Consider the following 106051-nt stretch of genomic DNA (forward strand, 5'->3'; position numbering starts at 1 on the left):
CCCAAAATCTCCACAACATCTCTGGTTTTGTTCTGTTAAAAATGTAGGGATCTGAAAGGGCTGGTGGCACAGTGGTTAGCAGCTGTGTCCTTTTGTGTGGAGTTTGCATGTTCTCCTTGTTCATGGATGGGTTTTCTCCAGGCACTCTGGTCTCCTCCCACAGTCCAAAAACATGCTTCATGTGTCAATTGGTATCTCTAAATTGCCCCAGCAATGGACTGGCAACCTGTTCAGGGTGTGCCCCACTGTTGTCCAATTTAGCTGGGATAGGCTCCAGCAACCCTGTGATCTCGAAAGAGACTCAGCTGATTCAGAAAATGTACACTGAGCCCCAAATAGTACACGGAAAACTGCTGGGGAAAAAGATCTGGTTCAGTAGAGACATTCAATCCAAACTTTGCACAGATAGAAGAACACTGGTTTTATTGTGACGGTTCTGTTCCACTGTACTGGAAAAAAAACAGTGCATTTCACCTTTGAAATGGTGCTGCAAGTTTGAAGGAGCATGCAATTATGGAAGGACAACCAGTAATCTGGATGGGACTTGTGCAATACCATAAAACTCAGCTGTGATATGATTTAGTAGTAACACAAACAGAAAGAAAGTGAGTAGTCAAAAAACCAAAACAACCTCCTCAACTAATGACTTAAGAAAGTACAGTCACACACAGAGTGACAATACTGATTATCAGCATGACAAAAAAAGTCCTTTTGTGCCTTTAAGCTATTCTTCCACACACAACTGAGGCCCATTTACAACATAATAATCTGCTATCAAATCTTTATTTCTTCCAACTGTGATCAGTCCACCAAATAGCAAGAGACTTTTTGGTAACAGACAAATTAATTTCAAAGCTTACCAAACACATTGATGGTCTATAAAATTGGCCTTCAGCTCAGTATAGTTGATTGCAGGAATAGAACCTGAATACAAGCTTTATTACATAGAAAGGCGTTACTGCAAATTTATTTATCGTAAAAAAGATTGCAAAATCTTCTCTGCAGAGCAGTTAGGATGAACAATGTTCAAAAGCACCTTCCTCCTGAAAGCAAAAGTGTTATTTCCTGCACACAATAAATTTAAATCTTGGTAATAAAAAATAAATAAATAAAAACAAGGTCCTGGCTGGGTTGGAGATGTCTAGCCTGGTTTCGAGCTGCACTGTAATTACAGGCTGTAGGAATTGAATGACACTCTAAGGAGCTGCTTTTCTCTTTTTTTCTTCTCAGCCCTGGTCTAAATTAAGCCATTATTTTTCTGCTCTTTCTGTGCTTTCAGAAAAAAAGAAAAAAACTATCCATATCTAACTTGTGTGTTACATATGATGACATATTGTTGTGTGTCATGATATTAAACTTCAAGCTAATAAACAGCAGGTAAACAGACAGAACAGGAACATGTGGCACAGAAGATTAGGTGAGGTTGATTAAAGGTGTTTGAGCAGATATTCAGGTCATCTTGTGTGAAAAGTATCACCTTTCAATTATTACCTGACTTTTAGACTTTGTCAGGATGGATTTGAATCATTGGATTACACCACAGAGAATCTGTTTGACTAAACCAGCTCTGGGAAGAAGCATTGTCTTCTTCTTTTTTTAAATAAAATGACCCTGCAACCTCATCATTATCTGTTTTCCATAAAACTTTTAAATTAGTCTGAAAAAACGGTGTTGTTTTGCACTTTTGCCAGTCTGCAGAACCACACAAATGAGCCCAGAGGAATGGAAAAACAATTTCTTCTGTGTCTTTGAAGGCCACGACAGGCTCAAAAAAAGCACAGCTGAACTCATTTTCTTATGGTTGGTTTTTTGAAATGTTTAAATATAGAAAAGCAAGAATGTCAAGCAGTTTAGGGCCTGTTATTGCCTGATGCTAATTTAATTTGACTATCAGACTCCTCTGATATTTATGTACATGTATGATTGCCAGGTCAAATGCATGCAGCCTTGTGCTGAATTATTAACTCAAAGGGAAAAACAAAGGTAAATTTTGGACAGAGGCTTTAAGAAAGAAAGGGTTTGCTCTCAGAAAAGGTTTTATCTTATTCTATTTCTCCACGGGCTTCATGTGCTTTCTCATTTCCACATAATTTCTAACCTTCTGAGCTTAGAGGGTTTTTTTTAATCCCTTTTTTTTGACAAAATCTTGTTTCAGACTCAAGGCCCGCACAAGACACTGTACTCTTTTTTTTACCTCACAACTCATCCTAATTTAATTATATTTATGTTTTTATTTGATAAGAAAAACATTGAGAACTAAAAGTTAACTGCACTCTAAAATGCAGCTGCTAAAGATGTTCAGTTTTGTTTCCTTGAAGGGTGGTTTCAGAGTTTCTGTAGCCTGATGGAGCAAAAATACTTTAAAAATGTGCTTTTTTTTCATTAAAAACAAAGAAAAGCAAAAAATTAAAAAAAATACCGGTATAAGGACATTTGTGACTCTGAGTTAAGCAAGTAAAGAGAGAAAAAAACGATTACGGACTAGACAATTAATCCTTTTAGAATGACTTTTCGAACAACATAAATATTTAGGCATTCTGTGCGGAACATTTTGAGCCAATGCTTGATTCAGAGCCCACAAAAACTCCAAGTTCAGCTGCAACAGTTTACCTTGAACAAATAAAAAGGAACAGTTGAATATCTTGTGTCCAAACATAAAAAAAACTCCAAAATAATTCAAAATACGGTGACTCGTTCTTTTTTTTGTTGCAAAGCGGGTGCAATTTTAATTTTTGTCTTTTTGAGTTAAATCAGAGATGCTCAAAACATTCGCTGCAGCATTAAAGCTAACAGTGGATCATAAAATGCCTTTCAAAGAGAATCCATTCCCCCTTGATGGCTTGAAAACAGATCTGTGCCAAATCATTAGCACATTTCAAGGTTCTTTGTGTAAAAAAATAAAGAGTAGAGGAAACCCAGTCAGAATGGAGTGTTGCTCTGCGTGCTTCTCTTGTCTGAGTCAGCCGTGTACTTCATTTAGCAAGCATCTGATTTATTATGACCAACCCCACCAAATGGCTCCCCCTGTTATACATTCATTTTGTGAGGAATAATTGAAATGCCAAGCAGTCTTACTTAGTCAGTCCACATGAAAGAGACGGTTGGGCAGCCACTAGGCTTCTGTGTGCATCCTGTTTGGAATTTAATGTTGGTTGGTAAGAGTAGGAACAAGATCAAGCATGCATTTACGGACAAATTAGCTTAAACTGAGCTCCAGGGAAGGTTTCTTTTCAAAGCTGGGGGCCAATAACAAAAGACACCGGAGATCTGCATGTCCAGCAGAGACGGGGACTGTTTGGTCTCTGGCCTTTGGGAACTCGCTGGGCATCCGGATACGCTGGAATATAGATCTACCCTCAGCCAGTGGCGGGTCATAAAATAATAATCAGCTTCTCTTATCCAACAGTGAGCAATGTCTAGCAACAAATGTTTGCTCACAATGGTGTGATGAAAAGCAAATGCAACGTGCTAGAATTTTGCTTGGGGTAGGAGCTTAGAGGAAACCACCAAGTCTTCGAGTTTCCTTTATATCAGGCGACCTAAGTTACATCGTTGTCATTATCAGTGGAAGTCCACAGACTCTACGGAGCAGAGGAGCTAGACTATACAACAGTTTTGTTTTTCTGACATCTTGGGTTGTAGTTAAATGTACAGTCATGACATTCAAAAAAGAATAATGAATTGTTCCCTCAGTTCATGATAATTCATAATAATTTGTGTCCACAAATTATTCTTTTGTGCACAATTTAGTATTTTATGGCCACAAATGATAATTTTCTACACTCAAGGTAGTTCTTGTGGGCAACAATTACTATTTTGTCAACACTAATAAATATTTTTGGGGCTCAAATTAGCATTTTGTGTGCACAAATTAGTATTTTAGTGTCTGCAATTCCTATTCCAGTTTGTGCTAATTCTATTTTGTGCAGACAGATTGATAATGTCTGTGCACTAAATATTGATTTGTCCCCACAAAATGGTACATTTTTCCTCACAAAATACAATTTTGTGCCCAAATAATACTAATTAGTGGGCACAAAATACAAACGTTTGCAAAAAAATGGTGCATTTTTGTGCACAAAATTCTAATTTGTGCAGCACAAATTTAAAATTTGAGGGAACTCTTTTTTTATGCTGTGTTCAGGGCCCCGTATAATTGGAAAAGAGAATTAACTGTTGCATTGAAGAAGCAGAGAAAGGCTTTACTTTATGGACAGTGATAAAAATCAGTGAGATGTTAAAATGTTTGCATATAACAATCTTAGATTTCCCCACTAACTTTTGTTAATGGCATTGTTTAGAGTGTCAGAGTGACCTCAAAGACATGCTTCTCCGCCGCACCTCCATAAATGTCCTTCTGGTTTCCAATAAAATGGCAATAATGTACGATTTACCAGAAAAAAGAGGCCTCTTAGCATTTTCTAACTAAATTATATTCCTTTTTACTAATGTGAAAAAAGCCTATCCAAGCCTAGGCTGGGAGCCAAATGTCAGTATTTTTGTGGTGAATGCTGTTTTATAGAATCAGTTAAAAGCGAAATGCATGTGGTTTTTGATGTTAAACAATGTAAACAGAAGCCAGATGGTGAACAATAGCAGAAGAAAGCAAAGTAGGAATAAAGAACGCTTTTAAGATAACAAGTAAGCCTATCATATGGCCCACAGTTTTTAACGAGATGGGAAAAGTGGCTGAGGTAACTAAAAGTTTATGAGGCTGGTTCTGTCCCGGAATAAACGGACATTCAATGAATATTCATGACTGAGACAGTTTAACGTGCATCTAAATGAGCTGAACTCCCTGGAGAAAAAAGCGTTTTGTTTATGAGTTGCTTTCTAGTCAAGTGTGTTATTTCCAGACTAACTCTGCATCAGGACGCTGCCTTTATTTTCCATAACAATAAGTGGTTATTCAATTTTCGAGCCCCACTGTGACCCACATTGTACAACTTTAGAGTGGACTGAGAGGAGAAGAAGAAAATGAAAAGAGGGGCAATGCCTGAGTTTTTGTCCGTAAAAAAGGGAGAAAATGGGTTTGGGCTTGGAGTTTAAATCCTCCCCACATAATCTAATCTTGTTGGGATGTATTAGCAGCAAAACTGGGGGGGTTCTCTTTCTCTGCTGCATTCAGGGAAATGCAGAAGAGTCTGCGGAGATGTTTCTGTTTTATAGACTGTTTGTCACTGGGGGAGTGGGCTGTTTTCTATGACTAATCTCACTATAAACAGCTCTTGTGGTGTGCACTTTAATGCTAGTACACTGAAATAAAGCAGTAATTCCTTGTTGCACATGTGAATGCAAGTCTTGCATGTGGATAATAGTGTTTATATCTCTAAATATACGAATTTGTCTTAATAAAATACCCATAAGGTGAAAAGCAGTAACATTTACATTTCTGAAACAGACGTAAAGCCGAGGGCATCATCGATTCTGGCGTTTTTATGTTTCTGATAAATGATGCTGCAGTGATTTCTCCTCGGAGCTCTGCCTCCTTGCCCGCCATGTATTTGGGAAAAAGAAATCACAGGTTTCAGCAGCATTCAATAGCAACTGTGCAGGGTAACTGTGTGGGTGGAAAAATGAAAGGCAGAAATCTAAATGTGTCTGACACAGCGTCCACTGAGCAGCGCTGGATCCCTCTGAGAACTCGGGTAGACAAGCTGCAGGTATGAGAAACACAATTCAAGGGTGCCAGAGGCTTTAGAAATAAATATATAACACTTCATTTTTAAAAATGCATCAGAGACAAATGCCCTAATACAGCAGGATGTTTGAAAAAAAATCCTTCATGATGTCCTCATTTCCATCGTCTCAGACGAACACTAAAAACAGAAGTATTGCTCTCTTTTGTCCCATATCATAACAGACCCAAACATGGAGAGACTCCCACTTCTCTGAGAAACATCGATCCAAACCGAGGAGTTTTATAAGGTTCTGTGCGTCAGGGGAAACGCTCGCTTCTTGTTGTTCATCTGTTCCAGAAAAAAGAAAAAAAATTTGTTCAAAGCCTTTCAGACGGATGGATGCTGGGAAGGAAAGATCCACCTCTTGACTCTGGGCTCCTCTGACTGTAGGATAAGTGCTGCCTCACGGCCCATCATCCAGCCTCCTTGCAGGCTGTGTTGTGAGAACAATATGAAGTGGAGTCTGTCATTTGAGAACTTACTGACTGCTTCACATCTATGAGATGCACATTTGAAATTCAAAAGAAAACGGGTCAATTAATAGCTTTCTTCTCTCACAGACTTTAAGAATAGAATTCTGTGGTGAAAGCAGGTCTTTTATGACAAAATACTCATCCTATTGTTCTTACAAGTGCAAAGCTTAGGCATCATGCAAGCCACAGTATAAGAAACACCTTGCTAGTACCGGGTCGGCCCCCCCCTTTCGCCTTAAGAACTACCTTACTCCTTAGTGGCACACAGTGGGCCAAAAAAGTATTTAGTCAGCCACCAATTGTGCAGGTTCTCCCACTTAAAAAGATGAGGCCTGTAATTTTCATCATAGGGAAACCTCAACTATTAGAGACAAAATGAGAAGAAAAAAGAATCCAGAAATATCCCATCATCTGATTTTCAAAGAATTTGTATATTATGGAAAATAAGTATTTGGTCTCCTACAAACAAGCAAGCTTTCTGGCTCTCACAGACCTGTAACTTCTTCTGTAAGAGGATCCTCTGTCCTCTACTCGTTACCTGTATTAATAGCACCTGTTTGAACTCGTTATACAGATAAAAAACACCTGTCCACAATGTTGCAGTAGAAATGGAGACTTATCAAACCAGAAAGTGTTTTTCCATTCTTCTATTGTCCAGTTTTGATAAGCTTGTGTGAATTGTATCTTCACTTTTCAGCTCACAGGAGTGGCACCTGGTGTGGTCATCTGCTGATTTAGCCCATATACCCCAAGGTTGGACGTGTTGTGCGTACAGAGATGCTCTGCTGTAACCCTCGGTTAGAACTACCGCTTGTTTAAGTTACTGTTGCCTTTCTATCAGTTGAATCCAGTCTGGCCATTCTCCACTGACCTCTGGCATCAACAAGGCATTTCTGTCAACAGAACTGCTGCTCGCTCACTGGATATTTTCTTTTTCGGACCTTCCCTTGTAAACCTCACAGGTGGTTGTTGGTGAAAATCCAAGTGGATCAGGAGTCTCTGAAATACTCAGAACTGAACTACTCAGTCACCTTTCTTTCCTGCTCTGATGCTCCCTTTAATTCTCTTTATCATGTCTACATGCCTAAATGCATTGAGGTGCTGCCATGTGATTGGCTGATTAGATATATTTATGGAGCTGTTGGACATACAGGTATGCCCAATAAAGTGGGTCATATGCGTGTTAACATTTTTGGTACAAAAATTTCATATCAATTCCAGCAGTAAGCATCTTGGGGTAACCAAAGTGTTGACCTGTGTGCTTTCATGGTCAGTTGTTGACAGATCCTCTGGTCAGCCAGTGCTTTACGAAACTAATGGCTGACTGGCATTTACAGCCGTTTCCCTGATCTTTGTTTTAATTTGGTTGTCATCACACGGTCTCATCAAAGTTTGAGCTTGAAGTCTCTCCTGAGCCTGCCGCATTCAAATTTAGATGTCATGTTCTTAGCAACCTGCTGATGATTGACCGTGTTTACTAATGAAAAAGAAAATATAATCCACAAAGGGAGCACCAATTATCTTCCTAGCAGAAACCTGCTTAACATTCATTCAGGTCACATTCATGGCTCTGAAGAGCAGATGAAACCTGTTAGAACATGTGCTGAAAAAACACGGGCAGAGGCACCTCAGCAGAGACTGATTTGATTATCAATTATTAAAGGTTTCAGTATGCACATCGTGAAATGTCATTACCTCTGTTTAAGCCTCCTTAGCCATGTAGGACAACAGGAGGACATTCAGCCATCAGTTTTGCTTCCAGGTAGATTTACTGGCAATTGCAGAAAATAAACAACTTTCTGTTTGCCAAATCTGCCTGCTGGGGTGTGAGAACATCAGTCTTATGGTTGGTTACTGAACCAATAAGGCAAAACACCCACTGACTGGAGGCAATCACTGCTGATTAAGAAGAGGCACTTTGGTTTATTACACCTCCAATCATGCTCAAATAAAAATGTGTCAACCCAGATTACAAAATTAAAACCATGATGGATCACAAACCAAGACTCACCCAGTTACTGGTTTTATTTTGATGCAAGTTGTAAAAGATTAGTTATTTGGTATAAAAAAAAATCTTTTTTTTTAAACGTTTTTTTCAGAGTGACTAAGAACCTTACATTTTTGATAATTTGGGAAAATGAAAACAACTCCAGAGTTGAGTTGAAGGAGTTCACACACAAAAAAAAATAAAGAGATGAATGTTTAAATAACATTTACTTGCACACGTCACACACACAGAGACAATCATGGCGGTACAGATGAGAGCAAAGCAGTCAAAATTCAATCAGTCAAACTGAATTATGAGCAAACAAGACAGTTGCATCTCTTGGTCCATACACAACATGAACAGTCTGCTGTGATGCCACTCTTCAACACATCAGCCTCGAACATACAGGGGGGGGGCAAAAATTAAAATACAATTAGCAGCAAGCATCATTTAAAAATACCAGACCAGAGGCAGGTAGGATTAAAGAAAACATAAGCTTTAGACTCCAAAAAGGATCCATTTCAACTGTTTACACAGCAATAAAAATAAAGAACAGAAATAGTCAAATGATTAAGGCCAACACAGGGCAGGATGATCACAGAGAACACTGTTAAGGCTCAAGTGTAGCTGCGCTTTTTAGCAGAAGTCAGAGGTAATGAGTTTTCACAATCAAACTGTCACCCATATATAGAAAAAAATTTGGAAAAAAAAAAAAAAAAGAATGTTGACAATCACGTGACTGAACAATCACCTGCCACTAGCTTCCATTAGTGTGTCCCCACACAGACCGGCTCCCAGCATTGCTAGAACAGCTCAAACAAAGGCTGTGTCCATTATTCCAGCAGCTGTAAACTCACCAATTCAGACTTGTTAATGAGGTGCAGCATCAGTTTTTTTTCTCCCGTAATACATTTTTTTAGACATTCAAAGATGTTCTGCAGAAACACAGAACTCGCATAACCAGAGATGATTTGACAAATGAGGATATTGGAGATGTCATTGTTTACAGTGGAAAACGGATGAGTCGTGGTCTGTGCCTCCAAGTGCGTCGCCCGACACCCCGTGCAGATGACAGACTCTGTCAAACAGGTTGGAGGGTGTGGATCAAAAGACAACGTGCATAATATTAAGGCTTCAGAGAACATCCCAGAATGATCAAACAGAAAGCTTCACCTCACAATGGTGAACATGCAGCTTCCCCTCAGGGTTTGAACACTGCATGGCAAGCACTTATCAAATACCTGAATGAAAAAAAGTAAAAAACAGCACACAAAAAAAAAGAATTTACAACATTGTGATGGCAAAAACAACCAAAAAAACATGACACAAAACACTATCGCAAACAGAATACAGAACTTTTTTACATCAAGTAAGAAGGGTCATTTAAAAAAAAAGCTGCTTTTGACAGTATGCATGTCCCTTTGCCTGAAGTTGTGGACAGTATCCCTTTGGTGAGACGCCTAAAAGTAAAATAAAAAATATATAATTGTTGTAAACTGGCCAGAATATTTCCAGGTTTGCTGTTACGACACAAAACACAGGAACTGATGGAGAAAAAGAATAAAAGGGAGGAAAAAAATTACTTCATGTTTTCACTGTACAAGTTTAACTGAAATTTTGAAGAGAAAAGTTTTTTTTAAAAAAAAGGTAAAATGTTAAATTATAAACCCATTAAAAATAAAATTAACAAACTGCTTGGGGGAAAGCAAAGAAGAGAATCCACAGATTTGCCGCAAAGACATGTGGGTTCAGACATCATCGGGTTAACTCCTCGGCGCCCTCCAGGGGTCACTCTCCAGAGCTCAGTCTGACGAGTCTCTCAGGAGGGATACCTGCGCGAATGTCTATGTTCAGAATATACGTTTCCGCTTCAGGTAGGAGTCTGCATAGTGACCGCCGAGGCCCTGGGAGTGCTGTCCTACGTAGCCGCCCTCTGGGCTTGGTTCTGGGGAAGGGATGAGCCTGGAGAACACGCGCTTGTGGCTTCCAATGGGAGTCTAGAATCACAAAGAAAACAAATAGCTAGAAAGTTTGTTTTTTTTCTTTAGCGAGTGCAATAACAGAGCACTAAATAAAGCTCAGAAAGATTCTTAATTACCTTTGCAGGATTGCCCAGACCTGGGTGATAGTCATTGTGGCTCACAGGAGGCGCTCCAACAGCCTGAAACAGAACAAGCCCACTGACTCAACACTTTAAAGAAGTCATTACAAATCTGAAAACCAAAAAATGTCAGAAAATGACATAAGATCAGAGTTGGGTCGTACTCTGTTCAGATGGGAAGTAGGGAGGCTCCGGTTGCTGGAACCCTCTGGTCCTGAACTGAAATAGGAAGACATGGGTGGACTGGGAGGATGAGTGTAGTGAGGAAACCGCTCGTAGCCAGGTGGATAAGAGAGCTGCAAGTTCAAAAGTGGGTTCATAAGAAGAAAGTGAGCATGTCGTTCGTTGACAGTAGACCATAGCTTAGAACAGCAGACTTCACAGTACCTGCTGGCTGAATCCTGCCAAGGCTGCAGCATCAAGGTTCTCCTGCTGTTCGTATAAGTGGGCTAAAGGATCCTGAGGAGAAACACCAGATGGGCATCAGACCACATCAAATCTTATGGACCGCAAGCAGAGCTACGATATGCAGGTCAGCATGCATAATAAAGCTGCATTTGTCTCACACAGAAAGGAAAAAAATTATAGCTCTTAAAGACCCACTCTGATGTAAAATAGTGTTTTTAGCATTTTTAACATGTTCTTGTGGCATTTTTCTCATGATGGATGACATATTATGAAAATTAAGCTCAAAGTTGCTTTTCTGAGCATTTCTTTATTCAAATCACGAATGAGGAGCAGACAAAAAAAAAATTGCATTTGTCACGTAGAAAATACACTGGGCGGGTCACAAGCTCCCTGTTCCTCTCCATTCGGATGCATTCACTTGCAGATCCATGTACGACTTTGTTTTCCTTTTCCGAGATAGTATCTGGATCAAAACTGTACAGCTGGATAGCTCCAATATTGCTCACCGTTATAGTTGCACTGGTAATGTTAGGTTGTGGGTGTGAGGGGCTGTAAGCTAGCAGGAGAGCTCTCAGCAACGAGGAGGGGAAGGGGGAGCTGCATTGCTCCGTGCCAACAGTTCCACCCACAACTCAGAGGCAAATTTCTACTGAACTACTGTTGATCTGCAGAAACTATGTCCTAGTTAACAACAGTTTTTTTTTATATCTTGGCTAAAAACAACATAATCATAATTAAAATTGGAAACACTTTTACTATAGATTAAAATATGATCAGAGTGGCTTTACCTGATGTAAAGAAGAGTATTCAGGGCTGTAGGAATCCTGGTAACGCAAGTTATAGCTTGGCTGCATGCTGTGATGCATGTGCTGGTTAGAAACATTACCCAGCCTCTTCCTGTAAGGGTGAGGTCTGCAGCTCGCACCTTAAGTGGAATAATAGTAAGATGTAAACTCCTCCATCTCAGCTGAATGTTTCAGTTGATCCAGCATCACCAAAACAAAAATTACCAGAAGCAAAACCATTGCCAACATGGAGAAAGGTGCTCTGGTGAAGATCAACATCTTTCAAATGATCGCTCAGGACCTAAAAATGGCAGAAAAGAACGATTTTTTTTGCACATTTGAAAATGAAAGTAGCTGAAATTGTTCTCAGAAACCGCTTGAAGCAGTACCCCTTGTGCTGTGAGGCCATCTGCCCCCACCATGCCACCCATGAGGGGCATGGAAATGCCTGGTTGTGTGGGAGGGGAACTCTGAGGGAAGCCGCACGTTGATGTAGGGGAATCCTCCACTGACATGCTTCTGCTCGGTGCCATTTGCCTCACTTGAGGCCGAGCATCTGTCTGGAGACCCAGCCCTGGCACCCCACCACCTAAACCAATAAAAATGATGGAAACGCACGATGAATCTAGTTGATGTGAACTGTTCTTCAGTCCCCTGTGAACTACGAACATAAGGATGCCAAATCACACCGAGCCATAAGTTATTACTGCTTACATAAGGGCACATGATTTCCTGAAGGGAGTGCAATGTTTGGTTAAAAGGCAAAGAGGGGTGCAGATGTTTATCAGATTTAAGATTTTTTTTTTTTTTAATTGAAGTCATTAGTAGCTTAAGGAGCGTTTGGCTGAAAGCGCCTGATGCCTGACCTTGAGAGAGGTCTCCCAGCAGATGGAGTCCCTGCTGGACGGGAAGAGCAGCCAGAGGATTCTCCCCAATGAGTCCAGCCTGATGGTCAGGGAAAGAGAGGTGCATCACAGGAGGGTCACTCATTACCAAAATATTTATAGAGGGAAAGAAAAGAAGAACCCGAGAAGCACTTCAAATAAAAATCATCATTCGAGTTGATGTTTTCTCACCACACGATAAATGATGTCCTCACAGAACAGGTATTGACAGCTCTAGCATAAAATAGAGAAGCACACCTACTGCATCACTCAACACCACTCAAAGAGCACCCCACACAGAGTCATCAAAACTGCTCGCTTTTCCAGCGAGAGCTCACCAACACAGGTAAATCTGTACTCTAGCACCAACATAAAAGGACTGGGAATCCATCAAGCTTCACCCCTCACTTCACACACTTGATAGCCAAACACTGAACACCCTCATCACTCACACACACACAGCACTCAAGGGCTTTCTTTAATGTGCAGCACCTGAGCCCACAGAAGATGACTCCCCAGAAAGGCTTGCTAATGGCACAGAGGGACAAAAACCAGGGCGGGAAGGAGGGAGAAAGCAAGTGAGAGTGGGAGACGATGAATCAAAAGCTGGATGGGGGACCAGCAGGAGGAAGCATGTCAGAGCAAGGGGCTGGAATGCAGAAGTACCTGCTGGGCCTTGGCCTGGTTCTGAAGGAGCAGCTGAAGCAGGGCAGCTGAAAGAGCTGGGTTCGCCAGCAGTGGCATCGCAGGGGCTGCCCCTAGTAAGCCTGCACAACAACAAATAAAATAAACAGCCCACAATTCATGACTGAAGCAAATGTAGGATCGATTCATTCAATGGAAGCAGCAGAGGGGATCGTTACCTTGTTTGTTTCCTTGCAGCAGAGGGTTGAACAGCATCTTGAGTGTGGCGGGGTTATTGAGACCCGACAGGATCTGTATAGCTGTGGGGTCAGGAAGGAGACCTTTCCCTCTGTTTACAGCCTTACAGGGAAAGAGCAACGGAACAAATCAGCGCCAGAACAACAACCGACCTATGCAGCATATTGATTTTACTGTAATACCATGGTTTGTGCAGCAATCAGAGCTGCCAGCATACTTCTTCCAGGAGGGCCCGGGGCACAGAAGGACACCCTGACGTGCGTCCCGCCCAGCAGCCTGCCATCTGTGAGACGCTGTGCTTCCTCAGCCATCTCTGCAGTGGTGAACTCTAACACAGCAAAACGCCGGAAACTTCCGTCTTGTCCCTGAGCCAACTATGGGGGGGGGGGGGGGGGGGGGGGGGTAATTCAGCTTGCATTAACACAAAATACTGGATTGAAATGAAGAGTAGCATGTATCACCAGGCAGCACACATCAGTGAGTGTGTCATTGGATTGAGGGTCTATGAAGGTTACACACTTTCAAAAACACAAATTTGTCAGTATCTGTTCAAATGTCAGAAATACTAAAGTAGTTTATTAACCAACACTCTAACAACGTCCAATTTGCACACATTAGCATTGATGTGTTAATAATGATAAAACTGTAAATTCATAAAGCCCATGTTAAACAGTTAATTGGTTATTCATGATTTTCTGTACAATAAAGTTTTCTTTCCATGTATTTTGATATAGTTTGTCCCTCAATGCAGCCTGGGATGCAATAACAAGAGGTCACAACATTTCAAAGCACGTCACTCATCTTGTTAAAACCTGGAAAGTCAAACTAGTTGTAGTTGCATTTGTGGGCAACAGAAGACAACAATAGTTTCTGTCATGCTAAAGAGGCACCCCGCTCGTCTCTCATTCCAGAAAAGCCCATTGAATGACACCACCTGGGGGGAGTCAGCTGGTCATCGCCATGGAAACCTGCTTTAGCCATTACTATAGAAACTTGGAGTGATCACATTAAAAGTCATTTAAAGGGTTCTAGAAGACAATGATTTGAAAAATAAAAACTATTTCAAATATTCTTCAAAAAAAAAAAAATTCTTTCATCTGAGAGGCAACTTTACAAACATCTGAGTCCCACTAAGCATTCACAGGGCTGATGCAGCATAAATCATCCAGACAAACCAAGAAAGATAAAAAGCAGAGTGCTAATAGTGAGGGCTGTGTTAACAATGTATTGATTCCTTTGGTGTCAACTGTTATCAGGATAATTAGTTATCCTAAGGTCATTCATTCCAGAGTGAAAGTGTGTTTGGCAGTGATGAATCTGACCTGGCAGAAAACGGGAGCGTGGGTATCAGCCAGGGCACTGCGGATGTCCTGGGCTGTGAGTAGGCTTGCAGGCAGACGGTCCACACACAGACACTTGGAATGCAGCAGGGGGTACGTGAGTGCGCCCACCTCGGTCCAGTGGACGTACAGCATACGGGAGCCCAGCTGCTTTCCTAAGAGTTCGGACTTGGCCCTGGCAGCCGAGTCCTTCTTCATGTACTCTACAAAGCCGTAGCCCTTGGAGTGCCCGGTGGTGGCACTGTAAACTAGAAAACAGCGCTCCAAGTTGCCAAACGGTCGCACCAATTCCTCAAACTGCTGCTGGGTAAAGGCTTGAGGTAAGTTGGCAATGCACAGTAGAGCATCAGTTGGCTGGAGCTGCACAGAGATCTCCCTGTCCCGAAGAAGGTGTTGGTGGAACTCCTTAATGGCACACTGGGCCTGCTCTCCATTGAGTAACGTTACAAACGCTGGGGGAGCGCAGAGAGGGAAAAGAGGACAATTTTGCCATGATTTGAGTAGGATAACTTTTCAAAAGATCAACTTCCACACAGGAATCTTCAAAACAGGCTTTGTTGCTAACACACTTCCTGTTAATGTCCCCGTTCTAATGTCAAACAAATAACAGGCTGGGGGAACCGTGTCAGGAAACGTATTTTTTGTGTCAGTGATCAACTTCATGATCATGTACATGAATTGTCAACATGACAAAAGTCAAATGAGAAGAATTTGAGGCATTTTAATAGCTCAGCTCAGTCCTATAGAACTGAGTGCAAACACCATAGAGGAAAATGATGACCAGCCTTTGCTTTGACATCAAAGTAGATGCCCAGCACTTTCTTCATTTATCACAAAACAATCTTCATTTTTAAATAAATTCATTGTTCTGTCAATGTAAGTTGATTAAAAAGAGCCAAAAAAGTCATTTTCCAGAACAAGAAAGCATGTGACAAGTCAAAAAGGTCAATACTAGACTTTGTTTTAATGCAGCATAACATTACGTATCCATCCATCACTTGTAAATATGTTCTCTGTATATGAAGGTTAGATATATCGTACATTCAGTCATTCAAAATAGTAAACAAAAAAGAAATATAAAACCAACCTGTTCCCTTGTATTTGTCAACAAAACAGTACTTCAGATCATAGTTGCCCAGCAGCTCATGGACCTCCTGCAAAGACCAAAAAAAAGCTTTAAATTTAAAAATTGAGAGTAACAGAACCTAAAAGCCATTGTTGTGAAATTTATATTACTGCACCATCTTTAGGTAGGTTAACTTTGGGATTTTCCAATAATGAGAAAACTCAACAACTTGCATATGTGGTGGACTGAGAGTTTGACAACTGAAACATTGTTGCAGGAGAACTTGTTTCACACTGCTTCTGCCTATTCAAAACCGAATGGTAATGCTCTCTAGCATGTTCTGTAACGTTTTGTCTCCACCTTCCATCTTTTGTTGTATGGCAACTCGTATCTCGAACTCGCGTTACTCCCCCATTTTTTTTGACAATGGTATCGCCCGTAGGCCTATCGTCGCAACATGAGTGAAATATATAAAGTAAAAGATAAAAATAAACCACACAACCAAACAGATTTTCGTTTGAAACAACAGGTAGACTGATAAATAATATTTTATGTTCTGAATAAAATAAATGGCAAAGTAAGAAATCAAACTGTCAACGTTTTTGTACTGTTCCCATAAAGGCCGGGGTGGCAGGTCACGCAGGACAGATGGCCATCAATTGTAAACTAAAATAGTTGTGACCACTTGACATTTCACCCAATTATTCTAAACCGAATAAAAATGTTACAGCATACTACACGTGAATTCATACTTTCTGAATTAGAAACTGTTGTAATTAATTGAGCAATTTGATATTTCTACAACACCTAGACTAATAACAAGCTAAACAGGCTACCAATAGCGTGACAATCATGTTGGAGCTAGGCTAACGCTAGCAAAAATACTTTACCAACGAGATAAAGTAACAATGTATCCAATTCACCAGCAGCTGGTAATCATACCTGATTAGTGATATCGGCGGGTAGATTTTTTATTATAATCTTCCTTCGGTTGTAAAATTCCCGACGAGTTCTCTCCAAGCGACCCTCAATCTCTTCGGTGCTCAGTGTTTTCAAGTCCTCCTCGACCCTCCGCTGACTCTCGCGGCCCGATGCCCCGTCCTCCTCTTCGGGTACGGATTCGGAATACCGCTGGTCCCCGGTCATCCAGTTATCCTGTTCCACAGCGAGGTCACAATTCCCGGTAGTTGGACGAAAAGCAAAACTGAGCCCGGTGTCTGTGCTGTCTTCCTTGCCAGCAGTGCTAACAGACACGGGAGCCGCCATCACGCTCTGTCTGTGGTGGAAGTTTGTCACCCTGAAAACTCACTTCGATTTGAGCAGTTTAAACAATACACACATGGCTCCAGCGCGGGCTCTCATTGGACGAGAGGGGGACGCATTCTCCATGACGACGACGCAATCTGCGAGGGAGGCGGGGCCACCGGTGGCCTTGCTTAAACTGCAAAATGCCACATGCATTAAACCCACCGAACCACAAAGCCCAGACTGTTTTTAGAATCACATTTGAATATTTGTTGAGCTATATCTTTCAGAGTCCTTCACCTTTCTCTGATCCTTGTCATTGCCATTATGTCCGTTGATAAATTTTCAATCCTTACCAAGAAATGGAAACATTTGTTATTTTAGCCTTTCTATAGAGCGACCAATACCCTATTTAGGGTCTGTTCGCTTTATGCTTTTACTTTTTAAGTTAACATAAAATTATAAAAAACACTGTGACTCAATGAATTACGGTAGTTTAGTTATTTGCATTACACTGGGAAATTTACACAAGCCGAAAACGGCCCGCCCCGTTTTTTTTTTGTTTTGTTTTGACTGTTTTCTCGTGATTACGAGATTCACTACCTCGTCATCATAACGATAATGAAGAATATCCTGTAGCGTCGCTTTCTCCTTTTCCCGCACTGATTTCCCTGTTTTAAGTTTCTTCATTTTGTAGTTAACAACAATTACAGCAGGAAGACAAAACTCCCACCAAAAGCTGTTTTTTTTATTCTACTTTTTTGTTTATCAGTGGAGCTGCGCTCCTCATACTAGCGGACTGAGTTGGGCTGTTCGGGTTCCGCTAATGTCTGGAGCTCTTTGAACGCACCACGCAGAGACACATCTGCTGGCACTGAGTTCTGTCATTCAACCTATTGTTGGCATTTTTGAGTAAATAAGGTGGGGGTTAGGGGGTAAATGGGTTGGAGCTGTTGTAGGTCAAGCCATTTTCGGCTTCCGTAGAAATGGACCTTTTGGCTTCAGTGTTGTTGCCTCTAGAGGGCCACATAGTCCAGGTCAGGCCCAGACTAGGACAGGTGGTTTGTCAAGGGCAAGAAATATTTCCAATATTGGATGTTTTCAGGAATGATCTTATATTAAAATTAAAGTCCTGTTAGCTGTCACACACCAAGGTGTGGGAAATTTGTTGTCAACATTTGACCCATCCCCTTGTGTCCACCACTTTAGTCTTTGGTTTGATATCCATGGATTTCATGGTCGAGTCTCAGGGTGGACACTCTCCCACAAGACCACTGAGCTGGTTTTAAAATTTAAAATGGAAGGTCAAGTTCTGCATGGTTCATCTGTCCTTCCGTCAATCCATCCATCCATCCCTGCAAGTATTACTAAAGAATTGCTCCAGAAGAAAACTTTCTCATGTTTGTTAAAACTTTGTTGTAAAGTGAAACTTCTGGGATCCATAAACAGATGCACTGTACGTTTTTACTGAGCTATCTTCAACATTCAGGTTGTTCAATCGCTCCCATGGCTACAGGTGTATAAAATAATGACAGGTAGGATAATGATGGACTGTCTTGTGCACGAGATAAGTTGTAACATTTTTCATTGAACTATTCCACTGTTAGTGGTGTTTCAACAAAGTAGAAATGACTCAGGCAGAAAGTGATGCCAATCCTAATTATCTAAAGAATCTGAAGATAAAAGGGGAGTTGGACACGTATTTATTAATTCACATATTTACAAAACATAAAACATGCAACATTTAAAAGACAGCTCCCCGAATTTCTAAAATGTGTATGCATACATTTGTAATATATGGAAATCTATATATATATTTTTAATAAAATATACCCTAATGCTTACCAATTCTTTCGAACTTTGGCTTTTCCCTGAAAGTTAACCTCAGCAAAGACTATATAGAAAAAGTAACTGCAACAAAGCTTAGAATACAAAGATTATGGGTTTTCATTTTAACTCAGAAGACTACAATATACAAGATTTAAGTGTGTGCTTCTATGACTCATCTTCCACAAATCCATCTCTGTGTATAAATGTAGCAGAAAGTGTACTGTAGCAAAGAGGTTGTTGGCTTTTTCTTGTAAATGGTGCAGAAGTTTACTCAGCAAATCTCAGACATGGTGAAGTTGGAGTTAAACTGCCAGTCGTAGGTTCTGCGGATGGCTTCAAACCTTACGATCAGGTTTTCAAATGAGGGCCGTTGTGCTTGATCTTTATGCCAACACTGCTCCATCAACAGCCGTACCTGTTGACAGGAAAGTCAGGGTCAAATTTAAGGGATTGCAAACAATGCTGATTGAGCAGTGATTGGTTTTTCATGATATCCAGTGTTACCTCGTGAGGGCAGTCTCTGGGGCAAGGCAGTCTCATGTTCTTCATCAGCAGATCGATGATTATCATTGTTGTAATCTGTCCTTGGGCTTCACCCATCATTTCATAGAATTTCTGGGGGGATAAATAAAATAAAGGGGCCAAATGAGAAACACAAGCGGTGTGGAATATTTAAACTGCCTCATGTGCAGATTCAAACAACATACTGTTGGTGGGCTCTGCCGGTTGTCACAGCGGGTCAAGATCTCGTATAGTGTTACACCGAAGGACCAAACATCCGAGGCAAAGGAGAACTTGGACTCTTTCAAGCACTCAATGGCATACCTATAACATGTGAAAAACACACGAATGAAGCCTAGACACTCGCAGAAATAATAAATAACACTGTTGGGTAACTTAAAACTCACCAGAACACTGGACTGTCCCCGTCTTCTCGAACCCGGTAGTAGATCTCCCCCTCAGGGATGTGTTTCGTCAGGCCAAAGTCACCAATCTTGACCAAGCTGTTGTTTTCCACCAAGACGTTGCGGGCAGCCAGATCTCGATGCACGTAGCGTTTGGAGTGCAAGTAATCCATTCCCTTCAAAAGCGAAAGAAAAACCTGAATTTAAAACTGAGCCCCATATTTTTTGCACAGATGGGTGAAAGAAGCTGTCAGGAAGAGAATAAAATGCAGAGACCCTTACGTTGATTTAAGTATTCTGCTTTCTTCGTAAAATCTGGTTAATAGCCTTGAAAAAATATTTCACCATTAAGTTTTGTGGGCAGATTTGAGGTGCAGTAAGAATGATTTAACACCACGAGCTCCAAATTGTGCAGCAATAGTTTGTAAGAAACCTGCAAAGCAAGCCACTTTCCCCGACAACCTCATCTGTCTTCATGGAGAATAAAGATGTCTGTTCATTCAGATGCTGCTCATTTTCAGCCTCCAAACTATATTTTACATCATTGCAGTTTGTTTTCCTAAAAGGAGTTTTTTGGGTCACTCGGAGGAAAAAATGTAATGCTAATGTAACAGAATGACTCAGTCTGAATGAAATGGCAGGCCCAATGAATCCTCTTTGATGAGTTATATTCTAGTTTTATGATACGCTCAAATTTGTTGGAAAAACAATTACATGTCTGCTGCATTGCCCCTGCAAATGAATGGTAGTTCTCTTGTTGAATTGAAGCGGCAAAGCACTGCAGTTCAAGCACAAAATATTTAATCCTCTAAACTCACCTGACAGATCTGCTGAGCGTACATAAGGCACTGGCACACAGACACTTTAGTTTTGGGAAGGTAATCTCGCAAGCTTCCCATTGGAAGGTACTCCATTATCAGCTGTACCTCCGTCCTGCCTGTCATGAAACAAGAGATTCATCTTACGTTTAGATCACGGACCATTTTCTGGTTCTGCTGTCAGAGGAGCTACTGAGGAAGCAAAATCACAAATAATCAGACAGCGACCAAATGTGTAGCTGATGACTCACCTGGCTCAGTGCAACAGCCCTTGTACTTAACAATATTAATGTGATCAAGGGACTTCAGGATTTCAATCTCTTTCATCAACCCTTCAGCCACACAGCCACTTTCCTGTTTCAAGACCTTCACTGCCACAAGTTCTCCTGTGTCATCGTTTGTCGGGTCATACTTGTAGAGAGTCACTTTCCCAAAATGACCCTGCAAGTACAACAAGGAACAGACTATTCTCTTACAGGAGAAACATACATCACAAAATTACACATTCATGGTGAAGCATCATTGAATCTCTATGTTCATTGCATTTTCTTTGGCTACAATGCATCCAGTTTTGATTCCAATTTGGAATAATCCTTATAGGCAACAGCATCCAGACTAAGGACCTTCTTAAGGTTTCCCAATGGAACCTTTATTCAAATAGGCTTGGTTCAACCAGAAAGTTGCATTATGGGGTGACATATATTTCTGTAAATCGACTGGAACAGAGATGAAGTGACATGGTGACAGAACTCACCTCGCCCAAGTCCATGATCTTTTTTAGGTAGCGTTTCTGGTATGTACTCGGGACCGGTGGCGACAGACTTTCTGTGTCGGGTATGTCGAGATCTGTAGGAAAATTCAACAGAGATCTGATTACGACACGCAACAAGATGGTTAAAAGAAATGCAAAGTTTTGAAGAAAAACGCTGACTTTTCATCATCATTTCTGTAAGTTCTCTGAGGACGGCGCGGAAAGAAGGTCTCTCCTCTGGCTCATAGGTCAAACACATGCTGATGAACTTGGCTAGTTCTTCTGAGGATGGTTCAGTAAGGTGGTGCCTTTCTCGATAGAAGAGCTCTTTCTGTTGAGACATCAGAAACACATGCTTACACAAAACTATGGGAGAAGGAGGAACAAGGTTCTTGGAAGCCTGCAGCATGGACTTACTTCAGGCAATGTGCAGCCGCTAATAGGAACTTCCCCATTGTTACAGATTTCCAGCAACGTAATGCCAAAGCTCCACTGGTCAGCAGTGTTACCGATGGGTGCGCTGCCGTCCACACACTCAGGGGCAATCCATGGAATGCGGTCCAAACGCTCTGCAGTGTAACAAAGCAACAATGAACGTGTAGAAAAGACATTTTCAGGTAGAGCAAGGCTGAGCATACGTGTTTGTAGTTGATTTTCAAAACATACATACACACATGTTGTCCTACACTGTTTTTAATGTTTCCATGTTTGTAACATGTGATCTTAAGTGCTTGTGTCCCAATCTAACACGCAGGAAGGAATCAGAGAGACAAGAGGAAACAGGTAACAGGAAGTGGTTGGGTTTTAAGCTTCCCGTTTCTTAAATCTAACAGAAGCAAAGCGGAAAATTTCAAGCATCCACTGAAAGATAAGAGAGCTGTCTGTATAGCCAAGCTATATCAGAAAGCATGCACAGGAAGCTGCAGGGACGGACCTTCTCGTGTGAGGGCATTCAGGGAAATTCCGGGATCACTCAGCTTGATGAAAGGAGTAGTGTCGCGCTCCAGGCCACGTCTTGCCACCAGAATGTTCTTGGCACAGACATTTCCATGAACCAGCTGTTTAGCCTCCTAGAAATAAAAAAATATTGACAAGTTGGAAGAACATTACATGTTTCAATGTTGTTGACTAATTCCTTTTTTTCCACCCGTTTTTTCTGAATAATCTGTTTTGTTTTGAGTAACGTGCAAGTTTTTGTACAACTTAATCTTGAAGATGTGCTCATCTTTTAAACTTCCTCCTGGATAGTTGATGTTAGAAATTACCCGCAGCACTCGTCTTTAAAGACGGTCAGATAATGAAATGACTTCATTTTCTGCCTGACAACAGCTGCTCAAACAAAAATCTATGCAATATTCAACTGAGTAAAGATATTTACCTTATTTAGGAAGGCATCTAAATATTACAAGACTGATATATGAAATGTGCTGATTCTTAAAATAAAAATAAGTGGCTGAACTTACAAGGTAACTGAGGGCACTGGCGAGTTGTATTGACACTATAAACTTCCATTTAGCATTCACAGCTGCTTTATGTTTGCGAAGGAAGACATCCAAAGGTCCAAACTCCACAAACTCCTCCACCATGATGTCTGTAAAGACAGGAGTCATTGGAAGAAATCTAAAGCCACACGAAATGTAACTATGGTTGTCATGGGAACAATAAAGCGGCAGACAAAAGCAACATAAGCTCAAAGAAAGAGGCCACTACAATTAGGAGTGCAGGGGTTCAACAGCGTTTGCTCTCACTTTCAGATCCTTTGACAGACACGCCGTGCACAAACACCAGGTGACTGTGGGACACTTTGCTCATGAGACTTGCAGTTTCGAAAAATGCCTGAGACAGAGATATTCAACAGTGATTGTGAAGGTATGGAACACACAACGTGAAGTTTTTTGTTTATGTAAAGATTACAAGGCTTACAAGAGCAATATCTTCGTGGCTTCGATCCAAGATCTTGAGAACCACTCGAATGCCTTTTTGCTTAGAAGAGTTGTTGTTGAACTCAACGTCGTTGCCATCGTCTTCCCCTCCCACAAGCAGCCGTCCAGAGTAGATATTAGTTCTAGTGCCTCGACCCAAATGCACCTCCTGCACAAAAAAGCAAAAAGAGAACAACCCAGTCAGCTTCAGAGCGGAAAGCTTTAGTGAAAACTGAGCTGCCAGCTGAAAATGACAACCGGAGTGATGTTTTTCTCCTTGATGCGGTTAAAGCGTAGCTTGGTCAGCTTCTGGGAGAAGGACTCTGAGAGGGGGTAGAGCCCATCCTTGTGCCTTTTTACCAGAAGGTTGGAAATCTCTACAAACAAGAGGAGCACAAAAACAATCCTGTGTCAACAGCTGTATGTATTAAGAATGAAGAACACCTCGTGTAATACTGCTTTAACACCAAACGCGATATGCGTGTAGCATTCATGTTGGACGCTTGTCCAAAAATGTGTTAGTAAGCTAAAAGCTGCAGACCGTTTTTAGCCTCAATGCTACATTGAAGAATTGACTGTACGTCTCATTTACAGGGCATTTAAGACACGGATGATGTGGAAAGATTTATACATTTTGAAGAGTTCTACAAAAAACACTGGTCATTTATTTAGATCAGACTCTCCCAGTACAGTGAGCTGCGTCTGAATGACCGTCACTTTCAGCGGTACTACCATCCCTCTGTGACAACGTTTGACAACTTGCTGGCCCACATTAGTCAGAGGAGGGAAAAGAAAAAAAAAACAAGAACAAAAATAGATTAACTTGTTAATTGTTTCTCGATGGAAAAAATATATATTGTAAAAATGAGGAGTAGAACTATCAGAATCTCCTCCAAGTTGGTTTTGGACTCCACCCACTGATTGCATCATCAACATGTCAAATGCCAAAACTGAGTCTCTGATTGGTTGAGACGCCTTCTTCGCCAAAGTTCAGATTGATGAACTCCCGACGTGCTGCGATGCCCAAAATGCTCTGCTGCCAGGCTGACTCGCCACACCACTCCCGATGCGCAGGACCTCTGACCTCTGATCACACCTGTACACTGACTTAACATTGAAACTGGCCGCCACACACATGCGAATCGGGTTCGGTGTAAACGCAGCTTAATATTTCAGCAATGAAGTAAAATACAAACCTGCTTGTTTAGGCAAAAGGCACTTTTTGACAGTGAAGCTGTCAGAGCCAGACTTTAGCACAAAGGTTTTGAGGTTATCGATGAACTCTTTCACACTGGAGAACTCTCTGTCCCAGCCCTCCATGCAAAACACCGAACCCTTCTGCTGGATACGGAACTGCTTGTGGCTTGGCGCCGAACCGTTCTGTGAGCGCAAACACAAGTGAGCATGGAACGTCTGAAACTTTTCAACCGAGTGCAAACATTCCCAAAAGTGTAGAGTGGGCGTCGAGTTACCTCATTTCTTTTTAGCACAGCGAGAATGATGCTGTGATAGTCAACTGCACTCCAACGAACGAGGAACACTCCCTCCTCTGCTGCATCCTTTTTCAGCTTGTGGAGCACAAACTCCTCACTGGAAGGACATGGCAATCACATAACCGTTCCAAGAACCTTTTTATGTCTTAATGCATTTGCAATGGAAGATGCAAAAGAGAAACTCACTGCATAGGTCCGTGCAAGAGATTTGCTTCACTCAGAATTACCCTTGGGGGAGCCACTTCACGACAAAGATAGTGGTGGGCGTCTGCAGTCAGTCGGTAGTATCCATCGAGAAGAGAGACGAAGGAACGGGCCTCCTGGCTGGAGCTCATCTGTACCACCTACATGCATAAACACAAACACAACAAGCTTACAATCTGAGCTCCCACCTACAAACACTTCAAACTTAACAGCACGCTCAGGGCAAAACATCACCTGTAATCACACAAATAAGAAAAAAGTCTGAAGCTTAAACATATCCAATAAATAAATAACTCAAACAATAAATATTAATGACAGAAAACTAGATTCATCCAGCACAAGCACTTAAGATTTGCTTCAGTTAGATTAGGCTTTTAGATAGACAGGAACTCTCACCATGCAGCGGTTATCCAGAGTGCTAATGTACACATTAGCATCAGAAATGGCGATGTGGGTTATATCAGGGAAATCAGAAAATAGGCTCCATGTGTCGGGAGTGTTCAGCTGCTTCGACTGCTGCTTTGCTTTCTTGTAGTTCAAATAGTCATTTCTGAGGTAGGAATTCACCTGAGCCTAAACGTAGAGAGTGTGTAATTAAAAAGCTCCCAAAATAGAAACATGAAAAATAAAAAAGACAATAAAGAACACACAAAAAGGTCTTAGACAAACCTTGTGAACGTGCACCTTCCTCCACTTTAGCCCCTCAATCCCAGACACCATTACTTCGTGTGTGATGAGAGGGTTGCTGTTTCCCTTTGAGAGACTATCTCCATGGACCACATTTGAGTAGGAGCTGCTTCCGTCGCCGTCCTCCCTCAGCTTCAGGCTAATTACTTGGAAAGTCTCTGTACCAAATCGTGGAGCCAGTTGTTCCAGAGTAGAAATGTACTTGTACATGATCTCCTGGGGGGTCACCTTTCGGCTGTCTACTGTGTGCTGCTGGAAGGAGCGCACGAATTCGGCAAACACCGTTCGGATCCTAATTTTAGTAAGGAAGTTGTCATTGGAGATGTTTTTAGCGAAAGATCTTGGAATGCACTGGAGGAAACTGAAAGAAGACATTAAATCAGAGAAGTTATTTTTTTAAAATAAATTGAAAAGATATTGAAAAATAATCATAAGAGTTTGACTTCTTCATAGTTTTTACCTGACTTTTCTAGCTACTGCTGGTAAAGTAGAGTTCGTCTCTATTGCAAGATGTGACAGGTGAAGCACGGCCATTCCCAGGCTCTCGTTTTTGAATTGACTTCTTTCTTCCTCATTCTGGACTTCTTTCATTTCAACCACTTCGTTTACAAATTCATGTTTAGCCTGATTAAAACAAAATAATGCAAATTAAATGCAAGTTCTACGAAAAGCTAGCAAACCCTTTTGATAAAAACGCAGACTACCTGAGCAAATAAATACTCCAGGGATGTGATATCGAGCAGTGTGGAACCTTTCTGATTTGCACCACCTTTCAAAGAGTGGCGGGTCACCAGTGGCACCTTGTCGTTTAGCCCATGCCAATTCGGAAAGTAGAACCTAAACCCAAGAATGGAAATGGCTTGCTTGAGTGGATCACTGTGTTGAAAGTGTAGTAGCACAAAAAAATTCCAAACTAACCTCATGCAGTACTGAACCAGCAAGCTGCAGTTTTCTTCTGGGCTGAAAATGTGGTTTGGGCTGTACCAATAGCGTGTTTGTGGGTTATATAATGCAAATAACACATGGCAAAGCGGGTTTATACCTGCAGGACAAACAATGAGTTACACAGACACCACAAATGAGAACGTTCAGGATCAGTTTTTGTTTTGAAACTTGCATCCAAGTCTCACCTACAACCTCTGCAGCCCTGATACACAGCTCCTCCGCCGTGACATCTCCACTTGTGTGTGACAAGTGAGTTCCTCCATCTCTGCTCCAGAACAGGTAAACATGGATGCCTGGAGTCTGGGGAGCCTCTCCAGGACCTGGGCAGGTTTCTTGCCTGAAGAACTTGGACCACCTTCTCCTCAACATGTTGGGCTGCACACTCACTTTAAGTGTAGTGACTCAGCTGTGGTGTTGGCTGGAGTCACGTGAGAAAAAAAATATAATTGAATATATAAATAAATAAAAAGAAGAAAAATATTAAAGCTGCACATTCAATAAAATAATATACTACATTTTTTACTTGACAAAATTTTTTAATTATTTGTCAAATATTTGCAAACAAAATGTTATATATACATATATGTGCATAACTTCAAAAGATGCGACGTGACCAGGTGAGCATGTCTGTTTGTGTGCAGGCCTTCCGGGATCGTCGACTCTCATAAAAAACTTGTTGTTGTTTATGTATGTACATAAAGCTTTAGGGCGTGTGTACCCCAACCCTAATCTTATTTTTTTAAACAGAAATATATATAATGTGCTGTCTCAAACACCAACCGTTTACCTTAAGCCACAAATTAAAGTGTTTTCAACGAAACTGCATAAACATTTTTTACGGACGTATCCGGATACTTTAGCAAAGCGAGTCATAAAAATAAAAGAAAGTAACTCACCATTTAACGTTGCGTTTTGAAAAGCGACAATTGTAAAAACAGAAGGCAGCGCTGTGAACTGAAAGCTAAATGTCAGAGGGCATAATTCCCCTCTAACACCCACTCCCTTGACGGATTCTCGTGAAGTAAAAACCCGAACGACGGGAATCGCCAGCTGACGTCGACGCTCTCTGACTCAACACGCATGCGCATTTCACTCCATAGAAACTGTTTCGTCCTTTTCAAAATAAAATAAATTGGTTTAATTTATTTATTCAAAATAAATTGGTGTCAAATCGGTGTTTTATTCTTTTGTGGGATGAAATATGGATGTGGGAATAAGTATGGCTGTTAAAGGCGTGATATTTTGCTTTATTTTGATAGTATGAAGTGTTTCATTTCTATTACTTTCCCATATTGGACTGCAAGGTGGTTCCGAGCATCACAGCGAGAAAGCCCTGGTTCAAATCCCAGCTGGGAATGTGCTATGTAGAATTTCCATGTTCTCCATGTGCATGCATGAGTTTTCTCTGGGCACTTCAGATTTTCACTTTCACGGTCCAAAATCATGATTTATAGGTATATTGATAACTTTGCTTAATTGTTCCTACATGTGAGGCTCTGCAATGGACGCAACCGGCTAGGCATGTACCCCACCTTCACCCAAGAAAAGCTGGGATAGGCTCCAGCATCCTTGTGCTCCCAAAAGTAGATTCAGCAAGTTCGTAAGATGGATGCGGACATTTAGAATTCTAAAATCTTGGCTTAAACCTATTCAGTGTTAAGATCTGCCTAAAAAGTTGAAAAAAACTACATACAAAGATCTGGCAGCTAGAGCTGCCACATAAACTAAAAAAATTGTACCCTTAGACTCAACATCGAGGAGAGAAAAAAAACATTAATAACAAACTGTTGCAAAAAAAACTAGTTACTGATGTAATTGGATGATTACTAAATGTGAAACAAAATACAGCATTAAAAAAAGTGTAAACAGAACAAAAACATCCAGTATTGCCTAAATGGAAATTTAATGTGCTCGTTTATATCAATCCATTTAATCTAGATTACCTAATATGCATGTAAATGGTAAATGTGGTTTAACCCTGGCACCATGTTTGGATCAAATCTGACTCAATGTTTAGTATGAATGTGGTTTCTAAAATGACTCATTTTTGCATCATCATCCTGTCAAATAAGAAAGTGCTTTTATTTTGTAGCGTTACTTTTAAAATGTGAGCAATGTCTGTCAATATTTAATGTCAAATATGAAAAAGAATATTCTTCTTGACAATAATCATGATTGAACTGCATTTTTGAGGAAGATATGGTTTTTCTTTTTGAAAAAACACACAATTCCCCTTTTCCACTGGCTCTAGTACAGATAATTCGATTTTCAACATCTCATGTGATACCAGAAAATAATAAAAAGAAGCTAAAGACACCTACAAAGGAAAAAATATGTTCTTTTGGTTGTCTATTTATAATCTAATACCATAACTATGCATTGTTATAAAGTGAAAGGCTCCTGGGACAGAAGCTATATTCTTGCAGCATGGGACCAGAAAAAACAGTCATCATTCATTTTTAACATATTTAGATTATTCATTCTTTCAGGCACACATTTTCAAATATTCATAGTTCTATCCTTACATTAAAAAACTACAATGGTTCAGTTTTCAAGTTTTTTTTTTTATTTTTCTATGAGAAAAATTGCAGTATTGAAAGCAGTTTTCCCTCAGTTCTTCACTTAAAAATGTAAGCCATGACATGCAAATGTCAAAGTACTCCTGCCTTGGAAGAATAAGCACAGTAAGTTTACATCATCTCACAAAGGCGACTAGTTGGTCTTTTCCATCTTTAGATTACCACTGAGTAAGAAGCCAAAGCTAAATCTTTGGGTTCATTTAGGATAAACAGAACCGAACATGATCAACTGTCGTTGGCCTGGAGTTGACAGCAGTAACCCTTACTATTTTTCTTAGAAACCTCATTTACCAGCTGTTCTATAAAGCTCATCAATCAAGCAGTTTGAATGATTATTTGAGCACAAGTCAATGTTTTTGTTGTCCTGAATAATGTAAAAGACCCGGAGGAAAGAAAAAAAAAAAATCAAAACATTGGAACTTAACGGTGAATGTTGTACAAATGTCACATAAAATATCTGTTGCAAAAAAATGTGACAATGTTAGACTTAAGCTTGCAACTATGCACCAATACCAACAAAGCATAACAAATGAAGGAAAAACATTCAGCTCAGGCGATGCAGAAACACAGTTTGTTTTTGTTGTTTCAAATATGTGACTTATTACACATTTATAATTCAAATTTGTACTCAAAAAGTTTAAAGAAATGATGGTGTTTATTGGCAAGCTGTTTTACATTAAATGAGACTGGGGTACAGTAAGTGAATACAATTGCAAACAACAAATCCATTGTGATCACTCCTTTGTTTCTTCCGGCTCCCGTTTCACCTCTTCATAGGTCCCTTCTTCCTCCTTTCCTTCCCCAGAGTTGGGGACCCACAGACCTGAGTCAATGCAACGCTTCATATGATGTTTTGCCTCCTAAAAGACACGACAGTCACATGTTAACAGGGATTTCTTAAAAAAAAAAAAAGCACCTAAATCCAAAAAGATTCAACCAGACAAAACTGTATAGCTTACAGTTGGATCCATTTTACTGATGACTTCTTGTAACATTTGGATGTCCTTCTCATCAAAGCATTTCTGCATTTCCTGTGGTTGAAGGCAAACTATGTGAGCATTTCAAACTCAATAGAGACAAAAAATGAAACCCTGCTTGTTAGAATGCACTTACAGCAGGCAGCGACTCATACACTTCAACTGGATCCAGGCCTCCAGGCCCCAACCGCTTCTGCCGCTCCTCTTCCTCGTATTCTTTCAGGGCCTTTTCTATGCGAATCTTTGCTCTTCCTCTCACCCGTTCTTTAAACGCCTCAAGCTCGTCGTTAAAAGCATCTTGGTATTGCTGATCTGCGGTCTGTAAGAAAACAAATGAACAAATGTGAACATTCCAAACCAGAAGTATAAAATTTTACAGAAACTTCTGGTAAAAAAAAAAGGACTTTTAAAATAATCTGTTTTAGTCCAGGAATAACAGACAGACTGCCTTTGATTTTTGTACTGCTTGTTTATGAAAGCACCCTTTCTTTTCCTGCCCAAACATCTTCTTTAAAATGAATAAGTTCAGAGCAATTAAACACAATAAAATTAAATAAACTTGCTTACTTTAATCTTTGCAAAAAACTGACGGAAGCAACCGCGGGGATCCACTTTGAGGCTTTTTGCCAACTCAAGAATGAACTGCATGACAATGGTCTGATGGGCCACCTGCTCCATCAGTGCGTGTTTCTGCAAATAGGAAAGCAAAGCTTTACTAAGAAATGAAAAACCTAAACAGCTGCAAACAGGAGCACACACTTTGAGGAGAAGATATGCTAAAAAACAAAGATACAAGAATATAAAATAAAAATATAAGTATATGTGTTTACCTCCTCAACTTCCAGATCAATGCACATGATGACGAGATAGTTAGCGGTTTCTTCACATACAAGATGAGGATTGTCAGAGAGATACTTTTGGCTGTCGTCCCATCGTCGCAACATCCCTGTAAGTTAATAAAAATAGACTTAAATTGTTTTTAAAGAAGGGAAAAGACAACAGAATGACCTTATGGAAGTTACTCAGGCTTACCGAAATGTTTAATCTGCTTCTCGTGTTTTTCAACAAATGTTTTGTGTTTTTTCTCCTTTTCTTCTTCCGTATCTTCCGAAGTTTCAGGTTTTATGTTCACTATGCTCTATAAGCGAGAACAAAGATCAAGATTTGACACCATCTAGCATTGATTTGAAATAACTACTTTGTTTATAAAATGTCAACGGACTAATGTGAGCTTCATTGGATTTTCCAACCTCTTGCTAGAAAACCACAGGTTTCTATCTGCATATAGAAGTCACCTTGCTGAACCCTTCCTTGCTGAGTGTGTCCACGTTCCACGGCATCTTCTTCTCCTCCCTGTAGTACTCATCCAGCTTTTTCTCCCAGTCCCGCTCCTCTTTTTTCAGCTTCTTCTCATCGGCTTGGTATTTGGTGAGCTCTGTTTTGACACCATCGGAAAGGTTCAGGTCCTGGATCTTTGTCTGTAACTCCGTGAGTTTACGCCGACATTCGGCGAGTCCTTTTTTTAGGTCTTCGCCTTTCTTCTGGAATTCTTCCATTCGCTCCACGCGCGCCTAAGGAACAGATCACACGCGTGAACATCATGTGTAAACAATTTCAAATACTCATCAGCTCTTGTCCAGTTTGAGTTCAAATTCAGGAATCCGAAGTAAGTAGGAAAATTAGCATGGCTGAAGAATTACAAGCAGAAAGTGAAAGCTAACGATCACGCTAAGCACTTTTCCGAAAAGCTTTTATATTTACCTGGTGTCTCCATCTGAAGAGACTGGGAGTGTCAATATTTGGGTGGGTATCATCTTCATCATCCGATACCTCAATGTGATCCCACACGCTGTAATCTATCCTGGACATCCTGCAGCAAGAAGAAGCAGCGCTAGCTTCGACTAGAACTCGGTTAAGTTGGCGTCTAAATCACGCTCGCTAAAATACCGACCTAAGAAATATTCACACTCGAACCCTTCAGAAATGTGTGTTGGTGCTCTGTGTTTCTGTACTCCAAATTTGGTCGTGCGAATTGATTTGTTACTCCCAAGCAAGAGCTAACGGGAAGCTGCTACAGAGTTCTAGAAGAAATTCTCCCCAAAGCTTCCGTTTACGTCATACGTAAGGCGCGTACATTGTACGTCGTAATTTAGACACCGGAAACAATGACCAAAAACGGAAAATATTTGGTTTTCATAGTTTTAATCTGAAAGACTGTGATGCTTTCTTTTGTATAAACATGTTGTTATTTATGGCTAAATTTGATATTCATAAAAGCAAATTCTCCTATAAAAAACTGATTTATTTGTGTTAAAACTGGAACTGCAGCAATATTTAAACTTAATTTCAGCTTCAAAAAACACAAAAGCTCAAAAAACAATTAACATTTGTAAATCTTTTGGAATAATAACACAAGTTTACTCTCGCATTTTCTCTTTTTATTTTATCATTTTTTTTCTATGTTTAGTTCTATTTTCTTTATTTATTTTAATTTTTTATTCCCTTTTGTGATTGTTAGAAATAATTAGAATCTTCTTAAGCATGTAACACGTTTATTCTGTATTCAGAATTGTAATGTACATTATCTGTGCATAATTGTTGCATTTCTTTGTTCTGTATGTTGCAATTGTTCAATAAAAATTAAAGAAAAGGGAAATTATATTTAAATATAAAAAAGAAAGAAAAGCACCATGACCCGAATGATTACATTTTTCAAGGCGAATTAAGAATAAATTAGAATGCTGATCTGAACACATATTAGAAGATTATTATTTTTACATATAAGATTTAGAAAATGTACCTACGTAATATGGTAAACTAAGAGTATGATATTCATTTGCTTACTGCTATTTTTCGTTCTTGATATAAATGGCCAGATATGATTTTTATATAGTTATGTTTCAGATATAGATGTGTGCTCCAGACTGATAGATGATAATTTAGTTTGTCCGTTCCCAAGAAGGAAAAGTTCAAGTTCTAAGAAAGGAAAACAAGATCAGTTTGTGAATGTTTTCCTTTTTTCTTCATCGCCGGTGTTGCGATCATAACCTGTGACAACACGTTTGAATAAAATAGCTAGAAAATGTTCAATCTAACAGAGAAAAGAAGATGAACTAGACAATTTTATATACTTTTTATTTCCATTGAATGCAAGTCATCAGCAGGTGGTGTCAGCTATTTTTGCTCGGTTTGAAGTTTGTCAGTTTGGAGTCTTTGAAACCTGAGCAGCAGACGGAGTTTCCAGTTTGCGCTGCACAGCACCGCTGCATCTCTCGGATCACATCCTCGCATTTACTTTCCACATACTTGTTAGCTGTGAGATGAGAACAAAAAGTTCACAAATTTGTTTGAGATTTGCATTAGAAGAGCACAACAACAACGTCAATGTGTACCTTGTAAACACGTTTGAATGGCACATGCTTGCTTTTGACACGGATCTTTCTGTGGCATATCTAAAGGAAAACATGTGAGAATGAAAACAATGATATGAATAAAACATGGGCAGAATCTTAAACTTTACTTATTGGATAAAGATTGGGGGCATGGTTTTAAAGTTAGACATACCAGTAATATTTGATACGCAGATCGACCTACTACTGCTGGGAACCCAACCACTTCCGTTTTCAAGGGATTGTTTTGATCACGTGTCATGCTGTTAGCCAATTACATTTAGACATCTGCTCAACAGCGACATCGTGTGGGCAATGAAATACATGCATTTAGGCTTTTGTTGGTATTTTAACAATTTTTAAAAATCAATCTGGTCATACCAGATATTTGAACTTTATACTTTATTTTGAAAAAAACGCAGAAGTGCAAATAAAATGTCCATACTTTTTTGATGTTTTGCTTTTATTGATAAAGATAAGAAAATTAACAAACAGTTCATATGTACAATGGCAACCACTGAAATATTGTCATTGAGTCTTTTTTTATTTGCAATGATTATATTTTGTTAGTCAAGAAAACATATAGTCAAGACATAAACCAGATCAAGAAAATCACATACAGTTGGACACAAACAAACAAAAGATAATTACAATTCTAAAAAATGTATCTAACACATTAAAAAATGAAATTTCCAAAGACCTTTTTTTAATGTGGTCTTGTCTGTGAAATCTAACTTTACATAAATATCCACCGAATCATAAATGTTGCATCATTTCCGTGTTGAAAACAACAGTAAAATCTGCTAAGAGCAATGCTCTCTGCATGCCGGATGTAGTCTTCTGACCCTGAAGCAAGGTAGCTTGTCTTAGATACCTGAGCAAAAAAAAAAAACAAAAAAAAAAGTGGACATCAGAACTTTGTGTGAAAATGTGTGACTCATTTCAAAATTTCAAATAATAAATGTCTTTTTACCTTTGGTTTTTGCTTTGACAAGGAACTGCTTGCTTTTCTGATCCAGTAGATTGGAGGCTGTGCAGGTGTAGGTCCCTGGGAGAAGTGAAGAAGAAGTAACAACAGCTTCATCCATCATCTTCTCCTGCATGGGATGCAAGGATTGCCACGTGTAAACAGGTGCAGGGTTTCCTGTGGCTGTGCAGTTTAGGGTGATTTCGTTACCCATAGTTAAGTTCAAAACTTCTGTTTCAGGGCTCAGGATTGTTGGAGGAACTAGAGGGAAAAAGAAGATCAGGAATCAGTCTTTAATAAGTCAAATTTGAGGAGACGTGCTTTAGGAAGATGCAGGGGTTCATAACTCACAGTACACAGATGCAATGAGAGGCTCTGAGGTCACAGAAGGAGGTGGCTGTGGCCCCTCAGGTCCGAGCTCCAGCTCTGCCACACACTTATACTCTGCTTCATTTTCGCTTTGAGTTGGAGTGATTACGAGGGTGGACGAGACTTGGACGGGCGAGGAAGACGTTAGGTCAACAAATGAGTGTGTATAAACCTCTGTCTGCCCTCTGTACCACCTCAGGGTGAGATATTGAACAGGAGCAATATTCTGAACTTCGCAGAGCAGCTCATACTCTTTCCCTTCCACCATGGGGCCACTGTGGTTCACCTGCCTGATGGAGACTCTGTCTGGAGTTTCTGCATTAACACAGAGATCCTGTCAGGCAAACAGGTCAGTTTATTAACATTTATTTGAAGCGAGGTGGAACTTACTATAGAGAACCAGGTTGAGTTTCTCCTCACACTGTCGTGGAGCTGTGAAAAACACCCCATAGCATATAGGCTCCTCAATCCAATCTATTAGGCTGTCAACCTTCCACTGGACAGAGCGGTCTTCTTGTGTGTATGAGGCACCGATGACGGATTCCCAGCCCAGCACACGAACCGGTCGTGTGGCTTCACAGCTGACTGACACTGATTCCCCAAAGCCCACCACAACCCTGGAAGGCTTAAGGACCAGAGAGCATCCTTCACCTGAAACTGTCCCACACACCAACTGTTATCATCAGTACAGCTGCTGGCGTTATCACATCGTTTCCATCTATACATGACAAGAAAATCATAAACTATATGTAACTCGATTACTTCAAGCACCAGTAAGATAACATTTTAGATTACTCAAAAAGACACTTCACAGAGTGTAAATTCATCAACTTAAAATCAGAATTTTTTTTCCATTTGAACTCTCATTGTGTTTCATCCCAGTTTTCATTAACCAACATGCCACTTTTTCAAAAGCAAACACTTTCCCCTGCTAGAAAATGACATAAAAAAATAAGAGTATCCTTATATTGCTTACCTGAGGAAAACGTGCAAATAACTAGAATCCATGTTAGGACGTTGTTTCCCATGTTTTTTTTGTTTTTTTTTTAAATGGAGCCGTCGAGAGACAGAGAAATTCCTTCTTGATCAACCTCGGCAACTCTGCAGGGAACTATGCTGGACCAACAAAAAGCCCTTTCCCGGCTGACTTCAGGGATGGGAGGGGGGAAAAGAGGAGAAAAAGAAGGAAATTTAACAGCTGATTGACAAATAAAACAATCCCCTGCTTTGTCCTAAAGCAGGAAATTTAGGCCTTTGAAAAGCTTCATCAAATCTCTAAACGTCAACATTATTTTCAGTGGCATTAAGTAAAATCTTGGTTGATTTTTTTCTTGTTCTATTTTCTCTGAACCTCTGAAAGTGTGGAGATAAACCCATTTAGATTTGAACTGTTTTCATCATGTAAGCTGTAGGGCAGTTAAATTATGGACCTCAAAATTATTTTCATGTCAGTTCCCGCAGTTAGGTTATTTCCCCTCTCTTGCATGCTTGTCTCCTGCTGCTTCTGGCCCCTATGCTCAAGCCTGTAGGACCTGCACTGTGACCAGAATGTTACACAGCATAGCAGCCTGTACTGAAACTGCAGCACAGGATAAGTTACAAATTCCTTCTTGTGTATTTATGAAGAGGGCAGCTGCAAATCTCAACCTACAGCTTGGGCTGGATGCAGCTTCAAACCATATCTATAGTAAAAGGTTTATCTTTTCTGTCAATGACTCATTCAGCACATGTACCCTGCCAGGTTGTTATGGCAACCCAGGCAGAGCATAAACAAACAGTTGGCCTACTTTTGGGTAATGACAGCGATAGAACTTAAAAGATTTCAGAAAAAGCTTTGTGTCGTCTGTTGCAGGCAGGATAACACTTCTGTATACTTTTCTTTACATTGACTTTGTTCGGAACTCATTAGTATGGCAGTCTCAGCACTGGATGGCCTCAAAGAGGCAGAAAAGGAGGCCCAACAAATTGACGAAGGGCAGCAGGAAAACACTGACTAGTTTGCAGGAAAACACTGACTAGTTTGACTTTACCTTAATCAGTATTCAGCTTAGGGGCATCAGAAACACAAAAGGAAACAAAAACAAAAAAGGTTATGTACATCAAAAATATAGTTCAAAATGTACATTTTTCAAAGTAAAAGTCTTGTATGCATTTAAAACAAACATTTTATTTAATTAAAAAAAATCTATTTAAACATGTTTGGAGTACCAGTGCAAAGTTTATTTAGTATTTTTAAAGTGTAGCAATGCACACAGACATAAAATGACAAATGAATATTGCAAATATATAATAGTTGTTCACACAATGAAGATATGGTACCAATAAAATTATCCACATTACATGCAAATGTTGTTTTACAGTAGTTTTGATAAACAACAATACTGACTTAAAGCAAATATATATTCACAAACAAAGCCATTGAGGTCAAATTTTGGGATCAGATCTGGATCTATAATAGGTCTTGAAAGAAATTTGGGTTGAAGCTTTCACACCTGGTACCTACATAAAGGGCTTACAGATCTCTCTCTCTCTCTCTCTATCTCTCTCTCTCTCTCTCTCTCTCTCTCTCTATATATATATATGTGTGTGTGTATATATACACCCCCCTTTTTTTTTGGTTACAGCAAACAGTTCTAAAACAGTTTGAGAAAAATCGCAAGAGCCCCCCAATACACACAAATTGGGCCAACACTTATAAGCTGAATTTGTTTTTTTCCAAAAAAGAAAAAAATTCAAAAGAATACATTGATAAAAAATTTTCAATACATACTTTTTTGTTCAAAACACATTTTGTTTGCATAGAGCCTATAATGTTCCTGGTTATATTTTCAAATTTTCATAATAAAAGTGTTTTACATAAGTGTGCAACTCCACAAGAAACCAAAAAACAAAAAAGTGTACTTAGTCGTGGCACTTGTAAAATCTGTAACTTTGTTCAGCTTTTAAACAGGACAACATTTTAAAATATTTTAAAAAGCATTTAAAAAGTAATATTGACTAATGAAGTTTCCAAAACAGAATAAATCGTAAAAAAGTTACCTATAGGCCTGACAGCAAAAGCATGGCAAGGAAGGAAAACATGTAAAAACATGTGCAGACATGTAAAATCAAAGCCATAAGATTTGGAATTTAAATACTGCTAAATACCACAAATACTTGAAATAATTTAAACACATATCATAGAGATACAGATGACCCTTTTGCAATAAGTTCTCCAAAGACCATACCTTAAGTAAATTGAGGTGGTGGGTTTGTGCAAGTGCACATACAAATGTGAAAATAGTGGTGTTGAAGTCTAAAAATGCAGAATATTTAATAGTTGCAGCTGGTCAGAGGAGAGTCCAGCTTATGCTGTAATACCTAATGCTACCATTCCCCAAAGCAGGAGCAGCATCTATGTGATATCTGCATCATTAGATTTGTAAAATTGTTTAGTTTCCTAAAAAAGTCAAGCGGAAAATGTCAGTAAAATGAGATAAGCTGCTAAATAAACTGAGATTGCTGTTTGTTCAGAGAGGCGATTCAACTAATAAACTGAAACAAAAAGTAAAGAACATGAAGCACCTAAAAAAAAGTACCACAAAGAAGATCACTCATGATTCCACTTTGAAGCTCGGATTGTCAAGTTGCTCCATTTATATCAGTTTTTACGTTGTTAGTAACGTTGTTAAAGGTAGTAGATGAGATCCTGAATGGTCTAAACTCCAGGAGCAGGAAAAACACAATGAGCAGGCTGGACAAACACTGTTGTTTGAGGTCCAGAAACATTTTTGCAACATTTCAGAATGCTGAAATAGAATTTTTCAAAACCAAAAATCCTCCTCATATAATGGAAGGGCTTCCCTGAGGACATTTTATGAAGGAAAACGTTCCCCTACGCGTCAGGAAGAGTGCACCACCAAGTATTATCAGGGCTCCAAGGGACAAAAATACTCCCAACAGGATTCCAAAGGTTGTTCTATCCCCTGTGAGAGATGGAAACTCAAGTTAGAAATTAGTTAACATTAGTTAGAACGCAAAAACAGTAAAAACAACAACTAAGGTTTTCTGTTTGTCCTTCTCCTCTAATGGAAAACAACATAAAAACCTATCTACAAAAACACCCATCCTTCCATTATCCAAACCTGCCCAGTCGCCTTTGGGGGTCCTGATTACTGTTGGCAAGGGCGGGGTACACACACTGGACATGTTGCCAGTAGGTTGTAGGGCCACACAATCACTCACACATTCACACCTAGAGTCAGCGATTAACCTACAGGGAGGAAGACCCATGCATGCACGGGAAAAACATGCAAACTCCACTGAGGAGAGAGTGCAACAAAAGCAGGACAAGAAATGAAATGAATTCAGAATAGATGTCTTACTTTCAGCTTCTTCAAGAATGAAATACTTGATGGTGTTGCCCTGAGAGTTTGAGACATTGCAAGTGTAAACCCCCTGAAGGGCAAAGGTCAGAGTCCGGATGCTGTTGTCCCCATTTATGGCTGTACTTTGCAGGTTCTGAGGGTAACACCAATCATACGATGGCTTTGGATTTCCTATGGCGCTGCAGTTTAATGTTACATTTCCACTTGGGGGAATTTTCAGGGTCTCGTTCGCAGGCTCAGAGCAAACGGGTGCGTCTGAAAGATGAAAGCGAGAGGAGTAAAAAGAAGCAGGAAAATAACACGCTTAGATGACAAAAAAAAGTGCTTTTAAAACTCACAGAGTACTGCCAACCGATGCAGAACTGATGGTCTTAAAATAGGACTTTCACCCTCAGGCCGGAAGTCGAGCTTAGCTTCGCACCAGATGTCACTTCTATCATGGCTTCTATTGGCCGTCATGTTCAGGAAAGACGAGACAGTGGCCGGAAGGTGACTTGAACCCTTAAAACGTTCTTCATAAACAGATACATATTCAATGTACCAGATCACGGAGAGTCTACTTGTTGGTGCGACATTCCTAATCTCACACTCTATACTATACAGCTGACCCTCCCTCATGACGCCAATGTCATCAAGGGACTGGGATATGGACACCATTTTTGGGCTTTCTGCAAAAGAAGACAACATTTTTTTAATTTTAGCATTGTTTTGTCTGGGTTGATTTGAAATATTATGCAGGGAATATCCACTCAAAGTTCCTTACGGTAAACTGTGATGTTTGGGATTTTTGTACACTGGTCACCTTCAAAGGGAGTGGCATAGCATATTGGATCAATTTTCCAAACCTGCACTTTGTCAATTTGAAGCCGCAGAGAAGAAACGCCTTCCTTAAAAGGTGTGTTAAAATCTGGAGACTCCCAGCCCATACCCTGTATCTCAGTCCCTAAGGCATTGCAGGTGGCAGTGAAGGAGTCTCCAAACCTAACTACACTTAGATGGGGGGTGATCACAACTTCACAAGAACTCCCACTGGATCCTAGATGGAACAAGTAAAATTTCAATTCAGAGAACAGGAGATGCTTTACATACTAAATATGTACATACTAGAGGTGTAACGATTCATTTTAGCAACGATTCGATTCATATGATAATTTGTGGTTGACGATATAATTCATAGTTGATGTTGGTTCATTTTGAATGACCTAAATTCAATTCAGGACATCTTTAGCCAAAACCAGTGTGACCCAGAGATGAATACCTGAGTACTGAACAGTGCAGGAGAAGTTTTCCAGATTCCTTGTATTTGTTTTAAGATAATCAAGTGTAAATTAAATATGTGTACAAACAAGCAAGTAAACATGAGCTAACAGCAAATACATTCACATTTTAGTTTCATTAAGTTCAGCGCACTGTTTTTTTTCCACATTAAAGTAACAAACTGAACTATATTAGAACATTCTATCACACAGTATGGTTACATGTCTGTGTGAAATTTAAAGTGTTTCTATACACTGGACTGTAATGATGGGTTGATCAGTTTTTGCTGCCATCACATGTGTGCTGTCCGCTGTGATGCAAAATAAAATAAACCGATCATGCCTCAATCCAAAGGGTATTTTCCAATATCAAAATAATCATTTAATTACATTTTTGAAACAATTTTATAATGGCATAGGTCGATTCAATTAACAACTTGCCCCAGATAGTTAGATCTGGTTGGATCAAAGGAATTTACATCAATTTATCGTTACACCCCTATTACATACACATCCTCTACATTAAATTTAAATAAACAAGCTGGTTCTCAGGACATTAAAATACAAACACAAATGCTCAATCTACAATAAAATACCCAAAAAGGTTTGTAGTAATGTACTTCGCTTACAAGTAAAGATAAACTGTTGATTTAATTGAATGCATATGACAACATTTTCTAACTAAGTTGTAGTAATGTTTTTTTTCCTCATTTTTTTTTTTGGAAATATTATTGAGTCTAATGTTAACACAGGTTTATATATTTGCCTGGCATGTAACAATCACTAAATGCTTGAATTATAGTGTTTACTGATTGCCTAAGTCCAAAAGTCAACGAGTGCTGACATTGACTCCTAATGTTTATCTGTCAGCTGGCAGGTTATCCATTTAAGGAAGAAGGAAAAAAAAGTCATGAAGGCTGTCGAAACTGGTTTCCTTTTTAGTATTTACCTCGTCAAAATGTCAAAGTGAAAGAAGTAATGGTCATGATTACTTATACAAATAAATTTCTAATTTGAAATTTTAATTTGAAGAAAATCTGACTTTATAATATGCAGAAACAATCGATTACAAACCGAAAGAAAACATCACCTACCTGTGGGAGAAGCCAGGAAGATAAGCATAAAGACTGTCCACATACTTTCACTTAAAATTTAAAAAAAGGAAAAAATAACTAAAAACTCTGAAACCTCGGAAGAAAAAAGCGCGGAGATGTTTTTCTTTAACCCGACCGTCGGGAAACTCAGGTGAGCTGCTGCATTAAAGTACCCCTCGGAAATCTTTGTGACACGCCCTTTCTTTTGTAGCGAAATGCTTTCATTTCATTTGAGGGGTTTTTTCAGTCTCAACACAAACGATTTGTTACGGCTTGTCTCGAAATCTGGTCTCAGTAGCGCCCCCTCGAGGATGATTGACTGAATTTCTATTTACAAGGGGGAGGCAAAGATCAAAGAGAAAATTAACCAAGTAACCTTGTGCTATCCTAGGCACTTTTACATTGGGAGTTGGGTCATATAGACCCACTAGACAGTACGTTAAACCTTTTTTCTTCAGTGATTTGTGATTTTCACTGGTCTCCATGGATCACATGAAATCTTTCCACCTTTATCCACCTTTGTCATGGTAGGGAGAACACATCAATGTAAGGGTGGGGTCATCTAAGATAGCACAAAGGATATAAGGCAGCAGATATTCTTCAACTTTAACGCTGTGATTGAAATAATAAAAAATGTTTAGCATTGATGCTCTTTACTATTTCGCAGTGTTTGATTATACAAACAAAAGACGCATTATACATAGTTTTTTTAAAATAACTTGGAACAAAACAAATTAAGCAATTGGATGTGTCGAAACGATCTCATTTCCCAATAATAGTCAGCATTATTTAGATTTTCTTTATGTGCACTGAGATTCTACTAAAATAATTCATGCGTTGTAAGTTTTGTCATTTCAATAAATATATTTTCCCCGTCCTGATTGTTTAAAAACTCTACACCAGACATAAAAAAATAACATAAGATTTAGATAGTGCAGGGTTGTTTCTCTGACCAAAAACGTCTTGCATTTATTTTTATGTTTTGTTTCCATGCCGACAATTGTTTTTAATGTGCTTATTTGATTTTTTCATTGAAATCTTAAAATCTTCGCTGATCAGGCTATGAAAGCTTTAAAATCACTTTCCTGTGGGTGAAATATCCCATAAATAAACAGCCACTTTTTGCTCAGGTAGGTAAATAAATAATAAAAGCTAAAAAGAAAAACTAAAAATAAAGCTCTATTGGATTGAGTTTTTTCACAATTTTTAAGAGTTCTGTAGACATACTCTGATGACACAATAAAGAATACTTGAGATTTAAAATGTTTTAAATACCAAAATATTGTTGAACAAAGTCTCATTTTTACAGCACTATTTACAAACGTCTCCTTCTGTAAGGTTTACACACCTGTGTGCAGCCAAAAAATACAGCTTAAGTTATTGCCGTTTCTTACAAATAAATATAAAGTATAACATTTTCATACACACACTTATTCATGCAGTTGAAGCTATGACGGCTGCAGTCACTTACAAAAAAAGAAAAGGAAATTGTGTCACAAAAGCCTGGAGTGTGGCACAACCCCCAAAGGGGGATGGCACAGAGAGGATGAGGCAACCTCATACAATGAGCTCCTTCAATGCAGCACATTAGCAACAGTGCGTCAATTTCCATATTTTAACAAAGATTTGAACAATGCTGAGCGATAAAGGTTTGCATTGTACATATCAAACAAAGTCTATATTGAGTGCATTTTGGAAAACAGCAACATTCAAACACTTTAAACAAACACAAAAATAACATGATGTTCAATTCCCTTTGCAATCATCAATTATATAAAAACTGCCACATTAGTAGTCCTTCATTCTTTTTTCCAGTGCACCAAAGCTCAAATCCTGTGAGAACAAAAGTTTAAATCTTGAACCAGGAAATCTTTACTGTACTAATGATATTCATGATATAGGTGGGATAACATAATCAGAGTCATATGGGATCATTGGATCCTGCAGTGAGAGGCTTTTCAGTTCTGATGGCAAACAGTTCAGCTCAGTCCCTCTTTGCCATTAGGACAGTTTGGTCATGGGGAACTGCGTGTCCCAGCCGTTGTGAGCCACGTTCCCATTGTGGGTGCTGAGTTTGGGGTTTTTAAGGCTGTAGCGGCGCATCTTGGTGTTCTTGTAGTAGATGGAGTAAATGAAGATGAAAATGATGGAAATGATAATCACTGTGAGAGCCACAAATCCAGCGATGAGAGGAAGGTAGTCCTCTGTGAGGAGAACAATGCAAAAGGCAATGAAAATCTAACATGCATAATTCTATGTTTGCACTTTAGGTTTGCTTTGTTTGATACGAGCAGCAAAATATTAAAATGAGCCAAAAATACATTTACATCCCTTTTTCTAAAAAAGACACCACAGAGTCTTAATTTAGCCATAAATCTGACTTCTGTGATCTAACATAAAACAAAAATGTGTCTCCAGTGAAAATACATTACCTTTAAAGATCACCTTGACCATGTGTGTCGTTGAACCACATGGATTACGGACAGTGCAGTTGTAGTAACCTGCTGCAGACACACGCAGAGTTTTGTTGAAAAACTCTATAGGTCCGGTGGCTGACATGTAGCTCCAGGTAATATTTAATGGTTGGCTGCCATCCGCCTCACAAACAAGGTCTTCATCATAACCTGTGAAGAGTGGAACTGTGCCAGCAAGCTTGGTGGTATTTATCTCAGGTTTATCTGTTAAAATAAACAGATAAAGGGGGCGATGTCAGGAGTCAAGAATGTTCTGCTGGAGTATGTGTATGGTGAGTAAGGACAGAAATGCTTCAATTCTCACAGCAGACGGAGACGTTTAAAGAGTCGGAGAACATGCTTGGTGGAGAGTGTCTTCCAGCTTGTGGGAGGTTCAGCTGAGCCTCACATCGGATGTTGACTCCATCGTGAGTCCTCTTCAGCGTGATCTTTGTGGTGCACAACACGTTTACTGGATGTCTCATCTCACTTTTGTTGCAACTTGTGCCATTTTCCTCCATCAAGTCTGCAGTCGAATAGAATAATTGATGCTTAGTTAAAGAGATAGTCATTCGATTTAGGAACTTTTTTACAGGAAAACGGCAACTTTAGACTTCACTCCAATAAAAAATTGTGTTTTTATCATGTTCTTGTAGCATTTTCCTCATAATGGAGGACATATATAGAGGAAATTAAGATTAAAATAGCATTTTCAAGTAATTTCTTATTCAAATCCTTGTTAATTAGGAGCAGATATAAAAATGTTGTTTGAAAAAGCTTGTAAGTTACTGTGGGAAAATGAGGACATTTGAGGAAAGATCTCATACCAAGTTCAATGGTTCTATTGCCTTTGGACGCCATCCACCGCACGGTGATGCTTTGAGCTGGAGCCACATCGACAACTTCACACTGCAGCTGCAGCTCCATGCCCTCATAGGCAGAACTTGCATCCCCCAAAGAGTTGATGGTAACAGCATCTGGTGTTTCTATGAAGGAAATATTTCCAGAAATGTGAGTAAAATACAAAAATAAACCCAAAAAGTTAAGAACAAAGTGGCTGCGGGTATACTTACTGTACAGTGTGTAGTGCAAAGGTTTTTGACACTCCCCTATTCCGTTAAAGACCCCATGACAAACAGGCTTTGGGTCCCAGTCCTCCTTTGTGTCTGGAGTCCACTTTGTGCTGTTTATGCTGCTCTGATTGGCTTTCCAGTATATTTCCTTCACATTTGAGTATTCCGTTGACGTTGGCTCGCATGTTGCTTGCTGCTTCCAGCTTTGGTATTGCAACACCATGGCGTCTGGAGTTATTTGAATTGGACATTCTTGCTTTGCACCTGTGGGAGATGAAGAAAAAAAAAAGGAGTCAAACTTTTTCACATTCTTATTTATAATAAAAAGAAAACACAAAGCAATCATGAGTATATGCATTAAAAAGCTGAGATCTGGAGCATAATCGTTTCTATGGAATTTCCAGGAAAAGGGTCAGGAAGGATATCCACCTCCCTTTAAGGGGAGTCTGCACTTGTTGTTCACCATTCTTTGAGCTGACTCACTCACAGCTCAGAAAAAGGCGTCATATTCCATTATAGTCATGTCTTTTAAAGGAAAAATCAGGCCCGAAATCAGAGTTAATTTTTAATTGGTACTATAGCCAGACAGTAACTTACTGAGTAAGCCACTTCTGAACCAATGTATTACAAGTCACAAAAACACTGTAAATAATTTATTCATTCCTTGTTGTGAAACTTGTTGCATTTAAGGCTTTATAGGAGCATTACCTCAGCTCAACAACGACTATTTTTAAACTTAAGGAGACTCAAAGTAGGAGAGATGTCAAACTAGGGACGCAGAGAACTTACTCGACTCAGAACCGTTAGAAAGCGACAGGAGGAGCTCTAAAGTCCAAAAGATGGAAAGTAAGCGACGACAGCTGAAGTCCTCCATTAAAACGTAAAAACAAAACAAACAAACAAACAAATGTAGCAAATATGTCCGGGCAGCTCTTAGCCCTCGTCTGCTTCACCTCCCTCTGTTGACTTTTCGGGAGGAAGCGAAGCTAAGCTAACGCTGCCGTTCCAGCTCCCAGGACTTCATCACGGCGGAGGAAACCGGCCCTCCCTTCCACCACTGGCACGCGCACATTTGCCCACCCCACCCCCGCCAAACACATGCAGAAAATGCAGCAGCTGAGCAACAGGCTGCAGTCCACGAGACTGGAAAATATAAAAATACCACCTAAAACCATCACACCTCCATTTGAAACCATTCTGGTCTATCAAAAACAGGAACAACAAATAACAACATGTTAGGAAATATTCAAGGTTTTTTGCAGAAACCAGCCAACATGGCTTTATTTTATTTTGAAAGGCCAACATGTTAAATACCCACTCCAATGTAAATCGTGTTTTTGTGTTTTTAACATGTTTTTGTGGCATTTTTGTGACGATGGAGGACATATCAAAACCAAATTAAGCGTAAAGTAGCATTTTTGAGTGTTTCTTTATTCAAATCATTGTGAATCAAGTGCAGACGAAAAACAGCCTTATGCTATCTTGTGGGGTCCAGATGACCCCACCCAAACATTGATGGGTTATCCCTAACATGACAAAGGTGGATAGAATTTCAAGTTTTCCATGGACATTGAAGATCAAAAATCATTGAGAAAAAAAGGTTAAGCGCCCTGTCTTGTGGGTTCCAGGTGACCCCACTCCCAACTTTAACGTGCCTTAGAATCCACAAGGGATAGCAGTGATGTCAGTGGTCCAATTTTCACACCACAAACTCTCTGTTCCTCTCCACTCTGATGCACCCACGTGCAGACGAATAGATCCATGTGTGTCTTCGTTTTCCTTGTCCGAAATGGCATCTGGCTCTAATGGCTGGATAGCTCCAAAATGTTTACTATTTTTGTTTCACCGGTAATGTTAGGTTGGTGATGTGAAGGGCTGTGAGCTAGTGGGAGTATGAACACTAGCATGTTGAGAAGTAGAGTGTGCCAACGGTTCCAACTACAACTCAGAGGCATTATGGGTACTGTAGTCAGGTGCCTTGCAAAGTGTTGTTGCTTCATTTGTTTGTGAGTCAATTGAATAAAGTTAAACTTATCTGTTTTTTTTTTCACTAGATGCGTCTTGTAGTATAAAAAAATACTTTACTTTTTTATACTTTACTTTTTCTTTGACCAGAGAGGCACAATGGAGTGATAAAAGGCTTTGTAGGAGACAAGTTGCAGAGTAAGAATAAGCTCATGCCCATACTTACTTTTCACGGTGACCCTGACAGTTTTAGAGACATTTCCTGCTTCGTTCCAAGCATGGCACGTGTAAGAGCCCATGTTTAATCCGGTAGCATTATGGATTGTCAAACGGGAAACTCCATCTTCTGTTTTCTCCACCACATTGGCCATTCGGTAGTAAGTCCAGGAGTAATCCGGTCGCGGGCCACCCATTGAAGAGCATTTCAGGTCCAAAGTGGCTCCAAGTTGGACGTCGGCACTTTCAAGCTCGACTATATCAGTAGGTGGATCTGAAGGCAAAAGAAAAGATCTGGGATCACAGTAACATGACACACAACTTCTCAAAAATCTACAAGTATTTGACTTACATAACACAATCACATTCACTGTGAAGTTGATGCTTGACACATGATTGAACGATCTGACAATGTATTGGCCTGCATCTCTCCTTGTAAGGTATTCTGGTAGCTCCACCTCCTCCTCATCTTTGTACCAGATCTCAGAAGGTTCGGGAAAGCCTTCAGTACATGGCAAGCGACGGGTGTTCTCTGCTACAGTTAAAGTGCTCAGACACGTCTTCTCTGGGCCGTCTAATAGAGCATTACAAAAAAAGTTATATGTTTAAAACTTCAAATAAACTGTCCTATTACCAGAAATATGAAAACATATTTGTGTCAGAGCAGATTAAATTCAAAAATTATTTAAATTTTTATTCATTTGTTTTTAAATAACTTAAAAAAAAAATCTCAATACTCACAAAACACTGAAACCTGGAAGGTCTTATTGGCTTTAACCCGCCCTTCAGCTTGAACTGTGTATATTCCGGTATCGTTTCTTCTTAGGGGAATGCTCAAGCTTATAGGAAGTTGATTTTTCAGCCACTCAACTTTTGGCCTGGGATTTCCAGTCACATAGCATTTCCCTTCTAAAGTTTCCCCTTCCTGTACGGTCAGATCTGAACACCTAATATCCGGTCCAACTAAACAAAAGAGGAGAAAAGTGAAGAAGTAGCTGACAGACATTCATTTATTAAATGACACTTTAGTGTAAAGGGGCATTTTGGAACCTGTGATTTAGTTTATTCATGCAACCATGCAGTAAAACTTAATACTTACATAAAACTTCAATGCTATAGCCTTGTGAAGATACATTTAACTGTGGCCCCTTTGGCCCTAAGTCCATAAATGCCTCACATCTGAATGTGGCTCTGTTGTCTTGTCTCCGCGGTAAAAATGGGTAGAAAATTGTCTCATTCGTGGGTTTCAGGCTGGAGCTGTTTAGAATGTTTTCAAAGATAAATTCGTCATCTTTGTACCACCGTACTGTCAGATTCCGACCTGGTGCAACATTGGGGATGTCACATGTAAAGTTATGTGTCTCCCCTTCTGTCATCACACCGTTCAAGCTGCTGGAACTGATGCTGATGTTTTCTGGGAAGGCTGAAGAAGAAGAAGTTGTCAAGCTCTCTTTACAAGTCATTGCAAAAAAATTAATAAGTAAATAAAAAGGAAACTTACAGTAAAGAATAACGTCAAGATCAGCCACACAGGTTTCACCATTTAGAGGTGTTAAATAGCACATGGGTTTGATACCCCATTCTGTGAGGCTCTCTATCGTCCATGTCAAATGAGTGACCTTTTTGAGTCCTGTTCCTCCAACTGCCTCCCAGCCAATTCCTTCAATGTCACTCCGTGATGAAGAACAGTTGACTGAAACTGGGTCTCCATATTTCACCACAACCGACGAGGGACTCAACTCAATGGGACAGGGGGTTGTTTCACCTGGGACACAAGATTATAGTCACACAGAGATGATCATTTGCCCCGATGTCTTTTGGGGCAAAAACAGCTCTCTAAGTGGGTTCTATAGTTCCAGCCTTAAATGAGAGCAGACAATAAAGATGTGAACATAAAATATTCTTTAAAATCCCAAATATCAACCCTTGTTCTAACTCACTGCTAATATTTAGGATGCACACTTTGTCGTTTTTTTAAAAATATCAAAGGTTTGGTTCTAAAAAAATTTCAATAGTTTTAAGTTTTATACCAACAGTGTGTTTATCAAAACATGTTGTTTTTTAAAAGGGATTTGCAGTTTTCCTTTAAGCCAATAGATCAAAATGTGTTTTTTCAGTTTGACTGTCTTTAAATCATGATGTTGGTGGTGGTTTTGTCTGGATTTGCAAACTTCAACTGAAGAAATACCAGCAGGTGTATTAAAAAAAAAACAGTAAAGATGGTCTCTTAAGTTAACTGAATGTCAAAAGAATTGTGACCTCAAAAAACTGAATTTCAAGTAAGATAAATTTGTTGTTTTCATTTTACCTTTTGTATGAAAATTTATTTACATTTCTGGTCAGTTTTGCATCCATTAATAGATTTACTGACTTTTTTTTTCATTGAAGCATTTAAGTTTTTTTGTAATATTAATTTAAGTATGGTCAGCACATTGATGAAAATGGCATAATTTAGGCCCACAACTCCCTTAACCCCTTAACACCACTTAATGCATATATACATCAAAGAAATTTGCCTCCAAAATTACCTTCATTTAGCATCTACTCAAAAGGATAAACAGTAGTCAGTTTTCTTTTCATAACCGGAAATAAATTAATGCGTCAAGGGGTTAAATGCAGTGCAACAACATTTTGTCATTCATTTATGGAAATCCAGTTATCTTTATTTTTTTTAGTTCATTTTTACCCTCTTTTAATTACTTGGTGAGTAGAACATTGTAAATGTAAAAAAATTAAAGAAAACAATTCCAAATTCTGACATATAACATTTGATCCAAATCCATAAATTGAAGTACAAAAACCAGGAAATCATAACCAGGAAAATAAAGATAGAAGTGTAGAGCATCAAGCATGATTGTGAGATGGAACCTTATAAGCTTAATGTTGGGTTTTATTGTTCTAATGGCTTTTTGAAGGTTAACCCACAAGTGAGAAATGTGTGGCAATAAACTGAGTATTGGTCTAAAATGGTTGGACCACTTTTCTGTAAAACACAGAAAAAAACATTAAAATTGAGGCTTGATACAGCCCATGAGCTTCGTTTTACAAGTGCTAGTCCAGTTATCAGTCCATGACAGATGGAAGATAAATTGAAATCAGCCAGAGCAGAAGCTTGTGAAGCAACATGAACCTTGAAACCGACAAGGTTACAGGATGACAGCTGATCGTCCATCATGACTTTCAGATTAAAAGCGAAAGGGAAGCTAGTTGTGTCAAAGGCAGCAGAAAAGTTGTGTGTGTGTGTGGGGGGGGGGGGGGGGGGGGGGGGATAAAGTGGATACTTCAGTTACGGCCAGAAGTTTCATAAAGATTTTTACAAGATTTGTGTGGGAGTTTAACATTTTAAAACGTTACTTTTCCAAACAAAAAAAGGAGGAAAAGAAAAACAATAACACTCACAAGAACTTTGATATTCCTGCAACATTTTGATTTAAACTATGAAGCAAATACTAACTGATGGTGAAACTGCATATAAAAACACTTTATATTTCCCCCCTTGTGTGTGTGCTGCTGTTTAAAGTGGTGAGCAGATCTCAAGTGGAGATAAATGTGATGAGATCAGACCGTTTTACTTAGTGTTCAACGTCTCATTAACCATGTGATGAGATTGGAGACCTCAAAAGCCCCACTAACATTAAAATGTACTGTTTTGCGTTTATCTGAATGTTATAGCTTGTAATCATTACTAGAAAAAAACGTGAGCAATACAACAGCCGAGCATATTTTAGATTTTGAATTTGGAAGGATAACTTTCCCCTGTTCGTGTACTACTAAAAGCAAAAAAGGAACTTTTTACCCTAAGCTCATTAAGTCACATGGCTTACATCATAAACTCTTCTTTCTACAGGATTTTAGCTGACAATAAAATAGCCTACCTGTCACAATGAGAATGAGTCCAGCAAAGAGTTGAACAATCAGTATCCTCTCACTCATTGGATTTGTTTTGTCATCTGATTTGAGCAGTGTCCTCTGTGGTTCATTCCAGCTCCTCTTGCTTTGTCGTGTGGGGATCAATCTCTGTTTCGGTATGAATCTGTGACGGGCTTGGAGAGCAGAGAGATAGTGTAACAGAGTCAGCACTCAGGCTCTTTTACACAGATACCACACATACTAAGCAGTTTGGTGTGTGAAAGGGGAGACGAGGGGGGGGGGGGGGGGTTCTAGGATGGAGTTGAATCGTGGCATTCATTAGTAAGGCGGTCTCAAACTGCTGCATTTTTCCAGTCTTTGTACATACTTGCACTTAATCCTGAAGGCTGGGATTTATTTAGCTTATATTATTGTTTGTTTGCTTGCTTAAGACAGGGACAGCATATATTAATGACATTTAAAATGCTAATATGGTTAAAGCTTTTAAGGCTACGGTAAGTTTCATTTTTATTCCCTAGACAGGTTGATAGTCCCTAAAAAAATCTATAGATTCATGTTTAGAATCTATGGAGATTCATTGGTGAAGTGAAGTTTTTACTTGATAAAACTAGTTCTGATCCAGTTACATCCAATGAGAATTGCTTTTGCTTGAACATTGGCACATTTTGGAGGAAAACAAATAGCTTGTGCAACCTGACCTGAATTTAAATGAGAGACAGAGTTGAGTCATTTTCAGAACTTAGATTTGGGCCAGCAGATGTCAGGGCACCATTCAACAACTAGATCAACTCTACTTACTGTAGCCTTGACAACCAGATTTACTGGTAGATCCCCCTTTTTTGTTTTCTTGTGTTGTCACAATGCTACATTTATTGGCTACTAATAAAACAAACAGTAATGTTTGCACTTGCAAAAAACAGATCAAAACCTGAACACATAATACAATTTTACACAGAAATAGACCATGTAAAAAGAATGGACAGCTCAGCCCTTCTCCCGTGTTCCCAAATGGGAAGTACCATTGCTTCCTGAAATGGGCGCCACCATGTTGAAACCAGTGACAGTGATTGGTCCAAGTCGCTCTGAGTCTATGGCAGTGGCGACAGTAGTTGCCGTAGATCAGGAAGCAATAGTCAGGGATTTTGCCTCATTTGCAAGAGCCGGAGGTAAGACATTTTCTGTGGGTGAAGTCACACCTCGATTGGTCTATTGTTTTTAGAATCTGTGGATCATACACAATATTGTGCTAAATAAAAACTACCAGAAAGCACCTGTAGAAATGGGCTTCTTTTGTGAAATCACTCCTATGTTCTGGCAGTCTGGAAAAGGCCCACACATCGTAAGATGGCCAGCTCACTCACACCCACACAGTGCCATCTCTGCAAGACTATATTTACACGTTTTAATCACTGCTGTCAGGACTGAACTTTATGAAGACTTCATCCTGAGATTGAAGCATATTCGACTCTTACTTTTCTGTGGAACCATCAGCAATGACTCCTGAATAGATTTCCCCTGCACTTTCTCTTTCACACCCCCATCTCATTCCAGCTGTTATGAAATTCCAGATTGGGACTTTCCCAGATAAATAATCTGGGAAGTAAACTCTCCTCATGGTCCGATGAAAGATTTTTGAAAACTGGGGTCACAGTATTGTTATCTTTTGTTTCTGGGAAGCAAATCTTAAGCAACAAAGACAAAATCTTGAAGCAACAACTTTTTTCAAGAGGGTGAAAAGCATGCAGTGTAATTATATCCTCCCTGAGCTCCTGTGATCTACAGCAATGAAGAGCCAGTATAATGTGTTTGTTGTGGAGGAGGAAATGGGAGAATGTTTACTTTAATCCAGTGGGATCAGAGGTTACTGGATTCACAATAAAGAATCTGCTCGTAGTATTCTACCCCCCCAACTTGGGAATGTTTATACATTAGCTGCATACCAAACTCTAATCTGTTGAGCTGAGCCCTGTTTCCCAGAATCATTGTATCGGGAATAAAAAAGTCACGGCTGTTGATTAACACATTATTGAGTGGCGTGAAGCACATTTCACTTTTCTTCTGTGTATTAAAGCAGTTATTACTTTCTATGGGAGCTTTCCAGTCATGAAAAAAGAAACCTAGAGCGTAGTAAACTGTTCACAGGTCATTAGCATCAGCCTTACTCAAATGTTACCACATGAACACTTCAAAGTAATCTGGAATATAATTATTCTCACTTTAAAGGATTATCAGCATTTAAATAAATCCCCTTGAATCTCATGGAATGAATTCTTTTTTTGATATCTTAAAAATATAAGCGTGCGTTACTTTTATATTATTTGTATGTCTGAAGACCAATTTCCTTTTTTTTCTGTCCTAAAAGAGAAGTGATACAGAAGCAGAAACCCCCAGAGTCTATTAAAAGAAAGTGAAAGAGCTGAAGTCAAAGATCGGAAGCTTCTAGGGAAAAGGAGTCATGAGTGAGTCATGTTTCCTCTGGTGGTCTTGTGTTTCCGGGAAGGTTTCTGAAACAGTTAAGAAAAAGTTGGGAGGAAAAACTACAGATCTGTAAAAGTATTTGTGCTCACATGATGGTCAAAAAAGAGGTTGCGCAAACAGCATGTGGGATTCATTAACACTTTCTAAGGCTTTTCCTGCAGCAAAGAGGAAAATGCTGTAAAAACAGGATCATGGAGAGGAAAGACACAAACGCTCCATTAGATTTCGAAGTGTGAACGCAGAAATAAATGAGTCATGGATTGATTGATAGGCTGATCTAGTGGTGTTAAATAACACTCATCTTTAGAGCTTCTCTCAGCCTTAACGCTTCATTTGTGAAAGCGAAAGACTCTCCCAGCATGTCGCCCGCATGCATACTGAAGGCTGAGCTGGCTGTAACATGATCATGAAAAATTAATGGATAAAACAGGGGTCCTTCTGTGTCCACATTCCTTCTGTCTTTGCCTGCTATCCACTTCATCTCTTGTAAGGACAATCTGAGAAATATTCTCTCTTTTTCTGTATAGTCTAACTGTTGTGAAGAAACTTGGTAACATTTGTAGAGAAATCTAAAAATATTGAAAGCAGTTTTCAGTTCTAGCCATTCTTTATTTAAAAAAAAGGTTCTTCTGATAACATTTCTTTAGAACACAATGTTTTTTCTTAGCTGTCAGTTCTGTATAATTACAATGAAAATATAAAAATACACTGAAAGAAATTCTATTTCTTCACTATTTTCCCAGGAAATGTAAAATTAAGACGGATCATTTCTTATATATTTCATGTCTTACATGTTTTCTAACTCATTGCATCTGTTTTCACTCAACTGTTCTTTGGAAGCAGTCCTAGCTGTTGTAAAAATTCCCAGAAACCATATGAGAATGGCAATTGTTGGGATGAATGCAACATAAAAATCTTGCAGATTGCTTCACTTTGAATATAGTTAAAATCAACACCCAGATTTGATTTGGAAGAAAGGGGCCAATGAAGTGTTTGTATCCAGTCAATACTACATATAATTCAACAACAAATTTTTCCTTTCTTTGTCATTAAACCACAGTAAGCCTCACTGATGTGGAGGCTGGGACCTTCTTTTAAGGGTACTTGCATCCAGGCTAATATTTTATAGGAGTTCCCCTAACATGCAGGGGTTACTCAATTGTATCTTATTATTTCTAATAATGTAAGGTCTGATGTTGATCACAAGGTGTGACTTTTGTACCATATGACACTACATCCCCATGTTCAGGTCAAGAGAGACATCAGAGAGATGATGAGTATAGAAATCGTTTTGGAAGAGCGGAAAATAAAGAATTTATTACCAGCAGGATGAATGCTCAAGAATGCAAGGATCCAAGGAAAAACACATAAACACAAAAAATGCAGAAATATTTGAGTCACTGTTGTGTCCACCATACATTTCAAAGCGAGAGGCTTTCCTACAAAGGAAAGTCATTTAACAGGAATGCCAATTCAGTCTGCTTGTCCTTTATAAAAATCACATATTGATAAAGCAATCGTGGGAAAACTGTCTTCTGAGACTTGAAAAAAAGGAAGAGAAAAAGTGTGGTGAAGGTTTTGACGTGCTCCACATCATGACCTTTCAGACTGTAAAGGCAGATGAATACAGTGGCTGCAGCTCATCCTGTAATTTTGATTTACAGTATTTGTGGACTGATGGCTGAAGAACCTGTTAAAGTTTGAATCATTTAAGATGATGACACCACTGAACTTATTTTAAAACAGTAAAAAAAAGTCTTTTTTTGCTATTTCTTTCACAAAGAAATTGCTCAACTCTTGTTAGGAAAAATAATTTTTAAAGACAGAGAAGTGAAATTAATTGTGGGAGTCTGAGTTTCAGTTGTCATGTGGAGCTTTCACTTCACGATAGCAAATTGAAAAGTTTTACAACTAAACAACCAGATCCTAAAATCAGGTAAAGACGTTGACTGCCATAGTTTGTTGTCCTCTGACTATCTTTAGCTAAATTTCTCTCAGAGAAACTATCATTTTTTTCTCAGACACCGACTTTAATAACCAAGAGCTGAAACTCCTCTAAGCCTTATCTTGTACTTTAATTTCAAAAATGCCAAACTAAAGTAATACAGAAAACTAATTTTGACATGACGATGTTGTAGCAACAAAATTAAAGTATGTGTACAAGCTTTTCTTTTTATTCTTTTTTAGTCTTTAGCTTGTGGGATACGTTTTCAGCTTTGATCGAAAGAAATATGAATTTTTTTCCCCAAATTGAAATTCATAACTTTGTCTCCTTTTCTGTGAAGAAACATAATTCAAAACAAATTTTCAATGACCCTATATTGTACACTTACCCACAAATTTATAGTACATAGAGGGTGTTTAAGTCTACTGGAAACAGGGCTAAAAATAAAGTGTTAAAAGTGAATGTCCTGTATCTTCATTCTGTGTTCCTCCTGTCTGGGGCTACTGTTAGCCCTCTAGGGCCTCTCCTGCTTCATTATTGAAAATTCAACTACTTTCTCATACATTCCCTCACATTTTATCCTCTTTCATGAGGGAACCAAACATTATTTTCTCACACCCTATTGCACCTGCAAATTAGAGATAAAAACCACAAATTTGGCTTCATCATTGATGGTCTTTATGATAACTGACCAATATGATCAAAAATTGATCTGCTGAGAGGGTCTTGCAATGGATTTCGGAGAATATTCTGATCATGATGTTGAGGAAGAGGTCACATTGCTAGAAATGAACATTATTTTGAAGAAGAGGATGAGGGTGAAGACCAATTATTACTAAAACAAAACTAAACAGCCAGTTAGCAGCCAGCATCAGGACCGGTCAGTCCACAGTTAGCTGAGGACCAGAACAAGTCCATCAGACAGCAAGTGTAGAAATATGGAAGTTGTGAAAAATGAGCCACGATTGCAACCAGGGGCAGAACACCAGCTTTTGGAGCCACCATCAGGAGAATTTAGGAGAATGCTGGCACCAACCCTCTACTCAACCCACAGAACCAACATGCCAAGCCTGCATTAAGTATGATGCTGTTGCAGTAAATGTCTGACATTAATGTCTTGCAAGAAATAGATTCATAGATTCTAGTAACATTTCTGATCTTCTCATTATTCAAGATTGTAGTCAGTAGAAAAAAAAGAAGTGCTGCAAAGTCTGTGGACCCAAGTTGAACAGGAAAACTCAATACAAACACAGCAAGTGTATGATGTGCAACACTCACATACAGTAAATCTTAGCCCCTCATGTTTGTATAGGTTGGTAAAAACAGAAAAATAATCAAATGGCGTTTATGTGTTGATGCTGATATTGTGTGTTCAACTTGTATTAGGTAAACTGACCTTATATTTAATAAAGTTCCAATTAATAAAAACCCAACAGTTGTGAAACATCTAGCTTTATTTGAATTTTTTCCCCATTCAGTCTGATAGATTATAACAGATTTTAATTTCTTTTACTTCTTGTAAACAGACAAGTCGCACATTAATTCATAAATGCAATCTAACAAAAGTAGCACACATTTGAACCATGTTTGCTGTTTATATGAGTATTTTAACATAAATTGTTCGATTGTGTTGTTATAACAACCCAAAGGTCTAGCAGGTCCACGAACGCTGGCCAAGTAACAATAATACGAACACCATACAAGGGTTGAACAGCTAAATGGGGTGCAAGTAAATCAAGGAAAGGATGAGAGCAGAACAGAAAAATAAGCAGGAATTAGCCACTTAACTGTGAACAATGAATATAGGTGTTTGAAACAAAAGAAGGATGTGTAAAGTAGCATGTTGAAGAATGATTGTTAACACTAACGTAATTAACTTGGTTGTACTTCCTGTTCATTGACTTAATGCCTTTTGGACTCAGTTCAAAATAAAAGCATGTATTTTCCATGCAAGATTCAACTGATGAATCTTTGAAGCTTCTCCCTTTCTGACTCCTCTCCATACTTGCACAAAGACAGCTTGTCTTTTAATTTCTGAGCCACTCCAGGGCTAAATACTTGTCCTTCTTGCAGAACAAAACAATCTGTGCTTGTTCCTCCCCGGAGAGAATCATTTCTCTATAACAGTAACGTCATTGCCATATGGTAAGGTTTTGTGCCTTCTTGACGGGATCAAACAAAATGCCTGAAGTAAAAAGTTCATCCAGTTTCCTGTACGCTTAAATACTGAAAAAATAATGCAAGCAAAATGAAAAAGATGACTGCTTTCTGAATTTTTAACATCCCTAAAACACACTGAAACAAAAGGGGAATTTTTGGATAACTGCTGCACTGTTTGGAGAGATGGTTGAAAATGATGTCATGCATTCTGGCCAAATAAAATCTGATAGGCACAAGCTGAACTGCAGCAAACGCCCCACATCATCTGAGCAGAACCGATTCAGGGAGAGGTCGTCAAAGCCTTTTGCATGAGATCCTCCCCACAACATCTGTTTGTCAGTTTCAAGTATTAAAAGTGTTAAGCATGCTTTTGTTTTATGTATTTTTTTTTTCTGCGGTAAATAAACGACAGATTCTGCTAAGTATTACACAACACAAGTTATCTAAAGGTATGGATCAAAGGTCATTCAACATATTCTCCATAACTCTTCTTTTTAAATGTCTCACTGTGAAATATTCTCTTATAATTTGTATGGATCAGTCAACCTGCACATTTTTTAACCACCACTGCATTCCGACTAGACTGAGTTACCAATAGATGGCAGCATCACACAGAACCACAACACTTACCAACAGTTACCAAAGGTGCAGTGTTCTGGCCGAGGACAAACTCATGGGACCAACTTGGCTTTCTGTACCAGTGAAGGAAGGGGGGATTGTTTCCACAAAAAAAAAAAAAAAACCTTGGAGATCAAATGTGTTTTGAAAACCGCAGCAGTGACAACCACAGCAACCCCATGCACGCACTCTGAGGTCATGACGGAGCTCCAGTCCAATTAACAGTTACTGCAAGTTGGCTCGAAAAAGGGGAAATTCTGTACATATATACATAAAACCAGTCTTTTTCTAAATGTTTCAAATTATTTCAAAATGATATAACTTTATCAAAATTAGTAAACCTGTGCAAACTATCTGTATGTTCTCTGTTATATAAAAATACAACAGTGTCAAAAAGCTTTTTTGGTTTTCGCCAGTTACAATTTTGGTTGATTTTCAAGTCACAACTAAGCTTTGACAATTTTTCTGTTTAGTTGTGAATGTTTTGTGACCAGACATTTTTCTAAGTGTTTGAGAAATGAAAACTTGTGGACATTTTTCCAAAATCCGTTTTGTTTGTAGCAGGTTAATTCTAGATACATCAAACATTCAAAATATACCATCTAATTGGACGAGACAGAAAAAGGCTTTCAAGGTGAAAATACTTGAACTTTTGTTTTTAATACCACACAGAAATTGCAAGTTAATGTGGTCAAGCTGTCTTTTTACCACACCAACTGTCATATGGTGAAACGTAAACACATTTAACGGAACTTGAATAATCTTACTTTTATTCCATGACTCAGTTGTATTTCCTATCTTTCTGCATTGAATGACGTCCGGCTGTGCTCAGCGTCATGTTAGACAGATTAACAGCTGTATTGTGGTGGGATAAACCACAAAAGTGATGATTTCTCCCATATTTGAAGTGGTAACATGGTAATCCTCTGTTTGTAAGGACTTTAAACACAGAATGGCTGCGGTTTAATTTTAACCTGTTTGTTTTGGGTCTTTTCCAGCATGTGTTGCAGATGGACATTTTCTCACAGAGCCTGAGGTTTTTTTTTTTTTCCTTCAGCTCACTCGCTTCTCTTTTTGGTTTCAGTCTGGACTGAATCGTAGCCCCAGTGGGTCGACCCTTCAGCCAGTACATCATGCCATCTTTGTTTGCTGTCAGAGCCATACAAGTCAAATCATCTACCATCGAAATCACGAAAGCCGAATCACCTCAAAGTCTTTTTTTAATGTCTGCATGTGTCAGCAGCATTTGCTTTTCGCCAAAGAAACATTACAAAAAAACTCCACAACATGGGACTGTAAATAGATGAGAAAAAGTTTCAAACATCTGGATGAGCTCCAGTGCTGGATTTACAACATCGTTTATAAAAGCATTCCTTTAGGGACACTTGCTGTCCACTGAGTCTGGGGAAGTTTTAGAGCCCAGAAGCAAATAAGGCTTTAATAGATTAAATATATTTATTTGTTTTTGCGTAGAACATTTGAGGACAAATAAATCTCAGCCTGTGACACAGGTTGTTTACTTAGTGAGCTAGAGAGAGGGTAAAAAATATGGAGAACCACTTAAACTTTAGAGTTTAGCCATAATTTTTTATGAGTTGAACCAAGAAAAGGGCAAAACTGTAATTTTTTTGATGAGGGGCAGGTGACACAAAACACTTAAAGGCCCAAGTAAAGGATAGAGACAAATGAAACCAGATCGTATTTACCACCACCAATCATCTGCACAGCTGTAGAAGACTTCTGTCCGGTTTGTGAGCATGCCTTTCTTTCTCCAGCGTTACCAGGATGTCTTGTTAAACCACATCCATCCTCCTGAAGTGTTTGAAACCCTGCTGATCAATAAAAATACACCAGTGATTGCTCTGTGAACGGGAAAGAATCCCCAGCTAATTCAGTGGAGCTTAAAAGGTCCTTGAGACCCCCCGCCCTCCATCCCCCTTCAAAGGCCTCTTGGGCACCATTAACACCAGGAGAGGGGCACTGGCTTCCATGGTTTGGCGGAGTGAGCTGTATCCTAACATCTGGAAATCATTATTTTGTTGTTGCCGGCGGGTGAAGAGCAGGGGAGTGATGATGGGGGAGAGGGAGTGCCTGTGTGTCCCTTCTGACCAAGCTGTGTGAGTTTGACAAAAAAAAAAAATCTGGGTTTGTTTATTAATCCTAACACCTAAATGAAGGTAGCACTGCTAGAATCAAGGAGCTAGAAGCAAGAGAAGGATATGCAGTGTTATCTTAGCTCGTGTGCTGGAAGCACACTCTTGAACGGTCCTCTGTGGTTCTTTGTTCAGCATCTGTTTGAAGACTGGCTCTTTCACTGGGGCGGCAGGATGTAGCGCTCTGAACTTTTGGCAAAAGAGCAGCTCCATCTGAGCACAGTCTAAAACAAGATGGCTTTGTATGTAAGATCACCACCCCGCTCCCTCCCTTCCTTCCTCTAACCCTACCTATTTGGGGTGGCTGGTTCGGTGCACCAGGTGCCCCCCCTTGTTAAGTTCAAGGCCCCCTCAGAGCAACATGACCTCATCTGGCAACAAAGAAGAAACTCTCTCTGATTGAGAGTGCACCAACATTGACTGGAAGACAACAGGGCGCAGGCAAGCTGTCAGGGGTGCAGCATGTGATCCCACAATTTAGCTGTTGTCTCTACGACCCTTTTGTGTGAAAAATACTTTGTTGAGACAGAATCTGCTGAAACAAACAAAAAAAAAAAACAATCTTGTGGTTTGTTAAAAGCCTTATTTTTCTTGACTTTAATATGACCAGCCTCAGGGTGCTGCAAAGTTTTCTGACAAATTAAACCCAGATTTTAGTCTGAATCCACAGATGTGGACCAAACACCCACAAACAATCAATGTTTAGGCTTGTGCAATGGCGTCTACTGGTAGAAATGTAAAACAGTGATTATTTTAAAGTTTAGAAAGATGTGTGCCTAACTTATGTGATTATGCTCACATTCCTATACTTATTTTTATTATTATCTCTATTTTAAATTTTTTGACCCAATTTCTTCCTTTAAGTACACAATGAGTGCAAATGTTATGTACCACCAACGGCTTCAGGCTCACAGCAGAAGAGCCTGGGGCTCATCCCTTCTCCTCCCCCACATCAACCTGTCATCTACCTGCTTTTCTTCCTTTCCCGGTCTCCCTCTCTCCCTCCTTCATTGGCTGTTATTGAGCTGGCTTTTTCACAGACGCTCCCGCTGAGACCACTGACCTCATCAGCAGGCAGGAAGTCTAAGGGTTCAAGTTCCTCCTGTGAGAGTGATTCCACACATCTCTGCGTGGTTGATTCAGGACAAGGGAGAGCAGTGGGACCACGGGGGTGTGGAGTCACCACACTCAGTTGTTTCTCACTCTCGGACCATTGCCGCATAATCATTGTCATCACGTAGACTTTTTATTTTAGCTAAAGAATAACTGAATCCAGGTGTCCCTGCTTCCCCTGCTCCAAATGGCAGTGATGTGGAACAATATAGAGGAAGAGACCAGATTAGAAAAGAAAGGACAGAGGAGGAAAGAGATCTTGACCACATGACGAAAGCCTGTGGAAAAGCATTAAAGGTCAAAAATGTGGCTGTCAAACAAACAAAGACAGCTTTGTTCCTGCATATGTTGGCCTGCCTGGGGGAATAATCATTGATTTGAAAGATAAAGGACAAACTGATCTGTGTTCTTTCCCCTCAAGTGGGTAGGTGACCTTGACCATGTGTCAATCTCTTTCTGCTTGCGTTGCTATTTTCAAAACAAGTGCCATAAGCTGAGATATATACCAAGACAAAGTCAACGCCTTTCTGGACACACCCACCCAGGTTTGTCACCGTAAACATGCAACACATCTGTGGTTAGGTTGCAAGTTTAAAGGATGGAGTTGTAAAACAGACAGTTGCACAACACTTACTCATGACTCAAGTTTGTAAACTCACAAAAATGCAGATTATTTTTGTTATTTTTCCACAGATCTATTGTGTCCATCAAATGAAAGCATAGATGAATATGTTTTCAAAAGATCAATAAAACATTGACTGAATCTGTCCTGCAGTGGTGTCACACAATTACACCAGCTCACAAATGTACTCTGACAAACAGACTCCTCCACACACTTGTGAATGTGTGTTTCATGTCTGTACAACTCTTAGGAGCTGGCAGTGAATGCGTTGCAACAGGTCTTATGGCAGCTTTGTGCTGACACTGCACAAAAAAGCACTTCCTTAGACTTGTTTTGTCATACACATGGCAAAAAAAAACAAAAAATGTAATCTGCAAGAAATCTTGTCGCAGCTTCATGGAAAATTAGAAATTCAGAGAACCCATGACAGGCTCACAAGACTGGGCAACAATCTAATTTAGGGAGTGGAGGGTGTGTGTTTCTGTGTATCAGGGCTGTGAAATGACTGTGAACTGGGGATCAGCTAAGCTCGATTTCTCAAAGATTTTTGCCAAAGGGAACATTGGTGGGTTTGTACCCAGATGTGTGGGCGGGAGCCAGATCTGAACAGTCATCTTCAGTGTTTGTGAATTCTTTCCAGCTTTCAGTCCATTCTGGTCGATGAATCTACCATCCTTCCAGGCACTTAGCGTCAGTGACCCGGTTACTGATTTTGACAAATAATGCGCTCAAGCAGCCATGAAGTTTGTCTTTTTTCTGTGCAAACACCAAAGCTGCACAGAGAAGCGAGAAGTTCCAGTAGAAAGAAACATTAACATGGATATCTTTATCCTAGACTTATCATTCAGGAAGAAGAATGCAGTGATAAAGGCAAGCATTTTAAACTGCACCACATGGCTGTGGGGCCTGCTGTCACCAGGTCATATCACAATCAGGCCTCTCTGCTTCATTTGTGCCGTCAATGCGGAGGCTTCTTGTGTTTTAAGAGCCTTTTCTGCTCTCCGGCTGACTCTGTGCCAATATTCATACTTTGGTGAAACAGAACATTCAGATAAAGACAGCAGCGAGACTGGGAGGACATTCACTGATAAACTCTGAACTCCAACAATGAGAACATTCAGACTTTGTAGCTAGAGATGTGCTGCACTCATTCAACACCCAGCAAATAACTACAATGACGAGAGTCTAGATTTTCTCACACAGGCGGACACATTTAATTATTTACCGAACTGTACCTGCCTCCCATTTGGGAAACAGCAGTTTGTCAAAAGGACAAAGAAGTCTGTGCATCTGAGCGGCGAATGAAAAATGTGGCCATTAATGGGGTGGGTGAACAGAGAGCTTTGTGTGAATGTGTGATGTATGCATTGAAGGAAAGAGGAGGAGTGATAGAGAAAGCATGTGAGTGTGTGCAGATAAGTGCAGGTCACTGGAGTTTTGCAGCCTGAGGGTCAAGAAGGTCAGCGCTGATGTAGAAACATGGAACTTCGTGTACTGTGGCTGTGTGGGAAAACCCAGAGAAAGAAAGCAGAATATTTTCAGGTCTGTTTGGGATAATTGAAGTGCGTCCTTCAGCTGGAGTGTGAGTCAATGGAGGAATGGACGGAGGAGAAAGAGGAGGGAAAGGCGAAAGAGGAGATCTGGTCTTCAAGCAGGTCTGGTTCCCATTACACCAGAGGCCTGGGGTCGGTTTGTTTGTACAGGCAAAGGGGTCCCAAAGGAGGTGCCGAGGCAGACTGATGTTGCTCCTCCCAACTGGAACGCCTCGGAGAGAACATCAGCTGCTCAGCCTGTTGCTCTTGTGTCCCGGCCCTGTTTCTGTGTTCCCTCATTGCTTCTCACCCTTTTGGAGCAAAGTCTAAACGAGGCCTCCAAACTGCTCACGGATGCTCTATGTATACGTTGCAGTCTTGAGAGTTGTGCCAAAAGTTCTTGACACAGCCTTTGGCCATAGTCTTCATAACTCGAACATATGGTTGATGTTTTTAACAGGCGCAGCTGAACCATGCAAATTAATCAGCTCACCTGGATCGAATGGGCGTGCAGAGACATGCCTGCAGCTTCACGGGTTTGGCCCCATGATCAGTCACAAACTCCTTTAGGCACAAATACAGTTCAATCAATAAAAGAAACCTTTCCATCAATAATACAATAATTGTGCAACAGACATTTTCATATCAGGCTATATTTTCAGCAGAAACTTTGCAGACCTACGGTATCTCAACAACACAAGCTTAAAGTTTGAATGTTTCTTTGCTTTCCACTCCGCCAGCTAGTTGATACTTGTAAAGATTTAAAGACCCACTCCAATGAAGTTGTGTTTTGGTGTTTCAACATGTTCTTATGGCATTTTTCTCACGATGGAGGTTGCATGAAAAGAAAATGAAGTTAAAATTGCAATTCTGAGTATTTTTTATTCAAATATTTGGGAATTAGAAGCAAACTAAAAAGGCATTTCAAAGAAGTCTTTAGCAGTGGCATACAGTGGGGCAAAAAAGTATTTAGTCAGCCACCTTTTGTGGAAGTTCTCCCACTTTAAAGGATGAGAGAGGCCTCTAATTTTCATTATAAGTATACCTCAACTATGAGAGACAAAATGAGGAAAACTTTACTTTGTTATATACCCTTTGTTGGCAATGACAGCAGTCAACCATTTTCTTTAAGTCTTCACAAGGTTTTCACAAACTGTTGCTGGTATTTTGTCCCATTCCTCCATACAGATCTCCTCTAGAGCAGTGATGTTTTGGGACTGTTGCTGGGCAACACAGACTTTCAACTCCCGCCAAAGATTTTCTATGAGGTTGAGATCGGGAGACTGGCTAGGCTACTTCAGTACCTTGAAACACTTCTTAGGAAGCCACTCCTTCTTAACCGGGCAGTGTGTTTTGGATCGTTGTCATGCTAAATGATCCAGCCATGTTTCATTGTCAATGCTCTTGCTGATGGAAAAAGTTTTCACTCAAAATCTGACAATACATGGCGGCATTCATTCTTACCTTTACACAGATCAGTTGTCCTGGTCCCTTTGCTGAAAATAGCCCCAAAGCATGATGTTTCCACCCCCATGCTTTACAGTAGGTATGGTGTTCTTTGGATGAAACATAGCATTCTTTCTCCTCCAAACACGACAGGCAGAGTTCTTACCAAAAAGTTCTATTTTGGTTTCATCTGACCATAGGACATTCTCCCATTCCTCTTCTGGATCATCCAAATGCTCTCGAGCAAACTTTAGACGGACCTGTATACGTAATGGCTTTAGCAGGGGGACACGTCTGGCACTGCAGGATCTGAGTGCCTGGCGGCGTAGTGTGTTACTGATGGTTGCTTTTGCTACTTTGGTCCCAGCTCTCTGCAGGTCATTTACTAAGTCCCCTGTGTGGTTCTGGGATTTTTGCTCACTAGGGGCTAGGATCTAAAAATTAGGAAATTATTATTGTAATGCGTATTATTGTTATCCTTTTGCTCTAAACTCTTGACAATAGATTAACTTGATTTAAGACTCAAAAACCTCAAACTGCTCTGTCATTTTTGGTTCAATTTTAAAGATGTTATTTTAAAGTTCAATTAATGCGAGTTCAACTGGCATTCAAAATGTTCGAATAATGTTCTAAGAATAAATGCTTGTCCTAGATTTTTTGATGATTCGATAAAATGGGCCAACTTGTACTAAGATTCTACTCTTATTTTGTTCACGTTTTGTTCTAAAATGATTGCTTTCCACATATTTCACAAGTTTTTGCCATGATGTACTTAAAAACTCAAAAAATACAAACCATTTCCTCATAACTAGCTAACAAACACTTACATTGGGCTTCATAGCATTCAATTCTGAGTAATTCTATCTGACAGTTTACTTTTTTTTCTCATTTCTTTTTACCTTTTTGAATGCTTGTATGGAACTGCTTGCTTCTAGATTTTGATTCCTTATAAAAAATTTTGTTAATTAAAAATGACTTGCTGCTTTCTAGTGATTTGCTTTCTACCTACAGGGCTCTTTTCCTATTTTTAGGCCACCTTGTCTTGCAGTTGTTTGCACTATAAAATCCCCATTATAAAGTAGAGTTAGTCAGCTTTGACTGGCACCGCTGCTGTGAATTGCAGGCAATAAAATCCAAACAACAACACAGGCACATGCAGAATAACCAGCAGGTAAGTAAGGCAGGAAGGCTGATTGAGGAAGCTTGACTTTGACGCCACCGCAGTGTCACAGATGAGGCCGTAAAGATCGAGCACACAGTCAGGGGCTCAAAGTGGAACAGAGATCTTTAGAGCTTGCGGTGGTGGTGAGGAAGTTCTCATCTTCTAAATTTGGCTGCATTAAAGCATTGTGAAAGGGGTGGGTGGAGACTCGGGGGTCGTGGAAAGGAAAGGGAATGATGTTGCCTCTTCTGTGCACTGTTGGGGGTGGTTGGGGAGGGAAACTTTGATTTATGGAAGCCAAAAGTTTGCAAAAACTTTTCCTGGAAACTGTGGTTGTTTTTTGGGTGGGGGTCTGAGTGATCCACAGCCCCCAGTGAGAGCAGTATTTTGTTGAGGTTGTAAAATAAATGTACCTCAGAGGGATTCAGGATTGGATACTAATGAACATTTTGTGTGATGACAAAATAAAAAGTAAATCTTGACTACAAGGAAAGCTTAAACTGAATTATTTCGTTTAACAGCAACAGTTCAGGTTAAATAAGCAGTAGCTTAAGAAGTCCTCCTACTTAATGTTTCATTGTGATTTTAACAAATTCTGCAAAATATTTGATAATCGTCATTCAAAACAGGATACCATCCTAAAATAATTACTGCTGGATTAACTATGTGCTTGCAGACACAGATAGTTAGTCAAAAGAATTAGGTTTTTTCCCCCCAATTAGTGTATTTTTACATCCTATATCAAAGAAATGTTTTGGATCTGGATTAGTTGACATATTGAAAATAAAATAAAATGTTTTTTGGTCTGTTTTAGGTTAAAGGGATTGCAGCAAGCATAGCTCATGTGAACTGCTAATCAAAGCCAGAATCTAGTTTTTGTTATCCAGCAGAGACTTTCTTCAGCTTTATGGAGCATTCACTGCGGTAGCACTATTGTTTCCAAATTCTACTTTTTACGATTCGAATTCTCACTGACATTGTGCTCCTCAGTGTTCCCAGCAACAGCTGGAGTATATGATGATTAATGTGTTTTTGCAACAGGATTACTGTCATCTGATTTGCCTTTGCGTCAGGTAATTAAGCAGCAGTTTGCTGCCCACTGTGTTGATTTTGAGAACTTTAGGGCAAGACTCAATTAACCACACAGTCAGGCAAGCAGCAGCATGAGTTACTCAGTCTGTGGAAACTTCAATTCCAGATGTGTTCATGCCAGGTAAATGGATCCACTGATAGCACTTCAAATGTTTTTTTTTCTTTCTTTGGAAGTGGAGCAGAAGATGTCATTCCTCAGTCATCATGGCTCATCCGCAGGGAAAAAGTGATAGTCGGCTTTGCTCCCACTTATTAGTTAGTGATGACACATTATGCTGCATATGGGATAGGTTCTTGGGCAAGTTTGTGCAACAATTAATTTTCCTTCACTTTGGTTTCAATTGTGCCTCTGCAGCAGTAGCTTCCTAATGTGGATAATTTGATTAACATCCCTGCTGAATCAGTAACTAAGCTTTCCATTGCAGATTCTGCGACATAGTCAAAGTCGTCACACACTTAGAGGAAAGCTGTTTCATTACTCTCTGTTGGCAAAGTTGTGTTTTTCCTTTTTCACTTTCTTCATCCCCAGTTACCCAACACAAGACACTGCAATAAACTGACACTCACCCAGGTAAACTGAAAGACACTAAATGTGCCATTTCCATTTAAAAAAATCAATTTTATCAAAATTAAACCTTGACTTTATGAGGTGCCTTGGTTATGACAAGCATTTCAAATGGCCTAAAAGACTTTTTAGTAAAGGTCAAAATAAAGGTCAAAATAAAGGTTAAAAACGTAGGAAAATGAGAACTTCCCATGCTAGCAACCGTGCGTGTTAAACTATTTTAAGCCCTTTTGTTTTGTAGAGGAAATAACATTGTTTTGCTGCTTTGTTGGAAGCTTTTTGTAGTATCATATTTGCAGTTCGGTGAGTAGTTCATTTAAATCCACTTCCCATTTTTGTTTTTTTTGTTTTTTTACAAAGTCACCGAAGAAAAGGTGTTCATGTCATCATGATGTCATCTCACAGATCTGAAAATCAAAGAAAACTACAAAGTTTTTGCAGAATAAAGCATCAAAAAGGAATGTACAACTTAATATTGTAAGTAAAATTCAGAAAGACAGATGCAAAACTATTAGTTTGACTTCTACAAAATACAGTCGGCAGGCCACACACTCTCTGCTCTGCTCCATCTTTATGCATCCACCTGTAGACAAATAGATCCATGTGTGTCTTTGTTTACCTCTTGCGAGCCGGCATCTGGTTTAAAACTGTATGGCTGGTTATCTCCAATATTGATCACCGTTTTTGTTGCACCAGTAATGTTAGTTTGGGATTTAAGGGGCTGTAAGCCAACGGGAGACTGTGTAAACACACAGGAAGTGGGGGCAGGTTTGTGCAAAGCCAACAGTCTCGCCTACAACTCAGAGATGAATTTCTAATTAACTACTAGCACTGCAGAAATCATGTCCTAGAAAATATAACATGTATTTTATATCGGATTGAAAAAAGCATGATCATAATGTAAAAAAAAAAAACATTGGAAACACTTTTACAATAGATGAAAAGATGATCAGAGTGAGTCTTTGAGCAAAACAGAGCTTAAAGGATTGGGAATTTGTCAGCTTGACCTGTAAGGAGTGAGGTCTGAGGAACTGGGGGTGCTTCAGCTGCAGTCAATAATAAACACTGGGGAGGGAGGTGAGAGGATGATGGGAAGAATGTGTGCAGTGTGATCAAAGCCCCAATTCTGGGGTGACGTGTGGCGCTTGACCATGAGGGAGGCAACACTGTGCAGCCAATAAAGATGAGAGCACACCTCTCAAGCTCCCAAGTGATTTAAAGCCACAGAATTTATGTGGCTTTCTTCTTTTGATGTTTATTTAGGTTTACATCAATCCCCCTCCATTGTGGATCCATTAGTTGGACAATCTCCTCATTAATTAGGAGATACATCTAAACACTGGAGAAAAGTATTTTTCTCAGGCCAAAACTTTATTTCACATAATAGTTTGTTGATTTAATTGCTACCAAAACATTTTTGAAACTTCTCATAAAATGTTTGCCCCCCCAGCCTGTTTGTCTGTCCAGATCTGCTCAGTGTTCATCGTGGCTCGTCAGGTTTAACGACAGAAGGGCTTCAGGCTCTATCAGGTCACCGTTAGACCCCGACCCCTGCTGATGTCCTGCCATGTCTACTTCCATTCTTTGTACTTTTTTATGATAAGTGTACATTTTACAACTTTAGCAACTTGGTTTTGCGATTGTTCACTTTTAACTTTGTCTGTAGAGGTCATGTTGGGATTAGGGTAATGGTTCGACACTGATCCCTTTTATCTGATGGCCTCTAACATTGACTCCAGCTATCAAGTTCCAGCTTTGTTTAGGGAAGAAAAATCTTGCACCCTTTTGTGAACAAATCCTCTCAGCCAAGGGCACAAAATAAGTCAAACTTTAATGTTTAAGATGCTCTGCATTCAAACGTCTAAATGCAAAACCCATGTAAACCCTATGTTTAGAGCTTCACTTCACTTCCTTCCTTCCTCTGCCAGTGTAGAAATCCATCTTGTGTCTATTTCCTTTTTGACTTGTTTGCTGTGCTTCGTCGCTGCCTCTTGATGTACCCATTCTTTTTTTATTGATTTTTTTTTTCTGCAGAAAGGTTTCTGTAGTTTTCAGAAGAAGAAAGCTTTCTTCTTATTGCCTCTGCAAAAAGTCTTCTACGTACCTCAAAAGCAGAAAAACGCCTTAATTTTCTTGAGTCTGCAAACGGCTTCCTGCAGGGTTGAAAAATCAACAGCACACATATAATCTTTTGGTGAGTAACTGCTCTAAAACAGCTGTGCACATGTTCTCTGTCATACTTTGACGACCCTCCCCAATGAAAATCCTGTATTTAGTGTTTTTGACGGGTTCTCGCAGCATTGTTCTTATGAGGGAGGACATAGATTAAGATTTAAAATGTATTTCTGTGTATTTCTTTATTCAGATCATTGTGAATCAGGAGCAGATGAAAAAAAATGCTGTTTGAAGAAGCTTGTAGCAGTGACACAGTTGCTACATTCGCCAGGCCAAACGCCCTTTGCTCCGCAACATCTTGCAGACTTTTTAGAACTGCACCGCTGGATAGCTCTAATATTGCTCGTCATTTTTGTTGCACCCGTAATGTAAGGTTAGGGGTGTGAGGGGCTGTACGCTAGCGGAGGAGAGTGTAAACAAAGGCATGATGGGAAATGAAGGCCAGCTTACATTCCCACCAACAATTCCAGTCAGAGGTGAATTTCTGATGAACTACTGCCGCTCTGCTAAAAAACTGTGACCTGACACAGTTTTGTGACCTGTTTTTTAGATTTTGGCTAAAAAACGGCATAATCGTAATTAAACGACCACTGGGAACGCTTTTATAATAGATCAAAAGATGATTAAATTAGGACTTTAAGGAGTATGACTCATTATTTTACATCCAACATCAGAAAATACATGCAGGAGTAGTTCAGCTATTGCTGATGTGGCATCATGATAGTAAAATCATCTTCAATTTATACAAACAAACCATCTTGAACAGAACTAATATTTGTTTTACTAGGATGTTACCCTTACTTCCACAGAATTAACGGAAACGTGACCATACAAGCCAACTCTTCATATTTTCAGTTTCTGAGTTAGTTCCAAAAACTCCAGACGTTGGTGACTTTGTCAGCTTAAGAGGAGGGGTTGATGACTGCCATCTGGTCTTTGCTTAGCAAACAGACTCAAACTGTCGATGTATATTTAATGTCAGCAATCGTATCTGCACCCTTACTGAATGATCAATTTCTTTGCTGCTTCTGCATCTCATAAAAGAATGCTGAACTTTAACTTCTAAATGACGGTTTCACCACAAAACTGACAGACGTTACATCACTTCTGGTGTTGCTAAACTGCAAAGACACAGGGAGTAGATTAAAAAAGTAATTAAAATTGCTCTAATGATGACTGCTTTGGATTTGAGTGGTTTTCTTAAGGGTACTTCACCGAGGCTCTGAAAACATGGTAATCGTTAGGAATCCACAAAAGTCATGAAAGGCACCCTTCTTGCCACAGTTGTGTGGTTTTTTTTGTTGCTATCTACCATCACACATCTACCCTGAATCAATCTAATAAAAAGAACAAGACATTCAATCATGGTTGCTGCTGATATTTAGAACACAGAGACACAAAACTGGACCAGAAGAACAATCTTCTTTTTATGTTTTTTTGGGAACAATAAGATAAGTTTACACGTATGTGTGTCACTGGATGGGCGGAACATTGATAAACTGCCAGATTGAGTTTCTGAATCTCAAAGGGATATTTTACACACACATTTATGGACCCACAGTTATCTCAGAGTGAGACATAATGCCACATAAATGACAAATTATTATTTTTTAAGTTATTTATCAGCTCCTTAGATTAAGTGTCCTGAATGTTAGTTTTCAATGCACAGATCAAGTTCCTCCAAGCCAGAATAGAAGAGGTTCTGGTCTTAAGCGATGAGATAACGCTGCATCCTTTTTGGAAGTTAGTAAAAGATGGATGGATTTCTTGTAAACTTGGAGCAACAGAGAAATGTGGTCCAGCCTGAATTTAAGCCCAATGTTTAGAGTGCAGAAGCAGATAAGCTGCTTTGACTCCAGACGCCTCTGTTGTTGGTAGAAGAGATCAAACCTTGGCTGCCAATGGAAGTCTGTCCAAATGACCCATAAGCTGAGAGTCACATAACACACAAGTCATTGGTCAGCTTTTTTCTATGGAGATGTTCATAACATGAGCTGGTTAAATTGCTTTAAAAATGTGTCTAAATGAAAAACACTGCAGCAAAAACAAAGCAAGAATAGCTTCTAAAGAGCAAACTTGCAAAAAATGACACGTCATTCGGTTCAAGCTGTCTGAATTTATTTCTGTGCAAAATCTGAGGAACATTTAGGACTCGTCAAGTACTGATTTAAGCTCTTATAAAAAGAAATTAAGGCTTGTCCCAGACAATTTTTGATGTCTGGGATACTTTTTACTGAGAAAGAGGAAGTCATAGGAGTGCTCTCGCTGCAGCTTCACTTTTTTTGTTCCAAATTAGCAGTGGAACCAGTTTTGCCTTTTTTCATGTCTGGATAGGTTAGTACACACAAACACATGGCAGTGACTCATAACTATTACTAAAAACAAAAGAGACAAGCACACCATGGCTTGTTACAACCATAGGGATTTGGATTGTTTTTCCCTCGAGTAAATGTTGCTGCAGTTTATATATTATAAAAAGAAGGTAAATACGGAATGGAAAGTCCCCGCCTCAGAAAGCAAAGATTTGAAAACAATTAGATTTAGCTTAAGAATTAGATTTGATGCCTAAGACGAGCATACATACAGGCTTTGGCTGCACCTCTGATGTGTTTGCCTTGGGGGTCTTTTGCTCTTTGAGCAAGGATCTGCACAGATGAGTTATGTAAATAGTGCTTCGTCCTTTTTGTGCAGGTTTGGTATTTTCTGTCACTGCTCATTTCTGATCTTTTACCTTCTTACTGTCACGTTCTCTCAAGTTCAAATGTATGTCAGGTGACCACAGCCCCACGTAGGGGTGTTTTTAGACTACGGGAGATTTTGCAGCATGTGCAGAATTCATCTTCAAAGGAAATACTGAACATTTAGGTTTTTTGGATTGTTCAAGGCAAGAAATACACAGCAAATAACCACGTTGTGATTTGAAACAGAGCAAAAAGCAGAAGTTCCCAGCAGAATGCTTGGAATTAATGAACCAGTGCAGTTTTGTGCAATATACACAAAAAAGCAGTGTAAGGGGTAGATGGGGTGTGCATGGGGGTCCTAATAACAGCTGCCAGATGTGTGGAGTCCCCTGAGCCTGTGCACATTCTCACAGACAATGGAATGCTTGTGAGGAGCACTGACAGGAAGTGAGGTCATGGCTCTTGACCCCTCCCCTAAAGTCTCACTAAAAGATCCAGCAGTGCCACTAAAAGTGTCCTGTAATGGACCCCTCTGGCAGTGAGTGGTCACTCCATAAGCTCATCCCTTCCACAGACAGGAAAACCGTTAAGGATTCACCTCAAACTTCAACAAGACGATGTACTTTAAACAATTTTAGCAGAAGTGTTGAAAGCCGAAAGGTTCTTCGGTCACAAGATGTTCTTCCTTCCAAAGGAAGGAGATGTTTCAACATGGCTTTGTGGTGCTTTTTTTGTTCCTGACTGCAGTTATGGAATACTAGTCTTCCAGAGCTGTGCATGATATCAACCTAAACAGCTTTAAATGTCAACTAAAGACTTATATTTTTAGAATGACTTAAATTCAGTAGTTGGTGACATCTTTTTTTATTTTTATTTTGCGTCATGTTGTTTTTCCTTCATTTGCTCATTTTAAAATGTTGTATTTATATCTACTTGTTATAAAGCACTTTGGCACCCTGACAGGGTTGTAAAATGCAGTTTAAATAAAGATTCACTTACTCGGTTATTCAAATTGGTGGTTGTGGATACTAAGAGTTTATTCTGCAATCGTTTTGACCTCAGACCTCAAGCAGTTTGTAGACCTTCCTGAAAAACGGTCTGCTGTGGCCCCTTTACTCCCCAAAAAGGAGTTATGATACTGTCTTTCATATAATGACCAAATAGGAGTCTATACGTGATGGCTTAGTTTGTGTGTTTTCATAAGGAAAAAAATCAGAAAAGGTTTTTTTTTCTGTCACATGAATCTTTCTTTTCCCCCACAATCTTTCACTTTTCAAAACCTAGTGTAAAAAAGAACAACAAAAAAACCCGGCTCATATCTGAATGTTCCGTTTCAGATTTCTACAGAACAGAAGCTGGGATGCTTTTGATTTGAGCAGGAGCTTTCAGAACATTATCACATAGATGATGTCATGGCCACATGGGATGGATTGGGCTTTCAGGATAATGACTGTAAAGACATTACTACCTCCTCTGGGGTAGCACAGAGGCTCTTTCACCCAGCCAGCACCTGCCTACTTATAGACACAAGTCTGATGATTAACAAGCTCTGACTTCACCCTTCTTTTGCACCTGTAGCCCCAAATAATGTCAAAGGTGAATACTAGCGTTGAGTTCAAGCAAATCAAACAAAACAGAGGTAACGTTTACATGGTTAAATTAGAATTAAAAAAAAGATCTGCAAGGAAATACACTGCTGGAAGCGAAAGGAAGTGGAGGTGAAACATCTGGACTTCATTTGTGTTCTCCAAAACGGAGAAAAAGATTCAAAAATAGTATTTAACAGTATTTTCCATATGAATTGCTGGCCGCATTCCTGACCAACTTTTCTTCAGGCTTTTACAGTTCGAGTGTGAAATGCGCGATTTTCATGGCCACATGACGGTTCCACGCTGTCTGACTCTCTCTCTCCAGTGTGTGGGTGTGCGTTCAGAGCGCAGCCTATTGTGAGCGCGCGCCTCCGACGCACTCAACGGCTACTGCTTAGGAAGAAGACAATCAAAACGATCCCCTGGATTGGAGGCAACACGAGAGAAAGTGCCAACTTTGCGAAACGTGGTCGGTTTTCGTGTCACTTCTCTGTTGGTAAAAAGTTTTTGGTCAGGTTGGGCTTTTAGGGGAACTCTGCATGTTTTACGCCGACCGAAATGGATTCACCAGACTAGACAAGTCTAGACCTACAGATGAAGTTTGGGTTGTCATTGTTTCCTCTCGGACATTGAATAGAGGACGGCACTGACGGTTTTACGCATCCTTTGTGGACACTGGTGAACACGTGATGGCACCTGGAAACGGATTCTGGTCTGTGCGAGATTTGGCGGCTCTATAGGCGACTGTATCTCATGGGGTAAGTTTAAGCACTTTATCCTACCCGGTTATGACAACATTGACTTAGTTCAGCCTGAAAATGTCATTTTTGGCGCAATTAAAAAATGAACTCCACGAGGTTCCATTTTTGATCTGACTTTGATAAGAGGAAAGTTTTTGAACTAATATAGCACTGACTCATTCAGGGGAGCACCCATGAGAGCACGATTGCTCCACGCAACCATGACTAACACCACCCAGCATGTCTGCTCACTGAGACAAAAGCTCCTGCAGTCAATGTTTGGATGCGTCTAACATTCTGCGCTTTACTGAATAACTGACATTGTGTTAAATATTAACACTAGAGATTGCGGGTGTCCAGTTTACAGGAGGGGGCAGAGCAATGTGGTGTAGGTGGGTATGTGCGCGGCTGCGCGCAGGGGCCCTCTTTGGAGCGGTTGCGCAGCCTGCTGTGTCCCCCCTCCCTTCCTCAATCTCAGCCTGACCCCTTCGATTTTGTTGGGGCTTGTTCATCCGTCACTCTAAAGAAGGCATTGTAGTGAAAGGATGTATTAATAAGACAAAAGCTCCATTATCCCCGCGTACAGGAGTTAATCTCAGGCCAGGGGGTTGCTGCTGCACTCCTTCGAGGAAGCCAGCTTGCCCTCTGACCAAACAGAAACAAAGTTTGTTACCCGAAATTCAAATCGGGCGAAAACAGGATTTGTATTTGCATACATTTTCATGACAAACTGTTTCTGTTGGTGGGCTGCATTTGTAAAGCAGAAGGAAGTTTGAAGTTGAGTAAACAAGCAAGAAGGATCTGTCGTTCTGGAGAGATAAATCCTGAAGGATGCAGAGGTGTTGGCAGGGCAGAAGGCATCCTGGAAGAATCTGGTGTGATAAGTTGATAAGAAAGAGGAACTAATGTTTAGTGCCCCGATAAAAGCCCCATTCTTCATCTGTGTGCTGCACAGTGTGGTGCTCATCAACAGGCTAAATGAAATGTAATATGATTTAAAAAACACAAGCTGCAAAGCATGTCAAATGAAAGCCAGCAAACATCCAAACTGTGATAACATCAGAAGTGGAGAGGGGTGAAAAGGAAGTGTGGTCAGCAGTGTTAGGACAGGACTATCGAGTGTTGAAGGACCTGTCAACAGATCTATTGATACTAATGTTGTGCAAGAGCCACTGGTTTAGTTTTGGTCATGCGTGGCCTCCTTTTAGATCTCAGTATGACCAGCTGGAGATGGGGTGCAATGCCTCCACCTGGCTATCAGTGTTTGCTTCATGTGGTCATATGGTTCAGTGGATCTGAACAAAACCCGTCACCCCACCAAGTCAGACTGCTGTCAGGTTTTTCCACGTTACCATGCTTGGTCTTGGCAAGAAAAGCCTGAGGGCGCTGTGAGTGCTTTGGTCAGACCCTTTGCGGCTCCAGGAGCCCACAGCCAATCACAGACATGGAACCATACTTGTTATTAACATTTGCAGTTTCCATTGAGGACTTTTAAAATCTTTACGTTTGACCAGCACCTCATGACTTCCAGTGTTCAGGCTGTGTGTTCCTCAGTGTTCTTCTTAAGCAGGCTGCTGCAATCGGACCCCACTCAATAGGGGCTGGCGTGAGAAATGAAGACAAACAGATGAACTGCATAAATAAATGGACGTATAAGAGAATGGATGGGTAAATAAATGAATGGTTTTTTGGCGGTGGGAACTAGATTTGTGGGACTTTTTCAGTGTAATGGGTCACTGCGGGGTTGGAGGCAGGAACAGATCGTGGGCGGGGGTTGCCGATCCCCGAAGGATGCTCACGTTTCGGGCCTAAGCCTGGGAGCGGTCTGCTTATCAGAAGCAACAACACATTTTTTTTAAGAGGAGGGAGGCAAGTCTTCTTCTAGCTTGTTCTTTATTCAGCCAGATCTGATACATAACAACACTCAGAAGACCAGAAGAGTGACCTCCTGGAGGCAGCCTGTCGTTAACCTGCTCAGATGAAACCACACAGAGGTCGATAAATGCAAGCAGAAAGGAGTATATGGAAAGTGGGTTCTGCAAGCTTTGAGTTCTAGCTGGTACTCCCCTCTGCAGAAAAACACTTTCCTTGGGTGTGGCAGCTGGAGAAAAATAAATGCCTTCTGTTCACAAGCTGCTGTAGTGCAAGTCACAACACACAGCTGACAGCATGAAGCTTCCTATTCAGACCCATGACTTGGGAGTTTCTGATCACAAGTATAAATTTGTTGTCTTTGGGTTTTTTTCTTATTTCATAATCACAGATAAAAAAAAAGGAAGTTTTTCTTTTTTGCAGGTGAAGAAACCAACATTTTTATTCACCTTTTGGTCTTTTTTCTTGCTGCTCTGATTATATTAACAGATTTTCCAGTTTTGTGAAGAAAAAAAGTGTTTTTCTTTGCTGGAAGAGTGTTTAGCACAGCAGAGATTCCATTATGTCTGCTCTTTCAATCCCCTTCTACTTGAGGGAATTGGACAAGCCATGGACCCCCCATGACCAGGCACTGATGCTTGTAGCAGCATGCCAGGATTCCCCAAAGCTTCCTGGCGTGAGGATAAGTCTGTTCTCCTCTCACATTTCAAGCTTGGGCCATGCAGCACAAAAAACAGCCATCTGGAAATAATGCACAAAAATGGTTTGCATTTGAAGGATTTTTTTGGTGTGCAGTGAAGCTCTGTGGATCCAAACACAGTGCATCTCACAGAGACAATGACAAATAGACTGAATGGAGGGTTTCTGGTTACAGCTGTGGCTTTGGATGGATTCTGCAGCACTTTGCAACCTCTGTTTAGGTTCTGCAGTGATTTATGACCTGCATAGGAACAGCATCATACTGTCTGTTCTAGCAGCAGGCTTAATCAGTGTGGTCATGTTGTGGTTTCCTGATTTCTGCTCATTTTCAGAACTCACACTTCACGCTCCTGGAGCAGGTACACTTGAAGATGCTGTGGTTTAGGAGACCTCCTCCTCTTCCTCTTTTGTCCCCCCCTTTTGGGAATCTTTGTTATACAGTCAGCTTTGTTTGTGCAGCTGGAAAACACAGCAGGATTACTTCAACACCCCCTTCCCTAGACCCCGAAGCATGCCAGAGTCTCTTTTTCTTAAATTTGGAATTGCCTCGTGCTTGAGCCTGGTGCCAGTGAGAGCCTGCTGAAACTTTTTGCCATTAGTTTACCTAATCTCTCAACCTCGTAAGCTGTTTTGGTCTTAAGATCCGTGCACATTAAATTAAATTCCAAACTATGATGACATGTTTGTTATTTTAGAAACGGCTATAAAGGCATCAGCCCAAGTCTTACACACATCACGGACACAGGCACACGCTAGCCAGATCATGATGAAGGTCAGACAGCTCTTTTGGATTGGGACAATTGAGAAGAAGTGGTGCTGTTTAAGTAACTGACAAAGACAAAAAGACCTCCGTTTTATACAGCAGAGGTCAAGCGTTTTCGTCGTTTCCACTGAAAAACTGATAGACTCGTTTTAATCTCTCTGCGTCTCTATACAAATATCTCAGACAGAAAGCCTATTCTGTTTACACAGATTCATCCATTTATCAATCTATTGGGACAAACATTTTGCTTAAATCAAATTGGTTCCTGAAAAAAAAATGTTATTTGAGGCAGGAGGGGGGAAAAAAGGTCTAAATTGCTTAAAATAGCGGGGTGCAACTGTGGACTTTGTGGACGCAACAATGTTCCCTCACTAGGCAACCATGTTTTTCTCCAAAAGCAGATCTTTGTTTAATAGATTGGCGTTTGGCTGAAGAGTCAGAGGAATTTATTTTCCTATAACAGGCGCAGAGGAAAAAAAGAGATGGAGAGCTCCACCGTTATTTCTAGGGGGGAAGTAGGACAAGTTATTTTTGTGACGCAATGTTAAGTGGTTAACTGAGTGGATCCTTTTTATTTTTCTCTCATTTCAGCACCACAAATACATGTGGCTCCAAACACTAAAAAAGCTTATTTACGTCATTTGCTTTAAATTGTGATGTTTGGTGTTCACAGCCTCACGGAACATCAGCTAATTACATTTTCTCTCACGCCTTTCCCTCTTATTTCTCAAAGAAGCAAGAGAACATGAGAAGGGGTGGAGTTCAAGTTTTGGTAGCAGATTAGAAAAGGAGCAGAGAGGCAAGACAAAGGAAAGCTAAAAACGAGTGAAACCCCTTTATTACTGCAGATGTAAAGGCCAGAGCAGCTGAAACTCGACTCAAGCACAACTCAACCATCTATGAGCATCTTTAAAACAAATTTGGCCGTCTGTTTTGTAGAGGCTGCCTTTGAGTCTGGAGACAGGATCTGATAGTGTGCACATCTGACATGTGGATCAAACATTTTCAAAGATCATTGCAAGGTTAAAAGTAACCTCTTAACATGTACAAGTGAGGTTTAGCTTGACTTCTTTGACTGATGCAACTACCGGTGTATCCATTTTTTTAAGCCTATCAAACCTCGGGCCATTCAACTTCCTTTTTGCTGAGCTACTGTGGAAACATCTGATGCATTTGATGCAGTGGTTTTATTGGTGCGTACAACTTTTTTAAAAAAAACCCTCAGAAAATCACTTTTGAATAGAGCTGATTGCAGAACATTTAAAGCCTTTAATAGGGGCCATAAGAACATGTCTGCTCCAGATGTGAGCTAAATAAGTCGGTCTTGATGTGACTTTAATCACCTCTTCGCAGGCTTGTCTTCAGATCTGTGTGGTAAGTTTAAATTATTTGAAGCAAAGAGGGCGTGTGAACGAGAAAACTGTGCTGTCTTAAAAGTCAGCTTGAAATGGAAATAAGGAAAACATAGCTATAAAAAAATCCTTAATTTGGAGACAAGACTTAAGCTGACAGGAATGGTCTAAGGGTGAATGTATTACAGTAATTGCCTCTCAGGCGCCACCTTCAGAGACCTCTTCCTCCTCCTACTGCTGGGGAAGGCATACAAAAGAGGGGGATGGAGAGGAGGGGAAAGGGGGTTATGGTTCCTGAGGCTGCGTGATGCCCTTCTTTTACACATCTCTTTGTTTTACGTTCCGCTGGCACTTCAGTGAACAAACAACTGCTGTGTAAAGAAAAAAAAACACCACAAAGTTACAACTTTGGCATTTTCAGGGAGGAACTGAGAGTACCAAATCCCTGCAAAAATAAAAGAAAGCAATAACAGACGTTTACGTTCCAGACAGAATTGCACTGACAGATTGGATCCCTCAGAAGAGACTGTGCCCAAACTGTCAAACTGTTTGACGAGCAAAAGGGTAATCCCTAATTATGTGATGAAACCCCATGTATTGGGGACACCCACTCTCCTCATGTCTTGCAGATTATGCAGAGTTTTAGTGAAGCCTGGGTGTGCATAATAGACAAAGGCAGAGCAGAGTTTGCCATTTTGAGGTAAAATTAGACACAGAAAACACTGGAGGGAAGTATTTAATGACGACTAAAAGGAAGTGCCTTGTTATTTACTCTGATCTGTTGTCACGATGAAGGTACGTTTCTAAAATGTTTACATTTCTGGACACCTAGATGTGAGTTTGTGAAATAGATGGATTCTGCTTTTATAGCTTACATTTTTTTAGAACTTAATTTTGCTGCTACCTCGATTGAATAACTCCCTGAACTGAAAAGAAACAGAGTTTTACATCACAACAGTCAACCCGTTCTGCTTTGATTGCAGCAGCAAAGCTCATCGCAGCATTTTCTCTAAAGTTTACTTTGTTTTATCTGATTTTCTCCAACTCATGTATATTTACCGGAATTTGAACTCTTTCACCTGTTTCTTTTAAGGCATTAGTTACTTTTAGTTGTTACTAGTTTGACTTTTTAGGGTTTATCTAAAGGATAGTTGTATGTAAAGGTGTTTTACACCAATATTTTACTTGTAAATATGCATTAAAATCCTCCCTTTGAAGTTGTGACAGCATTAAGTGTAAATGTTTTAAACATTACCCCATTTAAGTACATGACTTTTATGTGTACCTCAGAAATAACTTTCTATTTTGAGTGTTCTGCTTTTTGTCATCAGTTGTAGCTACAGTTTTATCCGTGTGCTTATTTGTAGTGAAGCGTATACAGAGATAAGTTTGATTGTTAGAGATAGACAGTCATGGAAAAGGAAAACTTGTTCTTGTTTTAGCCATCTTTTGGAAAACACTTTCCCGGTAACAAAGCAGGGTTCAGAGTCAGGACAGCAGCAACACAAATCCATCCCATGGTCACACTAATAATCGAAACATGATTGCTTATTTCTAGAAATTGCCACAAAGATCAATAGCAAAAGGCTATAAATAATAAAACCAACCACAGGCAAAGGGTTCAGTAAAGTGGATTTGGAGACATTAGTGCTTCAATGCTGAAAGAAGAAGAACGAACTGTATTTCTGCATGTAGTGAGTAACAGTTGCAGAAACCCGCTGCACCTCTTTTTTTTTACATTGTTTTTGTCTATTCTGCGTATTGATTTTCCTTCACAACAGTGTCTCCAAAACCTAAAGCTTAACAACTCGGGAGAATATCTGCAGACTTGATCATGCATATATGTTTGAAAAAATCTATTTCCTTTAGAGATGCTTCTGTGGCAAACTCTGTGGTTAGAACAGTTGCAACTCCTCCACTGAGTCTTGTGTGTTCAGGTATGAGGTTTGTGTGACAATTTTGCGTAACGTTTCATGCAGAAACTAATTCTTTGAAGTTGTTTTATAAGCCTTCAGTTTAATGTAAATATTCTTTGTTTGACTGATATTGAAATGTGTTGGGTCTTTGTCAGGACACAGGAATAAGACAGGTGTACACAAATCTTTCTTTCTGTTGGCAAATCATTCCCCCAGATGAGATTTACCTTTTTAGCAGATGAACAAAGCAGATTAGAGAATTTCACAGCGACAGAAAGTTTTTGTCCAATTGGGATAATTCCATGAAAAATATTGTAAAGAACAAAGGAAGCTACAAAAGCTCCACAATCTTAAAAAAGCACAAAAATAAATATATTTGTTCCAAAAGTGAGCATCCTGTCTGAACTATCCGATGATGCTGGCACGTAAGCGTGACAGGAAGAAGCTAAAAAAAACTGGATTGTACCTGTTTGTTGTCATTACAGCTGCTTTCGTGCAGGGAGAAAAAAAGGTCAAACTGGAGAAATATGTCACAGGATGTGTTTGACCACAAAGTGCCGTACAGCAGCTCGACACTGGTGACTCCTCTATTTGTCAAACACAAATCCATTTGAATGCCTGCAAGATTAAATACAAACGATAACTGTCTAGGCTTCTTATCTGAAACAACTGTTGCAGAGTGTGAGGAACAGTGTGTCCCTTTAAATGTATTTCCGAGTGCAGCAGCTGCATCAAACGTGGGTGCTGTTGTTTTAGGAACTTACCCCCTAGGGAAAGTAGAGTGGGGTTTCAGTGGTGGATTACAGGTACAAAGTGGGCGTGGAGACCTGGTAAACAGACGTTTTCTAATTAGTGCTTATCAGGTGTAGTAAGGGAAACACCTGATGCCTTTGTAAAACCGTCCATGCAAATTTTTATAAACTGTGTGTAATATCTGCACAAAAGGCTTCCGTGCGTAGCTTTGGTGATAAGCACGAGTTGTTGGTTTTTTTCCTTTTGCTTGTGTGGTTTTGAAAAAGCTGAGCTCACAAAAGTGTGATTTCTGGTCACATCCCCTTGTTAAAATATGCGGCGCCAATTGCGTGCCTGTTTTCAAAGAGCTGCACACGTTCCAGTGATAGCTACGTGACTTTTGATAGCATATCCTGTTTCAATAGAGTGTCGCTTGTCTATCACCTTTCTTCCACTGTCCTTGTTACACTCACTCACTTGTTTTGCCACCAACACAAGCTAGTTTTAAGATTTGCTGTGAATTCCTGACAGGATATGGAGCTGTTTTTCTGTGAAATGGCTGCAGCTATGAACACAGTGCACATGAAACCACATCAACTTTTCACCTCAAAGCCTACATATATGGCTTCTTTGTCATGCTGAAGCACTCATATGTCTTCTGTATTTATGAGCTAAAGGGAAATATGTTTATAGTCTAAAAAGTGTACTAAATGTTGCAGCAATAGTTGCCATTTTGACTTTTTTATTGCAGTTTCTCATTATTTTGATGTTGGTTAACAAAGCAACCATTAATTGTCAGTGCATGACAACACTTTTGACAATGTGTCGGCGTCTCTTTTGTGACAGTCTGACAGAGGTGTCTGGGTCGAATGTAGGGCACAAGTTTAACAAAAGAGGCGGGGGTTTGTGTTGGAGCAAGCCTGCGTCTCGGTTGGCCAATCAGTGTGGCAGCATCTGAATTGCACATGGCAGGTAGAAGAAGGGCTGGGCTCCTTCGAGTCACCGCTGTTGGCAAACCAGCCCGTCAGGTTTGGAACAAGGAGTGAAATCCCTTGATAACAGATGACTCGTGATAGGAGGATCTGCAGTTGTCTAAACAACAGATGGGAAGAGAGATGTCCAGAAAAGAATAAAAAAAAACTAGCTGAACAAAAAGATAGGACAGTATTAGAGAAATAAAATAAAAATCCAGGGTTTTCTTTAAGCAGACAGGAGACTGGGAGGAAGCAGATGTGGACTTTCCATGCATAAAATCATTATGTGTCCATATTGCTGAATAATGTAATTACCCAGGCACAGCTGGTGTGAGTGGTTAATCTCAACTCTTCCATTTGTGTCTCTTGATGGAAAAAAAAAGCGATGGAGAGCCCTCCTGACATGGCAGTTCAATAAAGAAGTGATGGACTGTAACTACATTTCTGCCATGATACAGTTATATCCGCCCAATGGGGGATTCTGGTTGAAGGCCAGAGCTCTCCACAGTGAAGCAGACTACAGTTAGTTGTTCCTGTTAGAGGAAGCTAGATCTTACTGGCAGTCTTGTTGCAGCTGCGAGCACAACATGCTTGCTTGTGAGTAGCTGTAGCAATTAGCTGTGTTGGTAAAAACAGATTTCTCTGCTTGCACAAGAGTCGAAATTGTGAGTGCGTGTATACTCATCCCAGTCAGGTCTCAGATTCTTGCCTTTGTGTCCAGATGCCGTTCCACATGCATGCTCACTGTGTATGTCTCGTTTCCTTTTTTCAAATTTCGGTCTCCTAAGGTTTGACTCTAGCTCAACTAAACGGCGAAGCAGCTCAGTTTTCAGGCCAGGGTTTGCTGCAGCTGTCCAGCTTAGAAAAAAAAAAGGGGAGTGGAAGCATCAGCGTTGAATTACCTTAGGAGCGGTGTAGAGATCCAGTTACTTTTGACAGGTTTAAGACACCGGCTCCGTCTCTAATTAGATTTGCAGGCCCTCAAACTTTCTTTTGTGCTCAGTCGTGACGCTGCAGTCCACTTTAGTTCACTTTAAAGAGTAATTTGAAACCAGACGAGCAGTGCGTCTGTTCCTTTTTTTTTTTTTTTTTTGGGATAAAACTTGTTCGTTAAAAAGTTTCTGACTGTTTTCTCACTAATCTGATTTTATGAGAAGTGTCTCTGAAGTGAATACTTTCTGTTTAGGCTTGTCAACGTGTGATGCTACTGTACACCACAATCAAGTCTTAACAAGCTTTTTCCCTATAAGTGAGCCGAGCCCCCACTTTTTTCCTCCTCAGGTGTCTGTTTGATTTGTTGTTAGCTTTTCTCAGGAGGCTGGAAGTGGGTGGTTGGGCAGGTCAGGACGAAGAGGTCTGGCTGATCTACTAGCTTTGCTGCAGTTTAAAGAAGTAGCTCACCGAAGTGGAATGGTTCACTCCCTACAACAATGCAGCGCGTTGACAGCCGAGTGCTCGGACAGGGTTGGTGGAATGCCCCATTCGGACTATGAGGGCAACCCTTTGTCTAGACACTTCCACCCTCCGAGGGTTTTGAATCTTTTACTTGAAGATGACGTCCTCTGCACAGGTTCGGGATCAATAAAAATGTGTTTATTGTTCTTTTTTATTTCTAAATTGGGAAAATTAACTATTTGCTTATTAATGGCTTTATCTAAACATAGTTGATTTCCTTTTAGGCGCAGCATGTCTGCACAGTCCTACATTTCTGCGAAGTAACTTAACAAGAGTTTTCTGTTTTTGCTCTCTTAGTTGGACTTTAATCCTGATTTTTTTCCTGTAACTTTCAAGTTCTTTTTGATTGGTGAAGATTTTTTTTTTTTTTAAACAATTTTTTTTAAGCTGTCGGCTGAAGAGCACGTTGCTGCCTGGATACTTTGTTTTGCAGCAAGTTCAGTTCCTTTTCCAGTCATGTCTGTTTGCTTTAAGGTTTATTTCAATGATGGAACCACTTTTCCTCAATCCTTAATGCAGTCATTCTCTCTGTCCACAGGTGACCCACCTAACACTCCAGAGACGTGACTGTGGGACGGACATCCTACCCTCCTGCTGTTTTCTGTCCTTTCCATAAAGGCAGAATTTATGATATACAGACTCTGGAACTAAAGTTTTAATGAGTCTTTCCCATAGTGCCCCTTTGCTTTGCCATCCTGTCACCATGCAGAGCAAGTACTCCCAGTACTACAACACAAATCTCATACGTTTACACTATGCTCATGCCAAGAACATGAGCAAAGCTGAAATACATGAAAGGGAATCAGAAAAGGATCACCCCGACCTTCTCAGTATTATCATCCTGGTCATCTGCACCATCATCATCTTCGAGAATCTCCTGGTTCTGATGGCTGTGTGGCGCAACAAGAAATTTCACTCTGCCATGTTTTTCTTCATTGGAAACTTGGCATTCTCCGACCTGCTGGCGGGCTGTGCCTACATAGTCAATATAATCCTGTCAGGGCCACGGACCTATTCACTGTGCCCAGTGCAGTGGTTCATCAGGGAAGGCACAGCGTTCATAGCTCTGGCTGCTTCAGTCTTCAGCTTGTTGGCCATAGCTATAGAGCGCTATGTTGCTATCACAAAGGTCAAAGTATACGGCTCCAACAAATCATGCCGCATGTTTCTGCTGATAGGAGCATGCTGGGTCACCTCCATCCTGCTCGGGGGACTTCCCATCCTCGGCTGGAACTGTATTTTTGACCTTGGAGATTGCTCGACTGTGCTGCCACTCTACTCCAAGAAGTACATTGTCTTTGTTGTCACTGTTTTCAGCCTCATACTGCTCTCCATTCTCATTCTCTACGTGAGAATCTACTTGATTGTGCGCTCCAGCAACCAAGTAACAACCAACATGCAAGCATACTCCCTTCTGAAAACGGTCACAATAGTGCTGGGAGTCTTCATCGTGTGCTGGCTGCCTGCTTTTACCATCCTCCTCCTGGATTCCTCCTGCAGTATACAAGTCTGCACCATCCTGGACAAGGCCAAAATCTTTTTCGGCTTCGCCACTCTGAACTCAGCACTCAACCCAGTGATCTACACGCTGCGCAGTAAGGACATGAGAAGAGAGTTTCTGCGGGTGTTGTGCTGCTGGGGGGTGCTGCAAAGCGGGCGTCCATCCGATCGCTGTCTGATCCCCCTGAAGAGCTCTAGCTCTCTGGAACACTGTACAAACAAACACGAACATCAGATGGTTCCCATCATGAAAGACTGTACCACCTGTGTCTGATACGCCACAACAGAGGAGTTTCATTCATGCACATGTGAGAGACATCAGAGGCTTGCATGAGATCCGACGGAGAAGCTGTGTTCATAGGGAAAATGTTGACGGAGAGCAGGTCATGTGACTCAAAATGTCTTGGAGGCTGAGAGACATCTATCTACAGGGACAACATTGTAAGATGGATGGTTTCCTTCATAATTCAATCATAACTGAGCAACTTCCCAAGACGGTTCAATTTGAACAAAATAAGTGTGTTAATACACAGTGTTTCAAGAGGGAGCCAGTTGTGTGGATTAAGAAATGTGAAAAAAGCAACATTTAATAGGTACTTTTATATATGGAGCAAACAATTTTTACATAGTTTTTTTGTTTAACAACCCAAACCCTCCTGAAAGCCTTAAACAGAAAAGCAGAGTATTCAGAGTACTGAATATTTAGTCGGGAAGTTTTTTAAACAACATTATTAATTTTTAAAATAGCAAAGTTGCACTTTTAAAAGGAGACTGGCATGATTCTCTCCACATAAGGCCTATAGGTTTATCACTCATTCTTGCACCATCAGTGAGCTCACCACCGTTTTAAAGCCAAAAATATTTAGCGACAAAAAAAATCTATGTATACCATATATAATCTTCCTTAACCAATTTGTTAAACTTCATCAAAAGTACATAATCTGCTTACATTTAATGCATGAAATCCTTATGCCTATGATAGCATATACTCAGCTCCATCTTCCACCACTAACACCCCTTTTCATTGTTGCGCCTCATAATCTGTCCCTCTTGCTTTTACTGTTGTCTTTTGTATCGAAACAATTTCCGTTGAGGAAGGCCAAATCAGAACTCACATTTCCTTGAGTGTGCTGGCATTTGCTGAATTTTACAGAAATTCTTCGGCCACTTTGCCAGTGACACATGACAGTGTTTTAGCAACTTGGAACAGCGGTGTGCCAATTTCTGTCTGAGTTCTTCTCTTTGGGAAAAAGGCTGAATGTATGTATGAAGTGTTTGGGGTGTGTGCTCCACTATGACAGTATTAATGGTCAGAATTCCTAAATCATTGGTGAGCAAAGAGAGAGCGGGTTCGGTCCCTCTTACTATGTGGCCTCATTGCATCAATGACAAGAACCGGTAGTTGGCATCATTTAGTTAATTATTGCAAAACCTGGGGTATAAAAGCATCCATGTTTTCAGAATTCGCTCGCCTCCAGTTTTGAAAGCCTGTGAGGGATTTGCCCTCATAGGAGGTCAGCTTCATCTTCATCCTCTGACATGCAGTGACATGTAGCTTCCTCCAGCTTTAGGAAGTCTTTTTGTTTTTTTTACTTGTCCGGTTCCTGTTGTTCAAGGTTACAAGAACCTTTTTCCTTTAGACAAAAATACAACTATTCTCTCTGATAGTCCTCTTTGTAGTGACTGTTATGTCCAAGTAGAAATTGGTGAAAAGCACTTTGGCAGCTTCAATGATGTTTCCTTCTCCCAGTTTACTCCAATCAGGTGGTAAGATGTTTCAATCAATGTACCAGTGACTTCATTAAAACCTGACCATGGTTTTTATTGAAAACATGAACAATATGTATGTATGTTTGTATCTTTGTATACTATGTATGAATTTATGACTTCTGAGATGTGTTGTGTGCAATAGCTTTGTGTGTCTTGTAGCACGCTGCGTGTGTTAAACTGGTACAAACTAAAACACTAATGTAGGTACATAAACATTTTGTTCATTGCATTCCAGTTTTATAAAATAAATGAATTATGAAAATTGTGTTTGTGTGCATGACTTTCATTTTGAGCTGTCTGTCATTTCTCAAATTTCTCTGCAGGTCCAGAGATGTTCTGTTTTTTTTCTTTTTTTCCCTTCATCTTCAAAGTACTTGAATACAGCATTAAATCCAAACATGCTCTGACAAGGTCAGAGAAACCTTTGCTCCAACATAAAAGGTTCAAATTGTGCGTGCAAACACTGCGTGGGCATTAATCATAGCTCTGTTGCCTAATAAAATTATTTCGTTGCTTAAAGGCTAAAACAAGACGAGGCAATGATGGGAAGCTGGGCAGAAGATGGGGAGGCTAAATAATGGGTGTGGCAAAGAATTATGTCTATTCGTTTGATAACTGTCTGGGAGAAGCATAGCAAAATAACCCTGTAGGGGCTTTTGGTGAGGGGGATGCTTGGGGTGGAGGGGGCAGAGGCTGACTTATGGTGGCCTTGAGAGAGTTGGGGCTGTTTCCTGTCAGACGTCCAGAATTCCTGGGTGGGAACATTGACTGAATCCGTCCCAGGAGGCTCTGCTGTTGGGAATTCCGCCAAGTCTTTCCATTGCCCAGCAGGATATTACATCAGGACCAAAAACCTCCAAGTTGAATCTACAAAAATCTTTACAGAAAACAAAAATAATCTTGTAATGCACCTAAAACACTTTAAAGTAGATTAGAAATGTGTCATATGTATAGTAAAAAGGAAATCTTGATTAGAATATGCATTAACTCTTAAAATCTTATTGTCTGCTGACATTGTATGATGGTATGGTGGAAGGACCCTCAGTTAGATTGGCAATGCAATTTACAGCATCACACCTGGAAAGTTTTGGCTGAAAGTACTCCATAGTTTCAACAGCTTATTGAGTAAAGTTACTTTAAATTTCACAATTTTGTGACATCAACCATTTGATTTTCCAGGTTTTGCCAAGTGTTTGTCTCCCAGTCACAGAGCCAGTTTCACTTTTTGACTTTGAGAATCTAAAGTTGCTTCACCAACACAAGATTTCACACTCTTGAAATGACGGAATTTCTGTTTTATATTAAACATTAAAGAGGACAGTGGACCAAAGCATCCCCAAAAGAAACATTTTGCTTTGTTTTGTCACTGAAATGTTGCATTTTTCAGTCCATTCTCTTGTTCATTTAAACCAATAAGTAGCCTTTGACACACTATGCTATTGGAAAAACAATTGATAGTTATTTTTGAAATATTTTATTTGTAAAAATGATAAGAGGATGCTTAAAATCACATGGCATCACTTGTGTAACGACGCCATCTTGTGGAAAAACTGCACAATAGCTGTTGATCTTGAGCAATATTTTCTTTTTGTGCTAATCAAAATAAGAATAAAGTAAAAACATCAATCTTTGAAAGTATAACTTGGATACTTAAAATACCAATAATTGAAATAAACTTGGCATCTTAAAGTCAAGTCAGCAACAAACTTCTGCCTGTGTAACTCCAAAGCCACATCATTATTTCAGAAGCCAATGAAAAAAAATGTTGTAACTTCCCAAGTATGACAAAATAAGCTATTTCTTTCTGAATGCACCAGATCTGCTTACATCCTTGCAGATTTGACATTACTTAAAACCCAAACATGGAAATGTATTTTGGCTTTAGACTGTTAGTAAATAAATTTCACTAACTTAACCCTTGTGCTATCCTATGGGGTCAAGATGACCATTGACGCGCTATCCCTTGTGCTATCCTAGGCACTTTACCATTGGGAGTTGGGTCATCTAGACCCACTAGAGAGTGCACTGAACCTTTTTTTTCAATGTTTTGTGAACCTCACTGGTGTCCATGGATTACATGACATCTTTCCACCTTTATCCACCTTTGTCATGGTAGGAATAACACATCAAAGTAAGGGTGGGGTCATCTAAAATAGCACAAGGGTTATTCATACCATGACAAAGGTGGATTAAGGTGGAAAGATGTCATGTAATCCATGGACACCAGTGAAGACCACAAATCGTTGAAGAAAAAGGTTCAGCGCACTGTCTAGTGGGGTCTAGATGACCTCACTCCCAATGTTGAAGTGCCTAGGATAGCCCAAGGGTTAAGGAAATCGGTTTATTTTTCCTTTTTATAATTGTTTCCCAAGAGTCAGTTGTTCTTAAACTTTGCTAAAGAAATAAACAAATAAACAAAATTGTATTTTGTATTAATTTTTTAAGTTAAAAAAGTCAAATTTTCACTGGCACAAAAGACAGAATCGAAATATTATTTTGAAATCCAGTCGAAAGCCGGAAGTAAAACCAGTAGCAAGGGATTTAGTTTTTTTTAAACTAAAAATAAAACAGAAGACTGCTTAAATGCTAATTTCAGATGCCTTTATATAAAGTTATTTAAAGGTAAAACGTGCTGTACACCTGGCAAAATTATTTCTAGAAAATTAGGATACAAGACAGGCAAATAAATTAAAGGAAATAACCCGGGAGGTTTTGCTTAGAACTCGATATTAAATTCCCCAAAGCCGTTACTGTTTTAGCTATAATGTGATTTATAATTTTGTAATAATATTTGAATATTCAAAAAGGCTTCGACACTGAGCCTGAGGTTTGGCCGTTTTTGTTGTTGTTGTTGTTTTTAGACAATATATATATATATATATATATATATATATATATATATATATATATATATATATATATATATATATATATATATATATATATATATATATATATATATATATATATATATATATATATATTGTGTGAAAGGAGCCCCCACCCCTTATCCATAACTCAATGTAAACACTTCGTGTCGCTTCCGCTTTGACAGTTAACCTACACGTTTGTGGAAAGGAGTGGGGGTTTACCGATCCATCTGGTTACATATCATTAAGTAAAATGACCTCATTTTGATAATTTAGGAGTTCTTTGAGGAGCAACTTATATTTGTGTATGTGGTTCGTGGGTTTGTGGTAACCTAAAATGACTTTAGTAGAAATATTGTTCATTATTTTTAATACGTATTACCCATGGATTGTTACGGTGGTACAGTCCACAACACCCGGGTTTCCGCGCGAAAAGACGGCCCGCGCGCCCGAATTGCTTATAGCATTCACATAAGGAGACAGCACGCGGCAGTCGCTACCAGTGGTTCTGCTTTGTGTTTGATGACGGCGTACTAAAGTTCGTTTTAGCGGTTTTATTTTTTAGTTTGCAGTTACGATGCCATCCAGAACGTCCCTGTCTTTGCCAGACGATGTCAGAAAAAGGTACTTATAACGTGTCTTAAATGCTGCCCTAATCATGATGAAGCTAGTGTGGTTTTATCCTGAGTCAGAGTCTACAACAACGACCCTCACGCATTCGTCACTCCCTTAGTTAGAGTTTACCTGTGCGGGCTCGGCTTAACGAGCACGTTACCCTTGGTTTGTACTAGCAGCTGCAGCTAGCTGTAGCATATGCCATTCGACCAATTAGGGAGGTTTGAAGTAGTTTTCCCTTCTACTAGCCCGCTAGCAACGTTAGCATCACAGTGATGGAACGACATGACATTTGGCGCCAGTTGGGAAGTCCTGATACCCACGCTTTTTTTTATCATTATCTTGGTATCACAGACAATATGTGTAGCTCTGTAAGATTGGCGCCCTGTAACTTGCAATTTCCGGTTCAAATACATGCCATTTGTTTACAGACTGCAGATGCTGGAGGAGGACGGATCTTCAGAGGAGGTAAAAGCTCTTAGTGTAGTTAATCCCAATGTGGGTGTTCTGCTTTGACAACTTTGAATATGCATGCAAAGATGGTTTCATTTAGAGCCCAGGCTTCCAACATATTTTATTATGAGACCATGGATACAAATATGGCTTTTTTTTCTTTAAAAAAAAAAGCTGCCCTGTTATCTTGCTACTGCATACTTTCTTCTTTTGAATGTAAGATGTAGCTACCTATTAAAAAAAATATTTTTTTAACTGTCATGGTAGTTTGTGTGTGTTTTAAGATTTATATTTTTATCTGGAAAACAAACAAAATATATATATTTTTTAGGATCAAGTCAAAGAGAAGCTAAAGTTGGTGCAGGACTTTCTGCATGATGATACTCAAACCCAGTTGACCAGTCTTGAAAAAGAAATGAAAAGTTCTGAGATCTCGAAGGTTTGATACATCCCATTATGGCAACATAATTTAATAATTACCTCTGTTGGTTGGCTGCTTGCTGATTTCTTGTTTGTTTTTCATTTTTAGGAGGTATACATATCAAAAGTAAAGGCCTTATTGGGAAAGGAACTTCATCTGGAGAATGACTTGGAAGTTGGAAAAACAAATGGCTTCTCAAACGGCTCTCATGAAGATGAGCAGGATGAAGAAGCCATGGGCACAGATGATGTCAAATCACCGCCTCCTTCCAAAGGGAAGGCTGGACGCAGGAGCAAGTCCAATGGTGATTCAAAAAGTAGGCCTTTTTTTTTTTTTTTAATTATGCAGTCATGGGTTTTAAAAAATCAGTGTGTTAAAATATAAAATCATCCACTTCTAGAGTCTCCAGCAAGTGCAAGAGTCACCAGGAATAGTGGGAAACAGCCAACTATCTTGTCAATGTTCTCCAAAGTGTGCGTATAAGTTTTATATGTATATATGCATAATTGGAAGCTCCATTTATTCAAAAAAAGTGGTAATGTATAAATATTACATTTGTTTTGCAGTCAAAAGCGCAAGTCTGAGGAAATGAGTGAAGAAAGTGTCAATGGAAAAGATGAAGTGAAGAAAGAGGAGGATGTCGAAGAGGTGCATATTAAGAGGCATCTTTGTGGCCTTCATTGTCTAATATAATTGAGTGTTTTATTGTTTTGCATTGTAGTCTCAAGAGAAGAAGCGCCTCAAAGTGGAATCTGATGAAAAGTAACTCATTTTTCCTGATCTTTTTGTGTTGACTTTTTGATGTCGGATAAACTGATTTACGCTTCTCCTGCTGTAGTTCTGCTGCAGAAGATTGTAAGAATGACACAACCAAGCCAGTATCTGCTGCAAAGGTATTTAATCGATAGAACTGCTCTTTTATGTCTTTTGTTTTTCCAACATCTGTGATTCCAAACACACAAACTATTTATACATTTTTTTTTATACATTTTTTTGTTGTCTTTCTAGACCCCACCTCCCAAATGTCAAGATTGCCGACAGTTTTTGGATGACTCAGATCTGAAGTTCTTTCAAGGAGATCCTGATAATGCTGTGAGAATTTCCTACCCATTTAATATATAGTGGGTGCACACACATTTTTATTTTGCCTTATGGGTTTCTTTCCCTTTTTCAGCTTGATGAACCTGAGATGTTAACAGATGAGCGTCTCTCCCTCTTTGACTCAAACGAGGATGGGTTTGAGAGCTACGATGATCTGCCACAGCACAGAATCACAAATTTCAGGTTTGCAGTTGTTTAAGTGTTACAATGACGCCAGAGATATTTACAATGTTTGCACCACATTCTCCTTTTCTTAGCTTTATTGTTAATTTTTTCATGAATAATGGCATATTTTACCTTTCAGCGTGTATGATAAACGCGGTCATCTGTGTCCGTTTGACTCCGGACTGATTGAGAAGAACGTGGAGCTTTACTTCAGCTGTGCCGTTAAACCCATCTACGATGACAATCCTTGCTTGGATGGTAAGAAATGCTTCAGTTCAAGCACTGATAAAAGATTTTATTTTGTTTCTATTGTTGCTTTATCCATCTTCTTTTGATGCAAAATCAGGTGGAGTTCCTGCAAAGAAGCTTGGGCCGATCAACGCCTGGTGGATCACTGGGTTTGATGGAGGAGAAAAGGCTCTAATTGGTTTCACAACAGGTAACGCAGTTGTTTTCACGTCTAAAGTTTAATTTCCAGTGTTTCTCAGACTAATGTCAACTCTCTCTGTGCAGCGTTTGCGGATTACATCTTGATGCAGCCCAGCGAGGAGTATGCCCCCATTTTCGCACTGATGCAGGAAAAGATCTATATGAGCAAGATAGTGGTAGAATTCCTCCAGAAAAACCCAGATGTTACTTATGAAGACCTCCTCAACAAAATTGAGGTGGTGTTTTTCAGTTAAAGTTTTTCTTTTTAACACCCCCCCCCCCCCCCCCCCCCCCTTATCAAATGTGAATCTTGACAGACTATCTTCTTTTTCTACTTTCAGACAACAGTTCCTCCTGCAGGACTAAACTTCAACTGTTTCACTGAAGACACTCTGCTGCGCCACGCCCAGTTTGTGGTGGAACAGGTGGAGAGCTACGACGAGGCTGGCGACTCGGATGAGCAGCCCATCATCGTCACTCCCTGCATGAGAGACCTCATCAAACTCGCAGGAGTCACTCTGGGGAAAAGGTACAGTTAATACATTCAGACGCTTGTAAATAAATTTATATTTAAGAATTTTTAAGTTCATAATTAAGTGACATCACCTCAAAGTTAAAAAGAAAAAAGGGTCTCTCCTTTTGGTGGGATACTTAATTGCCCGACTATTGTATAATAAAGTAGAACAGTTTGGGATTATGACCATGTATCCTTAAAAACACTTAATTGTATTTAGATTGAACCCTTTTTAAATTTTATTTTTTAATTTTCTGCACGTCAGTCTTTGTCTCCCTGATGTCTAACATGTTTTTAACACTTCCTAATGCAGCACGCTGCTGTACTGGTAGGTGGTTCTTGCTGTGATTGCATCTTTATTCTGCTATGTGGTGTTTTTCTGTCAAACATTTAGAAAGTGAACAGAGTTCACACTGAGACACATACATGGTTTTTAAACTATTTTCATTTTCAGTTATTTTGATTTATATTGTGGTCTTTCAGTGTGATTTGCTTTTGTAAAGTTTTGTTGGAATAGTTTGGGATGAAACAAAATTATTTTAAGTCAAAGGTCAGAAATGTAAAAAAAAATGAAACTATCATGAAACTTGAAGAAAATGTTTCTTAAGAACTTCCTTTCTTTTTTTATCTTTTATGTTTATTTGTGTTTTGAGGTAAATTAATAGGCCTAGAGTTGGCTTTATTTTCAAGGTAATAGAGTAATTTTTAAAAAAAAGTCTTTCCAAAATAAAATTATTTCACGTTTTATACTTTCAAAATTTTAAAAGCCGTGAATTATCACTAGATTTATTTCTCTGACAAATTTTCCGAGGTAAAGAGTTTCAAAGAAAAAAAATCCTGTTTAAGTGTTAATATTTCATCTTTAAAGTTTTTTTCCATAGTTCTCCAAAGGTCAAAGGTTAAGTTTTGTTTGCTTGTACTGCTGCATGGCCTGATGCTGTGGTGTGTTTACGGCCAGGAGCTTCTTAGTTCCATCCCTCACCATACGATCCTGTGTTTGTGCTGCTCCAAAACCCGCCTCTCCTCTAAACGCTGACTCTGTTTTGTTGATAGGAGAGCTGCCAGAAGACAAGCCATCCGTCACCCGACGAAGATCGAGAAGGACAGCAAAGGACCGACGAAGGCAACAACCACTAAACTGGTCTACCAGATCTTCGATGCCTTCTTCTCTGACCAGATAGAGCAGAACGATAAAGAGAGTGCGCTCAAAAGGCAGCGTTGTGGCGTTTGTGAAGTGAGTTGGTTATTGTGTTCTTTGGTTTGTTTGTTTTTTGTGAAGTTACAACTCCAAATCTAACAAACTGGAATCTTTTTAGGTTTGCCAGTCTCCTGATTGCGGCAAATGTACCGCCTGCAAAGATATGATCAAGTTTGGAGGAAGCGGTCGAAGCAAGCAAGCCTGTAAACAGAGAAGGTGAGGATGTCTGAGGATCTCTTTGTGGGAAGTCCAAGTCATCACAAACGTTTTGATGGGAAAAAAGTTCTGGTTCAGTTTAACTTTGCCGTATATGCCGCTACAATCATTGCTGCAGGATAAATATTTTTTTTTACAGAAATCCTCGTGTCTCTTCTGCTTCAACTCTTCATACTTTTGTTGTGGTTGCGACAGAGAAATCCGATCTATTAAACTCTCTGATGGCCTTCTTTTCATGCTGTTTAGATGCCCTAATCTTGCTGTAAAAGAGGCTGAAGATGATGAGATTGTTGAGGAAGATGTTTTGGTAGAAAAGGCAAAGAAGGACGCCAACACCAAGAAGAAGAAACAAACTCAGTGCAAGCTTGCATGGATCGGAGAGCCTATACTGGTATGTCTTTTAGTTTTTTTGATTGATTTACTTAAGCCACAAATGTAACTGACAATGATCTGTTTGGCTTTAGTCGGAGGGGAAGAAACACTACTACAAGAAAGTGTCCGTCAATGATGAGGTTTTGGAAGTGGGAGACTGCGTTTCGGTTTTATCTGATGATCCATCCGTTCCTCTGTATCTGGCCAGGTACAAGAAAGAAAAGGTGTACTTTGGTGATGTTTTGTTTTACAGAGGAGTAACCTCCGTTCGTGTATTGTCTCTCAGGATCACTTCAATGTGGGAGGGTTCCCACGGGAAGACCTTCCATGCTCACTGGTTCCTTCGAGGGATTCACACAGCGCTCGGAGAATCCTCTGATCCACTGGAGCTCGTCGTCGTGGATGAATGCGAGGACATGCTGCTCAGTTATGTCCATGAAAAAGTGAACGTTATGTACAAAGCTCCCTCCAACAACTGGTTCATGGAGGTCAGTGGATCAAAGCTGATCAAAAGTTTCCAGATTCATGCTGTCATTTTCAGAAACGTTCACATGTGACGTTTAACGTTTTAGGGTGGAATGGATGTTGACCTCAAGGTGGTTGAGGATGATGGGAAGAGTTTTTTCTACCAGTTTTGGTATGACACAGAGTTTGCCCGATTTGAGACTCCTCCCAAGACTTCAGAACCAGAGGACTGCAAGTACAGGTGACTGATGTTCTGATGTTTGTGATGTTCTTTCTTTGATGCGATGGCTAAACTTGACTCTTCCTCTTCTTTTCTTTTACCTTCAGGTTCTGTGGCAGCTGTGCTCGCATTAAAGAGAGAGCAGAGCAGGAAGTGCCTCAAGCACTCGAACCTCTAGAGAATGAAAGCGGCGACACAAAGGTTCTGTATGCGCTGGCTTGCTTCAAAGGCGAGCAGTTTAAAATTGGAGATGGAGTTTACCTGCCTCCTGACTCCTTCAGTTTCAAGTGAGTGTTGTGTATTTCAAATGGTTTTCTTATGTACAGGGCACAAAATTAAATTGGATTATTGTTTTCCACCTTATATTTTCTGCGTTTAGTATGAAGCCTGCTAGCCCAGTGAAGCGCTCCCACAGGAAGGAGGACGTGGATGAAGATCTGTATCCCGAGTACTACCGGAAGTCCTCAGACTACATCAAAGGGTCAAACCTGGATGCTCCGGAGCCTTTCCGTGTCGGCCGCATCAAGGAGATCTTCTGTCATCGCCGTAGCAACGGAAAATCTGACACTGCAGACGTCAAACTGACACTTTACAAGTTCTACAGGTAGGAAAAGGAATTGAAAATCTGTTACTGAAATTTTTTTTATATAGATATATGTATTAAAGAAATAAACTACTGTTTTTTTTGTTTTTCCTCACCCCCCAGACCAGAAAACACTCACAAAGGTGTTAAAGCGAGTTACCATGCTGACATTAACCAGCTCTACTGGAGTGATGAAGAAGTGACTGTCCGCATGTCTGAAGTTCTGGGCCGCTGTCAAATAGAATATGCAGAAGACCTGATTGAATCGGTCCAAGACTATTCCAGCGGTGGACCAGACCGCTTCTATTTTCTGGAGGTACCGTTAGGATTACTTTTTGTACCATAATTCAAGAACTTGCTGTTCAGCTTCTTTATAGGTGACTGGTTGTATGATTGTGTACGCAGGTGAAAATGGAACCAATGTTTAATGTTTGTTTCCCTCACAGGCCTACAATGCAAGGTCTAAAAGCTTTGAGGATCCTCCAAATCACGCCCGGTCTGCAGTTCATAAAGGAAAAGGAAAGGGCAAAGGAAAAGGTTGGTTTGAACTCTGACATGTAGAAATGAATCACCTCTGAGATCACTGAAACCTGGTCTCTATCCCATCAGGAAAAGGCAAAGGGAAGGCTTCACAGGAACAGCAGGACTCCAACGTTGGCCCACAGATGCCTAAAGTTCCAAAATATCGCACCCTTGATGTTTTCTCTGGCTGTGGGGGCCTGTCCGAGGGTTTCCATCAAGCCGGTAATAAATCCATGTCAGAATGTTTGGGGGTCTGGAATGTCTTTTTTTTTCGTTTTCTGATCAATTATGCAAAAAATTAGCTTTGTATTTAAGTAAGCAGTGAATCTTTTGGAAAATGGAGGACTTCATGTGTGGAATAAAACACACAGTTGTTTATTTTGCAGTGCATTGCTCAGACTCAATCTGCTGCTTTCAGGCATCTCGGAGTCACTGTGGGCCATCGAGATGTGGGAGCCGGCAGCTCAGGCCTTCAGGCTCAACAACCCCGGCACCACAGTCTTCACAGAGGACTGCAACGTCCTGCTGAAGCTGGTCATGTCCGGGGAGAAGACCAATTCTCTGGGTCAGAAGCTGCCGCAGAAGGGAGACGTGGAGATGCTTTGTGGGGGGCCTCCATGTCAAGGCTTCAGTGGAATGAATCGCTTCAACTCTCGCACTTACTCCAAGTTCAAGAACTCGCTTGTGGTTTCCTATCTGAGGTATTTCTTGTCAGGATGTTGTTGCTGTTTTACAGTTGAACTGACTGTTAAAATGATTTTATTTGCCCCCCCCCCCCCCCCCCCCCCCTAGTTACTGTGATTACTACAGACCCAAGTTCTTCTTGCTGGAGAATGTGAGGAACTTTGTTTCCTTCAAGAACTCCATGGTTCTGAAGCTGACTCTGCGCTGCCTTGTGCGGATGGGCTACCAGTGTACCTTTGGTGTTCTTCAGGTGAGACTGACCTTCAGACTGCGGCCTAGACTGTTCCTACGGGTCTTCTGCATGTGTGAAGCTCTTATACTGCACCTAAGCACGAGTCCCTGAGGTGACGTTTGTTCTGCTCCTCAGGCGGGTCAGTATGGCGTTGCCCAAACACGCCGCAGAGCTATCATCCTGGCTGCTGCTCCAGGAGAGAAGCTGCCTCGCTACCCTGAACCGCTGCACGTGTTTGCGCCCAGAGCCTGCTCTCTGAGCGTGGTGGTGGATGAAAAGAGATACGTCAGTAATGTTACCCGGTAAAGAAAACCCTATAAAATAAAACAGTGAAGCTGTCTGCTTCACTGACTTCAGATGAAAGAAAAATATGTCTAACACTTCTGGGATTATTTTTGTTTTTAACATCAGAGGTAACGGGGGCATCTACAGAACCATCACAGTCAGAGACAGCATGTCCGACCTCCCCGAGATTCGCAATGGTGCATCTGCCCTGGAGATTTCCTACAACGGGGAGCCTCAGTCTTGGTTTCAGAGACAGATCAGAGGCACGCAGTATCAGCCCATTCTCAGGGATCATATCTGCAAGGTAAGTTTACCTGATGCTCTTCAAAAATACCTAAATGATGCATAACGTGTGTGTAGATGTACCAAAGAGCATCTGTCTGTCTGTTTGAAGGACATGAGCGCTCTGGTTGAGGGTCGGATGCGTCACATTCCCTTGGCTCCAGGCTCTGATTGGAGAGATCTGCCCAACATTGAGGTTCGCCTCAAAGATGGCACCATGACCAAGAAGCTGCGCTACACCCACACTGACAAGAAGAATGGCCGCAGCAGCACCGGCGCCCTCAGAGGCGTCTGTACTTGTGCCGGAGGTGAGCAGCACTTTTTTCAGGATGTCCTGAAATCATCTCCAGTGTGACTCTGACCCGCTCTGTGTGTCGTTTTAGGGAAGCCTTGTGATCCCGCAGACCGGCAGTTCAACACTCTGATCCCCTGGTGTCTGCCCCACACCGGGAACCGCCACAACCACTGGGCCGGGCTTTATGGCAGACTGGAGTGGGATGGGTTTTTCAGCACGACTGTCACCAACCCCGAACCCATGGGCAAGCAGGTGCAGAGACTTTGCTTTTCTGTATTACTTTAAAAAGAGCAATCATAAGCAGAAGAGTGATGATCAGAGTAATCAAAAATTAGAATATAAAAGTAGTCCATTATTATCAAAGTGTATTTAAGAATATCGGGCTGTGTTGTTAGAAGTTAGAATTTGATCAGCTGACTGGACTCTTCAAGCTGGAGATCAGCATTTAATCTTTTGGTTTTAACTCGTTGATATTCAGGGCCGCGTTCTGCACCCTGAGCAGCACCGAGTGGTCAGTGTCAGGGAATGTGCTCGCTCTCAAGGATTTCCTGACACCTACCGCTTCTTTGGAAACATCCTGGACAAACACAGACAGGTGAAGTCTTTCAGTCATTGGATTGACACCATTTCAAGACGTTTTCTTTCTTTGCTTTGTCATTTACTTTTATTGTTTTTATGTTTTATGTTCTTCAGGTTGGAAATGCCGTTCCACCTCCGCTCTCCAGAGCTATTGGGCTGGAGATTAAGAAGTGTGTCATTGAGAGAATGAAGGAAGAAGAAACAACAGGTGCCTGATTTTGGGTCAATGCTAACTTCTCTGATTTTTCTTTAAAAAAGAGAAATATGAACATGTTTTCTTTATTTTTTGTCTGCAGATGTCATCAAACAAGAAAAGATGGAAGTCTCTGATTAGTTCATTTCCTGTTCAAGCACAATAAGATCTAGAAGTTCTGGGTTTTGGGATTGTTTTATTTTTTACTATTTGCTGTCTGTGAATTGACCACTATGGACATGTAATGTAGTACCCATCCCGTGTTTTAACTGCTTTTAATCATGTTCCTCGATGTTTAATGTGCAACAAATTGTATGTAGTTTTTATATGTTAAAATTCAAATAAAGCTCTTATGAAATTTTATTTTAGACTGAAGTAAATGGATATTTCACTCCGCAACCTGTTATCTATAGCATTAACTCCCATTCATGTATGCAGGTCAAATCCAAAATGTCCTTTTTTAATCTAAGTCCAGATTTAATGTTAATGCTTTGAAACAGACAAGGTTCTAAAGAACTGAAAGTGTCCCTGGATTTTTTCCTGTTTAGAATTGGCTAAAGTTTTTACAAATTTCCCTACTATGCTTTGAAATTTGTTTATTGCAAGCAATTCAGACTAAAAGTATGTAGATTAAGTTTAGTCATTGGAAAATGAAAAATGCACACATTCTTTTAACCCTTGTGCTATCCTAGGCACTTTAACATTGGGAGTGGGGTCATCTAGACCCACTAGACAGTGCTCTGAACCTTTTTTCTTCAATGATTTGTGATCTTCACTGGTGTCCATGGATTACATGAAATCTTTCCACCTTTGTCATGGTAGGGAGAACATGTCAATGTAAGGGTGGGGTCATCTAAGATAGCACAAGGGTTACGGCCCTTCAAGTTTGAAGTACTTCCTTTTGTAGATTTTGATTTATAAAAGCTCTTTTGTACTTAAAGGCATTTGTCATTTTGACAAATCTAATCAAGTTAAGTATTCACTTAAAAGCAACATGAAGCTGGAAATCTGTATTAAATGTATTATTTCAAGATTCAAGAACAACTTTATTAATCCCCGAAGGGAAATTTAGTTGCAGTAGCAGCACTAAGGAAATAGGGGGGATAAAGACAGACACAAAATATACAGGGAAGAAAAAAGGAAAAATTGGAATAAAATAATAGTATAACTGTACAGTCTGTAACTCTAGAATTCTCATGTACATCCAAGTCTGCCAGATGAATTGTGGAGTCTAATGGGAGAAATGACTTCCTGTATCGTTCTCAGGCACAGCGGGGTTGTATAAGTCTTCCGCTGAAACTGCTTCTCAGGTTGTCCACCTACCTGAAGAGGGGATGGGAGGGATTGTCCATGATGGTCCCCAGTTTAGCCAGTAGTCTGTCCCCCACTACCTCTTCCAGATTGGCAGGCTTGAAGTCAATAACAGACCCTGCTTTTCTAATAAGTTTGTTCAGTCTGTTGGCGTCCTTTGCTTTGATGCCAGCACACTGCAGCAAAGAAGATGGTGCTCGCCATGACAGACTGGTAGAACATGTGGAGCATCCTACTGCAAACATTGAAGGACCTGAGTCTCCTCAGGAAGTAAAGTCTGCTCGTACCCTTCTTCTAAACCGCCTCAGTGTTTGTGGACCAGTCCAGTTTATCGTCTAGATGTACACCCAGGAACTTGTAGGACGAGACAATTTCCACATCCGTCCCACCGATACAGACTGGGGAGGGCGGAGACTTTCTCCTGCTAAAGTCAATCGCCATCTCTTTAGTCTTGGCCACGTTCAGCAGCAGGTAATTTTCCCCAGACCACCTGACGAAACACTCCACGAGGCTCCTATACTCCTCTTCCCGTCCATCTTTCACACACCCGACTACAGCTGTGTCATCCAAGTGCTTCTGGAGGTGACAGAGCTCAGAGTGGTACTGGAAGTCAGCTGTGTATGTGGTGAATAGGAAGAGGGACAGCACGGTTCCCTGAGGGGCTCCTGTGTTGCTTATCAGGGTGTCAGACACACAGCTCTGCAGTCTCACAAACTGAGGTTGACCTGTCAGGTAGTCCTCAATCCACGAGACCAGGGCTTTATTTATTTAATATTGGCTTTGTTGAAATTCTATGGTGTGTAAATGCAACATAAGCACACAATCTGTGAATTTGGTATAGAAATCAATCAAAAAACCTTAAAATTAATAAAACTGCAACGATATTTCTGAATTCATTCTCTTTATTGAAGCAATAGCCACATTTTACCACAATAGAATCTGGCATCTTTCTAGAAATCCGTTTGAACTCAGTTGTTTGAAGGCCTGTAAAGAGAATAAACAATGTTAGCACCAGTTTTAAAGCAATGTTTTAACACAAATACTTGAATGGGAGAAGAAGCTTACTTGGCCCATTCAACATTAAGAATAAGATGGTCATATCCAAATCCTGAGACCCCCGCGATGGCTCTGGCGGCATCCTCCCGACGATGGAAACTGATGAAGGCAAACCCCTGCAGGAAATGAGATGCAGCGTTAACTGGAGCGCGTCATTCGCTCATGAGAGCACACATCAACTGTCTATCGACATATTAATATCAGATGCAGACAGAAGGCAGCTCTCACCAAAAAGATCTTTTTGGCTTATATAAGTTAGGGTTAATAGTTGTGATTACAAACAGAACCATGATTGGGTTAAAGTAACCTATTTTCAGTTGAAACAAGCCTTCATAACTGATCTGTACTGCTTTTTTTGAAATGGCCTCTAACCTTGGACTGCCCTGTATTCTTATCCTTGGCCAGATAAATCCTTGAGATGGAGCCAAACGGTCTGAAGAGTTCCTGCAGGTCCGTCTCACGGGTGTCCTCCGACAGGTTGGTCACACGAATGGTTGCATTGTCATCAGCTGTGCAATCACATACAATTTCAAGGGATAAAGTTTTGCTGCTGAAAATAATTGTACATGTTTTGCCCTGAAGCCTCACCTCTGCGGTTGGGCTGCATGGACTCTCCTCTTCCCCGGCCTCCATCCCTCAGACTTGGAGGAACGTACTTCCCCGTCTTGCTTTGGGCGGGCTGAGCAGGCTCTGGTTCCGCTAAGGAAAGTAAGAGGAAGCAGGAGTCACTGGTGAGGTGTTTAGAAAAAAAAAATTCTCAAATAGTGTTTCTGAGAATAAAGAGCAAATGCTACCGGCGCCAGCGGGCTTTTCCTTGTCTCCGGTAGACAGTCCAAGCTGCTCAGCCAGCTCTTTCTGCATGGGGCCCAGGGTGTCCTTGTATGGACAGCGGGTGGTCCAGTGGTCGCCTTTACAAATACGACAGGACACAATCTTCTGTCCCTTTAGCTTGTTCATGGGATCCTCATCCTGGTCTTGAGCATTCAAATCCTGCAAAAAGCAAAATTAGTAAATCCACAAGGAAAGTTGGTTCACAACAATTAAGCAGAAAATAATATTTAATGCAAGTTATTACCTCTTTGCTGGAGATGAAAGTCATGAAGACATCATCACTGACTGTGGTGGTGGCAACATTTGGGCCAGGAGCATCAAACTCAGAGTTGCCAAACTTTTTCCAGTTCTGAAAAGAGTAAACTCACTGTTGCACAACAACCAATCCCACAAAAGTAATCCCAGTTTAAACACAACTCCACAAACCTTCCTCCTGGCAACGGCTTTTGATGCTTTCCTCGTCTCAATCTTAAAAGTCCGTACAATCTACAGAGATTGAAAAAGAATCCATGAAATAATTCAGTTGAAGCAGGTCATCACTTTAACCACTGTGGACATGCTGTTTACCTTATATTTCTTTCCATCTTCCTCGTCGATTTTATACTCTGTGATAGTTTTGATATTACCTCTAATCGTCTCCTTTGGGGAGGGAAGTGTGGCTGTCAATGACACAAAAACAAGTAGACAAATGAATTACAGCCTAAAAATTCTTAGAAGATATTTTAGGTCATTTAATTTTTTCAACTGGGTCTAAACAAAAAAATTAGTTCACAAAGCAGCTAATAAGTAATATGTTAATTTGTAACGAATCTTTGTATTGCGGTTTTTGTTTTTGGGTTGTGGTGATGCTAACATGTTTTATGAAAACAACAGAAGTAAATTTTGTATGCGTTTATAATGATTTATTAATTTAAAACCTAACAAGTAGAGGGCACAATAATATTTGGATGAATGGGCTACTTTTATCAAAATATTGTTAATAAGTTGTATTGCGCGTTTAACATAATTAATTACAAATATTTTGTATCTATAATTTGTGTACAGATGTTCCAACTACATTTTATCATTAAATTACATTGAATTACATGTTGAATTCACTACACACAACTGTCCCAATTTTTAACGGGATTTGCCAAAAGTCTCGGGACGGACATGAATTAAATGCGAGCCAAACACGAATATTTTGAATATTTGACATACTGCAAAATAATTAATTTGAGAGCAGTTACCGTCTCCTAACCTAACGGAGCTTGTTAGCTGCAAGCTTTTATGTTAGCCACATCGATGCTATTTTGACAACAGAAAATTTGCGCCAACAACCGTCCAACATGACATTTCTCTAAAACCTATTTCTTTTAAAATAAAAACAATTTTAACACGTGTATACGCAACGTTTTTCCCTGGATATATTTATTTTAAAAAGCAGACGAACACGTGGACATGAAGCCGGGTTAGCCGGCCTCCTTGAACCAAGCAGTGTTACCATAAATTAGCTTCAATGCTAACAGCTTTCTTTCTTACTTTCATCTACTTCCTCCTCGACTTGGTCGGCCCAGCTGGGCTTAGAGCTAAAATACAGAGAAGATAATCAACATTAAACCAGTAAAAAAGACATTTGTGACATATAAACACTGATGGAAAATCTAAATGACACTCACTCGTCGTACTCCACCGACGGCATCCTGCGTGTTAGCTTAGCTCGAGAAGGACCGAGCCGCGCCGAGAGCAGGTCGCTTCCGGAACTTAAACTTCAAAATAATAGCATAATAATAATAATAATAATAATAATAATAATAATAATAATAATAATAATAATAATAATAATAAAAGAAAAAACTTTTTCGCTACATGCATGGCACAAATCGGATTATAATCTGTTTTTTTTAATTGCCATCTGAATCTGATCAGTTATTGTCTGGTGATTGTAGTTCTCTGATTTTTCTAATTAAAAACAGATTTCTATTCGATAATTTGACATTTTCCTATGCGTTTATATACATTTTTATAAAGTGTTGAAATTTAATAAAAGCTACATAAAGAATAATTTATTAAAAAAAGACAATGAACAGATGA

General features: G+C 40.0%; 9 protein-coding genes across 12 annotated transcripts; 2 read left to right on the forward strand and 7 right to left on the reverse strand.

The window, feature by feature from the left end:
• Positions 1 to 8349: 8349 nt before the first annotated feature.
• Positions 8350 to 16952, reverse strand: raver1 (ribonucleoprotein, PTB binding 1). Its single transcript, XM_004071605.4, has 14 exons — positions 16550 to 16952; positions 15629 to 15695; positions 14524 to 14993; positions 13384 to 13575; positions 13183 to 13303; positions 12986 to 13086; positions 12302 to 12380; positions 11825 to 12024; positions 11661 to 11736; positions 11439 to 11575; positions 10630 to 10701; positions 10407 to 10538; positions 10240 to 10302; positions 8350 to 10138 (listed from the first exon to the last, which is right to left on the reverse strand). Exons 1-14 carry the CDS (start codon positions 16871 to 16873, stop codon positions 9992 to 9994), a joined length of 2181 nt encoding a protein of 726 aa, XP_004071653.3. The 5' UTR covers positions 16874 to 16952; the 3' UTR covers positions 8350 to 9991.
• Positions 16953 to 18538: 1586 nt separating this feature from the next.
• Positions 18539 to 27467, reverse strand: tyk2 (tyrosine kinase 2). The gene is made up of 24 exons (XM_004071351.4): positions 27304 to 27467; positions 26593 to 26825; positions 26381 to 26504; positions 26167 to 26299; positions 25923 to 26086; positions 25445 to 25823; positions 25172 to 25348; positions 24758 to 24915; positions 24551 to 24668; positions 24275 to 24458; positions 23337 to 23455; positions 23080 to 23247; positions 22905 to 22992; positions 22620 to 22747; positions 22091 to 22226; positions 21574 to 21725; positions 21337 to 21487; positions 21160 to 21251; positions 20657 to 20846; positions 20406 to 20524; positions 19591 to 19763; positions 19390 to 19507; positions 19187 to 19297; positions 18539 to 19097 (listed from the first exon to the last, which is right to left on the reverse strand). The coding sequence occupies exons 2-24, from the start codon at positions 26774 to 26776 to the stop codon at positions 18954 to 18956; spliced, it is 3510 nt and encodes a 1169-aa protein (XP_004071399.1). The 5' UTR covers positions 26777 to 26825; positions 27304 to 27467; the 3' UTR covers positions 18539 to 18953.
• A 1486-nt stretch (positions 27468 to 28953) lies between these two features.
• On the reverse strand, positions 28954 to 32073 carry cdc37 (cell division cycle 37). The gene is made up of 9 exons (XM_004071352.4): positions 31915 to 32073; positions 31725 to 31833; positions 31259 to 31534; positions 30996 to 31101; positions 30794 to 30909; positions 30531 to 30653; positions 30100 to 30282; positions 29946 to 30017; positions 28954 to 29846 (listed from the first exon to the last, which is right to left on the reverse strand). Exons 2-9 carry the CDS (start codon positions 31830 to 31832, stop codon positions 29721 to 29723), a joined length of 1110 nt encoding a protein of 369 aa, XP_004071400.1. The 5' UTR covers position 31833; positions 31915 to 32073; the 3' UTR covers positions 28954 to 29720.
• Positions 32074 to 33081: 1008 nt separating this feature from the next.
• cmc4 (C-X9-C motif containing 4) lies at positions 33082 to 33661 on the reverse strand. The gene is made up of 3 exons (XM_011478045.3): positions 33528 to 33661; positions 33356 to 33415; positions 33082 to 33276 (listed from the first exon to the last, which is right to left on the reverse strand). Exons 2-3 carry the CDS (start codon positions 33411 to 33413, stop codon positions 33134 to 33136), a joined length of 201 nt encoding a protein of 66 aa, XP_011476347.1. The 5' UTR covers positions 33414 to 33415; positions 33528 to 33661; the 3' UTR covers positions 33082 to 33133.
• A 135-nt stretch (positions 33662 to 33796) lies between these two features.
• LOC101160736 (hemicentin-1) lies at positions 33797 to 59917 on the reverse strand. Its single transcript, XM_023957933.1, has 18 exons — positions 59890 to 59917; positions 50988 to 51155; positions 48614 to 48877; positions 48212 to 48535; positions 47854 to 48075; positions 47465 to 47686; positions 47119 to 47386; positions 45721 to 45875; positions 44932 to 45195; positions 44686 to 44844; positions 44184 to 44384; positions 43838 to 44083; positions 43410 to 43609; positions 39053 to 39188; positions 35079 to 35345; positions 34671 to 35003; positions 34326 to 34580; positions 33797 to 34226 (listed from the first exon to the last, which is right to left on the reverse strand). Exons 1-18 carry the CDS (start codon positions 59900 to 59902, stop codon positions 34219 to 34221), a joined length of 3705 nt encoding a protein of 1234 aa, XP_023813701.1. The 5' UTR covers positions 59903 to 59917; the 3' UTR covers positions 33797 to 34218.
• LOC105354539 (immunoglobulin superfamily member 10) lies at positions 36887 to 41802 on the reverse strand. Its single transcript, XM_011478047.3, has 5 exons — positions 41406 to 41802; positions 39819 to 40091; positions 39394 to 39723; positions 39053 to 39310; positions 36887 to 38653 (listed from the first exon to the last, which is right to left on the reverse strand). The coding sequence occupies exons 1-5, from the start codon at positions 41446 to 41448 to the stop codon at positions 38511 to 38513; spliced, it is 1047 nt and encodes a 348-aa protein (XP_011476349.1). The 5' UTR covers positions 41449 to 41802; the 3' UTR covers positions 36887 to 38510.
• A 14747-nt stretch (positions 59918 to 74664) lies between the features above and the next one.
• On the forward strand, positions 74665 to 88351 carry LOC101156326 (sphingosine 1-phosphate receptor 2). Of its 3 annotated transcripts, none has more exons than XM_004071353.4 (2): positions 74665 to 75071; positions 85355 to 88351. In XM_004071353.4, the coding sequence occupies exon 2, from the start codon at positions 85475 to 85477 to the stop codon at positions 86588 to 86590; it is 1116 nt and encodes a 371-aa protein (XP_004071401.1). In that variant the 5' UTR covers positions 74665 to 75071; positions 85355 to 85474; the 3' UTR covers positions 86591 to 88351. The 3 variants fall into 3 exon arrangements, with proteins under 3 accessions (XP_004071401.1, XP_020560876.1, XP_011476351.1); XM_020705217.2 differs by lacking the exon at positions 74665 to 75071 and adding an exon at positions 81411 to 81433; XM_011478049.3 differs by lacking the exon at positions 74665 to 75071 and adding an exon at positions 84473 to 84931.
• A 3035-nt stretch (positions 88352 to 91386) lies between these two features.
• Positions 91387 to 101143, forward strand: dnmt1 (DNA methyltransferase 1). Of its 2 annotated transcripts, XM_023957476.1 has the most exons (35): positions 91387 to 91580; positions 92003 to 92039; positions 92356 to 92463; positions 92554 to 92761; positions 92846 to 92918; positions 93012 to 93093; positions 93167 to 93207; positions 93284 to 93338; positions 93454 to 93537; positions 93620 to 93729; positions 93851 to 93969; positions 94058 to 94150; positions 94225 to 94376; positions 94482 to 94669; positions 94968 to 94982; positions 95708 to 95888; positions 95971 to 96068; positions 96315 to 96459; positions 96533 to 96648; positions 96727 to 96928; positions 97013 to 97146; positions 97233 to 97412; positions 97505 to 97729; positions 97832 to 98024; positions 98155 to 98245; positions 98318 to 98452; positions 98649 to 98931; positions 99023 to 99164; positions 99282 to 99448; positions 99558 to 99735; positions 99826 to 100021; positions 100097 to 100260; positions 100487 to 100603; positions 100702 to 100795; positions 100884 to 101143. In XM_023957476.1, exons 1-35 carry the CDS (start codon positions 91534 to 91536, stop codon positions 100919 to 100921), a joined length of 4491 nt encoding a protein of 1496 aa, XP_023813244.1. In that variant the 5' UTR covers positions 91387 to 91533; the 3' UTR covers positions 100922 to 101143. The 2 variants fall into 2 exon arrangements, with proteins under 2 accessions (XP_023813244.1, XP_023813245.1); XM_023957477.1 differs by lacking the exon at positions 94968 to 94982 and having other exon boundaries at positions 91388 to 91580.
• Positions 101144 to 102975: 1832 nt separating this feature from the next.
• On the reverse strand, positions 102976 to 105735 carry eif3g (eukaryotic translation initiation factor 3 subunit G). Its single transcript, XM_023957478.1, has 10 exons — positions 105637 to 105735; positions 105500 to 105546; positions 104546 to 104637; positions 104405 to 104464; positions 104223 to 104327; positions 103942 to 104137; positions 103736 to 103846; positions 103520 to 103656; positions 103157 to 103263; positions 102976 to 103075 (listed from the first exon to the last, which is right to left on the reverse strand). Exons 1-10 carry the CDS (start codon positions 105657 to 105659, stop codon positions 103060 to 103062), a joined length of 894 nt encoding a protein of 297 aa, XP_023813246.1. The 5' UTR covers positions 105660 to 105735; the 3' UTR covers positions 102976 to 103059.
• Positions 105736 to 106051: the final 316 nt, after the last annotated feature.

Source organism: Oryzias latipes, chromosome 8 (genome assembly GCF_002234675.1).
Source record: "Oryzias latipes chromosome 8, ASM223467v1".
In the NCBI taxonomy this organism is placed as follows: domain Eukaryota; kingdom Metazoa; phylum Chordata; class Actinopteri; order Beloniformes; family Adrianichthyidae; genus Oryzias; species Oryzias latipes.

Excerpts from the sequence above, each read along its gene's own strand:
- tyk2 (XM_004071351.4), bottom strand. The coding sequence starts at position 26,776 with ATGTTGAGGAGAAGGTGGTCCAAGTTCTTCAGGCAAGAAACCTGCCCA. Across the intron at positions 24,459-24,550 it reads CTGTGCTAAAAAGAAATGAG|AACGGTTCGGCGCCAAGCCA; the intron begins GTAACTCGACGC and ends TTGCGCTCACAG. Across the intron at positions 23,456-24,274 it reads CCTTTTGCCTAAACAAGCAG|AGATTTCCAACCTTCTGGTA; the intron begins GTTTGTATTTTA and ends TCTTGTTTGTAG.
- LOC105354539 (XM_011478047.3), bottom strand. The coding sequence starts at position 41,448 with ATGTGGACAGTCTTTATGCTTATCTTCCTGGCTTCTCCCACAG. Across the intron at positions 39,724-39,818 it reads CCCAAACATCACAGTTTACC|AAAGCCCAAAAATGGTGTCC; the intron begins GTAAGGAACTTT and ends CTTCTTTTGCAG. Across the intron at positions 38,654-39,052 it reads CATTCTTGAAGAAGCTGAAA|GGGATAGAACAACCTTTGGA; the intron begins GTAAGACATCTA and ends CATCTCTCACAG.
- dnmt1 (XM_023957476.1), top strand. The coding sequence starts at position 91,534 with ATGCCATCCAGAACGTCCCTGTCTTTGCCAGACGATGTCAGAAAAAG. Across the intron at positions 93,730-93,850 it reads CACAGAATCACAAATTTCAG|CGTGTATGATAAACGCGGTC; the intron begins GTTTGCAGTTGT and ends TTTACCTTTCAG. Across the intron at positions 93,970-94,057 it reads TGACAATCCTTGCTTGGATG|GTGGAGTTCCTGCAAAGAAG; the intron begins GTAAGAAATGCT and ends ATGCAAAATCAG.
- cdc37 (XM_004071352.4), bottom strand. The coding sequence starts at position 31,832 with ATGTCCAGGATAGATTACAGCGTGTGGGATCACATTGAGGTATCGGAT. Across the intron at positions 31,535-31,724 it reads TCTTCAGATGGAGACACCAG|GCGCGCGTGGAGCGAATGGA; the intron begins GTAAATATAAAA and ends TCTGTTCCTTAG. Across the intron at positions 30,283-30,530 it reads AGTTTTTTGCAAAGATTAAA|ACCGCAGATCAGCAATACCA; the intron begins GTAAGCAAGTTT and ends GTTTTCTTACAG.
- LOC101156326 (XM_004071353.4), top strand. The coding sequence starts at position 85,475 with ATGAGTCTTTCCCATAGTGCCCCTTTGCTTTGCCATCCTGTCACCATG.
- eif3g (XM_023957478.1), bottom strand. The coding sequence starts at position 105,659 with ATGCCGTCGGTGGAGTACGACGA. Across the intron at positions 104,465-104,545 it reads AAGATGGAAAGAAATATAAG|ATTGTACGGACTTTTAAGAT; the intron begins GTAAACAGCATG and ends CAATCTCTGTAG. Across the intron at positions 103,847-103,941 it reads GGAAAAGCCCGCTGGCGCCG|CGGAACCAGAGCCTGCTCAG; the intron begins GTAGCATTTGCT and ends TACTTTCCTTAG.
- cmc4 (XM_011478045.3), bottom strand. The coding sequence starts at position 33,413 with ATGCCACAGAAAGATCCGTGTCAAAAGCAAGCATGTGCCATTCAAACG. Across the intron at positions 33,277-33,355 it reads CATTCAAACGTGTTTACAAG|CTAACAAGTATGTGGAAAGT; the intron begins GTACACATTGAC and ends CTCATCTCACAG.
- raver1 (XM_004071605.4), bottom strand. The coding sequence starts at position 16,873 with ATGGCGGCTCCCGTGTCTGTTAGCACTGCTGGCAAGGAAGACAGCACA. Across the intron at positions 15,696-16,549 it reads CCGCCGATATCACTAATCAG|GAGGTCCATGAGCTGCTGGG; the intron begins GTATGATTACCA and ends TGGTCTTTGCAG. Across the intron at positions 11,737-11,824 it reads ATGGCCTCACAGCACAAGGG|GTCCTGAGCGATCATTTGAA; the intron begins GTACTGCTTCAA and ends TGCCATTTTTAG.
- LOC101160736 (XM_023957933.1), bottom strand. Across the intron at positions 47,387-47,464 it reads AGTGAATGTGATTGTGTTAT|ATCCACCTACTGATATAGTC; the intron begins GTAAGTCAAATA and ends TTTTGCCTTCAG. Across the intron at positions 35,346-39,052 it reads CATTCTTGAAGAAGCTGAAA|TTTCAGGTGAAGGATGCTCT; the intron begins GTAAGACATCTA and ends TGTGTGGGACAG.